The following is a 122,429-nucleotide window of genomic DNA, read 5'->3' on the forward strand; positions in this document are numbered from 1 at the left end:
TTTAGGTGACTTTGGACAGAAGTGTAAGTCTAGCTAGCTTTCCAAACCCTGGTTCACTTGGAGATTTAATACTTGAGCTGAGCTTCGGGAAGAGGCCCTCTCCTTGGTGATGCTGGCAGCTCATGTCTGTGTAAGGCCTTCTGGAGCTTTTGCAATTTGGCTTCCCACTTCCCGCAAGTGGACTGACTGCCAAGCACACTCTTAATTGTCTAACCTTTTTAAATGATTAAAATGATGATGATGATAATGCATAAAAATAGTATCAGTAGAATGTTAACAGCATATTAATACTTGCTGTTTCAATATTGTTTGTTGTTAAAAAAAATTTTTTTTGGCCTATGAACTTAGCGCAGTGCTACAGATGTTTCAGGCTAATGACAATAGTTGGAAACAACTCGGCTTTACTCAGTGTGCTTGTGTCACCAAAGTACAGGCCTCGGGAGCCACGTGGACCACGCCTTGCCTTCAACCCAGGGAGCATGTGGTCCATGTGGCACATGAAGTCGGTTGGGGTCAATGGCTGACCCAAAGTCATGCAGTCAGAGAGGGCAGGGCTCAAACCTGTGTCTCAGCAGTGCTTGACCATGAAGACTTTAAAAAAAATTTTTTATTGAAGTATAGTTGATTTACAAGGTTGTGTTAATTTCTGCTGTATGGCAAACATTCAGCTATAGGCATACATACACACACAATCTTTTTCATGTCCTTTTCCATCACGGTTTATCACAGGATGTTGAACAGGGTTCCCTGTTCTATACAGTGGGCCCCCGTTGCTTACCCACCCCATACGTGTTAGTTTGCGTCTGCGAATCCCAGCCTCCCAGTCCTTCCCTCCCCTCCCCCGGCAACCGAAAGTCTGTTCTCTATGTCTGTGAGTCTATTCATTTGTGTCGTGTTTTAGATTCCACCTGTAAGTGATATCATGTGGTATTTGTCTTCCACAAGCACATACTTCCTTTGTACGTTGGCAGCAAGCATGGATACCTATGAATACCGCTTAACCTGTCACGGACAATGTGAACCTGGTTTCACTCAAGAATGACATAGCGTCTCTGCACATACCTGGAAATGATGAGGGCAGGGCCATTTTGTTTTGGACACAGTGTAGTTTTTAGTAAAGAAAAAATCAGAATTATTCATCTTGTTTGGGAAGATTCCACGTGCCGCGGGGCAACTAAGCCTGTATGCCACAGCTAACTACTGGGCCCCCGCACTGCAACAGCCAAGCCCGAGTCCCGCAGCTACTGACATCCGTGTGCCCAGAGCCTGTGCTCCGCCCCTGGAGAAGCCACTGCAGCGAGAAGCATGTGCAGCACGGGGAAGAGCGGCCCCTGCGCCACAGCTAGGGAAAGCCGTGTGCAGCGACAGAGACCCGCACAGCGAAACAAGGATCGGATCAGTTCAGTTCAGTCGCTCAGTTGGGTCCGACTCTCTGCAACTCCATGGACTGCAGCACGCCAGGCCTCCCTGTCCATCTCCAACTCCCGGAGTTTACTCAAACTCATGTCCACTGAGTCGGTGATGCCATCCAGCCATCTCATCCTCTGTCGTCCCCTTCTCCTCCCGCCTTCAATCTTTCCCAGCATCAGGGTCCTTGCAAAGGAGTCAGTTCTTCACATCAGGTGGCCAAAGTATCGGAGCTTCAGGTTCAGCATCAGTCCTTCCAATGAATATTCAGGACTGATTTCCTTTAGGATGGACTGGTTGGATCTCCTAGCTGTCCAAGGGACTCTCAAGAGTCTTCTCAACACCACAGTTCAAAAGCATCAATTCTTCGGCACTCAGCTTTCTTTATAGTCTACTCTCACATCCATACATGACTACTGGAAAAACCATAGCCTTGACTAGACGGACTTTGTTGGCAAAGTAATGTCTCTGCTTTTTAATATGTTGTCTAGATTGGTCATAGCTTTTCTTCCAAGGAGCAAGCGTCTTTTAATTTCATGGCTGCAGTCACCATCTGCAGTGATTTTGCAGCCCCAAAAAATTAAGTCTGTCACTATTTCCACTGTTTCCCCATCTATTTGCCATGAAGTGATGGGACCAGATGCCACGATCTTAGTTTTCTGAATGTTGAGTTTTAAGCCAACTTTTTCCCTCTCCTAAGCACGGTGACAATATACAGCCTTGACGTACTCCTTTCCCTATTTGGAACCAGTCTGTTGTTCCATGTTCAGTTCTAACTGTTGCTTCCTGACCTGCATACAGACTTCTCAAGAGGCAAGTCAGGTGGTCTGGTATTCCCATCTCTTTCAGAATTTTCCACAGTTTAATGTGAACCACACAGTCAAAGGGTTTGGCATAGTCAATAAAGCAGAAGTAGATGTTTTTCTGGAACTCTCTTGCTTTTCTGATGATCTAACAGATATCGGCAATTTGATCTCTGGTTCCTCTGCCTTTTCTAAATCCAGCTTGAACATCTGGAAGTTCATGTTTCTCGTACTGTTGAAGCATGGCTTAGAGAATTTTGAGCATTACTTTACCAGTGTGTGAGATGAATGCAATTGTGGGGTAGTTTGAGCATTCTTTGGCATTGCCTTTCTTTGGGACTGGAATGAAAACTGACCTTTTCCAGTCCTGTGGCTGGAAATACATAAATAAATATATGTATTTTTTAAAGGAGCTTTATGATAAAAAGAAAAAGGGTCACCGCTGATGAATGCCAGTCTGAGAGTGTGGAATCAGCCTTCCTGAGCTCTCTACACAGCACTTGCCTCCCCCCTGCCATGACTCCTGCCAGCCTTGACTTGACCTGCACCCCTGTCCCTCCAAGTCCACCAGCAGCCTGGACTCCTCTCTCCAGGAGTCTCTGGTCTCTACATTAGGCTGTAATGCACCTCTGAAGCCTGGGAGCAAGACTTAGGCCTTGGGTACAGGGGCCTGCCAGTGTGGGGACCTGGCAGGGCATGGGCCTGGGCCCCCCGGGGTTTGGGGCACCACGCTGAGCTGGGGCCCACCAGGATGGCACTGCTCACAGCCTGTGTGGCAGCTGGCTCTTTGCTGCCTTGGGGGAAGAGAATGCTCACTGGGGGCCACGCGAAGCGTTGGCCCCTGTGGGTGGCTGCCGCTGATGGTAGGTTTGCACACATGTGAATGCCATGTGTCTGGGCCTTGAATACGTGAGACTCTTCACTCGGGCCCGGCTGGAAGGGTATCTCAGCCACCCCAGCAGGGCTCTTGGAAGGAGGGCCGGCCGGGAGCTGGCCTGGACTTCAGCTCACGGCGTGGACTGTGTTGGGTGGAGGACAGACAGAGGGAAGGGTTCCTGGTGACCCCACGGCAACTCCTATAGAGGCTTCAGCTCGGGACTCTCAGCTGGAACCAAAGTGGGGCAGCAGGAACCTTCCATAGTGAGGGGCCACAGGCGGAGGGCTGCCACGCCTCAGAACAGCTTTGGAGACCCCATCAAGCCAATGTCACAGGCAGAGCTGGGCATCCAGCACCAGGGATACAGGGCTTGGGGGAGTGGGGAGAGATTTGGGGTCTTGGATCCATGAACTGAGAGAGAAATGCCCTCCAGCCAGCTTGGTCATGGCAAAGTGTGGCAAGGCAGGAGGCAGCAGCGTGTGGGTACCATTTTGTGAAAAGCAGCGTTTGCCCAGGTGTTTGCGCAAGCGTCCCATCACTCCGGATGGTGCAATGATTACACGCCTCATAGGAACTAAGAGCTCGCGGCACCGACTCTGGACGCAGCAGATCTGTGAACTTCAAGAATTTTCCACCCACCTCTTAAATGCCCTTGAGCCCCTGCTGTGGGCCGCATCTCTCATCATGATTTGCACTCACTTCTGGCTTCCCTCCTGATTTCTTCTTTGATGCTGGGGCTATTTATTTAGAAGCTAATTTCCACATTGGTGAGTTTCCTGGTTTTTCCCTGTATAGGATCTCTGATTTCATCCCGCTGTGGTCAGAGGACACTGTTTGTAGTTCTGTCTTTTTGCCAAAGGGCCTGGCATTTGCTCTGGGCACCCCTGGGTGGAGCAGGTGCTCTCCTGTGGGAAGCAGACATGCCCCACAGTCTGGGGGTCAAGTTGCTAAGACTGGCTTTAGAATCTTCATTCCTTGTTGATTTTTTGTCTAGATGTTCTGGCCAGCATTCAAAGTGGGTGTCTGAAGCCTACAACTAATATTCTCAAATTGTCAGTTTCTCCCTTCATTTCTGTCCGTTTTTTCACATTTTGATTCTTTTGGACTTTTTCACCTCTGGATTTAATCTTGCAAAGAGATTTAATTTTCGTCCTCTAATGTTGCCTGAAATATGATAATGGAAGAGGAGTATATGTTTAAATTTAGGGCATTTTACTGTTGCCACTTTATTAATGAATGTTACGGACTGCACCCCCCTCACCCTGAATTCATGTGTTGAATCCCAACCTCCAGTGTGATGGTGTTGAGAGGTGATGAGGTCACAAGCGTAGAGCCCCCCGAGTGGGGATGAGAGTCCTTGTAAAAGCAACCCCCCACCTCAGAGCTCCCTTGTCCCCGCCCTGACGTGAGGACACAGAGGGAAGGCACTAATGATCAACCAGGAAGTCAGTCCTCACTTGACACCACATCCGCCAGGCCTCATCTAGGACTTCCCGCCTCCGGACTGTGGGAAATAAATTTCCGTTTTTTATAAGCCACCCAGTCTGTGGTATTCTATCAAAGCACCCTGAACAAAGATAATGAAACTTCTTTTATGAAAGAAATTCATCATTAAAATTACTATACACATAGAAAGCATATTAAACATGTATCAACACTTTAAAGACAAGCCTGGAAAGACTATGCAGATTGAGAAACAACGTTGCCAGTCACCTCCTTCCATCTCAGGTCTCCTCCCATCAGGAACTACCATCTCTACTTTGGGACAAAGTTTTCTGTATATTTCTTCATCACTTTATTCATTGGAATTAACCTTGGTATTTTATTATCAGAGATTCTGATTGTAATCACTTCACCTCATTGCATGAGGTCTGAGGAACTGTACTGGACAGCGTGGGATGGTAAAAGGAGTGAACTTCCAGCCTCGGTCTGCAGTGGCCTTGGTGTTAATTTAACAGATGTTCTCTTGGACCCGCTCCAGGGTCTCTGGAGCCATCACCTACGTAGCTGGAGGAGAGGCTGTGTATTCTCTGGGGACAGCAGGGAACAGACCCCATCAGAGGTAAGCCTGCGGCCCTACAACCCAGCCGCAAAGCTTTAGGGTGTCTTTCCTGACGAAAGAACTCATTCCTGTATGCAAGCATGTTCCTGAAGTATAATTTGTAACAACAACAAAATGGAGTCAGCCTAAGTGCCAAATAGCAGGGAAAAGGTGAGATAATCAATTACAGCCCATCCCGTCCCCAGGAGGGCACAGCCTGGTAGACCCCTTGACTCTAGCCCAGAGAGACTTCAGACCTCCAGAGCCGTAAGACAATACTTTCATGTTGTGTAAGCCACTAAGTTTGTGGTAATTTGTTACAACAATGATAGGAAACTAAGATAGACAATTCAGAAAATTTGAAAAATGCCCTTAATTACCAACAAAGCTGAAGTGGGGAACTAGGTTTGGTGTCCTGGTTAAATGGGCCCCTGCTCCTCATTTGTGGTCTGGACCTTGGAAGAGTTCATTTGTGGCAGAACCTGAGACCTCAGAGCAGACTCACTGAGGACACAGAACGGATATTATCAATATTTTAAATCTTTGTCATCTGACAGGTTCAAAAAAAAGTGACGATTTATTTATAAAATCTGTTAAATTTAAAAATTGATACAATTTGGACATATTTGATGAATCAAGGATTTCTTGACATATCAGAGTAGCTTATATATTAACTGGGAAGCCACACTATCATTGACTTTCAAAGTTTTTTGATCTTATTGTGACCTAATTCTCATTTTATATATATGTGTGTGTGTGTGTCTGTGTACATGGCAGGGTTTTTCAAACTAAGATTGAAACCCGTTAGAGGGTTGTGAAATGTATTTAGTGGTTTGCAGCTAGTATTAAAAAAAAATAGAGTAAAAGAAAACAGTGCATCTTGCATAGAAATAGAAGTATTAGATTTTAAGATTTTGATTTTACTCGTGTGTATATGAAATGTATATATGTATCTGATATATATGTGTGTATGCGATATCTATTTTTCTGTATCTATTATACGTTTGTATGTATATATTTATATATGTGCATATGATATATATTTGTGTATATATTGACGTGCTTTTGACATTTACGTAGGAGTATGTACGTGTACATGATATACTTTTATGCTGTGCATGTGCTACATACTTCTATCTGTGTGTATGATATATACGTGTATATGTGTGTACTAAGTTCCACATAACTAGGTTACAACGTTTAGTGATGCACCCTCTACGGGCCTTAAGTAATAAAGCTGGTCTTGCTCCTCTCGTGTAAGTCAAGCCTGGTATCTTACGGAAAGCCTGGAGCCGGCTTCCCAGAAAAGTGTACACACGGGATCCGAGTCCAGCTTCGGGACGCAGGCGCCCACGCAGCCGCCCCCGGAGCACTGCGCAAGCAGGACGCTTCAGCACCCCTCGGACACAGCCCTCTGCCCGGCGGCACCTGCTGGGGGCGCTCCCTGCCCCCGCACCTGCGCCGCAGCGACGCGCCCCGGCCGCGCCCCGCCCCGCCCCGCCCGGCCCCCTCCGCCCGGCCCCGGCCCCGGCCCGCCCGGCCCCCGCCCCGGCCCGCCCGGCCCCCGCCCCGGCCCGCCCGGCCCCCGCCCCGGCCCGCCCGGCCCCGGCCCCGCCCCTCGACGGCCCCGCCCTCACCAGCCCCGCCCCTCGCCCCTCCCGTCACAGCGTGGGCCCCGTGGTTTCTTCCCACGCTCCGCTGCGCCGTCGATGCGGGCGCGCGCACGCGAGCCGGGCGCCGGGAGCGGTGCGGCGACGTCCGTGTCGGGCGCGCGCACGCCGGCGGGGCGGCGCACGGCAGCGGCGGCGGCAGTGGCGGCCATCTTTCCTCGCAGGGGCTGCTCTGGGTGCGAGTGAGGGGTCTGCGGCCCCCGCCGGCGCTCGGGCTCGGCCGGAGTGGCGGCGAGGCGTGGATGAGGGGAGCGGCGGTGGCCGAGGGCCGCCCCCTGTGTCGCCACCCGCCCACCCAGGGCAGGCCGAGAGGGCAGCGCGCCGGCGGGCGCGGGCGCGGGGTCCCTGCCCGGCGCGGCCTCGTCCCCGCCGGGGCGCTCCCCCGGCGCCCGCCCGCGGCCCGCGCTCTCTGAGTCGGGCCCCCCAGATGGGATAGGCTGTAAAGATGTTTAGCTTTGAGGGGGACTTCAAAACCAGGCCCAAGGTGTCCCTGGGAGGCGCGAGCCGGAAGGTAAGAGCGGCCTGCGAGCGGCGGCGCCTCGCGGCCGGGCGGGGGCGGGGCGCGTCCGTCCCGCCGGCCGGGCGGCGGGGTCACCTCCCCCCAGGGTCACACCGGGGCCGAGAGGAAGGCTGATGGGGGCCGGGGCCGTGTGCACCGGGATCGCCCAGGAGCTGCGAGGACGCTGAGGGTGGACGGCCCTTCACATTTAGACGGTGAGCTCGGGGCCAGGGACACAGTGTTTCTTTCCGAATGAGCTTTGGATATTTTGTCAGCCTTGACAGCTGGTGGTATCTGCTTTTCTGGAGTTCTCCGCTGTTGTAGCAGGTGAGCAGGATGTATTCGTTCATGACGACAATCTCTGAAATTGAGGCATACTCCTCGTCTTTGGCCGTGTTTGAATCCAAGAGCATGAAAATTATTATTTCGCAAGCCTTTGGAAACATTTCTGGAGAGACTCTAGAACTTGTTTTCCTGTTATGATAGTTGTTTTTGTTGTTAGTCTTGTCCGACTCTTTGTGACCCCATGGACTGCCACACGCCAGGCTTCTCTGTCCTTCACTATCTTCCCGAGTTTGCTCAAACTCATGTCCATCGAGTCGGTGGTGCCACCCAACCATCTCATCGTCTGTCGTCCCTTTCTCCTCCCGCCTTAAGTCTTTCCCAGCATCAGGGTCTTTCATAATGAGTCAGCTTTTCGCATCAGGTGGCCAAAGTATTGAGGTTCAGCTTCAGCATCAGTCCTTCCTATGAATATTCAGGGTTGATTTCTTTTAGGGTTGACAGTTATTCTTGGGATAACAGTTGAGAGTAAGAGTGGACAGACTAGTTACTCTGCTGTCCTCTCTGATGACTGGCATCTGCTGATTGGCTGGAATTGCTGGTAAGTAGCTCAGCGTCAGTGTTGTTTCATTTGCTTGCTTTCCACCACTTCTCCACTGAACCCCTTTTCTGCTCGTTTTAGTTGTAGTTTTATTAGGCTAAAAATAAAGTGTGGTCCCCCCTACTTAGAGTGTTTGGAAAATTCAAGTGAGTATAATTAGCTGTTTACTAAATAGTTTTCTAAAATGTTCTTTCAATGCTTCGTGTATTTTTTCTTCTATATTAGTGTATTGTTAGTTACATTTAATGACTCGGTTGACTTGTGACTCTAAAGTAATTGCTCCGACGTAAGGATATCCATTTTAAATTGTACTGTGAGCGTGTGTGGGCTTCCCAGGTGGCATAGCGGTAAAGAATCCACCTGCTAATGTAGGAGATGCAAGAGACTTGGGTTCAATCCCTGGGTCAAGAAGATCCCCTGGGAAAGGGAATGGCTACACACTCCAGTATTCATGCCTAGAAAATTCCACAGACAGAGGAAGCCTGGTGGGGTACAATCCATGAAGTCGTAAAAGAGTCAGACAAGACTGGGACCACAAGGGGGTATGTGTATGATCGTTTCTGAGGGTAGAGGATGGCATCCCAGCAGGGAGTTGGGAGAGAAGTGTGCTGATAGTTTTCAGGCTTTGGGTTTTGTAAGACGGTGATTGATTGAATACAGCTGGCTGCAGAACAGGGTACCTATTGAAGTGTGGTAGGGTTGGCATGGGCCATATTTGGGCTTGGCTATTCTTGAAAATTCCAGGTGAGATCAAAGGATTCCTGCCCTCGGAAGGGGCCTTGAAGACCCTGTGGGTCAGAGTTAGTTTTCAGGTGGGATCAAGAGCCACTGGGTGGCTGACGGCCGTGGTGGCCTGGCTGTAGGGCACCACCTGAGGATCCGTGTCCCTCCAGCTCTGCACGACCTTGTGGCTTCAGTACCGAGGAGCGCCCAGCAGGTCCTACCCGGGTGCTGATCTGTTCTTTCACCAGGTAACACGTCTCTTTGAGGAAAACAGTTATCCGTCAGTCAGAATCTCGAGGAGATTGTGTATCTGGCTTTTCAACTGTGTGGAATAGTTTGTTTTTTTTTTCCTTTCCCCTTCTGTCCCCCTTTTCATTGAGGTTTAGACTTAACATACAGTCAAGGCACACATGCTAAGTGTCTGTATCTTAGGCCGTGTCCCCTAGAAGCCTGAGGAAGAAATCCCTGTGCGAGTGAAGTTTAAGGAAGAGGAGAGGTCAGGGACCAGGGCCGCAGTCCAGCCTTAGCCAGTCCCGCCGGTCGCTCTGGAGCGGGGCTGGCGTCGCAGACTTGTCCCTTCTTGTATCACTTAGTCATTGTCTGCAGGCCGCCCCCGGCGCGGGTGAGAGTGCAGCTCTCCTGAGAGGTAGCAGTCACTCTGTTGGGTGATGGAATCTGGGTGGGGAATTAACTGTTCTGCTGGCAAGTTTTTTACATATGAACACACTTCGGGGCCCACCATTCCTATCAGATCATGTGCCCGGCATTCCAGAGGCTCCCTTCTGCACCCTTCCATTCTGAGCCCTCTTATCCAGAGATAGGGAATGTTTCATTCAAGGATGGGCACAATAAAGGACAGAAATGGCAAGGAGCTAACTGAAGCAGAAGAGATTAAAGAAGAGGTGGTATGAATACATAGAACTATATTAAAAAAAGGTGTTAATGACCTAAACGACCATTGATGGTGTGATCACTGCCCTAGACCCAGATCCCGGAGTGTGAAGTCAAGTGGATCTTAGGAAGCATTACTACGAACAAAGCTAGTGGAAGTGATGGAATTCCAGCTGAGCTATTTCATACCCTAAAAGATGCTGTTAACATGCTGTTTGGAAAAGTCAGCAGTGGCCACAGGACTGGAAAAGGTCAGTTTTCTTTCTAAGGTCAGTTTTCTTTCTAATTCCAAAGAAAAGCAATGCCAAAGAATGTTCAAACTACCATACAATTGCCCTCATTTCACATACTAGCAAGTTAATGTTCAAAATCCTTCAAGCTAGGCTCAGGCAGTAAAGAATCCGCCTGCAATTTGGGAGACCTGGGTTTGATCCTTGGATTGGGAAGATCCCCTGGAGGAGGGCATGGCAGCCCACTCCAGTATTCCTGCCTGGAGAATCACCATGCACAGAGGTGCCTGGCAGGCTACAGTCCATGGGGTCACGAAGGTCAGACACAACTGAGTGACTAAGCACATCACAGGCTTCAACAGTATGTGAACCGAGAAATCCAGATGTACAAGTTGGATTTAGGAAAGGCAGAGGAACCAGAGATCAAATTGCCAACATCCGTTGCATCATACAAAAAGCAAGCAAATTCCAGAAAAACATCCGCTGCTTCACTGACTATGCTAAAGCCTTTGACTGTGTGCTAAGTCACTTCAGTCGTGTCCGACTCTGTGCGACCCCATAAACGGCAGCCCACCAGGCTCCCCCGTCCCTGAGATTCTCCAGGCAAGAATACTGGAGTGGGTTGCCGTTTCCTTCTCCAGTGCGTGAAAGTGAAGTCACTCAGTCGTCCAACTCTTAGCGACCGCATGGACTGTAGCCTACCAGGCTCCTCCATCCGTGGGATTTTCCAGGCAAGAGAACTGGAGTGGGGTGCCATTGCCTTCTCTGACTGTGTGGATCACAACAAACTGGAAAATGCTTAAAGAGATGGGAATGTCAGACCTTCTTACCTGCTTCCTGAGAAACCAGTATGCAGGTCAAGAAGCAACAGTGAGAACCAGACATGGATCGATGGACTGCTTCAAAAATTGAGAAAGGCGTTTGTCAAGGTTGTATATTGTCACCTTCCTTATTTAACTTTTATGCAGAGTACATCATGTGAAATGTCTGACTTAATGAGTTACAAGTTGGAATCAAGATTACCAGGAGAGACATCAACAACCTCAGATATGCAGATGATACCACTCTGATGGTAGAAGGTGAAGAGGAACTAAAGAGCCTCTTTTATCAAGAAGGTAAAAGAGGAGAATGAAAAAGCTGGTTTGAAAGTCAGCATTCAAAAAACTAAGATTATGGCATCCGGTCCCATCATTTCATGGCAAATACAAGGGGAAAAAGTGATAACAGTGGCAGATTTTATTTTCTAGGTTCCAAAATCAATGTGGACAGTCAGTGCAGCCATGAAATTAAAAGATGCTTTCTCCTTGGAAGAAAAGCTATGACAAACTTAGCATATTAAAAAGCAGAAACTTCACTTTGCTATAAATGTCTGTCTAGCCAAAGCTATGGTTTTTCCAATAGTCATGTACAGATGTGAGAACTGGACCATAAAGAAGGCTGAGCACTGAAGAATTGATACTTTTGAACTATGGTGTTGGAGAACACTCTTGAGAGTCGTCCCTTGGACATCAAGATCAAACCAGTCAATCCTAAAGGAAATCAACCCTGAACATTCACTGGGAGGACTGATGCTGAAACTCCAGTACTTTGGCCACCTGATGCCAGGAGCCGACTCATTGGAAAAGAACCTGATGCTGGGAAAGATTGAGGGCAGGAGGAGAAGGGGACGACAGAGGGTGAGATAGTTGGAGGGCATCACCGACTCAATGGACATGAGTTTGAGCAAGCTGTGGAAGGTAGTGAAAAACAGGAAAGCCTGGTGTGCTGCAGTCCATGGGGTTGAAAAGAGGTGAAATGACCTAGGGACTGAACAACAACCCAGAGATAACTCCTGTTTCCACCTTTATTACCACAGAGTAGTTCTGCCTGTTGAGCTTCCTGTGTTTGGAATCCTCTCTTTTTGGAGCTGGCTTCTTGTGGCTCAGCGTTCCGTCTGAGAGGTGGAACCAATCATCTTATTTTGATGCATTGTCTGGACACCTGCTCCCGTGTGCTGGCCACACGTCACACGTGGGTTTGGCTGTGGTGCGCTCTGCCCTGTCCATTGGAGGCACACCCGCAGTGTGGAGGGTTTCGGGGCTGCACTTGTTGCCAGCACTTAGTATCGTCCGTCCTTTTTATTTGAAAGTTCTTTTGTTGTTCTGGTGGGTATGTAGTTTCATTGTTGTTTTGATTTTGTTTCCTAACAATTAATGATATTTGAGCACCCACATTTGCTTATTTTCTTTAATTCTCTTTCTCTGTGACTTAAGTCCTTTCTCTTCTTTCTTAAGCTTAGTGGAAACTGAATAGTTGCCACTTTTTGAGTGAATATAAATTCCTTCAAATTAAATGAATATCTAATGTATTTATTTGTGAAGGTTCTTTGAAGGATCCGAAACATTGTAAGGAAAAGTTCAAGCCCTCATTGTAATCTTGTTGGGGAGATAAGACTTACATAGTTAAACCTTAAATAGCCATAGAGGTAGTAAGTCCCACATTCTGGATTTCCCTTGGGGCTGACTCAGGAAAGGTCAGAGTTGGTGGGCTTGGTCTTGAAGAGTGGGTCAGATGAGGGTGGGTAGGAAGCAAGTATTCCAGGTGGGTGGGAGGGTATGCGTGTGGTAGGTGTATAATGGATTCCTCCGATGCTAAGTCACTACGGTTTCCACTTAGTATTTCTGAAGTCAGAGTGCGTCTTGGTAACATGACACAGCTTATTGGCAGTATTTTTTTCTTTTCTCAGTAGTTCATAGAAGAGTATCTTGGAGGTCATTTGATTATAGGTTTAGAAATCTGCTGTTACTAGCATCTTGCCTTGTTGTTATTCAGTTGCTCAGTCATGTACAACTCTTTGCAACCCCGTGGACTGCAGCACACCAGGCTTCCTTGTCTTTCACCATCTCCCAGAGTTTGCTCAACTCACGTCCATTAACTCGGTGATGCCATCCGACCATCTCACCCTCTGGCACCCCCTTCTCCTCCCACCCTCAACCTTTCCCAGCATCAGGGTCTTTTCCAGTGAGTTGGGTCTTGCCATCAGGTGGCCAGACTGTTGGAGCTTCAGCTTCAGCATCAGTCCTCCCAGTGAATATTCAAGGTTGATTTCCTTTAGGATGGACTGATTGGATCTCCTTACAGTCCAAGGGACTCTCGAGTCTTCTCCAACACCACAATTCAAAAGCATCAGTTCTTTGGCGCTCAGCCTTTATGGCCCAACTCTCACATCTGTACATGACTAATGGAAAAACCATGGCTTTGACTAGATGGACCTTTGTCAGCAAAGTGACGTCTCTGCTTTTTAACATACTGTCTAGGTTTGTCATAGCTTTTTTTCCAAGGAGCAAGTGTCTTTTAATTTCATGGCTGCGCTAACTCCCTGCAGTGATTTTGTAGCCTGGGAAAATAAAATCTGTCACTGTTTCCACTTTTTCCCCTTTTATTTGCCATGAAGTGATGGGACCAGATGCCATAATCTTAGTTTTTTGAATGTTGAGTTTCAGGCCAGGTTTTTCACTTTTCTCTTTTACCTTCTGGATAAAAGAGGCTCTATAGTTCCTCTTTGGTTTCTGCTATTAGAGTGGTATCATCTGCATATCTGAGGTTGTTGATGTTTCTCCTAGTAATCTCAGTTCCTGCTTGTGATTCATCCAGCCAGGATTTCACATGATGTCCTCTGCATAGAAGTTAAATAAGCAGGGTGACAATATTGCAGCCTTGACAAACTGCTTTCTCAATTTTGGACCAGTCTGTTCCATGTCTGGTTCTAACTGTTGCTTCTTGACCTGCATAGAGATTTCTGAGGAGGCAGGTCAGGTGGTCTGGTATTCCTGTCTCTTTAAGAATTTTCCACAGTTTGTTGTGATCCACACAAAGGCCTTAGTTTAGTCATTGAGGCAGACGTAGATATTGTTCGGGAATGCCCTTGCTTTCTATATGATCCATCAGATGTTGGCAATTTGAAATCTGGCTCCTTACCTTTTCTAAATCCAGCTTGTACATCTGAAAGTTCACTGCATCTTGCCCTAGTGTGGTTCATTTGTTGCATTGACAAACCAGCACCAATACATTAAAATCCATTCTTTGTGTTGCATTAAGTAGGTTCTGACGTGTGTCTAATGGCTTGTGTCCTCATTGCAGTGTCGTAGAGCATCGTTTGCTGCCCTTAATGCCCTCTGTGCTTCCCCGGTCCATCTCCCCCGTCTCCCCCGTGCTTTCCCTGCCGCTCCCCCACCCCCCAGTCTCTGGCCTCCAGTGATCTTGCACTGTCCCCATCGTTTCGCCCTCTACAGCGTCATGTAGCTGGAATCATACAGTGTGTAGTCTTTTCAGTTGCTTCTTTCACTTAGCAGCATGCAATTAAAGTTCTTCCTTGCCTTTTTGTAAGCTTGATAGCTTGATTGTTTTTTAACCTTATTTTCTGTTAGCAAACTATTTTATTAGAGCAGCTGTACGCTTGCAGAAAAAACTGCTGGGAAAGTACAGGGAATTCTCACACGGGTGTTCTCACACATTCCCTCTCTGCACAGTGTTGTTTCCTGTCTCGTTTCCATCTTACCCTTATGTGGTACATTTGCTACAATTGATGGATTAATATTGATACATTATTATTAAGTCAGCTTGTATCAGAGTTCACTGCAGGTGTTGCATACACTGTGGGTTTTGATCTTCTGAAACTGGCTTCTTGAATGCAGGAATTTCCTTCTAAGGTTGTTCCATGTCTTCTGTGGTCTAATTTTTTTTTCTGGATGCACCCCCATCATGTGGGACCTTCGTCCCCCAACCAGGGATCAAACGCTCGCACCTGTGTTGGAAGGCGGAGGCTTGACCACTGGGCCGGCCACCAGGGAAGTCCCTTTTGTGGCCTGATAGCTGCCCCCCCCCAGCTGTTGAATAATATTCCGTTGTCTGGTGGGCCACAGTTCATTTGTCCTTTCACCTTCTGAAGCACATCTTGGTTGCTTCCAAGTTTTAGCATCAGTTGTGAAGAAAGCCACCATCAACATCCAGTGCAGGCCCTGCGTGGATAGAGTGTTCAGCTCCTTTGGGTGGATATCAAGGAGTGGGATTGCTGGATTGTCTGATAAGATGACGTTCAGTTTTGTAATTGACTGAAAAACTGTCTTCCAAAGCGGCTGTGCGTTCGTGCTAAGTCACTTCAGGCACGTCCGACTCTTTGCAAAACCATGGACTGTGGCCCGCCAGGCTGCTCTGTCCGTGGATTCCCCAGGTGAGAATCCTGGAGCGGGTCGCCATCCTCTTCAGAAGTGGCTGTACCATTTTGCATTTCCACCAGCAGTGAGAGCTCCTGTTCCTCCACATCCTTGTCCGCCTGTGGTGTTGCCAGGTTCACATTCGGCCTTTCTGACGGGGGTGTGGTGCTGTCTCACTGTTTTAGTTTGCATTTCTCTGATGACATGTGGCATGGAGCATCTTTTCATAGGTGCTTATTTACCATCTGTCTACTTTGTTGAGGTGTCTCTTCAGGTCTTTATTCGATATTTTAATCAGATTGTTTTCTTACTGTTAAGTTTTAAGAGTTCCTTACATACATTTTTAATGTACTTTTATATATTTTGTATATGTAAACTCCTTTTTCAGATATGTTTTTTGCATATATCTTGCCCCAGTTTTTAACTTGTCTTCTCATTTTCTTAATATTGTCTTTTGCAGAGCAGAAGGTTTTAATTGTAGTGAAGTCCTGTTTTATCAGTTTTTTCTTGCATGCATGTCTTATGTTGCATCTAAACAGTCATGCCAGGGCTTCCCTGGTGGCCCAGTGGTGAAGAATCTGCCTGCCGATGCAGGAGACATGTGTTCGATCCCTGTTCTGGGAGAATCCCACGTGCCTTGGCGCAACTAAGCCCATGAGCCACAACTGCTGAGCCTTCGTGCTGCAGCTACTGAAACCTGAGCGCCCTAGGCCCGAGCTCCACAACAGGAGAAGCCACTGCGGCGGTCGGCCCGCGCAGGGCAACTAGACAGGAGCCCCCACTTGCCGAACCTAGAGAAAAGCTTGTGAAGCAGCAAAGAGCCAGCACAGGCAAAAAAGGAATAAAACTATTTAAAAAAAAGTCATGCCAAACAGAATGTCACCTGGCTTTTCTCCTGTGTTCACTTCTAGTAGTTTATTTTATTTTATTTATTTGGCCGCACCAGGTCTTCACTGAGGCATGCAGGATCTTTAGTAGCAGCATGTGGGATCTAGTTCCCTGACCAGGGATTGAACCCAGGCCCCCTGCATTGGGAGCTCAGGGTCTTAGCCACTGGGCCACCAGGGAAGTCCCAACTTCTAGTAGTTTTATAATTTTGTATTATACCTTTCCATCTATGATCCATTTTGGGTTAATTTTTGTGAACTGTGTTACGGTCTGTGTCTAGATTTTTTTTTTTTCTGTGTTGGCATGTGAATATCCAGTTTCAACACGTTTGTTGAAAAGCTGTTCTTTCTCCATTGGATCGCCTTTGGTCTCGTCAAAGATCAGTTGGCTCAGTTGTATGTCTGTTTCTGGGCCTGGTGGTCTCGTCCATGGCTGTTTGTCTGTTTTGGGTTTGTTGTTTTGCTCTGCTTTGCCAGCACCATGTTGCCTTGATTTCTGAGCTTTACAGCGAGTCTCAGAGTTGGGTGGTGCCAGTCCTCTGACTTTGTTCACATTTTTCTTCAGCATCGTGTTGGCCTTTTTGGGTCTTTTGTCCTTTCATAGCAACCTAGAGTCACTTTGTTGATAATCACAAAATAACTTACTGTGCTTTTTTTAAAAAGAAAAAAAACCATTGTGTTTTAAGAGTATTTGTTACATCAGGTTTTTTTAAGTTTAAGTAGAGTTAATGTACAATATTACATAAATTGCAGGTGTACAGTAATTCACAGTTGTTAAAGGTTATGCTCCATTTATGGTTGTTATTGGAGTAGGAAATGGCAGCCCACTCCGGTATTCTTGCCTGGAGAATCCCATGGAGAGAGGAGCCTGGCAGGCTGTAGTCCATAGGGTCTCGAGAGTCAGATATGATTTAGCAACTAAACCACCACTACCATGGTTATTATACAATATTGGCTGTGTTCTCTGTGTTGTATGGACTTACTGGGGTTTCGATTGGGATTGTGTTGAATCTGTAAATCAAAAGAGCAGCCCGTGAAGGGGTTGCTTCCCAGGAGATGCTAGTGGGAAAGAATCCACCTGTCAGTGCAGGAGACACAAGACATGGGTTCAATCCCTGCATCAGGAAGGTCCCCTGAAGTAGGAAATAGCAACCCACTCCAGTATTCTTGCTTAGGAAATACCATGGACAGAGAGCCTGGCAGGCTGCCATCCGTGGGGTTGCAGAGTTGGATATGACTGAGGCGCTGAGCACTGATGTGATTATATGCTTTTTCTTTAGTTTGTTGTTATAATGGATTATACTAAATGTTTTATTACTTTGGTGCAAAAGTAATTAATTGCAGTTTTGCATTGTTGAACTTTGCCATTTGGTATTGCAGTGCATTCTTAAATAAATATATCTGTGTTATGCTTGATGAAAGTGAAAGAGGAGAGTGAAAAAGTTGGCTTAAAGCTCAACATTCAGAAAACGAAGATCATGGTATCTGGTCCCATCACTTCATGGGAAATAGATGGGGAAACAGTGGAAACAGTGTCAGACTTTATTTTTTGGGGCTCCAAAATCACTGCTGATGGTGATTGCAGCCATGAAATTAAAAGACGCTTACTCCTTGGAAGGAAGGTTATGGCCAACCTAGATAGCATATTTAAAAGCAGAGACATTACTTTGCCAACAAAAGTCTGTCTAGTCAAGGCTATGGTTTTTCCAGTGGTCATGTATGGATGTGAGAGTTGGACGGTGAAGAAAGCTGAGCGCTGCAGAATTGATACTTTTGAACTGTGGCGTTGGAGAAGACTCTTGAGAGTCCCTTGGACTGCAGGGAGATCCAATGAATCCATCCTAAAAGAGATCAGTCCTGGGTGTTCATTGGAAGGACTGATGTCGAAGCTGAAACTCCAATACTTTGGCCACCTCATGCGAAGAGTTGACTCATTGGAAAAGACCTTAATGCTGGGAAGGATTGGGGGCAGGAGGAGAAGGGAACGACAGAGGATGAGATGATGGTTGGATGGCATCACTGACTCGATGGACATGGGTTTGGGTAGACTCCGGGAGTTGGAGATGGACAGGGAGGCCTGGTGTGCTGCAATTGATGGGGTCGCAAAGAGTCAGACACGACTGAGCGACTGAACTGAACTGATGTTATGCATCATTTAAATCTTATGTTTTTTCACTAACAACTCATTACTTGCAGTTTTATATTTATTTTAGACTAGGGAACTGATGTTAGACAACAAGCAAAGTTGAGCGATTTTCTAATTAGAGTTCAAAATGTTTCATAAAGCAGCAGAGACAACTCACAACATCAACAATGCATTTGGCCCAGGAGCTGCTAACAGATGTACAGGGCAGTGGTGGTTGTAGAAGTTCTGCAAAAGAGCCCAGAGCCTTGAAGCTGAGGAGCGCAGTGGCTGGTCATCAGACGTTGACAGTGACCAGTTGAGAGGGTCCTCGAAGTGGAAAAGGCTCGATAAGTGGGCGCCTCACGAGCTGTGTGTGTGCTCAGTCGCTCAGTCGCATCTGACTCTTTGCGACCCCACGGACTGCAGTCCCGCGAGGCTCCTCTGCCCACGGGGTTCTCCAGGCAAGAATACTGGAGTGGGTTGCCATGCCCTCCTCCAGGAGATCTTTTCCAACCCAGGGATCGAACCCAGGTCTCCTGCATTGCAGGCTGATTCTTTACTGTCTGAGCCACCAGGGAAGCCCCTCATGAGCTGACTGCAAATCAAAAAAACTCTTGTTTTGAAATGTCATCTTCTCTTATTCTGTGCAACAAAGCTAACCATTTCTTGATTGGATTTTGGCTTGCCAAGAAAAGTGGATTTTAGACGACTAACTAGCAATGACCAGCTCAGTAGTTGGACCGAGAAGAAGCTCCAAAACACTTCCCAAAGCTAAACTTGCACGAAAAAAAGATCATGGTCACTGTGTGGCGGTCTGCTGCCTGTCTGATTGACTACACCTGTAATGGATTTGCTGGACTCTGAATCCTGGTGCAACCATTACGCTTGAGAAGTATGCTCAGCAAGTGGATGAGATGCACTGAAAACCGCAGCTGGTCGACAGAAAGGGCCTGATTCTTTTCCCCAGCAATGCCTGGCCGCCCATCGCACAACCAACACTTCGAACGAATTGAGCTGCAAAATTTTGCCTCATCCTCTGTATTCATCTGACCTCATGCCAACCTACTACCACTTCTTCAAACATCTCAACAACTTTTTGCAGCGAAAATGCTTCCACAACCAGCAGGATGCAGAAAATGCCTTCCAAGAGTTCGTTAAATCCCCAGGCATGGATTTTTTTGCTTCAGAAATAAACAGTTATTTCTTTTTGACAAAATTGTGTTGATTGTAATGGTTCCTGTTTTGATTAATAATGATGTGTTTGAGCCTAGTTATAACAATTTAAAATTTATAGCCCAAAACCACAATTACTTTTTCACCAAGCTAATAAATGCTGAACCCGCCCTGCATACCTAGCATAAGTCTGACTTGGTTGTGATATGTAATTCTTTTTATACATTGTTGCATTCCGTTTGCAGTGTTTTGTTTGGGGGTTCTTGCACCTGTGTTCAGGGGAGAACTGTCTGTAGGTCTCACCTCCTGTGCTGTCTTTTCCTGGTTTGGGCGTTAGGATGCTGCTGGTTCACAGAGCGGGTTTGACTCTAGAGCTTCCCGAAGCCCGCTACTGGAATCTTAACTTCACCTTTTCCTAAGTGTAGACTGCTCCTAAGATTGCAAGCTCTCCGACTGGTTAGCTTTGTACAGCTGCCCTCTGTTGTATAATTGAAGGTCTTACCTTAAATATTTTAACTTAAGAAAGTGTGCTGCTGCTCTCTGAGACGCTGACAGTGCGAGTGCTGTCATCCTGTGCTCTGTGTACACTGCGGTGCAGCATAGCTGCCTCTTACAGGCCCGACATCAGGGAAGCAGAGTGGTTTCTAAGATCAGAGTTGAAAATTTACTGTCAGGACTGGTATTATTCCTTACCATTTTTCCCAGTGGCCTCAGTCTGTCCTCTTGAATATGATTATCTGTAGCCTTCACGTATGAGACCAGAAATCTGAGTTCCCTGTCACAGATAAAGTCAGAAGTTTTTGATCTAGCTCTCAGGGAAAGTAAGCAGAATGGAAGAGCTGAGACTTTGTTTAATTGTCTTTGGACTTCAAAGGGTGAGGCGAGCAGCAGACCTGGGGCGCAGCATTCAAGGAGACGCTGACTGGGTGGACCCCTCAGGGCTCATGGTGGACCCCTGAGGGTGCTTGTTCCTGAGAGTGAGCGCCTCCCTCAGCATGTCCGGCACCTGCCTCGCTTGCCTTCCCTTGTCCTGTCTGACTTTGCAAACTTGTGTGTCCTCATTTTCTGGAGTTACAGAGTTAGTTGCCAACTAGGTCTCTTAACTAAGGTAATAAACAAGACATCTCATAGGACTGTAGAAGAGCCCTCAAAAGAGGTTATTGCAAAAGCAGTGAAGAGTTTTCCTCTGTGACTTTCCGTTTGTCTTGTAACTTCAAAGAATGCGGGCACCTAGGAGTTTGGAAGTTAAGTGTGTTATTCTTTGCCCATGACTTGTTCTCCGACCACGGCCTCTTCACACTTTCCATCTCCTCTGCCATCTGTGAGCTCGAAGGCAGAAGCAGGCGCTTCTGTCCAGTGTCCCCAGAGTCCATCACCTTCAGTGCTGACCAAGCTAAAGATGGAAATACCTGTGGAGGTGTGGGTGGCAGCATGCATTGGCACAGTCTACCTGGGGGACAGTTTAACAGCAAGGATCCAGAGTCACAAACAGGTGCGACCCTTCTAAATCCAGCAATTCTACTTTTAGAAATTTATTCTAATAAACTGATTTAACAGGTGCCTGGCATAGATGCCTGGGAAAGAAAAGATGATGGTTGTGGCATTGCTTGTGTTATTGAAAAATTCAAAACAGCCTAAATGTCTAACAATAGAAGATTTGTTAAACAAGTGGTAATGTAACAGTACAGTGGGGTACTATACAGCTGTTTAAAGTGGCCATGATCTATATTTTTTAATACTTATTTTATCGATGTCTGTTCATCATATGTATCAGAATGTCATTGTTAATGGAAATTAGATTGCAAAACATTACTGCATTTAACTTACGTTCATCTGAACAGTCATGGTCTCTTGCTTTGCCGGTCTCTTAATTTCCAGTGAATAAAGGTCTAGCTGTCTGTTTCTGCATCCTAGTGGCTGAAAGCAGTACCTTTTTGCTCCCGGGGGGCCGGCTGTCTGCGGGCTGGGGGGCTCTCTCGGAGGTCTAGGTGTTGGAGACGGGGAAACCACTGTTTGATGCTGGGGGCCCCACTCCGGGGCCGCCTCACGTCTGTGCCCGGAGGTTAGAGCTGGGTCTGGGGAGGTGTCCGTTCCCTGCCCCTTGGACGTCACTTTAGGGCTGCTTGAGCGTCGTCCTGACGCGGCAGCTGGCTTCCCCAGAGCTGGCTTCCCCAGAGCTAGGGATGCAGGAGAGCAGGGAGAACGTGCAGTGCCTGTTGAGCGGCGTCCTGAACGTCAGGCACTGTCCCTTCTGTCCTGTTTGATGGTCCAGTCCAAGCTTTAGGTGAAGCCCACCGGTGTGGAGACATCACAGGGAAAGAAACTGGTGAACCAGGGAACCGACTGAAAATTCCCTTCCCCCAGGCAGGCTTCCTGACTGAGCTGTTACCTTATGCTGCTCGAAAACAGGCATGCCTGCAGAGTCCTGCCTGAATTGGTAGGAGTTACCCATCTTCCTCAAAAAAGCCTTAGAAGCAGGAGGGGCTGTCATTTATTTGCAGCAGTTCGAATTCACTTGGCTCATTTACCTTTTCAATCCAGCCACCCTTGGAGCACAGCGGGGAACATACAGGGGAGTAAGTGATCTGGGAATGAAGGGGTTTGGATTGTCAGCTTGACGGTCACAGGGCAGGCTGGGGGGAGACGGTGGAGTAGGAGACAACTGAAGTGTATTTCTGCCTTGGGCAGCCTGGTGCCAGAACGCAAGGAGGAAGCTGGTTTTCCTCCTCCTCGAGTCCCTGCCCGTGACCTGCCCGCAAGCCCCAGATTTGTGCCTTTGGCTCCGTGTGCTGGGCTGAATTCTCGCCAGTTTTCTGGTTGAACGTTGTTGCCACCAGTGAGACGCCATGGGCAGGGTTGTCTGACCATGGGAAAGGGGCCGTCACTTGCAGACTGTGCAGCTGGCTGGAGATGAGGCTGAGGGGATGGCAGTCAGGCCAGCTCACAAAGGGGGCCCATGAGGAGCTCGCCCCTCGGGGGTGGTGCAGGGCTGGACCCCAGGGGAGAGGCTGCTGTAGTCGGGCGGAGTAGTGGGGGCCTGAGGCAGGTGGCCGGCCCCGAGGGGAGGGCTCCAGCACTTGTGAGGAAGTAGAGTTGATGAGATCTGCGGGGGCCAGCGGCACATCAGGTGTCAGTCTGGGGCGGCAGGAGTGGACAGGGGACCATGATCCGAGACGCTGAGGAGTCCCTCGGACGTGCTCAGTGTGAAATGCTTGGGGATGTGCAGTCGGCAGGAGCAGCTTCAGGGAGAGACTGGGAGTGTGTTCTGTTGGTCCATCAATAGGTAGTTGAAATTGCACGATGCACTGGGAAGTGTTCTGCTGAGAAGACGAGTAGGCTCAGGACAAAACTCCGAGGGACGCTAGCGTTCACAGGATCGGCAGAGAGAGGCTTGCCAGGGCCCCGGGCGTGGCCAGCCAGCATGCCTGTCCGTGTGTTTGCTAGTGCAGACAGTAGTTCTGACCCAGAGGCCACAGCAGAGCAAGCTGTCTGGAGAAGCGGGGCTTGTTGGAGGGCCTCGGACCTGTGGTACTGGTTTTGTGGTTTTATTTGCTGTAGCTGAGACTCTATCCTGTGGACTGACCACGAGGCATTTATATATACTTCAGGTTATCCCAAAGCCGAGGGCCCAATCTGTTTTCTGAAATTACCTGCTGCAGAGCAAGTAAGCCCGTGCGCCCCAACTCCCGAGCCTTTGCTCTGGGCCTGGGAGCCACAACCGCTGAAGCCTGCTTAGTGCAACTGAGAGAAGCCGGTGCGGCAGCGGAGAGCCCCCACAGCCAGACATAAAATAAGAGTTTTTTTTTTTTTTTTAATTAAAAAAAGAGATTCCTATAAAAAAAAAATTACCGTACATGTTCTCTGTATGCGCTGTGTGTGTATGAAGTGTACCTGTTCATGTTTTACTTCTGGGCTTGTAGATTCTTTCTCTTCCATTGTGATCACGGTCTGTATAGCCAGTAGTCTATAATTATTTTTAGGATAGATTGCAGAAAGAAGCTGAATCGCTCTGTCACTGTGTCACGTCGACTTTGGCGTGTCCCCTGGGCTGAGCAGTCCTACTGCCTGAGCACTGCCTGCGCTGGTCACAGAGGGCCGCAGCAGGCAGCCTCCACCTCCGCAGGCGCCTTCCCTCCAGGAAGTTTCTATTTTTCTGCTTATTCGTGGCTGTAAACCGGGCTGTATCTCTCAGGGTTTGTCTGCCTGCTTGCTGTATGCTCTTTCCTCTTCCTGACTCCCGCTCTGTGAGGCAGAGATGCTAGCAGCCCGCCGAGGTGGAAATCAGGGCTCAGAGACTCAGATCATTTACTGAAAAGCACGAAGCTCAGGTATGTGAGCCCTGGTCTGGACGTTGTGTAGCCTGCACATCTTGTGTTGTCTCTAAAGCTTTGTGTAAGCTTTCCTTTCACTATTTGGCAAGTTGAGGACCCTGTCCTGCAGGCACTGGAAGGGTGGCTTTAGCAGTCCTGTGTCTTTCTGAGTTGATTTTCTTAGAATGCAGCCTTAATGTTCCCTTTAACTTGAGAAGTAATGTTAGTAACACCTAGTGGGGTAGCACATCTTTACCGTGAAAGGTGAAATTGTAAAAAGTATAATGGGGACTTGACAAAATGCTTATCTCCATAACCGGTTGTCTGCAACATAGTTACTGATCTTTTCTGGGCTTCTGTTTCTCAAACTTTGTAATGAGAAAGTCATAATTCTTGATAATGAGATGTTTACATTATCACTAATCTTCCTTAAGTCTGATAATGTTTCTATTTCTAATCTCCAGTCAGTGGCCGTCAAAAAAAGTTCCTTTTTTTAAATTGGAAAAAGTTTTAAAAACAGATTATTCTAAAGGGCATATATAATGAAGCCTTCCTCTCACTAAGATCCCAAACTTCCCCACTATTACCAGCTTCCTCGGGGTTTCCAAAACTAGAGTAAATACAGATGAACACGTGCCCCTGACATTTTAAATCACCATGAGAGTGGCTGTTCTCCTCAGCACAGCGTCTAGGCGGCGATTCCACAGCAGCACCGTGACGCATAGTCTCTCTCCGTGGATCGTCATGCTCCACGGCCACTGGTCTGTGGGTAGATGCGCGTGTGCAGTTTCGAGCGCTTTGCTAGTACAGCTGCCGTGGGTACCACACAATTCTGGAGTAAGAACAGAAGGCCTTCTGGAATTTACTGTATTGGAATATACACTGTTACATCTTATTGTGGTGCTTCAAATGAGCATAAGTTTTATTTTTAAATCAGCATAAATGCATTTTTTCTATGTAGATTTTGAATTGGGAATCATATTACATTGTTTGATAAATATGATTTTCATAATATGTCACTCTATTTTGGTCCAGTTTTAGGATGTGAAAGTGTTAGTTGCTCAGTTTGTGCCTGCCTCTCTGTGACCCCGTGGACTGTAGCCGCCAGGCCCCTCTGTTCCTGGGAGTCTCCAGGCAAGCGTACTGGAGGGGGCTGCCACGTCCTCCTCCAGGGGCTCTTCCCGACCCAGGGATGGAACCCAGTCTCCTGCACTGTAGGCAGATTCTGTCTCCAGTTTTAAGATATGTGCTGCCAAAGTGAGCACTTATTACTATATTTTGATGCACCTTTAAATATTTTTTGCCTGTATGTGAAGTTGGTTGCCATTGCATTTTCATAAAGGTTCTTTCTTATAGGTCTATAAAAGAAGGAAAAGTCCAGAGATCGTAGGTTGTACATTATTCAGAAAACTTCTGCTAATTTTAATTAACTCAAAGTATTTTAGTTGAATATTCTTCAAATTATGTAAAAGTATTAGTATTGTATTAGTATTAGCATAACTTGAAACAGATGTGAGACTGAGTGTTCTGTTTATATTGGTAAATGGAGTAAATTGCTAGTGGAAAATAGCCCATATAGATAAAACAGAAAATCTCAACGTTATTTTTTAAAATCAAGGTATTAATAAACATGCTGAAGTTCTTTTTAAGTGGTTAGCAGTTAGTTTGAGTGTTTGTCTTTGTGGAAATTGTCATGTTGTGTAAACTTAGTTTAACCTATAGTCGATTTTTTGACTATAAATTTTTAAAAAATTCTGACGGTTAATGAAATCTACTTTAAACTCTGTATAACTTTTTTTAAAAAGTTCATTTTGTTACCACTAAATTCATTTGCATGAAGAAAGCATTTTTTTCCCCTTGAAAAAACATCTTTATTAATGGTATTTGTGAAGTTTGGCCGTATTTAATCTTCAGAGAAGATAAGATAATGTGCCTGAGGTCAAAGGTCAAATAGAGAAGTCTGCTGTGGTTTACTGTTTGATGAATAGGGTTAGTGTCCCTGCTGTGGAGGTGAGAGAGTGGCATTGAAAGCAGCACGTCTGCGATAGGACAATAGGGTTAGTCATTCCCAAAGCCCCATCTCAGCGCTTTTCATAAACCTCGTATGTGACTGCTGCTGGGATCCCTAACGTGTCTAGGCCCGTAGATGCTAAAAGGGAAAGACACTTTCAAGTGTAGTAAATGGAAACCAGCAACCTGTTAAAAATCAAAGTCTGAATGTGCTTTTGGCTGGCACCTTACTGCTTTCTTCCCCCCAGTCACACATATCATTAACTTATCCTTGGCTTTGTTGAGCTGCATTTAAAAACTTATGTTGTGGAGTAGCTTCGTTAGTTTCTTAGTGTAAAAGAGTGAGTGGGTATTTGTTGTACTTGGATAATAATTCAAACGGGAGAAGCTAAAGATTCAAATGAAAGAAGCGTCTCCGAGCCTTTCAGCCCTGCTGATTCTTCTGAGTGGCCTTGCGGAGCCGTGTTCTGGGCGTGAGTCACAGTGGTGCGCTCTCTTTCTGTCTGAACGCGTGCTGGAGCATGCTGCACCCGCCGCTGCACCGCCCGCCCCGCCCAGCACTGTGTCTGGAGGTGGTTCCGGTCTCTGCGGCTGGGTCTGCTGCACTCTAATGCAGTTCCATGTGACCCTCCCTGCGATGAGTGTTCTGAAGGTACTCAGCTGTCACGTAGTTTAATGCCCATTTAGGTTGTTTTCCAGCAGCATTGGGTACGTAGACTTATGTATGTGCCAGTAACGTTTGCAGGTTAAATATCTAGGAGGGTTGATCAAAGTCTGTATACAATGTGAATTTTTATAGTTATTTCCAAATTGCCCTCTAAGGAGATCATATCAGTGCATGAAAGTAGCTGCTGCCCATGTTCATCTCAGCTTCTTATCTGAGGTTTAAATTTGCCAGTTAGGTTAAAACCTATCATTGCGTTTTTACTGCTTTTTTCCACTAAAAATGAGTAAAAATGAAGTTATGTTTAAAATACGGTTTTATTTCCTAATTTTTCTATTTGCTGATATTTTAAAATTATTTTTGAGAGCTTTTGCAAATAGCTGGTTTTGCAATGTTACAAATATTCCCACTGTCACCTTTTTAAACCTTGGATATAATATTATTCTGTGTCTAAAGTTTTAATTTTTATGGGATCAAACTTACAATTCTTAAATGAGTTACTGACAAACAGTCACATAGATTTAATGTGTGCAGTGGTGTTTCTTTCTTAGAGAAAGTCTTCCTCCACACTGAGCATTTAAAAACAATCCTTGTATCATCCTCACGTATTTTTCTAGTGCTCTGTGTGTGTGCAGATCTCAGGGCCGCCAGGAGTCTGTCTTGATGTGAAGACTTGGGGATATAATGTCATGTTGAGGCTTCTCAGCTGTTGCTCCGCTGTTGACGGACACGCTGCTTCCTCAGAGGCTTCTGTCTCCCCGGGGCCCTCTGCACACGCCTGGTCTGCTCCTGCTTCAGCCCCTTGGTGTGGCTCAGTGTTCGTCCCGGGCTGTGCAGTGTGACATTTCCGGTGGGACATGAGAGAACATTTAAAAACATAATCGTGTTTACTCGACAGCCAGTAGAGAAGCTGGGCTAGGATGCCTTGTCTGTTTGGTGTGGTAGGCAGGCCCGCCTTCAGCGCGTGTGCCTGGGGAGGACTGCTCCTCCAGCTGAGGCCCTTGTCGCTGCTGTGGGGCCTGGGCCCTGGCTCCCCTGTGTGTGTAGCAGCAGGCTTGCTGCTGTTCTTTCTCAGCAGTGTGGGGAAATTTCACTTTCAGAAGCTGGTGGTTATTTACTGTTCCAGGCCACGTGCAGGCACTCAGAGCTGTGAGTTAGGGTCCGGCCTGTGCCTTTATTTTTCCCTGCCTGACCACTGGGCCTGACATACTGTGAAAGTGAAAGTTGCTTGGTTGTGTCCAACTCTTTGCGACCCCGTGGACTGAAGTCCATGGGATTCTCCAGGCCAGAATACTAGAGTGAGTGGCCTTTCCCTTCTCCAGGGGATTGTCCCAACCCAGGGATTGAACCCAGGTCTCCTGCATTGTGGGCGGATTCTTTACCACCTGAGCCACCAGGGAAACCCCTTGACCCACGGTGATCATTGCTTACTGCCTTTTCAGGTGATGGGACTCGGCTTATTTTCTTATTTTCTGCTCTTCTCTGGAATGGCCATTCCCCCGCTGGCCCTTTGTGACTTCACCTGCTGAAGAGTGACCATCCTCAGCGTCTGGTGGCCACGTCTTTGTGGGTGATGCCCGTGTGGCCTCGGGGTTCTGACTGCAGATACAGTCGCAGTCTGCGTGCTGAGTAGTGCGCCCTGTGTGCCGGGTACCCGTCCGTGAGTGTCGTCCGGGTGCGCCCGCGGTCTCCGCTTGAGGGAGCTCCCCGCTGATGTATGGAGGAGCGGGGGGTGCTGCTCTCCTCTTCCTGGGAGAGGTGGCGTTTAAGCTGAGCCTCGCCTAAGGCGCGGGGGTGCTTGCCAGCTGTGCGCGTCGGTGTCGGAGGAGGCCAGGTGGGAGGAGGGCAGGGCGATGGAGGCTTGAGGGGCTTGCCGTGCGGGAGGCAGCCCCCAGAGACGCCGGGAGACGCCAGGAGACGCCAGGAGGAAGAGCTGCTGTCTGACCACACCGCCTCCGCTGTGACGCGGTCCGTCTGGTCACCCTCCTGAGCACACCCTTCCAAGGTTCCTCCAGAATCTGCCTCTTCTCCTGCGCAGTCTCTGAGGCGTCAGGGGCGCCCACGTGTGTTGAGACGTGGGCCCCCGGGGGAGCCGGCCTCTGCTGTCTTTATCGCTGGTGTGCAGGAGCGAGTCCGGCCGCAGAGGGTCACAGTAGAAGGCCACTTCTGCGTCCAGCAAACTGTGCGCTCCTTTATCACTTTAAAATAGCCACCACCTAGTGTGACACGGGATTCGGCGAGCATCTGTTGAGTGAGCGGATTCCTCTCTCGTGCCTCGTTTGAACATCCTCTGAACGCAGCCGGTGTCTGAGCCGGCAGGCGGCGGCTCGGTTCCGCTGTGAGCTGGGTGCCCGCTGAGGCGTGCAGTCTGGCGGTGGGCCTGGTTTTGGACGCCACCCCCCAGCTGTGCTGCGCTTTTCTCTCTGAGCCGACTGCGCTCAGGACGGCCTTCCTGCCCGGCCTCCCACCGCCTGGCACCCCTTCTCCAGACCTTTCTCCAGCCCTCCTGCCCTCCCACCCCATCCCTTCTGCACTCAGGCCCAGTTTTGGCAAAACCCGGGATTTTTCCTGTGGCCTCCTCCTCCACCGGCTCCTTTCTGATGGATCTTCCAAATTAAGTATGTGTTACAGAGACAAAAGTTTTTTTTAATTTTCTCAAAATGTAAAATAATATGATCACACTCAATGTTCTTTTTCAGAGTAAATAATACACGGCTGAATGGCTGAGGCTCCAGACCCTTCCTGAGTTCAGCTCTCGGCGCTGCTCTCTGAACCTCACTTTTGTCACCTGTAAACAGGGAGAAGAATAGTTCTTACAGCTCATTGGGTTGTCCTGAGGGACACCTGAGTAAACCAGCCCCAGGTGTGGAATGTTGCTTAGTGCCCTCGCCCGCGGCTCTCTGCCGCCTGTGGGGCCCGTGCGCCGGGCAGAGGACTCGGTGTTGGTGGCGGCTGGCACGTCCCATGTGCCGATGTGACCTGTGGGCTTGGCAGACCATTCTCTCCTCTGTAAAGCATTTAGGGAGTGTGAGTGCTCTTTGAAAGGCCTCATATTTTTTAAACTACAATTTTATGGTTGAAATCACATGTCAGGGTCTTTGTGTATGTGTGTGCGGGACTGTGGATTTGCTGGCTGTGCTTATTTTACAGTGCTTGAAATGAGCTGTTTTAAGTAGGAATCTTTGTAGCTCTTAGAGAAGGAAATGCCAACCCCCTCCAGTATTCTTGCCTGGAGAATTCCGTGGACAGAGAAGCCTAGCCATCTACAGTCCATGATCCCAAAGAGTCGGACACGACTGAGCGAGTGTCTCATCCCTTTGTGGCTCTAGAGCACAGGCGTGGGGAAGTGCCCTTCCCGTTGACGAGGTAGACACCAGGGGTGTCCAGGGGTTCTCACGTGCAGGTCTGCAGAGGAAGGACGTGTGCTCTTGGCGAGCCGCTGGCTGTTTGTCACCCTCTCGTGTCCTGTGCTGCAGACCTAACGGGGCTTCTGAGAAATCCCGGTGCTCACTCAGCACCCGGGCGCGCATTTGGTGACTGATACCCGTTGCGACCTTCAGGGCATTGCAGCCTCCGTGCCGTAGTGCAGGCGCTCAGAAGGGCTTTTCAGCTGTTAGCGGTTTCTCCTCCATTTATTTATTTATTTTTTTAATAAATTTATTTATTTTAGTTGGGGGCTAATTACTTTACAATATTGTAATAGTTTTTGCCATACATTGACATGAATCAGCCATGGGTTTACATGTGTTCCCCTTCCTGGACCCCCCACCCACCTCCCTCCCCATCTCCTCCATTTAGATGTCTTTGCTTTGCTTAACGAAATGTTCGTTCATTCATTTTGTAAGGATTTATTAAATCCCTGCACACGCTGGTCATTGAAGCCAATGGTGGTAAACTGGTGGTAAGAGATCGAAGCCAGTGGTAGTGAACTGGTGGTGAGAGACAGGCCCAGCCCTCGAACCCTCACCCCTGGGGCATTTAGGTTAGTGATCCTGTAACTTACTCCTGGAGTCGATTTGGTGACTTTTGCTGACATGTACCTTTTTTAAGAGGTAAAACGTGACTTTAAGTATATTTTTTCGTAGTTGTAACAGCATTTTAAGAAATCTTGGCTCTTTAGCTGTACCCAGGTAATGAATATACATTAAATCTGGACAAAGGGAGAAAGAGAAGAAATTATAGATGTATACTTATCACTCCTATTCATAAATAAAGAGAATAACTAGAAGTATGGTTGTATTTTTATCTAGAAGTGTTCCATAATTCTGAGCATTGTAACTTTGCACTTTTTGCTTTAGGTTTTTCCATTCCCCCTCCTCTTTTTAATTAATCAGTTAAAAACAAAATATTTTTCTGACCTTTGACTTGTGGTAGCTTTAAAGGTTTTTTTTATTTGAATCCAAGAAATGAAATTTTCTATAGTGGAAACTATCTGGAGGATTTATTTTTTTGGCTGTAAATTTCGTCAGTGAGAAACTTTTGTTCTACACATTGTGTCCTCCTTCACATGTCAAAGTTGATTTTAATTTGTCTCATTGCTTGCTTACTGACACTATTCTGATGAGCTGTATGTGTTAACAAATTTAATAAGTTTATTAATTTTTCTAATGATTTATATGTTAAGATCGTGGACCTTTAATTTTATTTTGGACTAAATTCACAAAAATAAAATGCCCTTGCAGTATGGACTGAAACTGTTCTGGGGGAGGGGATTGTCTGGAAGTATTTTTATTTGAAACATTTAACTTTCCCGTTTGTTATTTCAGTTCCTTCTGCATATCAAGTAATTTTGGTCAGAATGCAGTTTTACTTATGATGAAAATAATTTTTTAAAACTCTGGTAACAATAAAAAGTTGAGTTTTTCATTGACATTTTCATTGAGATAATTGTACAGTCCCATGCGGAGCTGTTGGAAGCACCGCAGGGAGGCCTTGTGTCAGCCTGGCCTTTTCCCCGGGGCGCGCTCTGCGGAGCTGGGTGTGAGGGCCCAGGCAGGGTGCTGGCAGTGCACTGACCCTACTCAGACCTCCCCAGCTTTACTGAACTAGTGTGTGTGTGTAAAGAAATCAGATTCTATTCTTAGAAAACTACCAACATTAACTCGATTCGTGTCCTGGGCTGGGGGAGGGGCCATTTAACCCCTTGTGCCTTGTGCCAGTTCGATTGGATGATCTCTAGAATTCTGTTGGGTCACAGCATTCTGTAATTTTTGTATGAGAGCATTTTAGAATTTGAAATTACACCCTTCTTTGTCTTTTCTTTTTGTGTTTAGGAAGAAAAGGCTTCCCTTTTACATCGCACTCAGGAGGAAAGAAGAAAGAGAGAGGTGAGCAGTTGGTGACAGTCCCTGTCGACGTGCAGTCTCCACAGCGTTTAGCTAAGCCCTGGTTTTACTGTTTTGTGTACATAGATGTGTGTATGTATATGTGACATAACATGTATTTGTATGTATGTTAAACTTCAGAAACCACTCTGGATTTGTTGATTTTATGGTGGCTCATCTATTCTGGAACCAATGTAGAAAAGATGGGCTAAAAGAGCAGTTTCCAGAGTAGGGGGAGAAAACAGACTTCCAGTTCATCTAGTTGCTTATGGTGTGGCTTCCAGAAGGTGTAGACAGTCTTAGAGTATAATGCTCGTGTTTTACTAAGTAGAAGGAGAAGACTCTGTGAAGGCAGGCCGTCTGCACTATTTGTGTGTTTGTGAAGAAGCTGAATACACAGAAGGAGCTAGGGACCCGTTTTGTTCCGGTCTATTTTACATTTCATCTTCGGAGATAATTTCTTAAAATGGCTTTGCCTTGTGGGCTAATCAGCAGTTGTGGTGTCTGTGTACGGCCTGCTTTTCTGGGTGTTTGAATGAGTCCCCCGTCCCTGCAGTGCACTGAGAGCTCGCTGGGTTCCAGGTCGCGTCCTGCTGGCTGGGGCTAAGACCAGAGAGTGTGCCTGCTGGGCATGGACCGCAGGTATGAGTCAGGGTCCTGCAACGGGGACCCGGAGGGCCCGCTGTGGGTCGGTGTTGAGGGAAGGCGTCTCTGAGCTCGTCAGAGCTGAGTGAATTCCTGGAGGACGGAGCAGAAACACTGTGGGAAGCTGGAACAAGAGCCTTCTGGGTTAGGGAGCCGCAGATGCCCGGACTCTGGGGCAGGATCTCCCCGGCCTCCGGGCTGCTGATGCCCATCCTGGGCCAGGTGGTGCCTTGTTGGGTGCCTGCCCACACGCTGCAGGGCGGTTAGCCCACCCCTGGCCTCTACATTGGTTCCAGAGTAGATGACCCACCATAAAATCAACAAATCCAGAGTGGTTTCTGGTGTTTAACATACATGCAAATACGTGTATGTCACATACACATACATAGGGCCTCTCCAGCAGATGCCGCGACCCTCCCTCCCACTGAGACAACCGCAGCTGTCTCCAGAGAGTCTCCGTGACCCAGGGTTCAAACCCGGGTCTCCTGCATTGCAGGTGGACTGTTTACCGACTGAGCCACCAGGGAAGCCCGTGTCCTGGTTGCTGTATTTGCTCTTTTCTGGAACGGTCTCAGCCAGCCCTCTCTCTCTGTAGTGCTTCCGCTCCATTTCCGCCCTCCTCCCCCTCCAGGACTCCCGTTACAGGTGTAGCCAGCCTCCACGTTGTGTCCTGTGTGTCTCCTCTTCTCTTCAGCATGTTTATCCGTTTGAATACCTGTGCTTGGATTTGGCTAGTCTCTTCTCATCTAACTTCTGGTTTACAAATTATCTCTTTTAGTGATGTCTGATTATTACATATATCCACTGAGTTCTGAATTCCGGTTTTTATTTCAGTTCTAGAATTTTCTTTGATTCTTTTATTTCCCAGTTCTCTTTTAATTTCTTGAACATAATTGTAGATCTTAAAGATGGTGTTTAAACTCCAGTATTTGGAATTCCTGTGGGTTTGTTTGTGTTGTTCGTCCTCTTGATTTTAAATTCTTGTCTTTTGCCTGGTTATTTTGGTTGAAGACGGGGCATCGTATGTTCTAAACAGAATGATGCTTTCGGGTTCTAGAATATGACCTCTTCTTTTTGGAGAGCATTGCATTTGTTTCTGGCAGGCAATAGGGAGAGGGACAATAAATCTCCTTTAACTGATGTGGGGATGAGCTGATTTCAGGCTGACTTTCAGGCCTTGTGAGGATCGGTGTATTTCCGGTGCACCTGCCAGAGAACTGGAGTATCACTGAGACTCCCCCCAGTTAACCACGGAATGAGCAGAGATGAATGTGCTGGAAACGCCTGGGATGGCTTATGAGTTTATCATGAAGCACCGTTAGAGTCGTAGGCGGGTAGACGCCCAGACTTGGTGTGAGCTCAGGGTCTCCCTCGTAGCCTCTCAAGCTCGGAAAGTGCCCTTCTGCAGCCTGACTGTGTTCTCTGACCCCGACTGTGAGTGTATGTGTGCCGTTCACGCCTGTAGGTGGCGTTCAGAGAGGCTGTGAACCGACATCGCGTGCTAAGACAGCACAGGTTTCCGTGTCACACCTGAGTTTGCTTTCTGACTCATAGCTTTTGGCGTCCTTAGTCTTTATGGAGAGTTCAGCCTCTGTGTCTTTAAAACAGGAGTGGTGCTCACCTGTCAGGCCCCTGTGTGAACGCCTGCGCACTGGCTCAGGGCGGCCGCACCGTGGGCCCTCCCACAGTGGCAGCTGCAGGGATTAGAACAATGAGGAATATTGTTCTTGCTCGGTCACTGAAAGTTTTAAAGACAGTCTCAAATTGATAATAATTGGAGTTTTCTGCTTGGAAAGAGAGTGATCTTTAAAATAAATGCTTGTGTTTGTTGTCTGTATTTTTTTTTAATAGTTAAAAGCTTTTTTAAAAATTATTTTTTTATTTTAATTGGAGGCTAATTACCTTACAATATTGTAGTGGTTTTTGCCATACATTGACATGAATCAGCCATGGGTGCACATGTGTTCCCCATCCTGAACCCCCTCCCACCTCCCTCCCCATCCCATCCGTCAGGGTCATCCCAGTTAAAAGCGTTTTTTAAAAAGTCTGACTGCTGGCAGAATTGTAAAATGGTTAGCTGTTTTGGAAAACAGTCCAGCAGTTCCTCAAATATTAATTCTGTGCCTGGGTATACACCCAAGAGAAATGAAAACCTGTGTCCCCACGAAAGTCGGTATGTGAGTGTCCACATCAGCATTATTCATAATAGCCCAGAGTGGAAAGAGCCCAAGTGTCCACCAGCTAGTAAGTGGATAAACGAAGACAGTCGGACAGTGAAGCAGCCATAGAAAGGGGTGAGGTGCTCACACATGATTGGCCGTGGGTGAGGCTTGAGAGCACGGTGCCGGGCGAGCACAGTCAGGCTCAGAAGGCTTCCTGGTACGGTCCCCTTGTATGTAACGTCCAGAGTAGAGAGCTCCATGGAGACTGAGAGTTGATGAGCATTGCCAGGGCAGGGTGGAGGGGTGTGATGGGGCAGACAGTGAGGCGTGACTGACGGCCAGCGGTTCAGGGGTTTCACGGGCCAAGTGATGAAAGTGTTCTGAAAGTAGACAGTGGCATGACTGCACAACTGCGAATGTATTTGAAATTGGTGAATAGTATGTTTCAAAGAGGGGATTTTGTGGTGTGTAGTCTTAACTAATATATGTCATTTTCACTGATTCTGACACAATTGTTCTTCCTCCCAATGTTATGCAGGAAGAAAGGCGAAGATTGAAAAATGCAATAATTATCCAGTCATTTATTCGAGGCTATAGAGACAGAAAACAGCAAGTAAGTTTGCTTTTAAACTGAGAAGGAATTAGAAAGGCATGAGAAAACTTATTTTGAATATAGCATTGGATTCTTAGAGGTGGAATTCATATTCTGTGCATTTTTGTGTGTACTTGTTTAATGAAAGTTAATGTGCAGGAAACAATTCTGTAAAGCAATTATCCTTCAATAAAAATTTTTTTTTAAAAAAGAAAGTTAATGTGGATAATAGTATTTTCCCCAACAAATAATTTTACCAGTTTATATAAAAGTATATGGAGAGATGAGTTTTTTGATGGTTTTTAAATTATGAAATACAAACCTAGGCCAAAGCACGGCTACAGATCACAGTAGACAGAGGTGGTGGTGACCCCTTTAGAGGGTCTGTAGCAGTTACATCCCAGGCTTTACCAGCCGTGACTTCTAAGTGACGTAATCCTAATGGTCAGTTTCCACTCCCAGCTAACCGTGGGCCGCCTTAGGCCGCATGGCCACTGATGCTGTCCTGTGTCTCGGTCTGTTTGCAGTGTTCCATCCAGAGGAGTGCGTTCGACCGCTGTGCAAGCCTGTCCCAGTCCGGCGGCACTTTTCCCCTTGCCAGCGGTCCCAACCTTACCCTCCTGGTGAGGCAGCTTCTGTTTTTTTACAGGCAGAGTGAAGACTCAAAACGTTTGGTGAGTGTTGACTCCATTTTCACTAACCCTTGTGTGCGTGTTTTCCAGCTTCTGGTTTGCTGTCGTGAGACAGCCCCTCCAGCCTGGCTCTCCTTGTGAATTTCGCAGTCGGGGGTGGGTTGTCTTTGTGATCATGTGTTTTCCCTCTTAAAGTTGATACAGACTTTCAGTAGGCTTTTTCTTTTTCCCTTTTATTATGGAAAGTTTCACATATAAGAAACAGCAGGATGCTGTGTTGGGCTGTGCAGTGCGCACCGTTACCCGGGTGCACGGTCCACACCTGGTCCAGCACGGAGCCCGCCTTCGTCTCTGTGACGCCGTCCCCGTGTCGTAGCCTGTAACCCGTGAGTGCCTTAGTGGACGGCTCTGAGCTCTGGGGTCTCTCTCCGAAACACCCAAAGCATAATTGTATAACTTAAAGCATGTGAGATTACCAGTGATGGGGAATGCTGTGTGTTACTGGGGGACGCCCATGGCTGAGTCGGTCCTTTAAAAAGTGGGACTCGTCACTGCATCCAGTTTCCCAGGGAACAGTAGAGATTTCGTGTGTGATCATCAGGTTAGAGAGTGAAGTCTCTCAGTCACGTCCAACTCTTTGTAGCCCCGTGGACCATAGCCCACCAGGCTCCTCCGTCCATGGGATTCGCCAGGCCAGAATCCTGGTGTGGGTTGCCATTCCCTTCTCCAGGGGGTCTTCCCAGCCCAGGGATCGAACCCAGGTCTCCTGCATTGCAGGCAGACACTTTAACCTCTGAGCCACCAGGGAAGTGTTATTAGGTTAAATACACATTTATTCTTAGAAATCTTTATTTATTTGTAATAAAAATTTAAAATTAAAGGGTGAGTCTTCAGTGAAAGATAAGCCTCCCGTGGTCCAGCGTACAACTGGCAGCACCCTTGTGTCACGTGTGGAGATGGAGGGCGCTTCACTTCAGGGCGGGCTCGGGTTCTGACACCTGTTCTGAGCCGGGGTGGGCTGTGGGAGGAGCATCCCGTAGAGCGGGGAAGGTGGCTGCCTTAGACGCACCTTTTCTCCGCCGTGTCTGGAGCAGACGGCCCCTCCCTACCGTGCTCCGAGCTCACAGACTGAAGGGCGGGTGTGGAGCACAGCCGGCAGGGGGTGCGGCAGGGGGTGCGAGAGGGTCGGCAGGATCGAGTGTCTCTCCAGAGCGCCCTTGCCTTTGGAGAGCGGCCCCTGGCTGCTCCGAGGTCCGGTCAGCAGTCCTGCATGGTTTCTAGGTGTGCGGCTGCCCGGTTCCACGGCCCTACGTAGAGTTAGAATATGCCAGCTCCTCAAACCTGGATCATGTGACAAAAACGAGGCAGATGGTTTATTCAGTTTGCAAACAAAAATGCAAGAACAATAAACCAGTCACATAATATGTGGAGGGTAGGTCTCCTGCCCCATCTTCGGGTTCCCTGCTTCCTACGTTAACAGCAGGCATGACACCACTATTGGGAGTTTATTTATTTAAGGTGCTCTGTATAAAACAGCATATATGGCTCTCTCTTCCTCACCTACTCCGTTGACTGATTTTTTATTATTATGACTAAATATGCTCTCTGCTAAAACGGTGTTTTCTTTTGTGTTGTTTTCCTGAACTATTCTGGAGTTAAGTATCATGTCACTTTTATTTCCTCATCTTTGCATCTCTTGAGGGTCAGGTCAGGTCCTCTTCCACCTTCTGCTCAGTCAGGCCACTGATGCTCACGCCGCCCCCGCCCCCCCCCCCCCCCCCCGCGCCGGCCTTCTGCACCCCGGGAGCTTGCTGCACTGTTGGCAGTGGTGCAGTTATCCTGGGAAAGCCCTTGCTTTGTTTCTCTTCAGGTTCAGATCTTCTCTCCTGATCCCGTTCCTTTGTACTTGCTCGGTTTACTCCCTCGTTTTATTGATCCACACCTTCAGTTGCCTTCCTGAGAAAGGACGCCCAAGAGGAAAATCTATGTATCTGAGTTTAGTAAAAACAACAACGAAAAAGTGAGGCAAAGCAGATATTCAGTGTACTTAGAACTTTGGGAATGATGATGTTGGTGCATTTGTCGAGAAATTTGAAAACAGTGTCAAAGTCCAGTCCACTCCAAAAATATATTATACAGCACAGGGAATAAAGCCAGTATTTTATAATGCCTATAAGTGGAGTATAACCTTTGAACGTCTTAATCGTTATGTTGTGCCCATGAAACTTATATGATATCGTCCATCAGTTACGTATGCCTGTGTGCTCAGTCACGTCTGACTCTGGAGACCCCGTGGACCGTGGCCCTCCAGGCTCCTCTGTCTGTGGGATGTTCCAGGCAAGAATACTGGAGTGGGTGGCCATTTCCTCCTCCTGGAACATCAGCTGTGCCTTAATTAAAAAAAACACAAAAACTCAGTCCAAGAAGTGTTAAAGTGCTTTGAGGGTTTCTTTATGTGGTTGAACCATAATTACTTGATTAGTGTATTTATTATTCTTATAGTTCCTACAGTTGCCCATTAGATTGTTACAGTGTTTACTGCACCATCTACTGTTATTTGTTAATGGATTAAGAGATGGGCATACCAGACCACCTGACCTGCCTCCTGAGAAACCTGTATGCAGGTCAGGAAGCAACAGTTATAACTGGACATGGAACAACAGACTATTTCCAAATTGGCAAAGGAGTACGTCAAGGCTGTATGTTGTCACCCTGCTTATTTAACTTATATGCAGAGTACATCATGAGAAACGCTGGCCTGGATGAAGCACAAGCTGGAATCAAGATGGCGGGGAGAAATATCAGTAACCTTAGATATTGATACCAGATGACACCACCCTTAAGGCAGAAAGTGAACAAGAACTAAAGAGCCTTTTGATGAAAGTGAAAGAGGAGAGTGAAAGTCGGCTTAAAACTCACATTCAGAAAACTAAGATCATGGCATCCAGTCCCAAAACTGCATGGCAAATAGGTGGGGAAACAGTGACAGACTTTATTTTTGGGGGCTCTAAAATCCCTGCAGATGGTGACTACAGCCGTGAAATTAAAAGACGCTTGCTCCTTGGAAGGAAAGCTATGACCAACCTTGACAGCATAGTGAAAAACAGAGACATTACTTTGCCAACAAAGGTCAGTCTAGTCAAAGCTATGGTTTTTCCAGTAGTCATGTATGGATGTGAGAGTTGGACTATAAAGAAAGCTGAGCGGCGAAGAATTGATGGTTTTAAACTGTGGTGTTGGAGAAGGCTCTTGAGAATCCCTTGGACTGCAAGGAGATCCAACCAGTCCATCCTAAAGGAAATCAGTTCTGAATATTCATTGGAAGGTCTGATGGTGATGCTGAAGCTCCAATACTTTGGCCACCTGATGCGAAGAGCTGACTCATTGAAAAAGACCCTGATGCTGGGAAAGATTGAAGGCGGGAGGAGAAGGGGACGACAGAGGATGAGATGATTGGGTGGCATCAGAGACTCGATGGACATGAGTTTGAGCAAGCTGCCGGAGCTGGTGATGGACAGGGAGGCCTGGCGTGCTGCAGTCCATGGGGTCGCAAAGAGTGTGACACAACTGAACAACTAAACCAAACTGAACTGAATGGGTAGTATGAATTTTAGAGTGAACTGTCTGTCAGATAGTGCAGAAAACATTTGTGTCACGTTGGTTCCTGAGGAAATATGGACAAGCAGCTCCAAATGCCTTATGATGAGCTTGTGTATAGGCAGATGAACAATTGGGCGGGGTGTCAGAGTTCTTTTCAGCAACTTTGGATCCACTGGGATTTACCAGGCAGAACATTTGTGCTCAGACTTTGATAACATTTCATATCAAGTAAGCTTTACTGTAAAAGGAGAGACTGGGAAGATGACAGGCACATGCGAGAGGCTCTCTTAATTGTAACTGTTTCTGTTGATCAGTGAACAGGTAGCAACAAACATATCCTAGAGAAAGAAAGTCCAGCAGGTTCCTTGTTAGATGTGGTGTTTTCAGTCACTCACGGCAGCGGCGTCCACACTAGTGGGGCTCCTGGGTGGAGCTGCATGGAAGTCTGAGCCCACGCTTGCTGAGCTTGCGGCCCATCACTGGCCGTGTCCAGGATGGTGGGGGTCCGGGCCATCCCCCCAGAGCTCGGACCTTTTCTCCCCTCAGGCGTACTGTGGTATCATTGACAAATCTGTAATTCAGGTGCACGCTGCAGCGGTTTGTGTAAACGTTGTGATGGGATCCCTCCGTCTGGCTGTGACACACCTCTCACCTGACGTGTTGCACACCTGGCCTTTTATCGGGGGTGGGGGGTGTAAGACTGCCTTTTCCCCCAGCGTTTCACGGCACTGGAGGGGGAGAGCGTCCGCAGGAGCCGCGCTGGGGCCGGGGCGGACTGGCGAGGGGGGCCGCCGTCCTTTGTGATTCCGGCTTCAGACTGGGATCCTCAGTGTTTCACTGTGGACTGCTACAGTCTGCAAGTGAACTGTTTCTGTTTCACCTTTATGTGCGTTTTCAAGCACTTCTAGTGTTTAGTAATTTTACTTCACTCTGACGTGCTTTTTAGGGTGGAAAAGTCAGGATGTGCGTATCCTGCTCACTAAAACCTTGACTTAGAAGATGACTTCTTACCACGTTTTTTTTATTTTGATTGTGTCGGCCAATTAAGGAAATTTGGCATGTTATGTAATTATAAAACAGTTAGCTTTTTACGGACTAACGAGTTGTATGTTTTGCTCTTTCAGATATGGATGTATCAGAACCTGATTAAACACAGCACTCTGTTTGTCCAGCAGTTGGAAGGATCTGAGAGACTCACGTGCTTGTTTCAAATAAAGAGGTTGATGAGCCTCTGTTGCAGGTAAACCCGTCGTCCCCAGCTTGGGTGACGTGAAAAGTACTGTTTGTGTTTCAGTGTCTTAGTGGTTTTCCCGTTGTTGGTTTTTTGGGTTTTTTTGAGACTGAAATGTTATGTGTATTAGTTTTTACTCCTGTGATCCTCCCTTTAGAAATTAAAATGTAGTTAAGGATACCTTCCAGGGGATGTTTTCTCCCAAGTGTGGCCTGGAATCACCCTGTGGGACATCAGGCATCTGGTTGCTTGGTGAGTGGATGGGCTGGTGCCGATGGTCCCTGATCCCAGGCCCCAGGGCTGCTGCCCGCAGGTGAAGGGTCAGGCCTTCCATCAGGCTATCCTGACCTGTGTCCTGACTCAGTACAGAGCAGTGAGGGGATGTGAGCAGTAGTACTTGAATGAAAAAGCAAATTAACATCTTCACCATTTTTCTAAAACTTGATGACGTCTGCACCATAGCCAACTTTCAGATGATTCCGAGCCTTTAATATACGTTCAGCTAATTTTCTGGAAGCTGCATGTAGTAAGGTTTATTTAGGATTCCTATCAGAATGAGGCCTGTTAGCTGACTTTTCCAGATCCTGAGCTGCACTAGAGGCAAAGTGGAAAACCCCCAAAGAGAGAATGTGGACGATCGGGCGTCCCAGGAAATCTTTTTTTTTTCCAAACCCCTTTTATTTCTCGAAAAACGTCCTTTGAAAAACACACCGTATGCTTTAATTCGCTGGAGCGGGGGTCTGTGGACCTTCTCTGTAGACGCCTGCATGGCATAGTGGGGTCTGGGTGCAGTGGCCTCTGTTACACACACGGCTTTTCCTCACAAGCCCTCAGAGGTGTCAGGCATGCGCCCCCCAGAGCAGCACAGTCTGGGGCTCTCTTGGCCTGGGGGTTGTAGTTCGTGACACTTAATGTGCTTTTGAAGGTATTCATCCAGCAAGTAATTTTAATAGAGGATATATCCAAATGTAGTTTCTGCTTGTTTTCCCCAACTTTTTGTCTTGGAAAATTTCTAACACGAGGAAAGTGGCAAGAACACCTTATATCCTCCTCCTGGATTCGGGTTCCATTTGCTGCATTTCCTTTCTCTCTGCCTACACGTGCGCAGTACGCCGTTTTCTAAAGCGTGTGGACGGGAGCTGCTGGCAGCATGCTGCTTCACCACTGCCTGTACTTCTCCTGGGAAAGCGCGTCCTGGTAACCCCAGGGCTGCTTTCACGGCGAGGAGAACAAATGGGAATTCTTTGGTATCATGTGATACACTCCCTATTCAGGTTTCCTCACTTATCTCAAAAGCTTTATCTTCTCTGTTTTGATGACCCTAGCATCCGTTTGCTTCGCTGGTTCCTTCATCTCCTCTGTTTCCTTTAAACGGGGTGTCAGGTCTGGAGAACGCTTTTCTCCCCTTGTCCCTCTGCCCTTTGGGGCTGAGGCAGCCTCTGGGGTGGGCGTGGCCCCGTGTGTGGTGGGCGTGGCCCTGTGTTGTGCGGTGTTTGTTTACCAGGATCCTGGCCTGCAGCTGCTCCACCCTGCAGCTCTCCAGACACTGCCCAGTGGTGCTGGCATGGGCCACACTCGATTCAGTATAAACGTGTGTAACCAGACTGCCTGGGAGCAGGGCACGTGAGAGACCTCGCAGCTCACACCACAGACGCGCCCGAAGCATGTCAGCCCTCAGTGAGGCCAGGTGCAGGCCCAGGTTCTCCTCTGTCCTTAGGTACTGCCTTCCCCCTGGGGGTGTTCACGTTTGATCTGTGCTCGATACTGTGGTTATGTCTGCGGAGCATTCAGTGCTGATTTTTCTAATGCTGTTGTTTCTCCAGTGCTGGTTAGTTGGCTTGTTTGTGAAGAAGACCCTGCCTCCTTTCCCTTTGGGCTCGTTTGGCCTCGTGTTGTCTTTCAGCACTTGACGGAGGGAGCTCTTCTCAGAAGCCCCCCATCCCCACCCCATCTTTCAAGCCTCCATGTCTCCTGGGACCACGTTCTTTGGGCTCACTTAATACCTCCCCTGCAAGCCTGAGCTTGGGGCTGTTTTCTCTGAGGAAGCTGGTTCTTTTAGATGAGGAATGAAATTTTAACAAACTAAAATTAAAAGAGTAATTTGTTAGCAACTTCAGTTGTTTTACGTTACCTACCTTGTGCAGGGCACTGAATTTTAGGTGCGTAGGCAAGTTACCAGAGAAGGGGCGTGTGCTGCCTTTTCTTTTAGTCCCCGCGAGAATTCAGGTCAACGGTCTAGAGCAAGAAAAGCGCATAGACAGAGAACCAGGGGCTGGTCCCTGCTGCGAGGGGAGGTGGGGCCTAGGGTGAGCAGGAGAGCTCAGGAACAGCCTGGGGTGCGGTCAGGACAGACCCTTGAGTTGGCAATGCTCAGTGTTAAGTCAAGTCAGGACTCGCATGTGAGCACGTGTCAGTGACTTCACTTAACTGGTTACTCAAGGAGGGAACCAGTAAGATATTCCAGCTGATTCAGGTGAAGCTGCCTCAGGGAGTTTGTATTCGCTGTCTGACAGAGCCCTTTGCGTTGCCGGGAACAGGGGTAATGTGTGTAGCTCTGTGTGGGAAGCATCTGCATTGCTGTCAGTTTTCTCCAGGCACACTCCTGTCTGCAGAGTTGGGGGTGAGCCTGTGGAAGGCGGGGATGGAGGGGACCCAGTGCCTGAGCTGAGCTGGCCACCAGTCTTCCCCCCCATCTCACAGTCTGGCGATTTTTCCCTGCAGTAACGCCGTTGGTCCCTGTGATGAGCGCTGTGATGGAGGGTGAGCACGGGGGTCTGTCTGGCTCGGCTGTAGGGGGAGTTGAGAGGGGAGAAGAGCTCTACATGAGCACGTTTGCGGGAATGCGGGAGGCGGTGGCGTCTGGAGACCGACTTGGAACCTGACGGCCTGCGTGACGAGGACCGCGGGGGAGGGAGGGGGCCCTGGGGTCGGGCCTGGGTGCAGCCAGGATGGCTTACTCATTTTCTCAAGAAACAGCCCACAGCAACGGAGACATGCGAATGACCAGTAAGCACCTGAAAAGGTGCTCACAAAAATCCAGTATCAGACCGCAGTAAAGCATGGTGGTCCGGCTGCTAGAATGGCTGCCACTGAAAGTGTCAGGACCGTGTGTCGTGGGGACGGAACAGCTGGGACTCTCAGCCCTGCCTCTCACGTTGATGGTTCCTTGTGATGTCCAGCTGCCCAAGAGCTTACCCAGGGGAAGTGAGGCAGGTCCGCAAGGCTGCTTTGAATGTTCACAAGAAAAGACTGGAAATGACCCAGGTCCCCACCAGCAGGTGACTAGATAACGGAAACAGGGTGTTTGCGTGCTGTGGGATATACGGCAGTAGGGCCGCCCTGTTAGCATGTGCCGGCTGGGTCTCAGAGGGCTGCTGAGGGAGGACTCTACATGTGCCGGCTGAGTCTCAGAAGGCTGCTGGGGGAGACTCTACATGTGCCGGCTGGGTCTCAGAAGGCTGCTGAGGGGAGACTCTACATACGCCGGCTGGGTCTCAGAGGGCTGCTGAGGGAGGACGCTACATACGCTGGCTGGGTCTCAGAAGGCTGCTGAGGGGAGACTCTACATACGCCGGCTGAGTCTCAGAAGGCTGCTGAGGGGAGACTGTACATGTGCCGGCTGAGTCTCAGAAGGCTGCTGGGGGAGACTCTACATGTGCCGGCTGGGTCTCAGAAGGCTGCTGGGGGAGACTCTACATACGCCAGCTGGGTCTCAGAAGGCTGCTGAGGGAGGACTCTACATACGCCGGCTGAGTCTCAGAAGGCTGCTGGGGGAGACTCTAGACGTTGGTGTATACTTTCTGTGTGATTCCTTCTGTGTAGAACAGTAGAAAGTGCGGACGAGTCTGTAGCGACAGCACTGCCGCGGGGGTGGTGGGGCTGGGGGAGTTGGGGGGAGAATGTACTAGAGGGCCGAGAGGCGGAGCGGAGATGTGCTCAGGGTCTGCGTTGGTGTGGTGTCAGAACTCACTGTGCTTGTTGAGTCACAGCCCCGTGAGCTGCAGCATGCCAGCCTTCCCTGTCCTTCACTGCCTCCCAGAGCTTGCTCAGACCGATGCCCATGGAGTCGGTGATGCCATCCAGCCATCTCATCCTCTCTTGTCCCTCTCTCCTCAGTCTCCCCCAGCATCAGAGTCGTTTCTAATGAGTCAACTCTTCCCATCAGGTGGCCAAAGTATTGGAGCTTCAGCTTTAGCATCAGTCCTTCTGATGAATTTCAAGGTTGATTTCATTTAGGACTGACAGGTTTGATCTCCTAGCATTCCAAGGGAGTCTGAGGAGTCTCCTCCAGCACCACAGTTCAAAAGTGTCAATTCTTTGGTGCTCAGCCTTCTTTATGGTCCAGCTCTCACACCCATACACGACTCCTGGAAAAACCATAGCTTTGATTCTACGGAGCTTTGTTGGCAAAGTAACGTCCCTACTTTTTAATACGCTGTCTAGGTTTGTTACAACTTTCCTTCCAAAGAGCAAGCGTCTTAATTTTGTGGCCACAGTCACTGTCTGTGGTGATTTTTGCACCCAAGAAAATAAAATTTGCCACTGTTTCCACTTTTCTCCCATCTATTTGCCTCAAAGTAATGGGACTAGATGCCATGATCTTAGTTTTTTGGATGAACTCACTGCTTTAGATGAGTACAGATTATCACATGTAAATTATGTCTCCATAAAGTTGATTTTTAAAAAAGACTTTCTCTGAAAATAAAACTTAGTTTTGTAACAGCTAAGCCTTCCTTTCTGCCTGTAATTGCCATAGTGAGATGAGAGTCTTTAGTTAAAATGCTGGGTAACTTAGGACCAGAAGTAGATTAAGCTGTCTTCTTGGGGGATGTTTGGGGCGTGGGAAATCTTGAAGGGGGCATGTTGGAAGGAGCTGGTGGGCGCTGCACGGTCAGAGCCTCCCCCACCGCAGGGTGAGACTGAGTTTCCTTGTCTGCTTCCCCCTCCCTCCTTGATTGTGCATTTTTCCTCTCTCGACCCGGAGCCAGCGTCCTGTGTGGCGCGTCACGAGGACTCAAAGTGTGAGTGACACGGTGCGTGGCTGTTTGCTGAGCCCTGTCTGTTTTGGGGGACGTTGTAAGACTGGAGCAGAGGGGCCCGAGCGCTTCTCGTGCTTGAGTGAGGTGAGTGTGAGGGCCTCTTGGTGGCACTTGCCGTCTAGTGCCTCTGGGACACCTTTTTCACTTTTACAGGTTGCTGCAGAGCTGTAGCGATGACAGTCTGAATGTTGCACTTCCCATGAGGATGCTGGAGGTGTTCTCCTCTGAGGACACTTACTTGCCTGTTTTACAAGATGCTAGCTACGTGGTGTCCGTCATTGAACAAATTTTGCACTACATGATTCAGAATGGTGAGTTGGTGGTGTCAGAACTGAGGGTGGTGCTGTTGTGAGCAGTCTGCAGTGGCCAGGGCACTTTTCAGGGCGGGGACTGCGAGTCTGCTGGCTGGGATGGGACCTTGGGAACAGAGGCCTCGTGTGGGTCACAGATTCTAGCATCTCTCCTCTTCCCTACCCCCCTCAGAATGTGGAAATGTGTCTAATCTCTAACTGTTACTATTGCTTGAAAGTGAAGGAAACTAGGTCACCCCAGGTACAGATACCTGGGCCCTCCATGCTGGGCTGGGCTGGGCTGGGCTGGGCTGCGCTGCCATGGCTAGGCCTGGCGGCCCGGGTACTGGGCGCAGTTAGCCTCCAGCACAGTGACAGCGACCTGGCAAGAGCCTGTCCTAGGAATCAGGTGGTTCCGTAGAGGAGAGGGAGATGCTCAGTGTGTGTGAACTTTCCTACTAAGTCGGTGGCACCTGTCTTCAAGTGACTACACTGTCGAGGGTGCTAACCTCGATCTGAAAGTCCTCTGAGGACGCGTTAGCAACGCCAGCAGAAAGACGAGGAAGTGCATGTGGTTCTTTAGATTTCTCCGACAGCTGAGTGCCGTAAAATAAACCTTCTCAAAGTTTGATTCCAGGGAGTTCCCTGGTGGCCTCGCGGTTAGGACTCAGCACTTTCAGTGCCAAGGACCCTGGTTCAGCCCCTCGCTGGGGAACTGAGCTCCCACAGGCCACATGACGTGGTCAGCAACAGCAGCAAAACTCTGACTTTGTTCTCACAGGTGGGATATCGGACACTGCAGGGCTCCTGGACTCCAGGAGCATTGACGTTAAAAGGGGTGTGTTACTGCTCGTAAAAGGAGCTGTCAAAAGACATTCCAGGAAGCACCAGTTACTGATAAAAACATCATTTTGCTTTTGTTTGCTTGATGGACTGCTCTAGGTTAAATCTAGCTAATTTAATCCTCAAGAGTAAAATTCTAGAAATTAAATTCTTATACATCCAGTAAAAAAAAAAAAAGAAACCCTACTTTGTTGAAAAATTAGGGAAATTACTGAGTTGCTGCTGCTGCTGCTGCTAAGTCGCTTCAGTCGTGTCCGACTCCGTGCGACCCCATAGACGGCAGCCCACCAGGCTCCACCGTCCCTGGGATTCTCCAGGCAAGAATACTGGAGTGGGTTGCCATTTCCTTCTCCAGTGCATGAAAGGGAAAAGTGAAAGTGAAGTCGCTCAGTCGTGTCCGACTCTTAGCGACCCCATGGACTGTAGCCTACCAGGCTCCTCCGTCCATGGGATTTTCCAGGCAAGAGTACTGGAGTGGGATGCCATTGCCTTCTCCATTACTGAGTTAATTAAATGTAAATTGAAAATTGCAGAATTTGATCTTTAAAGAACAAATTTTAAAGTCTACTGTATTGATGTATTATTGTATATGTTGATATTAAGGCTAAGCATTTCATAAAAAGTTTTTACTTTTGCTTTCTAAAAGTGTGAAGAAGATAACTAAGGAATATGCATTATTTTTGAATGTGTCTTGAACTAAGCAACGCTTCAAAATCTTACACAGAAAGTGCTGCTTCCAGCATCTTCCGTGGCATAGCTATGTTTCATCTTTTTTGATAAATTACTTCCAGACGTTACCAGTCTATAACATTTTAACACCTTGTTTATTCATAAGTTTGTGTTGTTATCGTACTCCATGTTGACGTAACCTGAAGCTTTTAACAGTTGTAGCTAAACTACTCCTTAATAGGCTGTTCACGCTGTCAGTCGGTTCAGTATACACATGTGATGTTGATATAATAACGTGATACTTCAGAATTCTTCTTGACATGTTTAGAATTTTTTTGATGTATTTGATTTTTCAGGTTTTTTAAAAAAATTTATTCTCTGACCGTGGTGGGTCTTGGTTGCCGAGCGGCTTTCTCCGGTCGCAGCGAGTGGGGGCTGCTCCAGCTACTTGGGTCCTTGGGCTTCACGTTACAGTGGCTGCCTTGGTTGTGGCTCCCAGGCCCTAGAGCGCAGGCCTGATAGTTGTGGCTCATGGGCTTAGTTGCTCCCTGGCATGTGGGGTCTGTGCGGACCAGGCATCAAACCTGTGTCTCCTGCATTGGCAGGTGGATCCTTAACCACTGCACCACCAGGGAGGTCCCTGCACTTTCAGTTTTATAGCAGAAGAGCTTTCCCTGTCTTGCTGAGTGTTGCTGGTAAGCAGTGTCTGTGAGGTTAGGGTTGGGGTGGTCACAGAGCAGGTCTAGTGGTGCCCTGCGGGGACGCCCTGTTTAGCGGCCGAACCTCAGGTGGCAGAGTGGGGAGCCTCCAACAGCTGGGCAGTGTGTTCGTGCGTGCTTACAGTGGTGAGGTGCTCACACACTACAGCTGGAGATGCGCTTCCCACCGCAGGAGAGGGCGCGGCCCCGCAGGGCTGGTGGCCTGGGCTCTTAGAGGTGGCAGAGGAGCCTGTCCACAGCTTAGGTGGGCCGCGCCTGTGCTTCTGCTTTACACAGGTCGCCTGTAAAACACGTGAGCCTCTCGGTGCCCACACTGTAGTCTCCAGGGGGATCCTTTCCTTTAAAGGGAACTTGAGTCCCTGGAGGAACGGCTGGGAGATGAGCAGGAGGGACCCGGACGTCTTTGTCTGGTCAGAAGGCAGAGGCACTCACCTGCGCAAGCCCGCTGGCCAGAGTCCAGGGGCGGGGTGACAGCCAGGAGCACAGCGCTGTGGACGGAGTCTGCTCAGGGCCTGCAGTCCTGGGTCAGCGTGATGGTCTCTACAACGACACCACGGCGTGGTTACTTGGAGGATGCCTAGGAGACAGCTTTTGAAAATCCCATTGTGGGCTTTTTACTTGGATCCTGATTCAGGCAAACTAGTTTAAAACAACTTTATAAGATGGTTGGAGACTTGATCACTGATAGGTATTTCTGGTATTAAGGAATTGCTATTAATTTCTTTTAAGAAAATAGAATTCTTGTATGTTGTGCTGAAAGAATTATATCTTGGGTTGGTTCCAAATGAAAAGTGGTGTAGGTGATTGGCTGTAATTGATTGTTGTTGGTGCTGAGCAGTGGATTCGTGGAGTTTACACATCACTTCAAACTACTTGGGAACCAAAAGGTTTACTTGATAAAAACTTGAAAGAAAAACTAACCTGAATTTGGACCTATGGAGATTTATAAAGAGCAGTTAAAAATTGCCAAGTGTTTTCCCCTTGTAAAAAAAAGAGGGGGGTATTGATATCTTAGTACAAATTGATGCAACTTATAAATATGTTTTTCTTTTCTTTTAGGGTATTATAGATCTCTCTATTTGTTAATTAACAGCAAGCTTCCATCAAGTATTGAATATTCTGATTTATCTCGAGTTCCTATAGCAAAAATTTTGCTAGAGAATGTTTTAAAACCATTGCACTTTACTTACAACTCCTGTCCAGAAGGTGCAAGGTGAGAATGGAATCAATTTATTGATTTTGTAATTTTGCAAGATCTGTATCTAACAATAACTTTGACACAGGATGCTATCTTAAATATAGACTTAAAAGTCAATTTTGCTTCATTAGTGTGACTCGGTTTAAAGAAAAATGTACTTTTTCTGTCTGGCCCGCACCCAGCATAAATTTACAGTTCTGGTGACCTGGTTATTTTCCTGCTTTCTAGTAGCTGTCAGGAGATAGAAAAACATAGCAAAGTTTGTTTGTTTTGTTTAATAGGAATGATACAGCATTAAGTTCAGGGTGCTCAAGTTAATCTGGAAAACTTAACATTGACGAAAAGGTTATTTCGTGAACAGTGGTTTTAATCAGTGATTTTGTGAGCAGCGTGTTTTGATTTTATTACGAGCTTCCGTTTTTCTTCATTAGGCAACAGGTTTTTACAGCCTTCACGAAGGAGGTCCTAGCGGCCCCCTTCACGGAGCAGATCTTCCACTTCGTCATTCCTGCCCTGGCAGACGCACGGACCGCCTTCCCCTACGAGCCCTTCCTGACTGCGCTGCTGTCCCTCGAGGGCAGGCGCTCCAGCACCAGTGGGGGAGCGGCTTGGCTCTTCTACTTCGTTTTAACTGTTGGTGACAATTATTTGGGTATGAAGCCTAGGGTGTCCTGCTGAGCTCACGCAGAGGCGGCATGGGTAGACAGGAGCAGGGGGCAGGGTGCACGGCCCGGGGATCCCTTGTCAGCACGGCCTCTGGGGCAGGAGCTCCTGGGAAGAGTGCGTTTGCCTGAGGGCTGTGGCCTGGCCAGTGTCCCTGGGCACAGTGTCCAGGCAGGATAAAAAGTCTGGTTTAACAGGGCCACGCAGATTAAAAAGAACGTTTGAGGGTTGAATGGGCCGATTTCTCTGAGTGTGGGGCTGTTTTTCCCCATTTATGCTAAACTGCTGGGTTGCCTGTTGGAGCCTTTGGGTATCTTCCGCTAATATATTTGAATGCACACATCTGCACATGAAATATTAGAAATGTAACGATAAGCCCTGGTCAGAAATCCCTCTCGGAGTTCAGGAGGAACCATCACCTGAGTTTCCTGGTCCCTCACCCCTGACTGACGGCGGTGACTGTCTCACCAGGCGCACTCTCCGAGGAGGGGCTGCTGGTGTACCTGCGCGTCCTCCAGGCCTTCCTTTCCCAGCTACCCGTCTCACCCGCCAGCGCCAGCTGCCAGGATTCAGCCAGCGACTCTGACGAAGAGGAGGGGGGAGACACGGACAGGCAGCCAAGTGCCCCGGTAAGCCCCGCCCTGCGGCTGGCCACACCGCGCTCTGCACGGGCGTCTGCGGCCCCTTCAGCGCTGCGTCTGTCCTACCTCTGGTGAGACAAGCCGCGTGTCAGGCGTTCTCGGCAGAGCGTTCAGTCACAGGGATGGGGGCCCTCGCCCGCACTGCCCTGCGCTCTCCATGCCTTCTCCTTACACCCACACACAGATGTGTGGGCACACGCAGATTTGCGTTTGCTCTTTCAGTATAAAATAGGATCACAGTGTATATCAGTTTAGTTTATTGTTCCATCGCTAAGTTGTGTCTGACTCTTTGCAGCTCCATGGACTGCAGCATGCCAGGCTTCCCTGTCCTTCACCATCTCCCAGAGTTTGCTCAGATTCATGTCCATTGAGTCGGTGATGCTATCTAACCATCTCATCCTCTGTCACCCCCTTCTCCCTTTGCCTTCAATCTTTCCCAGAAGCAGGGTCTTTTCCAACATGGAGACATGCAGTTTTATGTTTGGTCTTTCAGTGCAAAGTAGGGCTGCTCTGTGTATCAGTTTAATTATTACTCAGGACACCACTCTTTGAGTGAAGCTATTGGGTTAGAAGGTTAAGCCCCTGTTTACAGGAAGAACACTTCCTGTGTGCCAGGCACTATTCTACTCTTTTGTTTTTAAGAATTTTTAAAAATAACAGCTTGATTGAGATAGATTTATCTATTTGGCTTTTGTCTTTTGTGGTTTTTTTGCCTCATGGCATGTGGATCTTGTGGGATCTTAGTTCCCCGACCAGGAATCGAACCTCTGCCTTCTGCAGTGGAAGTACAGAGTTCTAACCACTAAACCACCAGGAAAGTCCCAGAACGAGCCCATTTAAACTAATACACTATTCAGTGACTTTTCAGTGTATGAACATAACTAGGCACCTGTCACCACTAAGTCTAGAACGTCTTCATCACTCCACAGAGAAGCTCCAGTCAGGCCCTTTCCTCCTCCTCCCCAGCCCCTAAAAGAAAAGCAAGCTCAGGTTTCCTCTTAACTGTCTCTTGAACACTGCAGAACATCTTTTGTCTATTTCCACAGGTTTTATAGATGATAAACATTATGATTTACTTTAAAATTCATATATGTACATTGTCACATTTTATCTCCAAGTTCCCCTTCTCCCACTTCTAACCTAGCACTGTTTTCTGTGTGTTTTCAAGGACTAAAAAGCTCTATGTCACACACACGCTGTTTGTCTTACCTAAGTGGTATGGTCTGCCACTGATGTCTTTTTCTCTTAATTACACGACTGCAGTGCCTTGAGGTGTGGGTGTACTAGGTTTAAGGGTTTTGTTGTTGTTGATAGAACATGTCTCCTTTGGTGATGCCAAGTCTAGTGCCAGGAAAATACACTTGAGAATATGCTGGGGGGGGGGTTTGGGGGGTGGAGTGGAAGGGCTCAGAGGCTCCCTTAGCAGAGAGGATGCCGGCCCAGCAGGAGGATGGGCGACAGCCGGTGTGGCCAGGGCAGGGCTCGTTACAAAGGGCAAAACAGAGGGTTTGGTGGGTGCTGCAACTCTTGCCACATCTTGTCACAACTCAGATGCAAAAAAGAGTGAATTGTATGGTCAAAAAAAAGTAAGATCTGATAGATGAAAAGTAGATAAAACCCCTGTTTTCAGAAGACAGTTTGTTTATACTTATCTTTTAGAGGCTCTGTGACATTTAAATATCCGTGTAGGCATACCTCATTTTCTTACACTTCTCAGATACTCTGTTTTTTATACGTTAAAGGTTTTTGGCAATTTTGTGTTGTCAAATGATGGTGAGCATTCTTAGCAATAAAACGTTTTTAAGTTAAGGTAGGTGCATTGTTTTATTAGACATTGCCATCACATTATGCACTTAATAGGCTACAATAGAGAATAAACCAGTTTTCACATGCACTGGTAAACCAGGAGATTGATATGACTCACTTTATTTCGATATTCGCTTTGTTGTCGTGATCTGGAGCCACGCCTGCGGTATCTCCAGTGTGTGCCACTGCACAGGGTAGTTTGTGCCTAAGTGGTGAAGGAGGAGAGTGAGAAAGCTGGCTTAAAACTTAACCTTCAAAAAACGAAGATCATGGCACCTGGCCCCATCACCGCATGGCAAGTAGATGGGGAAAAAGTGGAAACAGTGACAGATTTTGTTTTCTTGGGCTCCGAAATCACTGCAGACAGTGACTGCAGCTACGAAATTAAGATGCTTGCTCCTTGGAAGAAAAGCTCTGACAAACAGAGCATACTGAAGAGCCGAGACACCAGTTTGTTGAGAGGTCGCTGGTCGAAGCTGTGGTTTCCCAGGTGGTCATACACGGATGTGAGGGTTGGACCAGAAAGAAGGCTGAGCGCCGAAGAATTGATGCTTTTCAACTGTGGTGTTGGAGAGGACTCTAGAGAGTCCCTTGGACTGAAGGAGATCCAACCAGCTATTTCTAAAGGAAATCAGTCCCGAGTATTCACTGGAAGGACTGATGGTGAAGCTGAAGCTCCAATACTTTGGAAGAGCCGACTTGTTGGAAAAGACCCTGATGCTGGCAAGGATTGAAGGCAAAAGGAGAAGGGGACGACAGAGGATGAGATGGTTGGATGGCATCACCGACTGAATGGACATGAGTTTGAGCGAGCTCTGGGAGATAGTGAAGGACAGGGAAGCCTGACATGCTGCAGTCCATGAGGTTGCAAAGAGTCCGACGTGATTGAGTGACTGAACAGCAACAACAAAGTGAAGATGTGTATGTACGAGGTGCATCTCTCATACAGTGTTTTATTTGGTCAGTTGTTATAGATGACATAAATTACATTCATCCAGGTTTCCAAACAGTACAGACAGCAATACCCAAAGTTTAGTCATATTTTATTTACTCATGTATATATTACATGTGCATACACATATGAGAGAAGTGTATCTTTCATTAGTATAGCAGATAAGTAAGCTTGGTTGAGTATTAGCTCAGATTTTAGTCTGTGTGTCAGATAGTCTAGAGAAGTTAGGATAGAAAATAACAGCTTTGTGTATTTGTTGTGATTTTTTTTTAAGTTTTTAAATATTTGCTGAAACTGTAATATCTCAAGTAATTTAAAGTGGAAATTTTGCCGGATGATAATACGTTTTCACACAGGTGTGCACGGTCTGGAGCAGCCTGAACACTGTGGAGTGAACTTTGCTCTCCGTGTGAGGACGGGAGCTCCGTCAGTCCCCCAGCAGCAGCAGCAGCAGCTGCGTGCCTGAGTCCCTGCTCCGCAGACACAGTGGGGCCCGCTGCGGGGGGTGCCTTCGGGTCTGCAGGGGACGTGGGAGCCCTTCGGTGCTCGACTTAGCAGAGACGCTGATGTTGTTTGTCGTGATGTGGATAACCTTTAGATAATGCCTCTCTTATATTTTCATTCACAGAAAAATAGGGTTTTACGCATCTCGGTAGTGTGGAGCCGAGTTCTGACAGGACATGGTAACCGAGTAGTCCCTCTGGCCTTTCAGGAGGACGGGCGGCTGTCGGTGCTGTACATCGCCGAGGAGTGTCTGAAGAAGCTGGACACAAAGCAGCAGACCAGCGCCCTGCTGAACCTGGTGTGGAGGGACTCGGCCGGCGAGGAGGCCTTCACGCTGATGGCGGCCGTCTGCCACACCCTCATGGTGCAGCACCGCGTCATGGTGCCCCGGGCCAGGCGAGTGTGCGGCCTCTTCGCCCTTAGCGCCGCCTCGAGCTTCCTTCCCGTGGTGGTGGGGGGCTCAGACCTGCCTGGTGCCCTGTGCGCGAGCCAGCGGGTGCTTTTCTCTTCGGGCTGTGTCCTGGCTCGTTCCGTCAGATTGCCCGTGACCTGAGAAATCCTTTTGTTTTCCAAAGCATTGAAGCAAACTTTTGAGGGACAAAACATGGAGGTTTAAATGTGGCCAGTGGATGTGACGCTAACTTTCAGCTCCCCTCTCTCTGTGTTTTGAGTGATAGCCGAACAGTTTCCTAGACTTCAGCAGACGCATGCTCAGGGCAGCACGTGAGAGTGGACGCGGACGTGGCGGCTCCCCCGGGAGCTGAGGGCCACCCGCTGCGGGGCGCGTGGGGGCGTCCATCTCTGGTGACCCGGCAGAGCTCCCTCTTCTCGTGAAGTGCTGTTCTTGGGCTAGGAAAGCATTCTGCACACGAACTGTGTGCAGGGAACACTTGGCCGCAGCTGCCTTGCAAACAGTCATGCAGCCAGCTAATTAGGTGCTATCTTGGCTCGCTGGTGTTTATTACCGTCTGGGGAAGTGAGGCATCGTGAGGCAGTGAGCCCTGGGTGCGTTGATTAGCTCGCTGGGCTAATCGCATCAGAGCAGGATGTGGGATCTGAGGACCTGCCGCCCAGGCAGGCCTCTGGTTTATTGGAGCTCAAAGTCCATTGCTCTGGGCAGTAACGACTGGACTTAACGTATTACTGCCCTGGCCTGAGGTTTACTAGGGGACCGCTTCCAAAAGGTGTTTAATGGGAGAGGACCTTTATACATAGCCTGGATTTTATGAGTACAGCACCTGTTTCCTCTAAGAAAGTACTCTAGGAATTTTATTTATGGTTTAAATATATTAGGTTCTGAGTATTTAGAGTGTTTTTCATAGCTCGTAAAAGGGCAAATAGGCTTATTTTAGCTGTTGTAGATGTTAACTGCTTTCGGCTTTTTATGAAGGTATTTAAAAGATGATTAGTAAAGTCAAGGGTGATGACTCACTCTCAGCTCCTCCCAGGCTCATAGTAGTCCCTCTTAATTTCAGGGCTGGGATTTGTGGCTTTAGCTTCTGTTTAATGTTGATCGTCGGGAAGTCAGAAGGAATTTGGAGGCCCTTTCTACATTGATATGGGAAGCTTTCTAAGATACATGTTTAAGTGAAAAAAAGAAGTTTCAGAACAATGAGTAATAATGTTTTGTGTCTTAAAGGTGGGAAAAGGTAGAATGTGTATTTGCCTAAAGAAACCTGGAAGCATTCACAAGAAATTCACAGGAAGTGATTAATCACGTGTCTGGTTTGGTGGGGGTGGGGGGGGGCGGAAAGAGTGGACTTTGAACTGTATGGTTTTTAACAGGGTTTTGGGGTTTGAATTATGTGAATTATTTTAATTTTTAAAGATTAAGTAAATGAACCTCCATCTCCTTTTATGAAAGTCTGTAGATCTTACCATTGAACTTGGAAATGTGAATAAATTTTTGAATTTAAAAATTGTTCTTCTTCCGGAAAACATATTCACACATTCACTCACTTTGAATGTGAGTAGGTGTTCACTGGTTGTGCTGGGGGTGAGGAGAAGGCCGGCTCTCTCCCAGAGTCTCGAGAACGGAGCCTTGCACGTGGATGCTTCACAGCCACTGAGGACAGCTGCTGGCAGGCGCTCAGCCTTGCCCCTGGCCGACTTGCCTCTGGCTTTGCGGGCAGGGGTCTGGTGTTTTACTGGTGGGTTCGTGCTGCTGGAGGCTGTCCATGATGCAGGAGGGCCCGCTCGCTGCCCCCCGTCTCCCTGGCGCCGTGTGCAGCGGCAGGGCCCCCTGAGCCCGACCTCCCCCCCGCCGCGTCCCTGTCCTTGGGGCCCAAGTGCCCTGTCCTCCTGGGCTGCTCCTCGCTGCCTTCTGCAGGGTCTTGGTCTGTGTTTCAGTGTTTCTTCAGCCTTCGCCTTCTCTTTGTGCTCAGCTTCTTAGCTGCTTTCTGCTTGGTGCATTCTCTGGGGGTCCCGTCCACGCAAATGGCTTCCCCTGCTTTCCTGAGCCCCAGACTCGACTTCAGCTGCTTCGCTGGGGCCGTCCTCTCCTTTCACAGTGCCTGAGGTGGAGCTCAGCATCTTCCCCCAATCCTGGGGGTCACGCTGGGGCTGCAGTGTCCTGAGGGCGGCCACTCGTGAAGCGTGGCCCCTTCGCTTCCCCGGGCACATCAGCCACGTTGCAGGTGCTCATTGGTCACGTGGGGCAGGCAGCCCCACGTGGACCAGCTCCTCATCACAGACGGTTGTGCTGGGCAGTGCTGCCCGGGCATTTAGGCTGAGATTCGTGCCTGTCTCAGTGATTGCCTGTGTGCGTTCCGTCCCCGTGGTGTGAGTGCTGCAAACTTCGTGCCACGTGTTACCAGACTGAATTGTCAAAAGACGACCCTCACCATTTCGTCGTCTTGCTTAAACATCTACTGTGAATCCTTCTGTTCAGGAAGACGTCCCGTCCCTTTGCTGACTGTTGTGCGGTGTCCTTTCCTCTCTGGTTCTGTTTCTTGCTGTGGAAGACACTGTCCCTGCCTCAGCCAGGCTTCATTGCTTTCATTTGGTTGCTTTTTTCTGTGCCTCCAAGGGGTTTCACACCTTTGCCTGCCCTAGTGTCTGTCCAAAGAGCACCTGCTGCCTCCCTGTCTTTTCCTGGCTGCCTTGTCCATCAGAGCCCTGCAGAGGTTGTCATCTTTCAGAAACCCTCCTGGTTTATATCCTGAGATTTCACCTGTGATTACAGCTCCCAGTGAAATTTTCATTTTACTGTATGGTCTCCCTTTCAGAGAGCTGATTTTAAGGAGTTTGGGTTTACGCTTCAGGTGAGCAGAAGAGCATATTCTTGGGGGCTCTTTTGTTTCATTAACATCTAAAGACTTTGAAATGGAATTTTAAAGATAGTGTTTTAAGGATCATGGCTTCTCTGGTAGCTCAGATAGTGAAGAATGTGCCTGCAATGCTGGAGACCCAGGTTCGATCCCTGGGTCTAGATGATCCCCTGGAGAAGGAAATGGCAACCCACTCCAGTAATCTTGCCTGGAGAATCCCATGAATGGAGGAGCCTGACGGGCTTGGGGGGCTACGGTTCACGGGGTCGCGAAGAGTCGGACGCGACCGAGCGACTAACACTTGAAGGATCAGAAAGGCTGACGTGACCATTTTCCTCTAGTTTTCTTGTTCATGTATCAAATCATAAGCCATTAGAATTAGTTTTATTATATCATATGCTTAATTTTTCTACCAAAAATTAAAACGAGCCAGCCTGTGTCTTACGTTATTAGTCACTGGTTTAGGCAGTTGTGTGCACTATTTTCTTGTCTGTTTTTTAAACACCACTAATGCGATCATGGACACTCCTTAGCTCTTGATTATAGAATCATATTTTTAATAATGTGAAATAGAATATTATGCAAATGACTTCAGTGGAGAAGAATACAAATTTGTGTTCCATGTATGTTCCAGAAGTAGTCTACACTGTTCATGTTTTTGTAAACAAATTTTTATAGGATTTTAGAACCAATACCGAGAATGTACCTACAGAGAGTAACAGTTTTTTGGGGGGGCTGTGATTTCATGTTTTACTTTTATTATCAGTGATATTTTCAATATAAACGATAGATTTAAGGAGCTGTTTGATTATTGTTATAATTTGTATTGTTACAAAGATCACATAAAATTTGTGAGCTTTTTAACATTTCAGTACACAATGATTTTATTGTCTGTCTTGAACTCATATTTAGATTATAAATGAATTGGCAGCAGTTATCGTTGGAGATATCAAATTAATAAACTAGGCCTGCTTTAGTCAAATTTAGGAATATAATTTATAGTGTGTTTTGAAGCATCTTATAATTTTCTAAACATTTTTGACTGACACTTCACAGGAAATACAAGTAAACTTGGAAAAGCATACACAAAGCCTATTTAAAAGTTTTTTTTTTAAGTTTTCTTGTAAGAAAAGCAAGGGAAGGGATTATCCAAGCAGTTCTGTGAGGTGACAGTGGCGCCTCTGCCGTCTGGCTTTAAGCTGCAGTGCGGGTGGGGGGGCGTCTCCTCAGTCTCCATCTCGAATGGGGACTTGTTGGGGGAAGGGAGCCGTCTGTTCACACGGTTGTGGTTTTGGTGCTGGGATGTTCACAGAGCACAGCTGTGTGTCGAAGCTGATCTTCTGTCCTTAAGTTCCCGGTTTGTCTGTGAAGGAAAGATGTTTTAGCAGGTTGCCTCAAAGTGAAATTCATCTTAGAACTTTTATTATCATTAAAGAAATTGGAGTTTATTTTTAATCTTGCATTATCTCACAGATGAAATTTATGTATGTATTTTCGTATTGATTTTGCCAAAAAGAAAAAATGATCCCTTGAGAAGGAAAACACGAAGATCACATTTGCGCCTGTGGCTGCAGGACTGGACTGATCCTTGGGTGGCTGACCTGTCCTATTTCTCTTACCTGTGACGCCTTTGCACACAGAGGAGGTCTCTGAGAACGCCTTGCTGTCATGAGCTTTACTGCCTGTGTGTGAGCAGGAGTCTTCCACTGTGTTCTCTTTAATAACTTAAATAGTCCTTGCAGACAACCGCTCTGAATTGATGTCCTGCATTGGAAATGTTGCCCTTTACTAATTAACTGACAGTGTTGTCTCGGCTAGATAAGGCTTAATGGGGAGCTTTACCTGTATCCCAGTGTATGTAAAGCATAGTTACTTCCTCGCCTTTTAGCAGTCAAGTCCCAAATAACATTAAATGATAGAAAAAGGGATAATAATCTGTGTTGTTATTGCCTATTGAATGATTTAGAAACGGTTTCAGAATGTTGACTTGAAGTATAACTTTTGAAATGCATATGTGTATTCATGTGGAAAGATGTTAATTACAAGCTTGGGTGAAAGGCTGTGTTAGAGGAGAGTGTGCTGGGAGAACCCACTTCTGTTACTTCTGTCCGGTGTGTCTGGGCGATTTACTCCAAGATAGTAACTCGGATTACTTCTGGGAAGATGGGTGAAATGCTGCGGGAGACCTTGTCTCTTGTATGCTGCTGTTAAGAAAACAGAATAGAGGACATGCCTTCTTGCAGTAGGCATTCCCCGGATCTCTGAGGAGCTAAGTGTCAGGATTTATACTAACACCGAGACATCACACCAGGGAAGTTACACTGGGTAGTGTGTTCTTTCACAGAGGCCTGCGTCTCTCAACTGACGACGAGGAAGGCGAGCAGAACCTCCCTGGATCCTTGTGTGTTGAAAGTGCGTGGTTTTCACAGCTTTGTTCCTGTTGTTTTTCATGGTTTGTTCAACTGGTCTCCTGTTGTGGTCTTTCCCTTTTTCATTATTCCAATAATTCTTGTTTTTTAATTTCTCAACTGAATGAAGTAGGGTAGTGCCGATACCATTTGTAAGTGTGTACTCAGGACAGGTGTAACTCACCTTTGCAGACTCATCCTATTTCTCAGCTGGAAAAGACCTTAGCCTTGGCATGGTGGGACCCCCTCCTTCTCTGATGAGAGCACTGCTCTGGGCCGCATGGCACGGGAAGACTGGTCGGGCTGAGTGACCTGATAGAGTCTTTCCAGCCCGAGACGCGCGATTCTAGGCAGATGTCACATAATCTCTCACGCTTTCAGTGTTTTTTAAATGGTTATCTTTTCTTTTTTCTTTAGATGTGCTTCTTTTTGGCAGCACTGGGTCTTCGCTGCTGTGAGAGGGCTTTCTCTCTCGTTGTGAATCTTCGTTGTGGTTCCCGGGCTGCTCACTCTGGTGGCTTCTCTTGTCGCAGAGCACGGGCTCTAGGCCTGCAGGCTCAGGACTTGGGGCCCTCGGGCTTTGTTATGGGATCTTCCCGGAGCAGGGATCGAACCCGCGTCCCCAGCGCTGGCGGTGGTCCACTGGACCACCAGGGAAGCTCAGTGATTGTGCTTCTGATGTCGTTTGGACATCACAGAACACACCACGCTAAGACGGGATTGGATATTTAAAAACTGACGCTGTATAACCCCTCTTGTATACTTAGAAAATGCTAGTGCTGAGGAATATACCTGACGTTTTTGATTGAATGCAGGAAAATAACCAACTTGAGACTTATCTAAACTCCCTTTGGGCATTTAAATTAATACACTTTTGGCAAAGTTTGGTCTGTTAAAAACACTTTTTATTATACTCAGAACAATATTTACAGCAACTGGTAAGTAACTCGGTAGAGAATTGTGGACAGTCATTACATGGTGCTTTTATTTGGATCATCCCGTTCCTGTCAGTGGCTGGCCTGAGGAGACCCAGGGCTGGTGGCCTCGCAGTTGAGGAGACAGGACAGCCTGTGCTGGTTCCTCAGGAGCCTTGGGGCTGCTGCTTGCTCCGTCACAAGTTCGCTTGACAACTTAGGTCCGACACCATCTCAGAGGTCTTTTCCACCCGGAAAATACAGTGATTCCCTGTTAGATTCAGCATCACACAAAAAGTGTATAAGACTAGATGGTACTTAGGTTTTCAAAGCACGGAGTTCTGCTCTCACACTCTCTTCCTCCTTAGGTTTCGGTGCCAGGCTCATTCCTGTGTGTGCGCTCTCCAGCCCCACCGTTAAGCTTTGTCCTCTTTAGTTACACTCCCTGAGCCACCTCTGTCTCTGTCCTTCGACGTCACGGTTCTTCTGAGATGGTTCTAAAGGCAGACACTCGCCTTTCTTAAAACCATGTTTCCCTACTGTCTGAAGCCTTTTCTTAGTGTAATCAGTCTCTTAAGTTTGAAATTTAATTTCTGAGTCCTGCTCATCTAAAAATGTGACTAGAAATTAAATACTATTACAAAAATCCAGTATACTAAGTAAAGCTAATTTAAAATTAAACTTCGTTACCCACAAAGCTCCTTAGTCTTCTGATATTATACAGGAGGGGTTTTTAAAGCCTTTAAAATGTATTTTTAGATTTAAAGTTAATTTTGACGTGTTAGCATTAAAAACCACATTTACACATTTTTGTGTGTTTGTTTTAAAGGTAGGGCATTAAAATCAGTTGGTAAATGTTAAGCATTGTAATGTGTATTTAGTAATGTCAGTGATAGATAGTATTGTAATGTGTTACTGTACTGTGATATGTGTGAGAGGCAGCACTCTCCGGTGTGTGTCTGAAGGGCGGGCCCAGCTCTCTCTGGGGTCGGTCTCACGGACGCGGCGCGGGGCCGCCTCGCTCCGCAGCAGTGATGCCGGGCCCCAGCGGCTGCAGCGCCCGAGGTGCTGCCAGCCGTGCCCCCCCGAGCAGCCCACCCTGGGAGGGGTCGGCGCAGGGATTGTCTCAGTTGCACGTTATCTTCCGTTCGTCACTTTTCTGTTTTTGAAGAAATACATTGAATGACAATTTGCTAACTCTCACTTATTTTCCCCATTCCTTTTTAGGCTTCTCTACAGTTTAGCCTTCAACGCCAGGTTTCTGAGACACCTCTGGTTTCTCATATCTTCTATGACGACGCCGATGATCACAGGGTAGGTGTTACACAGACTGACGCATTGAGCTTAAGGACGTGACGCATGGCCACCAAATGAGAAGCCCTGTAAGGAGGCGTGTGAAGCGCCACTCATACCAAGCTTATTTCATTAGAAAAGTCTGCATGGTCTCGGGTTCACAGAATGAAAAAAATTAATGCCTAATTTTATACCTATCTGTGTATATTATTAAGTGTATGGCTTTATCTGAGGGTAAATTCGTTTTAAAAATCGTAAGTCGTGACTTCCCTGGGGTCTGGCGGTCAAGACTGAGCTTCCGCTGTGGGCGGTGCAGGTGGGATCCCTGGTCAGGGAACGAAGCCCCTGATGCTGCACGGTGTGGTCCCAAAACAGACCCGAGGCGGTTTTTGGAAACCAGAAACTTGACATTTCTTTGCTCCATATGTCTTTCCTGTGCTTTTGATAGTGAAGATACAGATACAGCCAGTCTACCACCATTCCAAACATTAAAACATATAAAATATTGTAAAAATTGGTTTCTAAACCTGTTGAAATAATTTGATTTTTTATATGAAGCCTTGTGTAACTTGCAGGCTAAAATCTTTAAAATACGTGTTTATTGAATGTGTGTAATATGTCAGGAATTCACTCGATACTCAGAACCCTTCATGGTAAGCGGATGGAGGCCGTGGCCATGCCGAGTTTCTGTCAGGGCTCCGTCCTCTGTGGGGCAGCGTGAGAACAAGTGTGAGCTCGGTTCTCGGAGACTCGGCTTCCCACACACGCTTGCCTGCAGTGGTCCCTGCCGGAGGTCCCGCCTGCACCATGCAGCCTGCAGCCGCCAGCCAGCCTCCCGCAGCCACAGGACAGGCCCCTGGAAGGAGGGCACACGAGACCGGAAGCCGTGTTGGCGTGCGGGGCGGCCGGCGTCTGGCTCTGTGCCGCCTGCTGTCCTCCCCCTTTGCTCTGTGACCGTGGCCTGCGCCGCCCTCGGGGTTGGAGCTCGTCGGTGTGCAGGGGGAAGAGCGCCGGTGCATGGCCCCCGCCAGCCCTGGGCCAGGACAGCCTCAGAGAGGGAATGGCAGGCGCGCGTAGCACAGGCCGAGTTGCTTTCGTGTGGTTGTGACGCGTCTTTGTGAGTGGGGGGTTATGAGGGACTGCGCTGCGGCTGATGAACCTCGGAGTGCTGAGGTCCTGGGCCTCACAGCAGCGTGCGCAGCAGCAGCAGAGGCGTGGGAGAAGTGGCTGCCAGTCCAGAACGGATCTTCTATATCCGTTCATTTTCAAGTGAACGCGAGAGGTTTCTGGTTCTTTGTGTGTGTGTTTCAGCCGCTGGTGGCTGTGCCCACCTTGGCGTTGGTGAGCGACAGGTTTGTTAGGCAAGAGAGCCCGGGGATCACTGGGGCAGGAGGCGCTCATCGCCCTGCAGCTGTCTTCGCTTAGCAACAGCTGTCCCTCCCAGCCCTGACTGCTGACGGCCTGTTTGTTCCTGGCGCTGGTCTCCCAGGGGGAAGGGAGCCACGGTGTGTGCGAGTATGGTCGTCACGGCAGTGCTGAGTGCCTGAAATTATTAGCATTATAAATCAGTGAAGTTACATGCATTTTTAAAAATTCACTACTTCTTAGCCCATTTGAGAATGTTTCTTTTTACTCATTTGATTTATTCAAGTCCCACAAGAAACTTACAGTGGATTTTAACACCTTCCTAGTGTGTGTCTCATCATGTTTAATATCAGAATAAGTGAAGGTGAAGTGCCTGACTCCCCTGAAAACAGCACGAAGGGCATTTTGAAAGTAGCTTGGCAGCAGGGCTTACGCAGCTGGGACTCCTGAGCTCTGGCGAGTGCGAGGCTGTCGGGAGCGTGTCCAGGCGGGGGCTCCCGGTCCCTGCCTCCCTGGTCTCGGGGCGCAGCGGCTCCTCGGTGACTGGGCTGCAGGTGAAGCTGAGGGGCCAGAACCTGGCCTGTCACAGGCCTGTGCGGCAAGGCTGGCCTGCCTCATCGTTTCTTTAACTCAGCGGGGACTGTTTCGATTACATCCTGCCCATGTCTTTTCACATTGACTGCAATGGATAGTAGTCCTCTGAAAGCTTTTCAAGACAAGAATGCATTCTCTGAAAGCTTCTAGAAAAGTTGAGAAGCTCCACCAGTTCAGAGGGCGAGGGCAGTTGCCAAAGAGTTTCCCCTGTGGAGACCCTTGTTCTGGGGGGGTGTGCAGAAGGGAGGGCTTGTCTGACGTCTGGTTGATGCTACTGGTCCAGCCAGCTCTCCGAGTCACGAGGCAGTGTCTTTTCCTTTCATTGTAGTAAATTACGGACTTTTTATTTGCACAAGGAGATCAAACCAGTCAATCCTAGAAAAAGTCGACCCTGCATATTCATTGGAAGAACGGATGCTAAAGCTGAAGCTCCAATTCTTTGGCCACCTGATGCAAAGAGCCAACTCATTGTGATAGACCCTAATACTGGGGACATTTGAGGGCAGGAGCAGAAGGGGACGACAGAGGATGAGATGGTTGGATGGCATCCCTGACTCAATGGACATGAGTTTGCCAAGCTCCAGGAGATAGTGAAGGACAGGGAAGCCTGGTGCGCTGCAGTCCATGGGGTTGAAAAGAGTCGGACACGACTGAGCGGCTGAACAGCAACAAGTCTGAGATGGGCTTGTCTTCAGAGAAATATTTGAGTCAGTGTTAATGGCAAAAAGAAGGATCAGCAGAGAGTTGAGAGACAATATTCATGTCCATCCTGGTTGGTTAAGACTGCAGGCACATAACTGAGCCTTCTTGCCAGTCACCTTTCTGTTGTTCAGATGAACTGGCCTCATGGGGGGTAAGGAGAGCATGTGCACTAATGTCAGATGCTTGCCCCCACCCTGCTTTTGGGAAGCAGCGGAAGAGTTTTGTGCACCCTGGCACATACGCACGTGGCTGGCGATGAGGAGGATTTCAAGTGCCAGTGTTGTCAGCAGGGGCACAGCTAAGCAGTTTGATCACGCGTTCAGACTCAGGAAATACTCTCTCCACGTGGCAGCTGGTCAGCCTGACCTGTCCCATGTCCCCTCAGTATTGTTTGTCAGCATTTACAGTTTTTGTGCTTCTGCAGTTAGTGACGAGGGAGCTAAAAGATACAAACCATTAGCGTTACTCACTCAGCAGAACGAGCGGCGTTACACCTTTTTTCTCCTAGTGTGCAGATGGTGCAGGACTGGGCGCGGCGGGGCGCCCCGGCGGCGGGGGCCTCGCTCTGGGTGCACAGCCTCCCTCTCCTGCCCCGTGCGGCTGAGGAGGGAGCTTGTGCCCGCCCCTCTGTGCCCCTCTGTGTGTGTGCTCGTGCTGCACTGCTCTCGTGGGCACTGCGCCCCTCGGTGGCATGCTCTGTGCTGAATGCGGCTGTGTGTCTGGGCTGTGTTTCTGCCCAGCCAGCCCCCTGTGTGAGCGCCGGTGCTGGCCTGCTGGCCCCTGAGCGGTGCTGCTGGACACCTGGCGCCCGGGTGGCGCCTCCGCAGCCTCAGCTCTGGCCCTGCTGCCCGGGGGACGGTGGCAGCGCCGGCGGTGGGCCAGCCCCTGGAGAGCCGCGCCTCGCCTCCTTAGATGAGAGTGGCTGCTTGGCATTGAGGACCGAGGGGAGGTGGGATGGGGCAGGTGAGAGCCAGCTGGCCTGCAGGCTGCTGGCCCAGGACTGACTGGGTGTGCGCTGGAGACCAGGGAAGCTATGTGAGCCAGTGTTCGGTGGGGCAAGTAGGGTGAGCTCCCCAGCTCTTGGGAGGGAAGGGGGCCCGCCCACCTAGACCTGCTCCCCAGCCCCCGGGTCTCCTAAACGGGGAGCGCAGTTGCGGGTCTGGTGAGTGGAGGCGCGGCTCAGAACTGATGGGGTGATGGTCTGCAGCTGCGTCTCTGGGTTCAGTAGTGAACTGCCTCCAGGGTTCCTCAGTCTAAGTGCCTGGACAGACCTTTCCTGAGATCAGAACCATCTGCCTTTGTAGAGGGGACAGGGTTCGGCATAAGAAGCAGAGTATGTGTCCTGAGGAGTGCTGCCGCAGACCCTGACTGCCCTTCCAGGGACTCCTGGGGCCTCGGCTCACTGTCAAACAAGTAGCTTTATCTGGTGGAGAATCGCAGCAAGGACGTTAATAAAGAGTGATGGCTTGCTGTCCTGTTCTTTAATTTACGTTATTTATTAACCTGTGCTGTTAGAGTGACTTTGCCTCCCCTCTAGGTCTTTGAATTGCTGATGTAAAATGTTATTTTCCCTGATTATATTTGTCTGATGCTGTGTCTTAACTTGTTCCCAAACTCAGCCTTGTGTTTTTCCTCCTTTCTCCCAATTCGAGGTCTGCGGTGCCGCTGCTTCAGGTGATGTCGAGGGGCTCGCCTATGTCTGTTGAAGACTCGGGCAGAGTCATCCCCCCCTTCTACCTGTTCAGCTCCCTGTTCAGTCACTCGCTGGTCTCCATACACGATAATGAATTCTTCGGGGACCCCGTAGAAGGTGGGACTTTAAGCAATCCCTTTGTTGCTAACCTCATGCTGTGTGCATTTTCATAGATGATAGAGAAGCTTTAAGCCTTTTAAGTCTTTTGAGTGTGTAAGAAATGGGAGGGGGAGCCCAAATATAATAGAAAATTGAATTCTGTTTTTCAATTGTAGGTCAAAGACAATCGTCAATGATGCCTTTTACTTTAGAAGAGCTGGTGGTGTTGTCTCGCTGCCTTCGCGACGCGTGCTTAGGGATCATCAAACTGGCATATCCAGAAACAAAGCCAGAAGTCCGAGAAGAATACATCACCGCCTTTCAAAGCGTTGGAGTAACTACCAGTTCTGAAATGCAGCAGTGCATACAGATGGAGCAGAAACGATGGATTCAGTTATTTAAGGTAATGAGTATATGAGTATTTTTGTTTACTGAGGTCAAATGACGTACAGGATTATTTTTTTTGGATGACTCATTTTAGAAGACTAGAGATACAGGTTTGTTTCTGGCTTGATTGTTAATTTGCAAAGCTTGTAAGAAAAGTCTTTTTCATTTTATATTTGCCTCCTTTTAAAGCCTTGTTTTTACATTGTTAAATATATCTTTTATAACTTGCCCCAAGTACTTTCAGTGACAAGGTGATGTATAATTAAAATTTTTTTTTATTTTTCACTAAAAGATCTCTTAGGAGTTTTATTTATTTAATCTTAAGAAATTGATTAACAAAGGTAGAATAAGATCATTAACTTAATGCAAGTTGAATATAAATTATTTTAAAATACCTTCATTTTTAACCGTGCAGAAAGAGAAGTTATGAGTTACTGGGGCTGAAATGTTGGCAGGAAACCACCACCACTGAGAGAACACAGCTTCTGGGGTAGAAAAAAAGGAAAGAAAAAGGGTGCTTGACTTCCCATGAAATTTCTGCAGCAAACACATCTCGTCAGCTAAAATCGCTCATTAAAGAAGTGAGAGCAGAAGAAATGCATTTTCCAAATTGAATGCTAGATTTACAGTCCGTTTAGTACCAGCGACCTCTCGCACACTAATGTTCAGTTGGAGTCATCAGCTGTCCCTTCAGGTCTTTTATCACTGCTTTTGTCAAGCTATCTATTTAATTGAAAGAAGTTAATTGAATGAAAATGATCAACTAAGCTTGTATTAATATTGCTAATGGAACTTTCTTCTTGGCCATGTTTGGAGAAAGATGTCAAGCTAGACTTTAGGAAAGGCCCATTAATGCTTGCACTTAACCTGATGGGCTAATTAAGGACTGCTTATTCATCCTTCGAGCCCACGATGGGCTCTCTGCAGCCCGTTCTGCCTGGTTTTACAACACATTTCACTTCTGAGCACAAGCATTAGTAGCAGTGAGAGTAACTGATAATGTTTTGATTGCACTGAATACAGTACTAATGCATCATTGAATTTATAATATGTGCGGATTGATGTAATATATATTTGCACAATTTATTTTAATTACCTGTCTCTATATTCCTAAGTAAACTTTTAAGGTCACATGTTGAGCCCTTAATATATCCTTGCTTAAAGACTAACATTTTTGCATCTTTTCTGAGTTAAAAATAAGCTGTGTCACTAATTTAAAACTTGTAATTCTTGTGTAAGCTTTTCCTGGATGTGGCTGTTAATGGTAGCATATGTTTTTCTTTTAAAGATCTAATTAAACTCTGGGATCTTTGTTAGTAAAACTTCCCATTATGCATGTTATCAGGTTTTGTGTACAATATCAGATAATTTCATTATTTTATAGCACCTATTCACAGTTTCGTAATTCTCATATACCAGGCTTATCTTTAGCACCCAGAACCTTTTGAATTTAATTATGCTGTATTAAGATGCTTTTCCCCCGTCCTGCTTTATTTTGCATAAGCATTAAGTGAAAATTGTGTAGTGAATTTGTTCTTAGGCCTCAAAATGACTCATTACTACTTTATGAAGGATTGCGGGGGTTTTTGTTTGTTTTAAAAATGAGCGTGAACGTTCACCTTTTCTGAAACAGGATTGTCTTTAGGTTTCAAATTGAGTTATGAAGATCTGAATTTAGAGCAGACTTGCTTGAAGACAAGTTTTTGAATAAGATTCCTCTTCTTTGTAAAGACTTTGTTGTTGTTCTGCCTGCTGTTGAGCTAAGCCCACCTCCCCACCCCCTGCAAAAAAAGAAAAAAATCAAGGCACAGTCTTTGAACAGATTCAGCTGATATTAGTTATTTTCTTTTAAGAAAAAATTATCTTTAATATATATATAGTATCTTTAATATATAATAAATGGCATGTGCCTCGGTGTCTGCTGTCTCAGTCCCCCCGAGCGGTAGTTCTGTGAGGAGGGCGCCGCAGGTGTCCCCGTGTTACCTGTGGGGACACACAGCCCGTGGCTGCGGAGCTGCCTGTGGTCAGCCGCTCCCCCCACCGGCCCCTGGGAGGCATGAGGGCAAAGGTTCGTGTCTGCTGTGCACTTCAGTGTCGCGTTTTAGGCGAGGACTCTTCCAAAGAGGGCGGAGTAGCGTTTTAGGCGAGGACTCTTCCAAAGAGGGCGGTAGCGTTTTAGGCGAGGACTCTTCCAAAGAGGGCGGTAGCGTTTTAGGCGAGGACTCTTCCAAAGAGGGCGGAGTAGCGTTTTAGGCGAGGACTTCAAGGGGTAGAATCTTCCAAAGAAGGCGGTAGCGTTTTAGGCGAGGACTCTTCCAAAGAGGGCGGTAGCGTTTTAGGCGAGGACTCTTCCAAAGAGGGCGGAGTAGCGTTTTAGGCGAGGACTTCAAGGGGTAGAATCTTCCAAAGAGGGCGGTAGCGTTTTAGGCGAGGACTCTTCCAAAGAGGGCGGTAGCGTTTTAGGCGAGGACTCTTCCAAAGAGGGCGGTAGCGTTTTAGGCGAGGAATCTTCCAAAGAGGGCGGTAGCGTTTTAGGCGAGGAATCTTCCAAAGAAGGCGGTAGCGTTTTAGGCGAGGACTCTTCCAAAGAGGGCGGTAGCGTTTTAGGCGAGGACTCTTCCAAAGAGGGCGGTAGCGTTTTAGGCGAGGACTTCAAGGGGTAGAATCTACCAAAGAAGGCGGTAGCGTTTTAGGCGAGGACTTCAAGGGGTAGAATCTTACAAAGAAGGCGGTAGCGTTTTAGGCGAGGACTTCAAGGGGTAGAATCTTCCAAAGAGGGCGGTAGCGTTTTAGGCGAGGACTTCAAGGGGTAGAATCTACCAAAGAAGGCGGTAGCGTTTTAGGCGAGGACTTCAAGGGGTAGAATCTTCCAAAGAGGGCGGTAGCGTTTTAGGCGAGGACTTCAAGGGGTAGAATCTACCAAAGAAGGCGGTAGCGTTTTAGGCGAGGACTTCAAGGGGTAGAATCTTACAAAGAAGGCGGAGTAGCGTTTTAGGCGAGGACTTCAAGGGGTAGAATCTTCCAAAGAAGGCGGTAGCATTTTGCAGTGATTGCCTGCATTCTGCTGATTTTGACAGAGCTGCGCGTGAGGAGACCTGGCTTCTCCAGCCACCAGCCATTTTCATTTTTTAGCTCCTGATGGCCCTCCCAGACCAGTTTCCGAGAGGGGCTCTGGGGGCTGGTCACAGAACAGACTTCTGAGTGGATGGAGTGATCCTTCTTGGTCACTGTAGGAACTGAGGGCAGTTCTGAGCCCCGCACTGACACTGCTAAAGCAGTTTGTACATTTATCAGATTGATCAGCTCCTCTCCGAGTGTCATTCACAGCTGTGACTGTGTGAGCCCCGGGAGGCGGCAGGGACTCCTGTGTGATGTGCCTTTGTGAGCAGCTGCCAGGCTGCGCCGGTGTCACCCCGGGGGGAAGGTGTGCGGGGCCCTGCGGGCTTACTGCGCTCATCTGTGCGCGGAGGGGCTGGAAGAGGAGGCGCTTTCTCCTACCTGGTGGTAGATTTGGATTTTTCAGTGTCAAAAAGACTCTTTAAAAAGTAAAAACAGAACCCACAGCAGTGCCCTCGCTGTGATTGAACCATGTGCCACCAGTAACCATCAGTGTTGACCAGGGAGGCGGATCCAGGCTTCCTCTCAAGTGGCCGAGCTGCCTGCCTCGTCTTTCTCTGTCTTTGAAAGGTGTTTTTTGGCTTTGGTTTTGCCTACTCAATAAAGTGGACACCTTAAGAAGTAATTCTGTAGTGTTTTAAACATACTGGAGAATACTAATAACTAACGGCTCTACAAAACTAGGTTAGCCATTGACAGCAGGAACCCATACCAGATACTTAATGACTTTCTATAGGCTGGGGTGTCATTGCTGTCAGTTATTTTAAACACCCACGGTGTTTGTCCCAGGAACCCTGGCTCTGTGCTGTGTTGGGGAACCATAAATGAAATCGGACAGAGGCCCTGTTCTTTGAGCATCACTACATAAGAAAAGAAACTCAGCAGCAAAGCTGAGAGCATTCAGGACAGACACAGAACTGCTGAAGTCATTCTGAGCTGAGGGTTACAAGGGAAGATCATTCTGGCCTTCTGTGAGAGAGTAATCGTAGAGCTGGTACTTAACTGATTTTTCTCGAATTTCGTTTTTACATATTCTTCATGAGGAAATCAAAATCTAAAAAACTATTATATATTAATCACATCACACATTTACCACAGTTAGGTACCCATAAATTATGTGCCTTGTCCTATGCTTTGTTTTAAAGTTTTAAGATAATTACCTAAGATATTTTTATTTTGCCTACTACATTTAAGATCAAAAGATTATTACAGGTACCTTTCCAATTTTCGACTATATATGCTTTTCTTTGGTTGCACTAATAAAGCTAAATATCAGTGATCTCCACTCAGAAATGTCATAGTTGAGCATTCATAGCTTTAAGTCCTCATCAGATATATTATTTATATGTGTAAATTTCTTATATGATGTAAAATATGTAATGCTTAAGACTATTTCCCTAAAGTCATTAGTCAAGATTTTCTTGCGATCTTGATAGCCAGTGGATTTTCAAACTTACAGTAATCTTGTGAAACAGTGCCTGTTCATTTGAAACCTTGAGCTTGGACAGTTGTCAAGTGTGACTTTGATGAGACATCTGTGTGTTTCTAGCCGGTTGTCTGCTTGGTCTTTTAATGCTGGGTTTAAGGGAAACGTGCTCGTAGGAGTCGCTGTTTGGTTCTCAGCTGTGCGGCCGCCTGAATCCCCGCTCCCTGATGAGGGAGTGAAGGCGGGGCCCTCAGCAGTGAGAGCAGAGGGTCCTGGCTGCCAAACCACCAGGGAATCCCTCTGGTTTCATTGCAGTGACATAGAATCAGACACACGTAACAGTTTAGTGCATTTCTGAATGTTTACTTAGATAATGTTGGGAGTTTTCAAGTGTTTGTTTAAGGGTTAGCTCCAGGTAGAAGAGCACGGTGTGGGAGACGAGGAAAACGCATGGCGTGAACACGGAAGGACGCGCGCGGGACTGTGAGTCTCCTCGACTGCGCGTGAGCTGGCGCATCTTAGTCGTCCTGGTGTTCACTGGTTTGCTGTCTTTGTTCATATTTCTTAACACACTGGTTTTCGAGTCCCGCTGTCTCAGGGTCTCCTCAGAATCAGTTGACGGTTGTTGAGTGACATTAGGGTCGCTACTGGTGGTGCCTTTTGGGGTGCTTGTCAGCCAGAGGCTCCAGGCCCGGGTGCAGTCAGCCCCTGGGGCAGGGGTTAGTGACCTCTTATCTCAGTTTGCAGACTTGCACCCCTGTGACTGAAGCCCTGTTTAAATCCAAAACCCTGCCAGTCTTTCAGTGTCCGTACTGTCTTCTGTAGTAGGCATATCTGCGCCAGGAAATTTTATAAAATTAACTGAGAGGAAAACTGTCTTTTTGATCTCAACACTGGGTATCTGTTGATCCAGTTTAAAATTGTTACTCCAGTTTTCATTGCCTTTGACACTCTTTCGTCACTTCATGTGGTTTTTTAATGGTTACTTCTGTGAACTTTAGTTTTTCAGTACTAAATATTTCTAGCAGCTTGTGGTACTAAAAATGAATGTACAGAAAGAGAATATGTTTAAAGGTGTTTTGAAATCACAGAATTTGAGTTGTATCTGACTCTGTGACCCCATGGACTGCAGCACGCCAGGCTTCCCTGTCCATCACCATCTCTCAGAGGTTGCTCAAACTCATGTCCATTGAGTCAGTGATGCCATCCAACCATCTCATGCTCTATCGTCCCCTTCTCCTCCTGCCCTCAGTCTTTCCCAGCATCAGGGTCTTTTCCAATGAGTTGGCTCTTCATATCAGGTGGCCAAAGTATTGGAGCTTCAGCTTTAGCATCGGTCCTTGTAATGAATATTCAGGGTTGGTTTCATTTAGAATGGACTGGTTGGATCTCCTTGCAGTCCAGGGAAGAGTCCAGTCTCAAGAGTCTTCTCCAGCACAATTCGAAAGCATCAGTTCTTCAGCCCTCAGCCTTCTTTATGCTCCAACTCTCACATCCCTACATGACTACTGGAAAAGTCATAGCTTTGACAGTATGGCTTTGTCGGCAAAGTAATAATGTCTCTGCCTTTTAATACACTGTCTAGGTTTGTCATAGCTTTTCTTCCAAGGAGCAAGCGTCTTTTGATTTCATGGCTGCAGTCACCGTCCACAGTGATTTTGGAGCCCAGGAAAATAAAATGTATCACTGATTCCACTTTTTCCCCCATTTATTTGCCATGAAGCGATGGAACCAGATCTTCGTTTTTGAATGTTGAGTTTTAAGCCAGCTTTTCCATTCGCCTCTTTCTCCCTCATCAAGAGGCTCTTTAGTTCCTCTTCGCTTTTTGTCATTAGAGTGGTATCATCTGCATATCTGAGGTTATTTTTCCTGGCAGTCTTGACTCCAGCTTGTGCTTTGTCCAGCCCGGCATTTCCCATGATGTACTCTGCATATAAGTTACATAAGCAGGGTGACAGTATACATCCTTGATGTACTCCTTTCCCAATTTTGAACAAGTCCATTGTTCCATGTTCAGTTCTAACTGTTGATTCTTCACCTGCATACAGGTTTCTTAGGAGGCAGGTAAGGTGTCGTCTCTTAAGATTATTCCATAGTTGTGATCCACACAGAGGCTATAGTGTACTCAGTGAAGCAGACGTAGATGTTTTTCTGGATTCTCTTGGTTTCTCTGATCCAACGGATGTTGGCAATTTGATCTCTAGTTCCTCTGCCTTTTTAAAATCCAGCTTGTACATCTGGAAGTGCTCAGTTCATGTACTATTCAGGCCTAATTTGAAGGATTTTGAGCATTACTTTGCTAGCATATGGGCTTCCTTGGTGGCTTAGCGGTAAAGAATCTGTCTGCAATGCAGGAGACCTGAATTCAGTCCTTGGATTGGAAGGATCCGCTGGAGAAGGGAATGGTAACCACTGCAGTATTCTTGCCTAGAGAGTTCCATGGACAGAAGAGTCTACAGGCTACAGTCCATGGGGTAGCAAAGAGTCCGACAGTACTGAGTAACGAACACTTGGCTGTCATGTGAAATGAGTGCAATTGTGCGGTAGTCTGAGCATTCTTTGGCATTGCCTTTCTTTGGGATTGGAATGAAAACTGACCTTTTCCTGTCCTGTAGCCACTGCTGAGTTTTCCAAATTTGCTGGCATATCGAGTGCAGCACTTTCACAGCATCATCTTTTAGGAACTGAAATAGCTCAACTGGAATTCCATCACCTCCACTAGCTTTGTTCGTAGTGACGCTTCCTAAGGCCCACTTGACTTCACATTCCAGGATGTCTGGCTCTAGGTGAGTGATCACACCATCGTGATTATATGGGTCATGAAGATCTTTTTTGTACAGTTCTTCTGTGTATTCTTGCCACCTCTTCTTAATATCTTCAGCTTCTGTTAGGTCCATACCATTTCTGTCCTTTATTGAGCCCATCTTTGCATGAAATGTTCCCTTGGTATCTCTAATTTTCTTGAAGAGATCTCTAGTCTTTCCCATTCTGTTGTTCTCTATTTCTTTACATTGTTAACGTAAGAAGGCTTTCTTATCTCCTTGCTGTTTGGAACTCTGCATTCAGATGGGTTTATCTTTCCCTTTCTCCTTTGCCTTTGTGTTTCACTTCTCTTGTCTCAGCTGTTTTTAAGGCCTCCTTGCGTTTGTTTTTCTTGGGGGTGGTTTTGGTCCCTGCTTCCTGTACAGTGTTACAAACCTCCATCCATGCTTCTTCAGGCACTCTGTCTACCAGGTCTTGTCCCTTGAATCTATTTGTCACCTCTGCTGTATAATCATAGGGGATTTGATTTAGGTCCCACTGGAATGATCTAGTGGTTTTCCCTGCTTTCTCAATGGAAGTCTGAATTTTGCCATAACGAGCTGATGATCGGAGCCACAGTCAGCTCCACGTCTTGTTTTTGCTGACTGTATGGAGCGTCTCCATTTTCGTCTGTGAAGATTAGAATCAGTCTGATTTTGGTATTGACCCTCTGGATCCAGTTAAATTTTCACAGTTTCTTAAAATTTGTATTTTTCTCTACAACTTAGAAAAAAATAGTTTAAATAAAGGGCAAAAAATGTTCTTAGGAGATATGACATTCCTAAAATATTTTGGGAATTAGTCCAGGCCTCATATTGCCAAATATAACACATAAAAATATGTGTCACCCAGTTCAATTTGGATTTCAGATACACAGCAAATGCATTTTAGATACAAGTATATCCTGTGTGATAATTGGGTACATTTATACTTTTTAAAAGCCTGTATTTGAGATACCCTTTGAATAAAGCAATATTTAGAAGGGATTTATGCTAAGAATTGTGTTTGATGTTTATCTGAGAGTCAGCTTTACTAGCTGTCCTGCATTCTCCCTGGCATCTTCCAGTCTTCTTTCTTGTCCCCTTTCAGACGCACTTTCCGCAGCGGCTTCTGCTGCCACGCCTTCCGCGCTGCCGCCGCAAACTGTCAGAAGGCACGTCTTTTGTCGACAGCTGTGGGTGGTGGGTAAATTTCAGCGCAGTATCTGTTAAACTTGGATTTACTTAAAACACCAGTAAGGGTGTCTGCAAGCAGAGGTGCGGTGTCCCATTCTTCGTACCCAGGGATCCCGCTTCCCTCCGCACTGTTGAAAGAGCTCATGGAACGTAACCCCCTGAGCTGTGATCCTTTCCCCTGGAGAGCAAAGCCGAGAGGCCCCCGGGAGTCAGGCATGTTAGGTCAGCGGCCGCGTGTGGCCTGTGCCCAGCAGTGAGCCGGAGGGGACCGGACCCCCGGCTCTCCTCAGCCCACTTCGACTGCACTTCACATCAGTCGTCCCGAAGCACTGCGTGTGTGGGGCCTAAGCGCCGAGCAGGCGCCGCGGGCGGAGGGCGACAGGCTCTGACTGCTCACTGCTGCCAGTACCTTGCCGACTCAGAAGGGCGCTGCTGTAGCATCACAGTAGGCTTTCACACCGGGCGGTGGACGTCCCAGCGGAATGGGCAGCACACGCCCAGCAGTGTAAGAGCTGTGTTCTAGACCTTGAGCGCCTTTTACTGGTGTCGTTGTGTCCGGATGGCCAAGCGGCTCAGGTGTTACTTCTTCTCTTTCCTGGTTACATGATCCAGCTGGAGTCTGTGTCCTGGAGGCCTGAGATAGCAGCCAGGGACCCCTTCTCTCACACTTCGGTTGGACACAGAATGACATTTCCTAATTCTTTGTTAAAATTATATTTTACTGAATTAGAGGCATTGTGTACAGAAGCCTGGCTGACTATCTCAGAAGACACGGTCAGAGTCACTAACGACATAGTGGTTGCAGGATCAGTTCCTGCTTGTAAAGGCCTTGGTCTTGTAAAGACACTTTGGTCTCACAGTTTTGTGTTGGTTTATCTTTGTTTACTACAAAACACGTTTCTGTTTAGTGTCTTTTGAAACTGCTGTTAGATGTCTGTAATCGCACATCACAGAACTGACCACGGTCAGTCCTTGGGCACCGGCTGCTTTTCTAGGTGGGCAGTCGTGTTCTCTTTCGGGGGCTCCCAGCAGGGTTCTGTTTGCCGAGGGGCTGAAGTTCCCTGAGGGGACAGCAGTGAGGGTCTGGGCTGGGAGAGCGGGTGGCGTTGGGTAACCAGAGCGTGTGGGAAGGCTTTCTGAAGGAGGGTCGGCTGGGTTTGTGTGGAATTTGGGGGGATGTAGACGAACCCTAGAGGCTTCCGTCCGGGAGATACTGAAAATGTCTCTCTGGAAGATGTACAAGGCGTATCTAGGACACGGCCCCCCTCTCCCCACCGGCACCCTCAAATAGAGTGTTTTTCAGAAAAATTATGTGTTTTAACCTTAGGAGAATTGCTGTACTCGGAGGTGTCTTTTATTATGGCTCAAGTGAGCTCATACATTTCCACTTTGTTTTAAAAATTACTGCCTCCCTTGTAGTTTTTAAAAAGTCAGCCCTTGCACATATTTGTGTCATTTTCTCTCTTTGTTGTTGGGTAGTTGACCACTTTGTACATAAGCTTCCTCCTGTGGTCACAGAGCGAGACGCTTTCCGTGAGCGGGTTTGCTGTTGGTCTAGCAACCCCTCATGGAGGGCGCCCATCTTGGGCGCTGAGGGGCACTGTGTGCGCGTCCCCGGGCTGCCTGCCTGTGTGACCTGGTCCTGCTCCCCCCTCAGGTCATCACCAACCTGGTGAAGATGCTGAAGTCCAGGGACACGCGGAGGAGCTTCTGCCCCCCCAATCACTGGCTGTCAGAGCAGGAGGACATTAAAGCGGATAAGGTATTCCTGGAAGATCGTTTACATATTTTTCATTAAATTTATTTTTTCAGTTTGTATCTTTTCTGAGAAGAATAAATCTTTTAAAGTTGTTTATTTTGTAATTAATACTAACAGTAAACTTGTTGCTAACTCTTAGGTCACATAATAGAATGCGTAACAATATCATTGGCTTACACGTGCATCCTGAATTTGTTGTTAATCCTAATTTGCTCTAAACCACAAAGTGTGTTGACATGTAATGGTTTTTTTGGGGGGAGTTGAAAAACTTTTGCTTTTATTGTATCAATATATTTTTAGTATTAATACTTAAAAGTGATGGAACTTATTTATGATTTTCTAAAGAGACGGAGACAAATGTGAATATTACCAAGATCTAGATGTAAAGTAAATTCAGTATTGTAACCTGTTCTGAAATAATGAAAATAACATTACCAAAGGACTCGAGGTGTTTTCATCTTTGTTTGTCAGGAAGACACAGGACTGGATTCATCTCCGAGTCTTGGGGCGGGGGCAGAGAGTGACTGGGCATCAGAGGCATGACTGCAGAAACGCTAGAGAAGAGAGACAGCAGGGTAGAGGCGTCGCTTTGTCCGCCTGCACGCTGCGTCTTTGCATCAAGCTCGTGGCGCCCAACCCTGCCCGTGGCCCAGGCCGAGGAGCTGCGGCCGGCCCTGTGGCAGTGAGGGCCTCGGGCCGCGGGCATTTCCAACAGGGGTCGGATGGAGGGACAGTGGATTAGTACTTACCAGCCTTATTGGGCTGCTCATTCACACAGCTTGTTTAATCGTGAGAATGTGAATATTTGGTAATGGTAATAAATTGCTAGTTTTTAAGGGTGATATGGTTTCTTTGTAAAGCAATCATTGTGTGGTGATTTACTATGTCCGGATATTACATGTTGTTGATTAGAGCAAGTAGAGATTTCCCTGGAGTGTATTTAGGAAAAATAACTGCAGTGTGAAAATGTAAAAGGGTGGCCTGCGTAGGGGAGAGAGTGTGAGAAGGTCTCCTGGGAAGGAGCGGGGTGGGACTGAAGCCAGGGTGCAGCAGGCGCTGAGCAGGCTTTGGCCCCGCAGGTCACCCAGCTCTACGTCCCGGCGTCCAGGAACGCGTGGCGGTTCCGGCGGATGGGCAGAATCGGGCCCCTGCGGTCCACGCTGGACGGTGAGTGCCCTGCGCCCGCGCGCCTCTCCTACCCCGAGCTGACCGACTGTGCTGTGGGTGCTGTCGCCTGCGCCCTGTGGGCTCCTGGCCTGTGCTTTCTGACCTTGGTCAGCCAGGTCAGGAGTCTCCTCTCCGGAAAGCACCTCGTGCCTGGGTAGCCAGCCCCCACCCAGCCCCGGCAGCCCTGAGTCTGGAGGGGACGCGCAGGCTCACTGGGCGTTGTCTGGTTGCAGTAGGTCTGGAGTCCCCGCCGCTGTCCGTTTCCGAGGAGAGACAGCTCGCCATCCTGACCCAGCTGCCCTTTGTGGTTCCGTTCGAGGAGCGGGTGAAGGTACGCAGTCGGTTCTTTCCAGATCGGCTCGGCCGGTTCTGTGCTTATCTGTGTCGTCTCAGTGTTAAAAAGTCACACCACTGGGAGTGCCTGTGATTAAATATATGTTTTCTCACTAGATTCTAATAGTTGACCATGCTTTATAAAAGCATAACCCAATCAGATACCTCTTGAAAGATGTTTTGTTTGTATTCACCAACTTACTTAGCAAATTTCTGAAAACTGCCACACTGCACTGCTTAACAAAACAGCTTCAAGAGGGTGTTTTTAGGCCTGCCCGCTCTTCTCACAGGGTGAACATTTAACGCTGTTGACATTTCTTCATTAAAACACACACATTAACACAACATTGTAAAATCAACGATACTGCAGTAAAAAGTAAAAAAGGAGCCCCGCACACACGGGCACACGCATACACACGTGGCTTCCGAAACTCCTGGGTGCCCTCTTCTGGACTTTCAGCATAAAACCGACGACTGGGGTTTTCTCACCCTGGGGATCGCCCTGCTGGTACCAGCATCAATGCACCGCTTCCCACAGCTGCTCTTCCTCCTGCTCCACCTGGAGTTGTAGAGAAGTCTCCAGGAGAAAGTACCGAAAATGTATGTGCCTTAGCATGGGATTTAAAAAGTTCGCTGTGAAGTGGGAAAAAGGAGCAATATTACCTAAATACTGCACATTTATTGATAAGGCATAACATCAATATTTGGTATCTTGGCCTTTAAAACTTATCTCAGAATTTATTCAGATAAAAAAGTTAAGGTTTATTTAACAGTTTTTCCTTTTGATTGCTTGTGTTTATAACGAAATGTCTGTTGTTTTCAAGTAACCTTATAATTTCTCCTCTGTTAGATCTTTCAAAGGTTGATTTATGCAGATAAGCAAGAAGTTCAAGGAGATGGTCCATTTCTAGATGGAATTAATGTCACAATAAGAAGAAATTATATTTATGAAGATGCTTATGACAAACTTTCCCCCGAAAATGGTATATATCATTCTCTCTGTATGTGTTATATATGCCAGGGGGAGGTTTGGGGGGGTTATAGGAAAAGGTGATCATTACAAAAACCTGTGTTGATCATCTTATTCTGTGATGACTGTTTAAAACAAATGTAGTACGTCAGATTTGGGGAATGTATATCTGTTTTCAAATAATAATTCTAAGATTGGCAAATACTTATTGCTACAGAAGCCTTTCAGATATTGTTTTTTTTTTTTTTAATAAGATAAGAAACTCTTTAAAAAAAAAAGATAAACTGTTCCTGCCCCTGAATATCTGTCTTTAAAATTTAGTTGACAAGCTTTAATTATAAAAATGTTGGTGGAGAGCCATATACAGACTATATTTTGTTTATAACAGTCTATGTAAATATCATAAAATGTAAGCCAAGTTAATATACTAAATATAATATACTAAAATAAACACCATTGCAATCCAAATTTCTTGATTAAAAAGGTGTCACTGTGCTTCAGTGACACTTCTACTAGATAAAAGAGAATTACATTATAACATTAATTTGGACAGCATTTAGAGGTGAATGACACATTTTTGTCTTATGTTAATCTTTGGCATTCAATGTTAACAGTTTTAGTGTTACTAATTTATTTATTAATAATTTTAACTCCAGAATTTGGTATCCATGCTATCACATGACATCAGTGTTACATTAGTACGGGTGCTAGGAGGTTGTCAGGTGTGGGGTAGCAATTGCCTGTCCTTCTAGGGCAGCGATTTAATTTTTTTCCAGAAAAGCAGAGCCTCTCATTTTGAATACTTCCTCTCTTCTCAGATAAAGAGCTGTTTTTGTCATTTTGTAGGAACAGTAGAGGAAGGCTGGCGTCACTAGTTCCCTTGCTCTCTTCTCGATTTTATGTGCAACATTTTTGCTTTTAGCATAACTTAGTTTTGTTACATAGTCTGTGCCTTAGCCCTCTAATGTCAAGTACCGCACACTGAGGCGGACTTTCAGCTCCAGTCTGACCACAGACTGCGTGCCCTACTGTGAAGTTACTCTTGCCTGGGGTGTCCTGTCTTCAAAGCTTTTTGTATAAGTGAGGCAGGAATCAGATCGCCTGCGTGCTCGTCTGATATCCTGTGGGGAGGAAGCAGACGTCCCCTCCTATGGGACCTGCCGTCCCCACGTGAGCAGTTGTGTTCTGCTGTGTTGCGTGTGCTGTGTCGGCAGTCCTGTGTCTGTGTCTCCCGCTCCACTGAGCGCCGTGTGGTCTAAGCCAGGGTCCCCACAGCTAGCGCTCAGTAGATGTTTGTTGAGTTTGTGTTTGAAAACAAGAAAAACGAGCTGTAATTGGCCCCGATTGGCAGAGTGTTCAGGGAGAAGCCGAGGTGTGCTCGGTGCTGGGAGCTTCCTGAGACGCAGGACGGGAGGCGGGACTTGGGACCCAGGAGCCCAGTCCCGAGGGAGGGGCTACGGGAAGGGCGTGGCTGTTCCCGGCAGACTCGGTTCTGTGCTTGCTGAGCCCGGTTCTGTGCTTGCTGAGCCCGGGCCTCCAGCAGCCACTCGCGTATCTCTGAGCTCCTCAGCCAAAGTGAGAACATGTGCTTAGCAACAGTTTTCAATTAACTTTAAAACTATTTCATGGAGAGTATGCCGTTATTGCTCAATGATACAAGCCCCAGATCTCCTGATGAGTCCTAAAGCTTAAGAATTATTCAAAAGTTGGTCATACTGCAACTCTTCAGTGGTGCATGCTGATAATCTCACCGAGTTAAAGAATTTGGAAAAATCATATAATATCTAAATTATAATGCTTTAAATCTTTAAAGTGTTCTTTAAGTCTGACCTTATTAATAAGTTTTAAACTTATTAAAATTGTTATTATATATAAAATTTAATAAATGTTATTATATTAAAATTGTTTGCTATTTTGCTATGCGGATGGTAAAATTAAATATCATCTCAATATGTTTAATTTACTTATGGAAAATTGGTTTGAAGTGCTTTGTTGCCTAGTCATTTACATGTAATCAATTAATATGATTTTTCCATATATCATCTGGTCACTGAAGCAAATAGTGGCCATTCCTTATGGGCTCTCATATCTCATATCGTCTCAGAACAGTCTTCTGAGTTGTGGGTCTCGCCTCCTTTGACAAGCGCGCTGACGTGGTGGAGCTCAGAGCGGTTGTGTGGCTCCCTCACAGCTGGGAGCTCGGCGAGCAGGGAGACACGTGCGTTTCCCCGTGTGGACTGTGGGCAGGGAGCGCGCCTGCGCTTGGAGCCCCGTGGCTCTGAGAGGGCGGTGGGGCTGGCGCCTCCCACCACGGCGAGCTCTGTGTGGTCCACTGTGCCAGGCGAGGCGGCTGGAGCTGTGCTGGGCTCCGTTCCTGAGAGCACGTGCGTGCTCCTGCGTGTTGGTTGGTTTTGTTTAATGGGCAAGATCTGTGACCTTGTTTTTCTGAAGAAGAAACGATAACAGGGTAAGATCAAAGTCCAGTTGACCCTTGAACAATGCAGGTTTGAACTGTGCAGGCCCACTTAGGCAGATTTTCTTTTTTTTTTTTTTCCAAGAAATATGTTGGCAAACTTTTTGGAGATTTGTGACAATTTCAAAACACTGGCAAATAAAACTACTCAGTCTAGAATACTGAAAAAATTAAGAAATATTTGTCATGAATGCAGGAAATATATGTAGATGCTTGTCTGTTTTCATTTGTTGCCAAAATTATGCACAAAATATGCACAATCTACTCTAAGAAGTTAAAATTTATCAGAACTTATGGAAACACTCAGAGAATGTGTGTGGCGCCCTCTGCAGCTGGGAGAAACGAAAGCAGGCGTGCCGGTGCGGTGCGGATTTGGGGCCGTGGGAACCACCTGTCTGCACGCAGGCCACTCGGACGATTGTGGGGCCACCTCTGGTTGCTCCTGCCCTGAGCTCAGTGTGGTCGGAAGCCTGAGCCCCTCACCTCCTCCTGACCACGCCCCCTGCGGCAGACAGGGTCCCGTGAACAGTGCCCGCGCGTGCTTCCCTGTGCTTCCATCGTGGCTACTGCGGTCCCGTGAGTGCTGCTCACGGCGCTGGGCGCTCCCGGGGCGCAGGGAAGAGGCAGGACGCTCCCGGAAGATGTCCAGCTGTCTGGTCTGTATCCACAGCTGTGGGTACCACTCCTGCAAGACAGGGGAATCCAGCGTGAGGACCACGGTCAAGGAAAGGGAATTTGCGAAGGTGTGCGGCAGCTCTACCAACAGGCAGAGAAACTTTGCACTTCTTGTGACATCCCTTTTTTATCTCGTATTGAAAGTGTGTCCAGGATTGCCATAAGAAAGGCGTTTCTACAGACATATGATTTGAGAAAAAGGGAAGTCCATATATATAATAATGTTTTTTCTTCTAGGCGTGCTTTTACTAATTCTGTTTAATTTCCAGTGACATTGATGTAATTAAAAATTACTGCACAATTGTGATGTATTATTTTCATAATAAGTTTACATTTTATTTATACAAAATTCAGATATATTTTCAGTTAATTTACTTTTTCTAAAAAATTTTCAAGCTCAAAGTATATCCATGTTTTGTTAAAGCTTTACATTTATCTTGGTTTAGTCACTAAGTCGTGTCCAACTCTTGCGATCCCATGGACTGTAGCCCACCAGGCTCCTCTGTCCATGGGATTCTCCAGGCAAGAATACTGGAGTGGGTTGCCATTTCCTTCTGCAACATTTATCTTACATACCTTAAAATTTTCTTTCTCTTATTAGTCGTAAAGAAAAAAAAAAATTTAGTAACCATGTTACTTTAAAAATTGTCAAGAGTTTTCAAAAGAGAGCCTTAAAATTGTGAAGAGAACCCTAAAATTTGTTTCCAGTTTGTTCAAAATGGCATGTTACGCTGCTATTTCATACCTTATATGACAGCCTGCAGCGAAAGGAAGGTGACGGAGCCGAAACGGAAGAGCTGAATGCCAGGGAAGGGTAGCTTGATGAGAGTAGAAAGCCTGGCTTTAGAGGTGCCGTGAGGACAGGAGAAGCAGCGCCCGGCCCCCACAGGCGGCAGAGCGCTTCCCGCGCCATCGGGACGGTCGTTGAGAAGGGACGGCTGCCCGGACAGGTTTCCAGGCAGACAGCAGTGCCTGTTCTGGGAGGGACCGCCACAGAGGACAGTTACTAGGAAGGAGGGCACATGAGCACCAGTGTTGAAGCAGGCCCTGTGCGCGTGTGCTCGGGTTTGTGCCCAGGACTGCCCTTGTCTGTAAAGCTGCTCACCCCCAGCAGTCCATCCTTTGGTGGGGAGGTGGGAGGGCCAGGACCCGAGAGCCCTTTTTCTGGATTGTTCTGTCAATGCCTTGTCCTCATCGTCAGGAAGCACCTGATAGTTCAGGGCGGCCTTCTCGGGGGCTCTGACGTTGGGCAGTGCCCATGGCCACCAGAACCCATGAAAGTACAGGAGAGTCTGCTGGCTCACAGAGCACATCTCTAATGGAACCTCTAGGTCGGGGCCACAGGACCGTCCAGGCTCCGTACACACAGTTCTCCAAGGAAAGGCTCGTCAGCAGCGTGTCAGAGAACCCGGCAGAGAGTATCACGTGAGCTTGGGAGGACTACACCCTTAAAGATGTCATCCTTGCTGTCAAGAGAGCCGAGAACGCCCCCAAGTCGGGGGCGACACATTCCTGCTGGGGAGACGTCCGGATGCGTCACGTGGCTTCACAGGACTTCTGGCTGAGCCGGTCCGGGAAGGCGTGAGAGGGAGGGTGGGGTGGTGACAGGCACGGGGGCCTCGGAGCAGGCCCCGGGCAGCCCGGAGACGCCGCGTGAGGGGAGCTACCCGGTGACGACTGAGTGGACACCACCGCCTCCGACCCGGGCCTGACGATGAGGAAGAGACGCCAGAGAGGCAGCGGAGTCGGGACGCACGGCAGACCCCCGGGCAGGGCGTTGTGATCATCGGGGACGGCGTCTGACTTGGGTCACACCGTGGGTCTCCTGTGATACGGGTGCCGAGACGACAGCGAACCGTGGGAGGGGGAGCGGTGCCGTCCAAATGGCTTCAGAGGAGAGCAGAAACGTTGGGGCAGAAGCTACGGTGTGTCTCCGTAAAGTTACGCCAAATGGGCTGCCCCTCCTGCCCCCCTCCACCTCCCGCCTCTGCCGCTCCCTTCCTGCTCTTCCCCCACCCCCAGCCTGATGAGCCCGAAGACAGGCCTCCGTGGTGGCCCACTTCCACTTCACGGTAAAGAGGCATCACGCCGCCCAGGAACAGCTTAGCTGCTGTGGATGTGAGCGTCTTCCCGGTGTCTGCATAAGAGACTTCAGTGTCTTCATCCTCTTCCTCCTCACCCGAGTATTGACCCTGCAGACCGTCGTGGGCAGGACTTGCAGGGAAGTGGACAGCCTGTGCTTTCAGAAGCACAGGGTGAGTGATGCTGAGCGTAAAATTAATACCGTGTTAGCTTCCTTCCTATTTGATGACTTGGCCTTCAAAGAGTTATATTACTAAGCACTATGCCTCTCTCCCTCATGATTGAGGAAACTGCTAATCACCTTATCATCACAGGTAAGGGGTTTTTAAAACATGGAACAGTGGTGCCAGCGCTGAATGATGAACAGGACTGTGACAGTGTACACTGTAAACATTCCTCAGCATTCATTCCTTAGTGTACAGGCTAGACTACTGTGTAGCATATTCCTGATGCTTCATCAGCAGTGCCTGAGTCATTATACCCCTAAACAAATAGGAATTTCTTTTTCACATTGTTGCTCAGTCACTAAGTCGTGTCTGACTCTTTGTGACCCCATGGACTGCAGCACGCCTGGCTTCCCTGTCCCTTGCTATCGCCTAGAATTTGCGCTTCCCTGGTGGCTCAGATGATAAAGAATCTGCCTGCAGTGGTTTTTTACCCAGGGTTTGATCCCTGGGTCAGGAAGATTCCTTGGAGGAGGGCAACCCATTCTAGTACTTGCCTGGAGAATTCCACGGACGAGGAGCCTTGGACGCTACAGTCCATAGGGTCGCAGAGTTGGACACGACTGAGCAGCTAACACTTGTTCACATTTCTCCGTTGTCTGATGTCAGGCATTAGTAGTGCACACAGCATCTTCCGTGCTGTGTGTCGTGTAAGACGCTGTTGTTGTGGGTACTCACAGCCCGGTGGTGGTTCTTGAACGCAGACGAGGTAAACTTGAGACGGCAGTAAATAAATACAGGACAGTACTGTGAATGGGTTCTTTGTTGATTTTGACTTTTGTAATAACGTTTTTCCTTTTTCTCGCTTACTTCATCGTAAGAGTACAGTCTATAACTTGTCTACCATATGAAACGTGCTAATTGACTGTTTATGTTGTCAGTAAAAGAGGCAAAAGTTACACATGGATTCTCAATTGTGTGGACCCCTGACTCCTGAATTGTTCAAGGGTCAATTTACTTAGGGCCCCCCCCAGTCTTAACTCCATAAGTGGGTGCTTTTAATTTGTCTTTTGAATCAAGTGGCAAGAAGACTACATTTGATTCTAAAAATATTGTGTGGTTGTGTCTGGTTGTTTACAGAAATGAGCTTCGGGGAGCCGTAGACCCTCAGTTCTAGCTAGAACTGAGAGGTGGCTTCTGTGACGTCTCTGAGATAGACTCCCCCCTCCCCTGCCTGGAATGTCAGTGCCAAGATTTGAGCCAGCAGTTAACAGGTGTACCTTGGTTGAGCGTTTCCCAGTTACAGAACGTTTATTTACACTTAGAATTTTCAGAATCTAATGCTGCTAACTGCTGACATTCCGTTTGAGAAATACTGTATATGATGAGTGCTTATAGTCCGTCCTGAAAGCTGAGTATTGAAAGGGTAGCTGTAAAGGTTGGGTTGCATCCATCGTTACCTGCTTAGAATTCCCTCTGAGAATGCACATGTTTGGTAATTGTATTGATCAAAATAGATGCAAATAGCATGTCTGTGGAATTCAGCCATCAGTGAAAAGTTCTTCATTTAAGTATAGTTAGATTTTAAATAGTATGTGTTAAATTACAGCCCTACCCTTGACACTGTTGGCTATGTGTCCTTGGGTAAGTGATTCACCGTCCCTATCCTTGGTTTCGTCACAAGAGAATGGGCTGTTCTTACCCAGAGATGGTTGGAGCGTTGGAAGTGGTTAGTGTGTGTGTGAGGTCCCTGGCATGGGTTCCTGCACGGGGTAGGAATCAGAGGTGGCTGCTCCTTTCCGGAGCACAAGAGGACGCTGCGCCCTGGTTGGGTGCAGTCGTTGCGTTGCTGTGCACTCGCCAGGCGCAGCGTTTGTCCTCCCTGGTGGGGTGGGTGGCCCTCCACTCAGGTGCGGTCGGGGCACAGGCTCACACCCCAGGTCCTATGACTTTAACGCTGGCGCTTGCACGTCAGGTGTTGGGGTTCCGTGGAACCTGCGCTGTTTCCTGGGGGTCCCCTGGCACCTCGAAATGCTTTGGGTTGGACGCGTGTGAGTGGCTACACACTGCCTGAGAGGTGGCCGCGGTGTGGACCTGCGGCCTGGGTTCCGCGGCCCACTCCCTTTGTGCCAGGCGCCTGTAGGGCGTCAGCAGGAAACAATGGCAGGCAGGTCAGTTACGTGGTCAGACCTGCCTGCTCAGGGATTAAGCCGGGGAGGACCTTTCTGACTTGCGGAGTTGTCTTTCACGCCTGCGTCTTAAAGCCTGTGCTGAAACTCTTGCATTCGTTGCAAGTGTGTCTGGGGCCTGGTGTTCCTGCTTCTGCGAGCTGTCCTTGCAAGGAACGTGTGCAGGCGTGTCTCACTTGTCAGGCAGACGTCAGCTTTGCAGTTTTTTTTAAAGAATTTAATTTTGTGGCACATTATATAACCAAAAGTTTTCCCCATTTTTCAGCCAAATGTTTTAAATGATGGTGTAGCTTCTGGCGTTCTGATTCTCACGTCATTCACTTCTTTCAAAATGTCTGTGTGACATTAACTTCAGTGACTTGTTTGTCTGTCTTTTTGCCTTCCTTGGCGCCTTTCTGTTCCCGTATTCTCCTTAGGTCCTAACTCTGCCCGCTCCCCGGCTAGTGTTTGAGTTTGTTACAGGCTGGGGGGTCCCCAGTTTTCCCTGAACCCCTGCCTCCTGCCCCGAGTGGGGAGTCCGCGGGGAGCCCTGGCCAGCCTAGCTCAGGGTCTCCTCTCAGTGGTGTTGGTGTTTGTAAGCCTTGCGTTAAAATCGTTTGAATATCCTTGCTCCCCTTCCCTAACTTCCTGTAATACCAACTTATTGTACTGCTTTTTAAAAAGATGTCTCTCCTCGCCCACCCCTGTTTTGACAGAGCCCGACTTGATTTTACTGCGTTTTAAAAAGATGTCTCTCCTCGCCCGCCCCTGTTTTGACAGAGCCCGACTTGATTTTACTGCGTTTTAAAAAGATGTCTCTCCTCGCCCGCCCCTCTTTTGACAGAGCCCGACTTGAAAAAGCGGATCCGTGTACACTTGCTCAATGCCCACGGCCTGGACGAAGCTGGCATTGACGGTGGTGGTATTTTCAGAGAGTTTCTAAACGAGCTACTGAAGTCAGGGTTCAACCCCAACCAGGGGTTCTTTAAGACCACTAACGAAGGGCTTCTGTACCCCAACCCAGCCGCTCAGATGCTTGTGGGCGATGCCTTTGCCAGACATTACTACTTCCTGGGCAGGATGCTTGGAAAGGTAATGTAAACTCGACGTGAGCGTGGGTCTCCAACTGCGGGGTGCTGACATTGTGTGTTTCTGTGTGGTTACTGTCTGTTTCCTTGAGGATTTTTATTCAGAATTGCTTATGTAATTTTAATCTTGATGAACCTATGAATAGTGCTTTCTTTTATAACTACATTATGTGCATACATACATTAAAAATTATTGGTGTAGGAGAAGGGGGAAGGGACAGGAGGAGGAGGAGGAGGAGGTTAACCCAGGCAGCTACAGTGGCAGTAGCGAAAAATTTAAAAAAAAAAATTTGCATGTGTAGAAAACACAGAACACTGTTATAAAATTCTGTTTATGCAGGTCTTGGAGTGACTGCCTGCTTGCATAGGTGGTGTAAATAGTTTTAGTCTTTGCACGTTGCTCTTGTTGATAACTAGCATTGAAAGCGAGTCTTTAAGGTTCTATGAAGTGTTCAGCACACGTTAAGTGTTGATGTTGTGTGCCGTTTCTTTGACGTTGGCCACTTAAGGATGCTGCAGTAACCAAATATAACACCTGATGGTGGGCACCGTCTTTGCAAACATAGCTCACCCTTTGTTGTAAATGAAAGGAAAATTTAATTATATAACCTGGTGGAAACTTCTTGTTTAGCGATGCAGCTTTGAAAGCACACGTTCCCATTGAAGTAGGAGCAGGACGGTCGTTACCACAGAACTAGACCAGCCCTGGCCTCAGTCTGTCCGGGCTGCTGTAGCAGGGTGCCACAGTCCCGGCAGCGTACACTCCGCACAGATGGACTTCTCACAGCCCTGGGGGCACCACGTGTCTTGTTTGGTGGAGCCCCCATCCTGGGCCATAACTGGTGCCCGTTCCCTGTGTCCTCACGTGGTGGAAGGGCCCAGGGAGCTCCGTGGGGCTTCTCTGTAAGGGCGCTAATGCTATTCGTGAGAGCCGCACCCTCGTGACCTAATCACCAGGGGCCAGCCACGTCTCCCAGCACGATCACGTTGTGGGGTTGGGGAAAATGCAGACTGTGGCGTAGCCCACAGATGTGCCAGGCATAGCCCACGGGTGTGCAGTTTCTGCCTGGTTCTTTTATTTCCCCCGTTTGAGATAGTACAGTGGTAATGCCTGATGTTTAATTGCCGTCCACCACGTTTTTAGAGACCGACTGGATTGTAACACAGGGACAGGAATCGGTTCATTTTCCGAAGGTCAGAGGAGTGACCGGAGGTAACTCTGAAACTCAGGGCAGCAGACTACAGCCCCTGACCAAGTCGACCCCCTATTTCATTGTTTAAGAAACAAACAAGGCTCTCCTGAGATGTGGCTGAGCCGGCTGCTCTCCCTGGGTGGGAGCAGGTGGGCAGAGCTGGGGTCTGTGCTCTTCGGCCCTTTCCCTCACCGGTCTCTCAGCCGTGCAGTGGGGGCAGCCCGCAGCCCGGACACAAAGGCCGGAGTCTCCGTGGCGGGAAGCTGGCTCTCCGTGCCCTGGCCCTGCAGTCTCTGTTGTCAGCAAGCGCTGAGGTGACAGCATGCTGGTTTTAGGGAGGCCCTGTGGAAGTGTGAGGACAGCGATCTCCAGAGGCCCGGGTTCCTGGAGACGTGGGTGAGGACGGAAAAGCGACACTGGATTTGTGAGCATGTTTTTGTGTCCTGGGTGTTTTTTTTCTTGTCATGGTTTTATTGAGATAGAATTTGCCAGCCGTGCAGTTCACCCAGTTAAAAAGCACAGATGAGCGGCTTCAGTGTATTCACAGTCACACGGCCATCACCACGAGTTTAGGACATTTTCATCACCTATGTTAACCCCCCCCCCAAAAAAAAGAATCTAGGCAGATGCCCGTCGACTTTCTGTCCTTTCTCTGCTCTCAATAAGTGTACCGTTTGTCTCCTGTTTGTGTTCTGCACGTGTCCTATGACGTGTATGCCTCTGTGATTGCCTCCTTTCCCTCAGCCCGTTTTCAAGGGCCGTTCGGGTTGTGATGTGTCCGTACTGTGCTCCTGTTTTTGCCAAGTGGTCCTCAGTCCTGTGACAGCCGCGTTATGTAACCGTGCCTCAGTCGTGGACCTCACGGTTGTTCTGGGTGATGTTTTTGGGGGCGGCATGATAGAAGTGAGTTCTTGGAGTGCTTACGGGGGAGGGGGTGGGAGGCTTACAGGTGGGTCGTATCGGCCTGTCAGCAGGCCTGGCTCCCAAGGGAGGAGAGAGGCTCTGGAGAAGGACGGCGGATGGGTGGGTTGGTGTTCCCAGGTGGGGTGGCTGTCTTTGGTGAACTGACCGTGGATGCAGAGCCGGACAAGGGGTGTTTTGGGATCCTAGGAGACGCTGCAGAGAGCTGATGAGCAGGTGCCGTGCCCTCCAGGGACGTGCGGTGAGCTGCCCTGGGCTGGGCCGCGCTGTGCCCGGTGGGGTGGTTCCGGCAGCGCGGCGGGGCGCGCTGGGGCATCCTGACTGAGCACAGCGGGGAAGGCCATGGAGGAGGGGTCTCCGTCTGGAGGAGCGCATAGCCTGGAGGAGGCTGAGCGGTGCATGCAAGGCAGCTGTGGGGTCAGGAGGGTGGGCGCTGTGAGGGCACGGGTCTCCTGGTGGCAGGACACACAGCCTGGGGGACAGACCGAACGTGAGCCCCGCGTGAGGATCTGTGTCCAGGGGTAGTGACCTAGTAGCTTTGTCATCCTTAAGTAATTTAGAGACTAGTGTTGCGATGTAATTTTCTATAAAAATTAGAACTATAGTGAATTTCAACTTTATCATTGAATTCCTTTATCAAGAGCATTTGTGTTCTATTCTGTGCGGTCCAAGTTGTCTTCAGCAGACCTCTGCTTTCCCCCTGGAGCTCCGTGGACGGAGTGGCCTGTTTGAGAAGCACCCTAATTAAAAATCAGGGCCTGCAAAGCAGACGATGCTCTTGTGACTTATTTGATGTAACAGTGTTTTTTAAGTACAATTCACATTCCATGAAATTCTGCCCTTTTAAAGATTACAATTCAGTGATTTTTAGTATGTTCACTGATTTGTGCAACCATAACCACTAAGATTTCAGAAGAAAATAGTACAACAGGAAACCTCATGTTCATTAACAATTATTCCCCTTCTGTTCCAGTCCTGCCAGTCCTGGGCCACCACTAACCTACTTTCTGTCTCTGCAGTTTCCCTGTTCTAGACTTTTCATGTAAACGGAACCACATGACATGTGGCCTTTCATGACTGGCTTCTCTGCCTTGGCATCGTGTTTTCAGGGTCCTTCCTCATTGTAGCATGTTGTCAGCGCTGTGTCCCCCTTTTGTCTCATCGTGTGGATAAACACCAGTTTATCAGCTCATTGTTTCCTGGAGGTTCGGGTTGTTTCCACCCTTGGCTCTCATGAGTGATTCTGCCGTGAACGTTCATGTACAAGGTCTTGTGTGGACAGTGTGTGTGCGTGTTCTGTTGCGTGTGGATGTCTGACTGTCCTGAGACTCGTGCTGAGAATCAAGTGACCGCACATGTGAGGGTTTGCTCCTGCTCTGTTCCGTTCGTCTCTGTCTAGCCTTCTGCCAGTGCGGCCCTGTTGTGATTGTGTGTGTGTGTGTGTGCGTGCGCGGGGACGACAGAGGTGGTAGACCCCCAGACCTGACGAAGCAGAGGTTAGGCCTGGTGACAGCACTGTGCCCCTTCGTCACACCTCTGTGAGGTGCATCAGCACAGGCCCAGGCACATTCCGAACGCTGCTATTTTAACAACCGACTTGAAGCGTTCTTCAGTATTAGTGGTGGGCTTCCACTTGACTGTTTGGACAGGAAGTGTTCCTCAGGCTCACCCATCTCAGTGACAGGCTTCAGGCAGTGACCTGATGTTAAGGTGCCTCAGCATGAGTTTCAGGCAGATCATTCTCCCACCTTAGTTCATTTCAGGCACAGTGTATCGCTTCCCCCGGAGCCGTGCGTGGTCCTGGGATCGGTGCTCAGACCACCTCCCCGGTCCGTGGTCCCACTCCGCCCCGCCTCAGCTCCCTCCTGGGGATGTCGGTTTCGTAGCTCATTGCACAAAAATCTGAAGTGATGTGCTGTCATTCTGTGAAGATGAGCCTTTATTTGCTAGGCTAACCTGGAAAACGCCCTAAATGCCGTAGTTCTCATACAGCGCAACGCCAGACAACAGAGGGATTTCACTTGCATGAATTAAATCTTACTACAGTTGTGTATGATTTTCCTTCCTGAAAGTGAGACTTGTCCAGTCCTGATCAGCAGGCGGTCCTAGCTGGCTGGAGCGTTCAGGCCCAGCACGTGACCGCTCTGTGTGTCTGCATAGTGGCATTGCTCACATGTACGTGTGTGTGTGTGTGCGCGCGCGCTCACATAGTGACGCTGCTTGTGTGGGAGCTGCCCTGAGGACACATCTGCTGTGAAGCTGCAGAGGGGAGCAGACCCCCTTACTCTTCCGTTTCAGAATATATCAGCTCTGTAAACCAGGTTCCAGGTCCTAAAATTGAAGTTTGTGTAAATTCTGTCTAATAAAGATTTTGAAATAATAAAGTTTAGGCAAAACCAACGACAAAACTATAGTTGTTTGAGAATAGTACTTAATTCCTCATTTTACAGATTTTACTTGTATAATTTTCTGCGAGGGAATTCCTAAGGGAGCACTAGTTTCTAAAACATATCTGACTATAAATGGTTAAACTTTGTACCAGCATGTTAAAAATTGTCCAGATCTAAGTGAGTGTAATAGTATAGCACTAATAGTGTGGTATCTGAACATTAAATCTTTAAGAGAAGAAAATTGTCTGTTGATTGATTATGATATTTATTGGGTCATAATGTATTTAAATTTTCTTTAATGCATATGTTAGTGATTGTTTACTGTGATGAAATGCAGCGAGGTCCTCAGGAGCACTCCTGCACAGGAAGAATTACCTCATGTCACTGGTCACTTCTCGCTAAAAGTTCCATTAGCAGATGATTCCTGCTCTGGTGTGGGTTGTGATTGCATTTTATCGCCTGTAAATCAGACTCTGGACAGGGAATAAATAAACAGTTCAAGGATGTGGTAATGTCATCTTGAACTTTTTTTTTTTTAAACAGATAGAAGCACCTATGTCCATTTAAGCCAATTAAGTTCAGAATATTTATTGGAGGAAATCTTTTATCATATTTGAATTCTACTTGGAAATTTTTTTTCCTTTGGAATATTGATTTAATTGGAACAGAATGCCTATAAATCAAGTTGTTTGATAATATCTTGGTCATATATTTCAAATTTTTAATTAACATATGGTAAAACTTCAACATAGTTTATAATTTTGTATTTGAGTGGAATTCAGTGTACACTTAATGAATCATAGAGTGTAGTATTGGCAGTTAACAGTTTATCCTGAGATTTTTGAGAGTTGGGAAAATTTATTTTTGTATTCATTAGAATCCTTTTATAGAATGTTCACTGAATTTGCTGAGGCTTTGAAACTGTGGACTGAGGTGAATACTAGTAATTTAAGTTACTGTGGTCCTTAGATGTCAAAGCTTCTGTTTTATGAGGTCTCGTCTCGAGCTCTCCAGCTCGTTAAGGGTCAGCATAGTTGAGCCGCTTCATCTGGTTGAGCTCTGAAGTTCATGTATCTTTCCCTTAGGCTTTTTTAAACATACCATTCAGCAAATAGTTGATCGTTCTGTGCTAAGCCCAAGTCTTCCAATCAAGACTTGCATGTTGAGACTCGCTAATGTTAAGACTCTAGAGGTCAGCGGATTTCCGAAGCAGGCTTTCTCTGAATCTCCCAGTTAATTAACCATGGGGATGATTCACCGTGCGTTTCCTCTTGTTGACCTTCAACTTTATTGAGAAACAGAAAAATCAAAGATCATAATTAACAAATATGTAAAACTTACAATTTATAAGTGATTACTTATTTGACCCTTATCCCTTTGGAGAATTGTACTGCTTTTATAGTATTCTAATCACAATTTGTATTCTTTTCCATTAAAAACAGTGTTCCCAAATCTGGAGATTATTCTTCTTCCTAGTTAAGGTCATAGTTTTCTATGTAAGTTTGTTTCTTCAAAATTAAACATGAAGTTAAAACGGTCTTATTGTACAGTAAAAATGGCAAGTGTATTCCAGAATTCAGTTGATTTCAGTACCTAAAAGTATTATTGAAGTTTTAGCTATTCTGAGATATTCACCAGAATTCTTTCTGCCCCTGCATAAGTAGATCTTGCTTTCCACTGAGATATCCCATGTCACATTTTTTAAAAGTTTTCTTTATTTTTTTTGGCTGTGCTGGTCTGCAAGGACTCTCTCCAGCCGCGATGAGTGGGGAGCTGGTCTCTGGTTGCGGTGTGCGGGCTTCTCCCTGCAGGGGGCTTCTCTGGTTGTGGGCGCAGGCTCCGGAGCACAGACTCAGTAGCTGCAGTGCGTGGACTCCCTTCTCACATTTTTAAGGCCTCCCACACGCTGGTTTAACATGGGTCAGTGTTACACTAGGGCTGTTTCTCTTTTTCTAAGCCGTGTTAGATTCTCACCAGGAAAATCAGAAACACAGACTTTTGCTGGTGCTGCTTAAAGTGTACTGCGTGTCTTTCCTTGGCCTTTATTTGTGCAATAAGAACAGTAATTATCTAAAAAATAAATAAAATCAGCCCATTTAAATCCTTCTACACATTTAAGTAGTCACTTGTGGGACTTCCCTGGCGGTCCAGCATGTTAAGACTCCCTGTTCCCAATGTAGGGGGCCTGGGTTCAATCCCTGGTCAGGGAACTAGACCCCACGTACCACAGCGAAGACCCAGCACAGCCAAATAAATAAATTGTAAAGATAAATGAATAGTCATTGTGAATAGCGAGCCAGGTGAGGATGTGTATTGCTGCTCTTGTTCCTCACATCGGGGTAGCTTCTCTGGGAGGCAGCAGACGGCTGTTGAGCTCCTCTGTGAGTGAGACAGACCAGGCAGGGGCTTCTGGTTCCACCCCCGGGGGTCAGAGAGATGAAGTCAGCAGGCCCCTGGCCTCCACTGGTGTAGATGGCCACGGGCAGCAGGAACTCAGGCAGGGCACCGTCAGAGGTGCCCCGGGGCTGGGTGGCTCACCCAGAAATGCGTGTGGCTACAGAAAAGGCCTCCCGAGAGCTCTGGGCTAGGGGTGCGGGAGGTGGGGGGGTGACAGCCCAGGGCTCAAGGTTTCTGCCGGGGGTGGGGGGTGAAGTGTTCAAAACTCAGTCGGAGGGTGATGGCCGCACAGCTCTGTGAATATACCAGTACTGACTTCTCGTGGGTGGAAATGGGACATGGGTTTTCTATCACCTACCTGGTGGGCAGAGCAGCCTCGGAGGAGCCTGAGCCGGGAGGAGCATCCGGGGGTGGGCACTCGCTGGGCAGTGGCTGTGCGCCCGGGTGGCTTTCCCGATGCCCAGTGAGGAGAGCCGGCTTGGAGGCGTGACGTCTCATCTCCCACCCACCCAGCATCTTCAGAGGTTTTCAGAAGTGAACGGGCTGTTTTCAGAAATAAAGCTGTCAAACCCTCAGTGCAGATTACCAGTTGCAATGATTGAGTAAGTCTCTCCTTGGCTTCCAGGGCTGGTGGGCCACCTCGTCCCCCTAGGTGGCGAGGGGGCAGGTGAAACCCCACACCCAGCACGCCCTTGTCACTGAGGGTCAGGCAGCCGTGTGGACAGAGAGCTAAAGGAGTAAGCAGTTAGGATTGGAAACAAATCTCCATATGCGTAATTTTGACAACCTGAAATGTCTCAGAAGAGAATAAATGGTTTTTTGCAAACCAGTCTGTGAATGCAGAATCCCATCCTGCAGATAGAGGTCCCTGCACACAGCGGGCACTTAGTCTCTGTGCTCAGTAACTGGGCACCATCGGGGCACTTGCACAGGCGTGTCCCCTGCCCCGCCCCCCACAGGAGCCTCATCCTGAGAGTCCGCAGTAGCCCAGTCAGAGAGCATGGCTTTCAACTCGCCGCTATTTCTTCTGAGACACAACTGCGACATTAAACAGCATATTAGCATCAGCTTACATCCTTATTTTACATATCTTTAATTTTGTAGACTCCAAGGTTAGCTTGACCTGAAATAATTAAAATTATTATCTCCTTATTCAATTAGAGTGCCCTTAAAATAGGACATCTCTGATATAGTTTTTAGATTAAGTTATAAATGTTCACTTTAGAACTACCTGAAGATTGATAGAGATGCATTTGAAAAGCATTATTTTTTTTATTGATTCTTAATGTAGTAAATTACTGAAGTTATTTGGCAGCAAACAGAACCAGCCTGAGATGAAGCTCACACCGCCCGTCCAGGCAGGGCCACAGTTTGCATTAATTGCATGGCGACTGCACTCACTTATATTAAAAGGCTTCTACCGTAATTAATCCTTTTTATTTCAGATCATTTTGGCACAATTTCTAGCTATAAACACTCATAAAAGACAGACAGTTGAAAAATACGTTATAGGTTTTCTCCATATACCTATCGCTATGTTTTCATGACAAGTGGTTATTGATATGCTTCTAGGAACAAGTGTGCAGTGGACTGAGGATTGAGGCCAATATGAAAAATGCTAAGTGGATTATTTTGCATAAAAAATTGGCAGTTTTTGAAGTTGTATAATTAACCTGTGTTTAGGAAATACCTTGATTTATGCTTACATTTGTATCTCAGTTGCATACATTATGGAAATTTAATTTATAATCCATTTAGCTGATGCAGTCACAGTTTTTAGTGCTATCATTTATTAGTGCTTGTATATTAAATGCTCTAAAGGTTTAAACCTGCCTCGTGTAAAAAATTATACCTGTGCATTTACATTTTATGAGTCACAGTGGAGTTTCTATTTAAAATTCAGGTAGCTCTGATGAATTGAGTGGACTTCACAAGTTTATTGTTACTAATGCAGGAATGGCCAACAATGACCCTCCATACTCAGCACCCGATGATTTACACTCTGCGTTTACTCACAGACTGCTGTACAAATGAGGCTTTCTGGACACCTGGGATCAGTCTTGTCATCTCTGCAGAATGCTCCTTAGCTTTGACAGCATCATTCATTAGAAGTAATGGGGTTCCTAAGTGGGCCAGGTTAATAGTATTGGCCATCCTTAACTTGAGGCAAAGCGTGGCTTCTCAAAACAGCCCTTCTTTACATCGTCAGGAGAGGACCTGAGTGCCAGTTGCCATTTTATTACTCATTCTCTCGTTAAGAAAGCCTTTTTTGCCTTCTTTTCAGAACTAATCGAGTAATCATCAGTCTTCAAATCAGAAAGAGAAGTGTGGGGACGTAGCTGGAGGGGGAGAGGAGGAGCCTGAACCCCAAGTGCGGTGACCGCCCTCAGGGAGGGGGTGTCCGGGAGCCCACGCGGTGCCCTCTGGACGTTCACCTCTGGGAGGACGTTCACCTCTGGGGGGCATTCTGTGGCTGTTTTGTAGTCTCCTCCAGTCACATCAGTGGGTGAGAGTTAAAATGTGGGTCTCAGAGGGTATCTGAGCTTTACGTGAGTGTGTAAGGTTGGTGCATTTAAGGGTCATGATTGTAGGCTGCCCCGCATGTGAGATGGTTGTCCGGGGGTGCAGCAGTGCGGGCCGCGTGTGCACGGAGGGGCCCCTCCCAGGTGGGCCACGACCCAAGGCCGCCATCTTGTGTGGGGAGGTGGGGCAGGGCGGAAGTGACTTCACACACCTCCGTCTCATAGACCCTGTGCTTAGCATTTAGTGGGTGTGGCCAGGCCGGCAGCCTCTCTGCAGGAAGAGAGGCCGTGGTCACTGAGCTAAGAATGCTTTTTTCTCCCCATTTGATGGTTGAAAAAAAAAAATCCAAAGAATAATCATCTTCCTCAACATCGAAATTACATGAAGCCCAACTTTGGCACGTGGTGCCCTGCCTTCACTCCTTGTGCCCCACCCAGAGGAGAGGGGTGGTCAGCGAGGCGCTCTGGCCTGCCTCCCACTGTGGGCAGCATTGGGACTCCAGAGAGATTCACTCGAGTCCTGGTATCCTGTACCTGTGACAGAAACTGAAAGTGATAGTCGCTCAGTCGTGTCCAACTCGCTGTGACCCCATGGACTGTAGCCTGCCCGGCTCCTCTATCCCTGTAATTCTCCCAGCAAGAATACTGGACTGGGCAGCTATTCCCTTCTCCCGGGGATCTTCCCAGCCCAGGGAATGAACCTGGGTCTCCTGCATCACAGGCAGATTCTTTACTGCTGAGCCACCAGGGAAGCCCTGTCCCTGTGAGTGTGACCTTATGTGGAAAGACGTCTTTGCGTATGTAAGCAAGCTCAGCGGAGGTCATCCTGGGCGGAGTGGATCCCAGGATCCAGTGACTGGCGTCTGCATCAGAGGCAGGAGGGCAGGGTGGAGGCACAGAGCAGATTGAGGGGGAGCAGCCCCGCAGAGGCTGGGGGGCCAGCAGCCCCACAGCTGGCAGGACCCTCCCAGAGCGCATGGCCTGCTGACACCTGGGTTCAGACCTCTCCAGACTGTGGTGTTGGAAGCCAGCGGTCAGTGTACTTACTACAGCAGCCCCGGGAGACTGAGCCACCTGCAGAAAGCGTCACAGAAAACACTCGGCAGGGTCTTGTCATGTGAGGAGGCGGCTCCTAAAGACCCTGCCACACTTGAGCCCTCAGGCCCTCCGCCGTCTGCTGTAGGGCTCTCGGCATGGTGCGTGTGTGTATGAACGCCTGCACTGTGAAGCTTGCCATCCTCGTCCGCATGGGGGAGAGGAGTCTGCCGTCTCAGGGGTCTGTGGAGACCAGGCTGAACATACGGTCTCTTGTAGGAAGGATGAGAGGCGGCCCTGTGAAATGCTAACCAGTGGTCCCTGCTCTCGTTCAAAGGCTCTCTATGAGAACATGCTGGTGGAGCTGCCCTTTGCGGGCTTCTTCCTGTCCAAGCTGCTGGGGACCAGCGCAGATGTGGACATCCACCACCTGGCGTCCTTGGATCCCGAGGTGTACAGGAACCTGCTTTTCCTCAAGAGCTACGAAGGGGACGTGGAGGAGCTGGGGCTGAACTTCACTGTGGTGAACAACGACCTCGGAGAGGCGCAGGCAAGTGGGGCCGGGGGCTTCCGCGCCTGCACGCGTGCTCCTGTGTGCACACCAGGCTTCCTGCTGTGGGAGCTTGTGCACATTTCAGTTAGAGAATTGCCGGGCAGACAGCCAGAGCTCAGGGAGCCGGCCAAGTGCCGCCTCACCTCCCCTTCCTGCGTGCGGCCGGTCCTCTGGAGAGGCTCAGAGGGCTGGGAGGCACCCTTCCTTTCTGCCTCATTTTATGGAGCCTTGGGCTCGGTGATGCTTCTTGGTTCCTTACCCTGCAGAGCGGCCCACAGCTGCTGAACCTGTTCATCTGGGTGCTCTCGCTGTTTTTATCCTTAAAAAAAACATACTAGAGATTCAAACTAAATTTTTGAGTAGCTGCTTTACTGAGGTATAATCCATGTACCATAAATTCTACCCTGTACTGTGTGCAATGAGGGTTAGTGCAGCCAGCCCCAACATCCAAATTTTAGGACACTTTGGCCACCATGGAGGAGACTGTGCCCGTTAGCGGGTCACACCTGCCCCTGGTCCAGCCACACCCTGCTCCTCCCGTCCCTGGGCCCTGTCCTCTGCACAGTTTTCACACCTGGAATCTCAGGGCGTGTGGCCTGTGGCAGTTCGCTTACTGGGGGTTACAGGTGTTGGTACTTCCCTCCCTTTGTCGGCCTAGTGATGTCCAGAAATGGTGTATGGAGAGACCACATTTTCTTTACCAGTTGATGGACGTCTGAGTTATTTCCACTTTTTTGGCTCTTACGGATGATCCTGCCATGTATGTTCACGGACTACATCCATACTGAACGATTCTAGTCCCCTGAGAACAGGGGCAGTGGGTAGAGGCACAGGGCGCCCAGGTTGGCCATGTGGAAACGCTTGCAGAAGGCGGGAGCAGGACAGAGGGGCTTGTCATGCACTTCCGTCTACTTGGGCAGGTGCTCAGATGTTCCCGTGATTCGCAGAACTCAAAGTGCATACAGGCAAGTCAGATTGTTAGTATCTCGGTGGATTTTTGAATTAGCCAGCTTGTACGATAATCCTCATTGGATCGCTCTGTGTCTGGTTGTTTGTAAGTGCCTCTTGCTTCCCTGTGCAATATGCAGTTAATTCTGGAGAGAAAAGGGAAGATAACAAGTGACTCTGGAGGAGAAGCGTTACTCACTTCAGGTGTAAGACTGCAGAGCAGATGCGACTAACCGGAGCATAAAGCATGATTTTTTCTCCCTGATTAAAATAATTGCATTTAGCATTTTCTCAATATCAGTTTCTCTTTTCCTATTCATTGTATGCCATCACCAGTATTCTCATTTTCAGAAATGTTTTCTCCATTCTTCATTTAATATTAACACTTTATTTGGCAAGAGTTGAAGCGAACTGTGTACATAAAACGTAACTATATTATAGTTTCATTTAACATTCTAATGAGAATGGATTGTGATGAATTTAACTATACAATAACATACTAGGAGAAATGACAGAATAAAAATCAAATGTTTAAGAGTAGTTGTGACCTGGTGTCTATTTGGAATTCTAAAATTATCTTAGTATGTATATACTTGTAATATATTTTCAGTCAGATTAAAAGAATTCTAACTCTTCGAAAGTAACCAGCTGTTTTCTCATTCACACTTGGTTCCAGACAAACGCATCTCTTTTGCAGGGAAACTGTGTCTTTCCTGTTGTCCTTACACAGATTGATTAGACTGATAGTCTTTTTTGTAACTCATGGTTGGATTTTAACTGTGAAAATAGTGTTAGCTTTAGACTTCATAATTGCTTCTCTAACTTTTTGTTATTACTTGATTTCTAGTCCAGGCTTTCAAAGGTTATCAGCTTTGCCAGCTTAAAAGTAACTGCATATTAAATAGGTCCTAGTGTTGAGTCCAGACCGCACTGAATGTAAGCTCAGCCCCCAGCGCCTGACCCCCGGGGCGCAGCGCCGACTGTTGATTCTGGCGAGAACACGTACACTGAACCCATTTGGATGGTTTTCTCTCTCTTTCCCTGCTTACCTCCACGCTGCTCTTTCTTCCTTTGTCACTCAGGAGATATTGGTGACTGTGCATTGGCCTTGAGCTCGGCAGAGGAGGTGTGTTTTAACTGTAAGAGCACGCTCATTCTCACAAGAGGCAGATATGGTCTGTGTTGTGAGATCTGTGCTGTTTAGCACAAGAGAAGCTCAGAAGGAGTGCTCCTGGAGGGCTGCCCGAAGGAGGCCCGTTCTGGGTGATAAGGGGTCACCAGGTCAGTGAACAGATTTGGACGAGGCTGAAGTTTAGCAGTCGTGGAAGAGAGTAGGTAGAGATGCTGTGGAGACCATTTCAAGGCCTCAGGCTTCAGGAACGCTGAACCTGCACCTGTTAGGGTAAGAGCCTAGCGGGTGTGTTTCAGAGCTACGAGGAGAGGGTCTCCCTGTGACTCAGACGGTAGAGAATCCATCTGCAGTGTGCGAGACCTGGGTTCAACCCCCAGATGGGGAAGATCCCCTGGAGAATGAAATGGCAGCCCACTCCAGTATACTTGCCTGGAGAATCCCACAGACAGAAGAGGCTGGTGGGCTACAGTCTGCGGGGCCCCAAAGAGTCAGACACGACTGAGCGACTGACACTTTCACTTTCAGGAAAGGGAAAGATGAGGAAGCATCCGGGTCTGCCGTCAGCAGGAGCGGGGGTTCTGGGTCTGTAAGCCCGTGTATCTCCGGGCCAGGCAGTTCCAGAATTCAGAGAAATGACGATTTGGTTAAGCAATGAAAGTTGTAATGAGAAGAGTTAAACTGTAATGTTCATCTTTCAAATTACATTCTGTAGATTAGTGTCTCGAACTAAGATTTTATTTGAGTTGGAGAACAGGTGCGCTGGGTGGGACATTCTGATACTAAACTACCCTCCACCAGCTCCTGGCTCCCACCTTTCTACTTTCTGTCTCTAGGACTGACGGCCTCAGGCCCCTCCTGTGAGTGGAGTCGGACAGTACTTGTCCTTCAGTGACCGGTTTACCTCACTGAGCATGGTGCCTTCCAGAGTCACCATGATGTACAGCAGGTGTCAGAGTTCCTTCTTCTCAAGCTGATGAGTCTACTGTTGCTGGACGTATTTCGTTTGTTTATCTGTCTGTTGATGGACACGACCATTGTTTCAACTGTCGGGAACAAGCTGTTGCTGTCAATATCTTTGGGGGCCCTATTTTCAGGTGTTTTGAGTGTGTAGCTAAAAGTGGAATTTTGGGTCAGAAGAAGGTTCTGACTTTTCCATATGCTCTTCTACAATCTGCTTTCTTTCCCTCTGTTTCTTAAGCTAGAGCCCTCGTAGCAGCTGTGAAGTGCTGTCTCCCTGGGGTGTTACACGCAGTACGCAGTGCTCTGTGTGGTACCAAGAGCCCCTCAGGAGAATGGGAGAGGTTTTGTGTCTTTTTATTTCTTCCTCCCTAGACTCAGAAGTGTTCTGTAGCTTATGCACCATCATGATGTCTTCTAAAAACCAAAGCAGAAAGCTTACACAAAGATTCATACATCCTCCTGTCTAAACCTTCTTGATATTTTTTAAATGACCATCTTTCTGGTGTTTGAGTTTTCCATCTCAGTCTGTAAAGCTCTCTGTTTCAGAAATAGGTGGGACTGAATCCTAACCAGTGACAAGGAAGTAATGCTTCCTCCTGCCTGCTGAGGTCCAGGCGTTTCTGTGAGCTGGCAGGGATGCTGTGAGACTCAGGGTGAGGGCTCAGAGGCGTGTGTCCTTCGGTTGCTTATCTTCTTCCCTCTCATGGAGCTGAAATCTCAGCACTGCAAAGTGAAAGGTGTTTGAAGACAAGGTTGATAATGGTCAGAAGGAAATGTCAGCGTGCAGTGTTGCTGCCCCTTGGCCCCACCTAGTGGGTGACTTGGGCACGAAATGAAAGCTCTGGGCCCTGGGCTGTATAAGGACCTGTCTGAGGCCTTTGCTAATGGGGTGTTTCCCATTTCCCTTCTGAAATAGATGGTAATGGTGGAATGTCGCATATGTAAGTGTTACATTAAAGTGCCACTGATAATACTATGATCTGTTAAAAGTGAAAGTGTGAAGATGTTCCAATTATTCATAGACATTCCCACTGAGTAGAGATTATAGATGATAATGCATAAGAATAATTATACTAAAGAGTCTAATTGGAAAAATTAGAGTCACTGGTAAAATACCTAATTTGGGGAGAGATCATATGGATTTCTGTAGAAACATATAAAAACCTAGTTCTCTGATAGAGGTTTAGGTTTATAAAATGTGATTTAAAGATTGGTAGTATGCAAATACTTCATTATGTTAGCAGCTTATGTTAATAAATCTTCCCTTTTAGAATAATGATGTTGCTCTCAACTTTTTTTTCTTTAATCAATATGGCTGCTTGTTAGCTTACTTAAAAACGAACATGAAATTTCAGATCACTGATTTGTACACACATTTCCCTTGAGGAGAATGCTCGGGGTTTAAGATGGGTCCATAAATAATCATCTGTTCTGTAGAAAAGCATCGAACTTGAGTCAGGAGACCTTGGTTGAAGCCCGGGTTTTGCTGCTTTGCTGTGTGCCCTTGGGTGCGTCGTTGACCCGAGCTCCTCCAGCAGGGCACGGGCTGCCCAGACGGTGGGGCGCGCGTGACGGCCCCGGGGCGCGCGTAAGGGCGCGTGCGTGACAGCGATGGCACGTGCGTGATGGCCCATGCGCGTCCTCAGGGAAGCGGCATGCAGACATCCCAGGCTTCAGGTGCTCCTCAGAACGGAGTCCCCAAGGAGAGCTGCGACATGATAGCGTGGCCGTTCAGGTGCAGCGTGAGAGGCGCGCTTGAACCACCAGAGTCACCCCTTTAAGGTTGCCAGAAATGGCTGCTGGTAGCGGGGCGGGGGGCCCTCTGTGTTCCAGACCACGGGCGCCACCCCCTTGAGTACCTGCCTGCCGGTGATCCAGGCCGGCTCAGCTGTGACCCAGAGCAGCCGGCGCCGCGGCTCAGGCGCCGCGGCTCAGGCGACAGCAGGCGGTTGGAGGCGGCCCCCCACCCGGCGCCTTGTCAGACCTCGCACTCCGGCGCTGAGCGCGAGTGGGAGCGCTGAAGTGTCGTCAGACGCTGCGGGCGGCTTTGACCACACGTGGCTGTGTAACCTTCCTGCAAGACCGTTTAGGTAGACCTTGCAGCAGATTCTAAAGTACAATTTCTATAAAGCGATAATTTCTTTAAAAAGGGGGAGGGGGGTGAAATGCCATCCCTCGGAGGAAGCAGGCGTGTTTGCGCTGCCCCTGGAATACAACGGCTCCGCAGAGGCCCGGGGCGGTGAAGGGAACCGGGGTGCGGGCGGGTGTTGAGCGCCCCCCACTCACCGGGCGTCTGAGCCCCGCTCGGTGCCACTGCTGGCAGCGGCCCCGTGCCCCGTCCGCACCGTGGCAGTATTCAGGGTTTCGGGGGTGCCTGTGTTTCTTTATCCTTGGCGGAAACTGCCTCGTCCCCGTCCCCCGGAGTGAGCACCGGCAGACCAGGGTTCTACAAGTCTACCGTTTAAGTCAGGCGGACGTGTCTGGGGTCGTCTGTGGAGTTGGGTCAGTCAGCTTTGCTTGTGTGAGTTCACATAGTCCCAGCCCCAAGATGGACAAGGCACATGTCACCACCTCATTAACGACATTGGGCTTTGGGGGCCGAGGGACTCCTCGGTGGCGCGTACTGAAGTGGGGGCAGGGCACCTGAGTCCGGCTTCTCCTCCCCACTGTACCCCAGGGACGCTCGCAGGGTCCTGACCCTGCCCTCAACCTGAGAGTGTGGGTCCCTGTGCAGCGATGCAGACGCTCTGTCAGATGCCTGCAGGCGCATCACAGATGGACCAACCAGTTGTGCCTGATGATGACCACTGCCCTCCCTGTCATACCTGCAGTGCTGTAAAGTAGTCATACAAGTCCAGAGTGGGTATATGCTGCCTCTGCACACAGGAGTCCCCATCTCTACGGCGTTAATTCCTCACATTGCCTTTTCTCCGCAGTGAAGTCCTTCTGACCCTTGCTGATCGTTTGGTTCATGTCTTTGCCCTTTGTGATCTCTCAATTTCTTTTGTAACGAAATGCCATGATTGCATTGTAACATCTTCCCTTGGGACTTTGCAGAAAACGGGGGTGGTTAGTGAACTTAGAGAGTAGGATGCTGAGCTCTGGAGAGCCCCGTCAGAGGACTCCCCTGTCTGTGAGGCCACGTGTGCTGGCCGCTTTTCACTGAAATGCTCGTGTGCGGAGCAGTACAGTCAAGTTCCCTTCAAGTAAGCGTTTCTTACTCTTGTTTTGCCCCGTGGCCATACACCAAGACGTTTCCAATTCTTTGTTTTAAATCCACAGGTAGTTGAACTGAAATCTGGTGGAAAGGACATCCCGGTGACCGGTGCCAATCGCATTGCGTACATCCACCTGGTGGCCGACTACCGGCTGAACCGGCAGATCCGCCCGCACTGCCTGGCGTTCCGGCAGGGCCTGGCCAACGTGGTGAGCCTGGAGTGGCTGCGGATGTTCGACCAGCAGGAGATCCAGGTCCACTTCTTGTGCTTAGGGACACAGTTGTTTCCTAACATGAAAATCTTTCTTAAAATCCACCTCAAGTTTTACAACATGAACTTTTTTTTTAGGTGCTGATTTCTGGTGCACAAGTTCCCATAAGTCTGGAGGACCTAAAATCCTTCACAAACTATTCCGGTATGTTATCGCTGCTTGTTTATTAGTCCTGAGCATGTTACCGAGGGCCACATTTCCAAAGTAGTTCTCATGTGCTTCTTTATACGGCCAGGTTGTTCACGTGGTTTAACACCCAGGTGACGTGCGGTTACGGTGGAATCCACTTCCTGTTCCTGTTTCCTCCCCGTCCATTCTTCCCCTGCCTGTGCCCACTGTGAGTGACCACTGTGCTTGGCTTCTTCACATGTTTACACACAAGGGCAAACTCCACTCTTGTTTTCTTTGTTCGTGCACACTATTCTGCATCCTGCTTTTTTTCTCTTCATAGTTTATCCTCTTAAGCCACCGCATACTGTGCTAAGTCACTTCAGTCTTGTCTCTTTGTGACCTTGTGGACCGTAGTCCACAAGGCTCCTCTGTCTATGGGATTCTCCAGGTAAGAACAGTGGAGTAGGTTGCCATTTTCTCCTCTAGGGGATCTTCTCAACCCAGGGATTGAACCTCATTTTTTTAATGTCTCCTGCATTGGCAGGCAGGTTCTTTACCACTAGCGGCACCTGGGAAGCCCTCTTAAGCCTCTACTTATGGCCATTGTGTTGTGTCCACTCTTCTTCTTTGAAAAACAGTGCTAAACCTCCCCCCTCCAAAAAAAGAAAAAACCCACTAACAATAAAAGAAAATAAGAATTGAGCCTTGTCAAGATATTTACTTTTGATTAAATTAAATTTAAAAGTTGGACTTCCTTGGTGGTGAGGTGGATAAGAATCTGCCTGCCATTGCAGGGGATATGGGTTCGATCTCTGATCTGGAAAGGTCCCAGATACTGTGGGGCAACTTAGCCCGTGCTCCACAACTACTGAAGTCCACGTGCCACAACAAGAGAAGCGACAGCAGCCAGAAGCCCGTGCACCACAGCAAAGAGGAGCCCTCGCCGATGAGAGATGAGCAGAGTAGTGCCGTCTGCAGCGATCGCCTGGAGTCTTAAGCACGGGGCCACCAGGGAAGTCCCATTAACTGTACTTTACATATTTGAGGGCAATGGAAAAGAAGAAACAAAAATTCTGCTTCAAACAACTACTGTTATTTTGGCGTCTTTTCCTTAATCGTAGTCTGTTATTCTAGTATTTTCAGGGTTTTTTGGTAAAAGTCAACAGACTGATTTTTAAATTTATATGGAAATGTAAAGGACCTAAAATAGTCAAAACATTTTGTACGAACAAAGTTGAAGGACTAACACTGATTTAAAACTTACTTATGGGCTTCCAAAGAATGTTCAAACTACCGGACAGTTGCACTCATCTCACACACTAGCAAAGTAATGCTCAGAATTCTCCAAGCCAGGCTTCAACAGTACGTGAACCATGAACTTCCAGATGTTCAAGCTGGATTTAGAAAAAGGCAGAGATCAAATTGCCAACATCCGTTGGATCATAGAAAAAGCGAGAGAGTTCCAGAAGAACATCTGTTTCTGCTTTATTGACTACGCCAAAGCCTTTGACTGTGTGGATCACAACAAACTGTGGAAAATTCTTAAAGAGGTGGGGATACCAGACCACCTTGCCTGCTTCCTGAGAAAACTATATGCAGGTCAAGAAGCAACAGTTAGAACTGGACATGGAAAAACAGACGGATTCCAAATCAGGAAAGGAGTACGTCAACGCTGTATATCATCACCCTGTTTATTTAACTTATATGCAGAGTACATCATGCGAAATGCTGGGCTGGATGAGGCACAAGCTGCAATCAAGATTGCTGGGAGAAATATCAATAACCTCAGATATGCTGATAACACCACCCTTACGGTAGAAAGCAAAGAACTAAAGATCATCTTAATGAAAGTAAAAGAGGAGAGTGAAAAGCTTGGGTTAAAACTCAGCATTCAGAAAACTAAAGTCATGACATCCGGTCCCATCACTTCATGGCAAATAGATGGGGAAACAATGGAAACAGTGGCTGACTTTATTTTTCTGGGCTCCAAAATCACTGCAGATGGTGACTGCAGCCATGAAATTAAAAGACGCTTGCTCCTTGGAAGAAAAGCTATGAGCAACCTAGACAGCATATTAAAAAGCAGAGACATTACTTTGCCAACACAGGTCCGTCTAGTCAAAGCTGTGGTTTTCCAGTAGTCATATATGAATGTGAGAATTGGACTGTAAATAAAGCTGAGTGCCGAAGAATTGATGCTTTTGAACTGTGGTGTTGGAGAAGACTCTTGAGAGTCCCTTGGACTTCAAGGAGATCCAAGCAGTCCATCCTAAAGGATATCAGTGCTGAATATTCATTGGAAGGCCTGATGCTGAAGCTGAAACTCCAATACTTTGGCCACCGGATGCGAAGAACTGACTCTGGAAAAGACCCTAATGCTGGGAAAGATTGAAGGCGGGAGGAGAAGGGGACGACAGAGGATGAGATGGTTGGATGGCATCACCGACTCAATGGACATGAGTTTGAGCAAGCTCTGGGAGTTGGTGATGGACAGGGAAGCCTGGCTGGTGCTTCAGTCCATGGGGTCACAATGAGTCAGACAGGACTGAGCAACTGAACTGAACTGATAGGGGCTTCCCTGGTGGCTTAGTAGTAAACAATCCGCCTGCCAATACAGCAGACATCTAGTTTAGTCCCTGGTCCAGGAAGATTTCACATGGCATGCAGAAACTAAGCCTGTGCACCACAACTGCTAAAGCCTGCACACCCTAGAGCCCGTGCTCGTCAACTAGAGCAGCCACTGCAGTAAGAAGCATGCACTGCAGCTACAGAGTGGCCCCCGCTCTGCGCCCGGAGGAGGCCTGTGTGCAGCAGCAAAGACCAGCGCAAGCAAAAATACACAAAAGCATTAAAAGATATCATGGAACTGTCACAAGGATAGGCATACTGGTCAATGGAAAGTAATGGGGAAACAGAAACAAATCCTTAGATTTACAGCCAGTGACTTTTAGCAGCTCAGTGGTGCTGGAATGGTGTGCACTAGGAAAAGAAGTGCTTAGACCTTGACCTCACACAGTGTACAGAAGTGAGTTCAACAGGATCAGAGGCCTGTAGTTAAAAGCCTGCACTGCAAAACTTCTGGAAGAACACAGGAGAAAGTTCTCATGACTTTTGGACTAGGCAGAGTTTTTAGCTGTACACCAAAAGCATGGTCTAGAAAAAAGAAATGGGTAGAAATTTGGACATCCTCAAAATTAAAGATTTTGTGCTTCAAAAAATACCATCAAAAAAGTGGGAAAACAAGCCACAGGTTAAGTGAAAATATTTTCAAGTAATGTATCTAATAATGGCTTCTGTTCCCTTGTACACATTATATATCAAGAACTGCAACTCAATAAGATAAACAATTGGTTTTTAAAACATGGGCAAAAAAACAAAACAGTGTTTCACTTAAGATATATACAAATATCTGGCAAGCAAATAAGCACATTACCACTATTAATCACTAAAGAAACACAAATTAAATTGTAGTGCGATACTACTACATACCCAGTAGAATGAGTTATCAAAAAGACGGCAATACTCAGTGTTACTATGTGAAGAAATTTGAGCTCTCCATTGATAGCAATGTAAAATGTAAAACTTCGTTGGAAAAGTTTACAGTTATATAAAAAGTTAATTGTAGAACAAGTGGATTTTTGTGTAAGAATGAAGCTGTACCCACAAGTCACACCATATACAAAAATTAACTCAAAATGGCTTAAGAACATTCGTACCTAAAACCATGAAAGTCTTAGGAGAACACAGGGATAACTCCTCATGAACTTGGATTTGGCAGTAAGTTCTTAGATAGGACACCGAAAGCACCGCCGGAAAAAGGAAGGGTAAATAAATGGAACTTCATCAGAATTAGATTTGTGCATCAGAGAACATTATTAAGAAAGTGAAAAGACAGCTTTCAGAATTGGAGAAGACACTTGGAAATCATGTATCTGGTGAGGGTCTGGTACTCAAAACGTGTAAAGAACCCTTATACGTCAGTAGGCAGACAGGCTGGTTCAACAGTGGGCAAAGGACTTGAGTAGACCTTTGCCAAAGAAGATACTGCTAAAGGCCGGTGTGCTCCAGAAGATGATCAGCGTCACTAACCACTAGAGAGATGAAACCCAGAGCCTAGGGGAGAGGCACACAGGCAGAAGACAAGCGTTGGTGAGGGTGTGGTGAGACCGGAGCCCTCACTGCTGGTGGTGGGGGCGTGAAGTAGCAACTGTGGAAAGTGGTGGTTCCCAGAAAGCTCAGTGTGGAATTACTCTGCAAACCAGCAGTTCTGCTCCTAGGTCCTGAACCCAAGGGGGCTGGAGGCAGGGGCCGAAACACCTGTGTTCACGAGACATTGTTCACAAGAGCCAGAAGCTGGAAATAACCGCAGTGTCCACTGAGATGATGGATAAGGAAGTGTGCTATAGACATATGGTGGGACTGGCATTGAGTCTTAAAGGAATGACGTTCAAGTGCACGCTTCAGTGTGGATGAACTCTTGAAAGTATTATGATAGTGAAATAATGACAGACACAGAGGATGTATATTGTAGGACTCACCTTCCATGAAATGCCTAGAAGAGGCGGGTTCCTAGACGCTGGACTCCAGTCACCAGGGGCTGGGAAGGGCACCGGCAGTCCTGCCTCATGGTTGGAGGAGTGTGTGCCTGGGATGAGGAGAGTGTTGGGCTGGAGAGGGCAGTGGTGGCTGCACGGCAGTGTGCGCGTAATCAATGCCCTGGGATTACACACCTGAAAGTGGCTTAAATGATAGATTTTACGGTGTGTCTTTTACCACAGCTAAAAAAATCTGTCCAGACTCATCTACCCAGAGCCCTCTGTTCTGTTGAGTGCTATCGCCCCACCTTTCCTCCAGGGCCACTTTTGAGAAGGTTTTGGAAATGGATATGTATGCAAACACGTGTTTGCGTCTCCCCTTTCAGGAATGACTCATCTGTATTTCTCTAAGTGGGAACCCTGATGTTTATGTCCAGGGAGACAATACCTGAGGTCTCATTGTCCTCCCATCAGTCCAGCCTTTGCTTGCCCAAAAGTGGTCTTGGCCTCTTTGCATTATCCTGTCTGCACTGATAGCATTTACCTTTAACGATCCCAACTGTTCCTATTCCAGTAAATAGGTTTAAAATATTACCATATTCATTTTGGTGCCAATTAATACACTTAAGATATTTTATTGATGATATTTCTGTAGTATATTAACAGTGAGGGAACAATATGTAGCAATTATTTTAGTTTTAGGAAGCACTTAACTAGATTAAAAGTTGTAAGTAGCAGATATTACTCTTCAGAGCATTGGTCTAATCGAGTGCTGGGGTTGGTAGTTATCCATGGTCTGTACCTTGTTGTCAGAAGGATGGGTGATAAATTTACATACTAAGATGTGTTGGTGAAATAACTAGCTCTGTTAAAAATCTCAGTGTGTCTGCCATTTCTGGGTGCGTGACCGTCATGTGAGTCCTGTGTTATGCAGCGTTTGCTCCCCGGCCGAAGCCGAGTCTCAGCTCCTCACAGAGCTCTGGAAGCTCAGATCCTTAGCAGCACGTTTTGCTGCCCGAGTCCATCTTGTTTGTTCCTCACTCTGGCCTCCGGTGCTTTATCCTTCTGCCCCCCTGCGTCCTTGCCTGCCGTCTCCCAGGACAGGGTGGGCTTTGAGCCACAAGCCGCTGCCCCTCCCTGGCCTGGCACGACGGAGAGGAGCTGCTCCGGTGCCTTGGGAGAGCCCCGATTCTGCGCTCACCTTGTTTTTCCTGAAGATGTCTTCCTCTTTGTCCTAGGAGGCTACTCTGCCGAGCACCCCGTGATTAAGGTCTTCTGGAGAGTCGTGGAGGGCTTCACGGACGAGGAGAAGCGCAAACTGCTCAAGTTTGTGACGAGCTGTTCCCGGCCCCCCCTCTTGGGGTTTAAGGTGCACAGGCTCGGGGCCCAGCGGTGGGGGGTGGGGGGACAGTGGGGGCCGTGAGCCAGTGCGCACACGTTTTCAGAGAACAGTGCTTGCTGCAGCGGTCACAGCGCCCAGGCTGTAGCCTCATTAACCCAGTGTTTCGACTTGGTCACTGAAGGATTGGCTGCTGTCTGTGTACCTGGAGCTGGTTTTACTGGGGTTTTTTCCTGCGTTCACAGTCCTGACCCATTGCTGGGGTGTCGCTGTGACGAGGCTTAAACGTGAGCAGACGCTGCAGCCGGGCGGGCTGACGCTGACGTCCGTCACCAGTCCTGGGGTCTGTGCGGCTCGGGCTGGCCTCCCTCCCCGCTGAGGAGGGCGTGGGCTCCACGTGCTCACCGTCCGCTTGCCAGGGGTGACAGGAGAGCAGCTGATCGTAGCGCTTCTCCGTCACTTCACGTCACGCCGCCTGGCGCTAGCGTGTCGTCTCTGGTCGTTCATGTTGATCTCATAAATGGGCGTAATATTTTTATCAGTTGAAATTGGTCATGGGACAGCTTGGGTTTTCCTTACTCATAGTAAAAGAAATGAAGTTAGGTTTAATAAGCAGACAGTGGTTGTATATAACATGAAGTTATGCCAAGTTAGGGAAGCATGTACATTGACGCTCATGGATTGACATTCGCCTTCCAGTAACCTTTCATTGATGAGTTATGTGTCAGTTATTTTACTTTAAATTACTTACAATGTATAAAAAAGTTGCAAGAATTGAACAGAGAACTTGCCAGCCCAGGTTCACCAGTTGTTATTGTCACATTTGTTTGTCATTCTGTATTCATGTGTTTCTTCTCAGAATCATTTGGGAGTAAGTTAAAAATATCATGTTTCTTGCACATTTTTCTTGCAATGCCAGTCTCTCTTAATAACCACAGTTAAATTATCAAAGATAAGGAATATGCAGTGATAGATTGAGATTATCTAATCCTCGGGTTCACAAGTACGATCCTGAGACCAGCAGCTTCAGCACCTCCTGAGGACTTGTTACAGGTAAACATGGTCAGGGCTCACCCGGACCCCCTGCATCAGCTCAGGGAGGGGGCCAGCCACCTGTCTTCACTGCCCTCAGGTGTCGAGGGCGCCTGCAGTGGCTCCAGCCCCGTGGTGTCCTCCATGGACCTCACGTTCCCTGGTCTGGAATCCAGTCTGAGGCCGCACGTTGTGTTTAGTGGCCGATCCCCTCCGGCCTGTGCCGTCTTCAGCGGTCCAGTCCCATTATCTGAGAATGTCCCTCAGTGCAGTGGAGCAGCTCCACCGTCAGGACACCTGTGCTTAAGACGGACACCCTCACGTGTTCACACAGCGCTCACAGAACTGCAGCCCACAGCTGGTCGTGGAGAAGGAGAATGTGGTCTGTCCAGGCGGTGCCATATATTCAGAAGTTAAACAGGATGGATCGCTGGTACAGCTGCCCTGTGTGTGAGCATTGAGGGCATCGTGCTGAGAGAGGGGAGTGAGACACAGGGGGCTGTGTGGTTCCTTCTACACAAAATGCCTTTAAAGGGGCGGGAATGGAGAGCTTTGGGGGAGAGATGGCAGCATTCTGAAGTTGAATTTAAACTACACTTAAATGAGTAAATATTACAGTATGTGAATTACACTTTAAAATGTTTTTTTTAATTGACATTAATAGTTTAATACCAGAGAAGGCAATGGCACCCCACTCCAGTCCTCTTGCCTGGACAGTCCCTTGGACGGAGGAGCCTGGTGGGCTGCTGTCTGTGGGGTCTAGAAGAGTCGGACACGACTGAGCGACTTCACTTTCACTCTTCACTTTCATGCCTTGGAGAAGGCAATGGCAACCCACTCCAGTGTTCTTGCCTGGAGAATCCCAGGGACGGGGGAGCTTGGTGGGCCGCCGTCTGTGGGGTCGCACAGAGTTGGACACGACTGAAATGACTTAGCAGCAGCAGCTTAATACAGTGTCCCAAAAAGTGCCATCAGAACTAGAGCAGTGGGAATATCCCTGGTCATCCAGTGGTTGAGAATCCGCCTTGCAATGCAGGGGCCAGGGTTTGAACCCTGGTCGGTGAACTAAGACCACGTGCTGGAAGGCAGCTACACCCGTGTGCCGCAACAGAAGCCCCCCGCGTGCTGCTCAGGCTTAAGACCCGACGAAGCCAAATAGAGTAAACAGGTGGACGTTGAAGCAGAGACACGGGGTGTGAGCTGTGGCGGGAGGACAGTGATCCTGTGTCCCAGGAGTTGGGGGAGCAGTGAGGATAGAGACATGAGTGTAAGCAGGTAGTGGATGACCTCACGCAGTGATGCTAGCACAGCTGAAACCCCTTCTCTGTCTTCCAAAGTCTCAGAGGGAGAAAACTAGCCTGCAAAACAGGACAGCCAGAACCAACTGTGTTTACCAAATAATAGAACATAACGTTAATGTGGACAGTCAAAAAGCAGAGAAATGAGAGCGGGCTGAGCTGTCAGAGCAGTGAGTGTGCAAAGAGGAAACGCAGGCTCGGACCGAGATGGAGAGACACTGCTGTGTGCGAGCCAGATGGCAGACAGGTGGCACAGGCGCAGGTGGAAAGCTGAGGGGCCTGCGCTAGCACCTGAGGTCCCAGCAGGATTGCAGGAAGACTTAGTGATGCTTCTGCTTGGGATATAAGCCCCCCTCCTCCCAAAAGAGATGGATGGATCCACTTGATGGGTTTAAGCCCTGATCTGCAGAACCGGATGTAAAACTTGGGCAGCCCTGAACGAAGCACATCTCTCCTTTTTGGTTCCTCTTAGGCTTGTAGTGAAGTCTGGAAATCTTGCTGTGTAGGAAGGATTTAAAGAGCGGAAGAATGCAGATGAAATGTGCCCAGTGGCTCATGTAAATGGAGTTCATGTAAAAGGCTTTCCATCGATCAGAAGTTTTTATTGTTTAGTAATATAAACAGTCACATGACTTAAATCCTTATATATTAAGATTTTAGTATGATTAGGTAACTTTGTCAATGACATTTATAATGAGAGACAAAGCTTATAGTGTCTTCCAGTTTCAAAAACCACACTAAACCTGGAAGAAAACTGAGCATGTGGTTTCAAGAAGGGAAGTTTGGAGGACCCGCTGCATCAGAGAGCTGAGTGGAAGGCCTTCGCTTCGGTAGAAATGGGGAGTCTGGCTTGAGTCCAGATGCTGTGCCCAGTGGAGGGGCCAGGCTGGGCGTCACAGGCTTGGGGGTGGGAGAGCCGAGGGGCTTGAATTAGCATTTCAAGTCCCAAGTAGAATTGCAGTTAAAATTCTCTGGTCGCCTGTTGATGATCCCGTATAATCATAACTGAGTTATCATTATACCATGAAAAATAATTTTTTGGAAGCCATGAAACATCCTATTTCAGGTGTTTTTTGAGTGATCAAAATCATATTAAATGTGAGGTTAATTAAGCGTTTTCTGGTGCTTTTGACATCATTCTTAGGCTCCAGATTTGGGGAAACCACTGTGATGTGTGTGCTCCCCAGTTCGTTCAGGGTGCCTGCTGGCGGGGTGGCAGACTCAGACTTGAAAGCAGAGAGCGGCTCTTGGCTGAAGCACCCTCGACAGCCAGGTGGCCGCACGTGATCTGGAACTTAGGCCTCTGCTCATGGCCAGTTTGCTGGAGAAGAGCAGCATCTGCTGAAGCTAATTAAAGCTTAATATGCTTAACAAATGTGACTGTTACAGACACAGAAATCATTAAAGTGCTGTAGAAAATTGTTCAGTTCAGGCCTCATAATAAATTGATGATTTTTCTCACTCTGAATTAACGCAAATTCCCGTTGTACTCCGCTTAGTTATGCGCAGAATGGTGCCCTTGACTCAGATTTCAACGAAGAACTTCATTTTTTTAAGTTTTGAGACTCTTAAGTAGGAAATTCAATTAGCATTATGAAAGAAACAGTAAAATGTGGCATATATCTGCAAAATGTATTTCAGACTTTCCATTGAGCACTGACTGACTGTGTGTGCTGCGATCCTTCTGTTTCAAAAATGTGGTATTTTTAATATAGTCAAGCATCTGAGAAAATTGTTTCCCTCAACATCTTCAGAGTGCTAAGTAATAAATGTAACAAATATTCTTTCTGTTCCTCTTTTGGTTTCTATTGAAACATCTTAAGCGGCATTTAAAGTGGCACATAAAAGTAATTAGCCCCCAACTAAAATAAATAAATTTATTAAAATAAATAAATTAATAATAAAATAAATCTGTGGCAAAAAAAAAATTTCAAAAATAAATAAAGTTAAGACCCTGTCAAAAAAAATAAATAAAGTGGCACATAAATTATAACTAGGGGAAAGACAGTGGTTTTAGCAATGTCGCCTGCCACAGAGATCTCTGAGCGGAGGTGGAGCAGACCAGCGTGTGGGCTGTGCGCGCGCCCAGCTTCGCCCACGTCATGAAGCATGTGCTACGTTCAGCATGCAGGTGACGGAGCCCAGGGAAGTGTGGTGCCGGCTGGTCAGCCACCCGCCAGCTGACCGGCGCCCTGGGTCCCTGTCCGGGCAGGAGCGGGACTCCAGTCTTGTTCTGTTTTCCTCCACAGTGGTTAGTAGGTAGTTATTTTTCACGCTATTTGTGTTTTTCCTTGTAACAAAGTTCGTGTTCTCGGTATAGAAAGTGGAGGGGGTGGTTAGTGATGAGAGAGAAACTGCCTGTGGCTGCTCTGTCTGTGCCCCACTGTGGGCGTCCTGGCACCGAGGGGCTGGACCCCCTGTGCGCGGCCTCCGCCAAGACCGTTCTTCACTGGGCTTAAAACGCCCATGTTCCGATCATCTTGTTTCTTTCTTCCTTAGCTGATTTTTCTATAAAGAACAACTATTTTTTCTCATCAGCTCTGAGGTTACCCTGAGGACGGCTAGTACAGAAAAGATGGAGTAAATCTTGACTGTTCCTCATTTACCAGTTACTGGGGATAGCTAGCGTTTTAAGGACAGCCAGTACATTTTAGTTTGTTATCGTTCCGAACCTGTAGCGTTTGCTGTGTTTCAGTCCATGGCACCCCTCCCTTTGATCTCCGTGTCCCATCCGGGGGTGGGCGGTGGGCTCGGGGTCTGTAAATAGGTCCCAAGCAGCTGTGGGTGGCTTCTTGCTTCCTGATGTGACGGGATAGTGACACTTGCTTAACATCTCCTGGCCCATGTCGGGATCACATGTTTTCCAAGAAGCCCTGGTTGCCTTCCTGGAGACCAGGTTGGTAGAGGGCAGGGCTGGGCCCTTGGTCTGCTTGTTGTCACCTGAGGTCAAGGCCTTTCCAGTGCACAGAGCTGGGACATGGGCGCTCTCTTCTTGAGAGAAAAATTCATCAAAGTTCACACTACTTTTTCCAACTGACATTTAGGTGTGTGAAGTTTTTATTTCTTTGATTATATATTTGGCTCTTTCTTTACCAGTGATTAATCTTGGCTCCTGTTATTAATAGTTCATTTGCTTGCTCTGGTAAATTCTAGGATCCTACAATAAGTTATATGTAATTCTCACGTAATAGTTATATGTAACGCTACAGTGATTCTAGAACAACAGTACCAGTAAATTTAAGGTGACATTTCTGAAGACCATTTAAGATTTCTGCCCCCCCCCCTTTTTTGGCCACGCCACATGGCATGTGGGATCTTGGTTCCCCAACCAGAGTTTGAACCCCCATCCCCTTCATTGGAAGCTCATGCCTTAACCACTCTCCCGCCAGGAAAGTCCCTGTGGTTCTAAGACACTGGAAACCCCACCCTCTGTGTGTGCGCCCCGGCACTCGGCACCCAGCGTCCTCTGTTTCACGGGGCCGCCTTTTCTCCGTGCCTGAGACGGCTGCTTTGCCCTGCTCCCGGGCCCCCTGGGGTTCACTTGGAGAGGAGGAACCTCTGCCTTTCCCGTGCTTTCAGCAAAGAGGTTTATTTATACATTCAGCCCTTTACCCTGTACCTTTTAAAATTTTAAACTAATTTTTAAAAGGCAAAAAAATAAAAACTGTAGAGGCCTTTTAACCAAAAAGACTCTGTGTCCCTTGTATTCACGCTGTTCTCTGTCCCTTTTTATGCCTGAAGCCCATACACAGTATTGGGTAGAAATTTGAAGCCGAGTTTGAGGGCAGTGAAAAACCGGGTGTCTCTATGGGGACAGGCGAGAACAGCAGGCACTTCCTGCGTGAGTCTGAAACACTCCCTGCAGGCCGTGCTTGGTGACCACGCCGTGCACCCGCTGTCTTGCAGGAGCTGTACCCCGCGTTCTGCATCCACAACGGGGGCTCTGACCTGGAGCGGCTGCCCACAGCCAGCACGTGCATGAACCTGCTGAAGCTCCCCGAGTTCCCGGACGAGGCACTGCTGCGAAGCAAGCTCCTGTACGCCATCGAGTGCGCCGCGGGCTTCGAGCTGAGCTGACCCGTGGCCGCGGCCCACCCTCTGCGGAGACGGCCGGGGCCTCTGTGGCGCCCCCGGCCAGCAGGGAGCTCGTGCTGGACTCCCCAGCTCTCCTGGGTCCCTCCCCGCCACTCCTTCCTGCATTTTTAAGTGGTTTATTAAGTTGTGCTCATGTATTTAGATGGACGTTGCTTTTCAAATAACTTAAAATAACAAATATTACGTGCCACGTGGCTAGCATAGTAATTTTGCCAAGAAGAGCACAGTTTTAAGACTGGTGGCAACTCAGTGAAATTAACCAAAGATGAAGCTTTGGCTCTGCTGCGGACGAGCCCCCCAAGCTGGCGACCTGGCGCCTGGTGGGGCGCTGCTCCGACCGGCTCCCGTCTGCAGAGACACGGGCCTCTGGGGGCCACTGCTTCTCGGGCGGTTGAATTGTTTACAAGCCTCATTGTTAAAACTAAAGGCTTTTTTTTTTTTCCTGCTACCTTTTCCCAAAGTGGTTAGGTTGGAAAATAGATAACAATGGTAATATTTTATTTGTGTTTTTTAAGCCATCTCCCCAAAACGGGACTAGCATGCTTGTTTCCGGTGTGCCGCTGACCTGCATCGTGATGGTTAGGACATTCCTGTGTGTGGGTGTGTGTGAGGCGGGTCCTTCACGCTCTTCCTTTCTGTCTCCACCTCGTGCCTGGAGAGCTTTCGGGGTGGGGGGTGGGGCCTCCGTCCTGCTCCTGCCCTTGCGCGCCCCGCGTGAGCGATGCTCGGCGAGGAGGCCCGCAGCCCCTCCCGAGTCACTTGAACCAAAGTGGCGCTGCGCCTTTGCACTGCGGCCGGCCCGCCACTCGCTTCCGGTGCTGTGGGGCGGGCGGCCGGGATGGGGCGGTCCTCTCGGATTCGCACTTTTATCAGGACCTGGGGAGGGTCTGAGAGCGTCGCCTGAGGACGCAGGTGCTGGCGGCTGTTCGCTGTTCGCTGGCCGCTGTTCGCTGTCACTGGAGCTCTGGGCTGGCGTGGGGGGCGGGCCACAATTAGCAATATCCTTTTAAATGTGGGGGAGCCGAATGACACTTTTAAGACAATGACCATTATCAAAACAAAATGTATAATTTCTTAATTTGAAGAATAAATTAAGTGTTTAAATGCTATTTGTAGTCTTGATATACAGAAATAAAATAATTAGGGTTTGTCCTTGGTTTTATTTTTTTATTTTAGGTTGTTTTATGTTGGATGTTCTATATCTTCTTTACTTATTAATTGATTTGTATATGCTCAGTATTTCGGAAATGGAATATCTGGGATTGAAGAGAAATGGGCAGTTACTCTTACTTGGATTTTCTTCCTCAGCTATTCTGAGCTTGTTGATTTATTTATATGTTCCAATGGCTAAATATTTGCATTAAATTTTTTTTCCGGAGTTTGTGTTGGAGTCATACCCCAAATCATTGTGATTGGTTCCGTTCTGCCCTAGGAAAGCCACGGCTTCTAACCATCAGTCTATCATCTAAATGTCATCAGTTGAGACAGGGTAATAACAGGGTATGGTTCAGAATCTGAGACACCAGACAGTGACGCCTGGCATCTGAAATGCCCCAAGCAAGGCTTCGACAAGGCTGGCCTGCAGCAGCCCCTCCAGCTCAGCCCCTGGGGAGAGCCAGGCTCGCCGGGGACAGCTGCCAGCCCCGGGTCCCCGAGCGCCTAGCGCCACATCACCGAGAAGAAGCGCCCGAGGAAGGCTCGCCCTCCTCCATCACCCTGTGTCTGCCGCTTCCCGGCCAGTCCTGGCTTCCTGCTTCGTGCTGGCGTGTGTGTGCTTGTGCCAGGGAGAAGAGCTGCAGGCGTACCGTAGTGCAGAAAAACAGAAGCTGAAGGCCTGGGGCTAGAGCCTCGCTAGTATTCCACTGGTGTCTTAGTCACCTGTCCCGAGCTCCTCTGCTCCGGGTCTGAAAGGCTTTCAGGAGCGAAGCGAAGCGTGTCCCGGATCCACAGCCTCGTCCACCACACAGAACTGCAGACGTCCCCGGACTTTGTCTAGGAGGAGTTAATGTCCACTCCCCAAACAGGGCGCGTCACCGAGCCTGCTTTGGGCTTCCGAAGGCTCCTTCCTGGCGTCGCAGTGGTGGCCAGAGCGGACGACCGAGGCCGGTGACCAGCAGGCGCAGGTGGGCAGATGGGAGAGGGCTGAGAGGATGGAGGCCGGGCCGGGCGGGAGGCCCCGGCGCCTCTGGAGAGCCGCGGACCACCAGAGGCCTCTGCTTCCAGAAAATTCGATGAATTCTTAGGCCGGAGTACTTTGCACTGCAGCTTACCTATCTGTGAAATGGGGACAATTAAATACCGGTCTCCCCCCACCAAGACAGACCCCCTTCAGCACCTGTTTTTGGTAACCAAAAGAAATTCAACAAGGATTTGCACTTTTACCAAAAAAAAAAAAAAAAAGGGCTAAAGGTGAAGATTGAGTTTGCTCAGCCTGTCTTGCAGGGAGCGTTTCAGAGGCGGGGTCCGCCCCACAGGGAGCGGCCCGCCCAGCTCCTTCCTCCCCGGGGACCACACGCAGCATCTCCGCATTGAGCCACCATGGCGTGTGCCGTGTCCGTGAGCATCTGGGCTTCGTCGGTTTATCTTGTGCGACCGTGAGCAAGATGGGTCCTCCGCTGACTGCTGCCTCCCTTTAGGCCTCTTCGACTCAGGAAGAGTCTCTGTCAGAGACGGGGGACCCTGCGCTTCGGCTTCACAGGAGGGTTACACGGCTTTGATGAGGGTGTAAATAAGCTTTTGATGTCAACGTTTGTAAACACAATTATAGAACCTTGTTTTAACTTAAGCAGTTTGATGTCACAGGTTGCAGACGTCACATATTGACGTTTGTACCTTTACTGTAACATTGTCACCCTTAGGTAACGCCATTCCCTTTTCCTCTGCACCGACGAGCAGGACAGTCAGGCTTCAGCGCCTCGTTTCTCCGGGTGACCACACCTCTGGGAGCGCTTGGGGCTGCTGTCTGCACCCTGCAGCCGGCAGCGCCCTCGGGACAGTGGGTGGCTGGGCACCATGCCCGTGCGGGCAGGCAGGAGAGGGGACGGGAGGGAGGCGGGGAAACGGGGGCGAACCCCCGTGAAATGACTGTGCCGAGAGAGTCACACTTGAGTAGCTTTCACGGGTCAGATGAAAAGTCGCTCGTTGTGACGTGTCACCTGGAGGAGAGGCCGGCCTGCCCGCCATGAGTGTCTGAGGCCCCACGTCCACACAGACCTCGGCCCCTCCCCCTCCCGGTGCCCTCCCACCACCCGGGGTGCCCCAGGCCTGACACCCGAACCCTCAGGAGGCTGGGCCGTCGTGGGAAGGGTGCAGGTTAGGGCCCGGGGGTGGGGGCGGCGTGCGGCAGGACAGGCTCCTTTCAGGGTCCCTGCCAGGGGGCTGTGCAGCTTGGGCGTGCCGCCCGGGGAAGCTCACCGAGGCCCAGTGCCCAGGGTTTGGGGGGCGTCCCATGGGCTTCCCAGGTGGCACCGGTGGTAAAGAACCCACCTCCCAGTGCAGGAGACAAGAGCTGGGTTTGATCCCTGGGTGGGGAAGATCCCCTGGAGGAGGACAGGGCAAACTACTCCAGTATGCCTGCCTGGAGAACCCCGTGGGCAGAGGAGCCTGGCGGGCCACAGCCCATGGGGTCAGAGTCGGACACGGCTGAGCAACCTAGCACGCGTGCACACACGTGTGTATGTCACACCTGTGTCCCCCGGGAGAGCGGAGCCCATAGAGTGGGCAGGGCTGGGCCAGAGCTGGGGCTCGGTGCACCCGGAAACCTAGGCTCAGGCCCAGGGGGACTGTAGGCCATGCTGGGCTGCTGAGCGCCGGGGGAGGAGCCGCACACGTGCTGCGCTTGGGTGCTGATGCCGGGCACCCAGGGCCTGCAGGCGGCACTGCTGCGGCGCCTGGTGGGCACAGCCGGGGCGGCCGCCTGCCTCTCCACTCCTCAGCACCCGCTGAGCCCTCGCCTCGTGCGGCCGGCAGGGGGCGCTGGGGCTGCAGACAGCACACCCAGGCCCAGACGTATATGTGCACCCTTGTACACACACGCACACACACACACACACACACACACACACACACACACACACGGTTCCTGGGGGGAGGGGGGCTCAGCCCAGCATGCAGGCACAGAGGACTGATGGGGCAGACCAGGGGACGGGACGGACAGACCAGGGGACCGGGGGGAGGACAGACCAGGGGACGGGGACAGACCGGGGGACGGGGAGACAGACCAGGGGCAGGATCTGGCCTCCCAGCCCTGTGGACGGGCCCACCCTGGACATGCTGGCCCTGCCCCAGACGCCACTTCACCACATTCAGGACGCGATGCCCTTTGGGGCCGCTCAGCCCACCACAAGCAGCCCTGAACTCATGGGGTCTCCATTCCCCACCCAGGGATGGAAGCCGAGCCCCCTGCTTGGGAGTGGGAGTGCAGAGTTGGCCCCTGGGTGTCCCCGCCCGGGTGCACTGGGG

The 122,429-nt window shown here is 48.3% G+C and overlaps 1 protein-coding gene across 42 annotated transcripts; it reads left to right on the forward strand.

Annotated features, from left to right (window-relative positions):
* Positions 1-6,911: 6,911 nt before the first annotated feature.
* Positions 6,912-119,346, forward strand: UBE3C (ubiquitin protein ligase E3C). Of its 42 annotated transcripts, none has more exons than XR_014067103.1 (24): positions 6,912-7,309; positions 9,886-10,045; positions 31,659-31,712; positions 35,055-35,129; positions 35,636-35,782; positions 40,465-40,580; positions 45,764-45,921; positions 49,191-49,344; positions 49,761-49,981; positions 50,464-50,621; positions 54,104-54,297; positions 61,714-61,800; positions 66,093-66,250; positions 66,409-66,635; positions 76,797-76,901; positions 77,978-78,065; positions 78,299-78,396; positions 79,249-79,381; positions 87,775-88,022; positions 98,814-99,030; positions 105,352-105,540; positions 105,636-105,702; positions 111,443-111,573; positions 117,780-119,346. XR_014067103.1 is itself a non-coding variant. In XM_081535473.1 (24 exons), exons 2-24 carry the CDS (start codon positions 9,992-9,994, stop codon positions 117,948-117,950), a joined length of 3,246 nt encoding a protein of 1,081 aa, XP_081391599.1. In that variant the 5' UTR covers positions 6,912-7,309; positions 9,886-9,991; the 3' UTR covers positions 117,951-119,346. The 42 variants fall into 42 exon arrangements, 34 of the variants coding, with proteins under 34 accessions (XP_081391599.1, XP_081391603.1, XP_081391601.1 ...); XR_014067105.1 differs by having other exon boundaries at positions 54,104-54,291; XM_081535473.1 differs by having other exon boundaries at positions 98,814-99,026.
* The last annotated feature ends 3,083 nt before the right edge of the window (positions 119,347-122,429 follow it).

The sequence above is a fragment of the Giraffa tippelskirchi genome, chromosome 10 (assembly GCF_054371585.1).
Source record: "Giraffa tippelskirchi isolate mGirTip1 chromosome 10, T2T-mGirTip1v1.2.pri, whole genome shotgun sequence".
Classification (NCBI taxonomy): domain Eukaryota; kingdom Metazoa; phylum Chordata; class Mammalia; order Artiodactyla; family Giraffidae; genus Giraffa; species Giraffa tippelskirchi.

What these genes read in the sequence shown, in the direction of transcription:
- UBE3C (XM_081535478.1), top strand. Translation starts at nt 7,244, where the DNA reads ATGTTTAGCTTTGAGGGGGACTTCAAAACCAGGCCCAAGGTGTCCCTG. An exon ending in GTCATGGTGCCCCGGGCCAG is followed by an intron (nt 54,292 to 61,713) that starts GCGAGTGTGCGG and finishes ATTCCTTTTTAG; the next exon opens with GCTTCTCTACAGTTTAGCCT. An exon ending in CAAACTTTCCCCCGAAAATG is followed by an intron (nt 79,382 to 87,774) that starts GTATATATCATT and finishes CTCTTTTGACAG; the next exon opens with AGCCCGACTTGAAAAAGCGG.